The 122,212-nt window shown below is 34.2% G+C and overlaps 2 protein-coding genes and 1 long non-coding RNA gene across 5 annotated transcripts; 1 reads left to right on the top strand and 2 right to left on the bottom strand.

The window, feature by feature from the left end:
- Positions 1-7,619: 7,619 nt before the first annotated feature.
- Positions 7,620-97,543, bottom strand: LOC6053683 (sodium-dependent nutrient amino acid transporter 1). 3 transcript variants are annotated; one of them, XM_038250007.1, is made up of 9 exons: positions 97,499-97,543; positions 33,599-33,767; positions 33,437-33,526; positions 33,110-33,341; positions 10,989-11,259; positions 10,545-10,648; positions 8,566-8,755; positions 8,331-8,507; positions 7,620-8,272 (listed from the first exon to the last, which is right to left on the bottom strand). In XM_038250007.1, the coding sequence occupies exons 1-9, from the start codon at positions 97,526-97,528 to the stop codon at positions 7,685-7,687; spliced, it is 1,851 nt and encodes a 616-aa protein (XP_038105935.1). In that variant the 5' UTR covers positions 97,529-97,543; the 3' UTR covers positions 7,620-7,684. The 3 variants fall into 3 exon arrangements, with proteins under 3 accessions (XP_038105935.1, XP_038105925.1, XP_038105917.1); XM_038249997.1 differs by lacking the exons at positions 10,545-10,648; positions 97,499-97,543 and adding exons at positions 10,775-10,878; positions 36,087-36,329; XM_038249989.1 differs by lacking the exon at positions 97,499-97,543 and adding an exon at positions 36,087-36,329.
- On the bottom strand, positions 49,620-50,000 carry LOC119765679. The gene is made up of 2 exons (XR_005276901.1): positions 49,870-50,000; positions 49,620-49,808 (listed from the first exon to the last, which is right to left on the bottom strand). It is a non-coding gene; the product is annotated as an uncharacterized LOC119765679 (long non-coding RNA).
- Positions 97,544-105,544: 8,001 nt separating the features above from the next.
- Positions 105,545-106,045, top strand: LOC119765671 (myb-like protein D; the record flags this gene model as incomplete). The annotated part of the gene is made up of 1 exon (XM_038250063.1): positions 105,545-106,045. A coding segment is annotated over one exon (501 nt), but the record flags the coding sequence as incomplete, so codon positions are not given.
- Positions 106,046-122,212: the final 16,167 nt, after the last annotated feature.

Below are 122,212 nucleotides of genomic sequence, written 5' to 3'. Positions count from 1 at the left end.
AGACTGTGCAAAACACTTAAACCAACCATAACTTGTATTTAAAATAACATTTCCACGCATAAATACAAACTTTTTGTGTAAAAACTTGTTTCTTTATGTGTGTGCGTGCAACGTCGAATGAGTGTTGGTCGACTACTGCCTCGCATTGCAGCTGCTCAGTGAGCTAGGGCACTCACGACTGAGTCGGGTTTGTTTATGTCAAGGTTTTGCGGTTCAGTGAATGGATCTGAAAAATTCGTGTATGCGTCACCTATTTTCGCGTCATGACCCCTGACATTTTCAGCACTGCTTGTGGATATCTTTGGCCTCTGTTTGCGACAGACCGGCTCTAACAAGTGGGACACGATTGCAAACCGATTGGTGATCAAAAATTACACTTTCGAGTAGGGCTGCGGAGTCGGGTCATATTTCAAACGACTCCGACTCCGACTTCACATATTTTTAAATGTTTCAAAAGTTAGTTAACTATTATTAGTTAATTATTTTTAAAACATTGATAAATAGGATTATTTAAATACTCTCTAAGCGTCATGTTTTTCTCAAGAAAAATAAGTTAAGTAAAAGTGAAGTAAAGTAAATAAACGGAAAAAAAGTTTCTAGGTTAAAAATTTTATACGTTATGGAAACAGAAATCAAAAAATATCTTCAGTTTTAGAGGCATTTTGAGAAGAACAGTTTTGTAAGTAAATTTAGATTTATTGCTAACCCTCAAATTTGAAAATATTTTTTTTAAGCTAATAAATTTAAATACTAAATTGTTATTTTTGAATGAATAACTAAAAGAAACCTGGCCTTAATGATCCATTGAACAATAAAATTCAATTTGCTCACTTTCAGGCTGACATTTGTAAGAAGCACAGTGACAGGCACCTTGTTTTTTAAATGACAATTTTAAACGAAACATTTTTTTTTGTTTTTTTAAGACGTACATGGACATCACGCCATGGCTGAAGGAGATTATTATTGCAAATCAATGTATCTAAACAATTTCTTCGTGGAAAGGACGCTTAAGATGTCCTTTTCAAATATCTGTGACATGGAAATATTTTACCCTGGGAATTTTTAATTTATTTTAATTTTAGAATTTTATATACTTTAAAAAGGAGGTTCACGATACTTCGTGAACCCTAAAACGAAGCTTTATGAATGATCTTGCGCCTTCATCAAAATATATGAAAAAACTTAAAATATAATAAAAAACAAATATCCACAAGTAAAATATTTTCTAGGTCACAAATATTTTATTTTGTTAAGGTACATTGATTTGCAATGATTATCACTTTCCGTCATAATGGCGTGGGAAAATTCGTACCAGTTGATAATATTTTGATTCTGTTTTTTTATTTATAATATTTGAAAAATAAATTAAAATCCTATATTTTGTTCTATACACTTTTTTATTAGTTTATTTTTGTACTGAATTCTTGAGATTTGTTCAACGATAATTTGCAACGATATCAAAATAGTTTACCTAAAATCAACTTCAACAATCAATGATTATTTCAAAATTTGTTGCAACTTCTTTTGATATTTTTTGATAGTTTCAATTATTTTAAATGCAACACTTTGATTTTCTTGTACTCATAGTGTAATAACACAATTAGAGCTTTTCATTCACAATAAAAAGCTTCAATAACATAATGGCATCTGATAAATCAATTAAAAATAAAAATATATTTTTTAAATTAAGCTGTTCTATAGGAAATACTGAACAATAAAAAACATATTTTTTTGTTGAATTTATGATAACTCTGGCTCCGACTCCGACTCCAGGTTATCAGAAATCTTCGGCTCCGACTCCGACTCCAGCTCTTAAAATTTAGCCGACTCCGGCTCCGACTCCGACTCCAGCTGTTCGAGTTTTGACGACTCCGACTCCGACTCCAGGTCCCCAAAAAGACCCGACTCCACCGACTCCGGCTCCGACTCCGACTCCACAGCCCTTTGCATAGGACCGAGTGTGACGATCGACGGCGGAGATTTCGAGGCTGTGGAGTTGTTTGTGTACCTCGGATCGTTTTTGACGTCGGACAACAACTGCAGCGGCCGTTATTATGGCACTGTGTAAAGCTACCGCTGAACCAACACCGAGGACAAACAGCATAAAAAAGAAAAGAACGGAAAATAGCTGAAAGAGTATCAAATCTTGTAAAAAAAATCCATTAGAAAACGCCAAACTAGTCTCACCTGCGGAACGACATCAAACTTGGCGATTTCATCGGGGTACGAAAATTCGGAGGCGCATCATCACTGGTAGTCGTGCCTACTGTGGACTCCACAAGACTCTTACTACCCCTGATCGCATAAATGTCCCATATGCATTTCCATCACTTTTGAGTTATTGATGCCGTTTGGTTCAAAATCGTGTGCTTTTTCAGAAAAGCCTATAACATCCATCACTTTTTAAATGAAATCAGTAAGCAATCCAGTTTTTTTTTCATGAAAAGTTAACACGTAGCCTTATGTGTGGGACGAACTTCGAATGCGTTTATCTGAGCTTGCTGTTTTTGCATATGGGACATTTATGCGAACATGGACAGCTTAAGTGCACAATGTACGAAACGCTGATGAGACTCGTCGTTCTCTACGGCACGAAACTTGGAAGATGACCTGCAAGCGCTTGAGGTTTTCGAACGGCGAGTCTAAGGACGATCTTTGGCGGTGTACGTGAGAACAATGTATGGAGAAGGATTAAACACGAGCTGGCGCAAGTCCACGGCAAGCCAAGCATCCAGAAAGTCGCCAAGGCTGGCCGAATCCGGTGGGCTGGCCACGTCACAAGAAGGCCGGACTTCTCTTCTTATTGAAACTCTAAGCGCCGAACATAGCCGAACATGTTTTCGTGTTTACACACACGCGATTGACATTTTTCTTTTCTCTCTCATTCCCGCTTCCACGATCACCCTATCGCAACAGTTTAACCACAAAAGCCGCCACAAAACTAATTTCGCAAACGCAGTTTTACGGGACGTCATGCGTGGTCGGTTCCTAATCGCTATCTCGCGTACTTTCATTGCAGTTTTCTGAGAGATTGAGAGACTCAGCGGTGAGAACGCATAGTCGTGGAAATGGAGAGGAGTGATAGAGAGAGAATAACATCGCTGGGAATCACGAGACACAAGAAGAGATCTCACAAGCTATAGTGACGGCCGCTATACTCTCGGACAGTGTTGAAAATCCGACGACTGTGATTAAATTTACGATTAATCGCTGTCTGTACCACCTAACGAATAAGATTGCTGAGAATAGTCTTGATTCTCAAATTGCCACTACTAGCTGTCATTCGTCAAGGGTTCAATCAATGATTGTAACCAGAGCTGAAAATGTCGGGGGTCCTGACGCGAAAATCGGCGACGCATACACGATTTTTTCAGATCCATTCACTAAACCGCAAAACCGTGACATAAACAAACCCGACTCAGTCGTGAATGCCCTAGCTCACTGAGCAGCTGCAAAGCGAGGCAGTAGTGGACCAACGCTCATTCGACGTTGCACGCACACACATAAAGAAACAAGTTTTTACACAAAAAGTTGGTATCTATGCGTGGAAATGTAATTTTGAATATAAGTTATGGTTGTTTTAAGTGTTTTGCACAGTCTAGAACCATTCAATTGTTTAAAAATAGTCAAAATAGTGTTTAGAGAGGATTTTACGAGTCAGTCATACGACACGAATTGAGTGAGTGTAGCTCATTTTTTCACGTCTCTCATTCTCCAGCAGCCGACCGGCACGAGTCAGGCGGCAGTGGTTGAACGGACACAGTCACAGAAAAAAATATGTAAATTTCCACGTCATGTAAACTACGTTTCGAATGTAAATTTGGTATATGTACATTTTAAATCATATGTAAAACTCTAAATCAGATGTAAACAGCGGTAATGTAAAAACTAATTGCATGTAAATCATGAATCTCATGTAAATGCATGACTGTTTCACCATTTTCGAATATTTGCGGATAATGTAAAAGATAAATTTAATGTAAATATTCTTCATGTAATCAAAGAATCGTGTAAATCAAAACTGAATCTTTGTTTGACAGCTGTAAACCGGTTTTCAATGTTGTTGTTTGTTCGCAACAGAGTGGATGTGTTTGCTTGATCTCGTGATTTTTTCAAGAAAATTGACTAAATCATTCATACGCAAACTATGTTTACTATCATAAAAATTGTTTCTTGCGGGAGAGGTAAGTCGCGTTGGCTGGTACAAATTAAATGTTGTTATGTTTTGCTTTCATTTTTGCGATAAACAAATATTTCGTCGGTCGAGCTGCCGCATCCACTGCTTCTGCGTGCCTATGGCCGCGCAGGGAGGAGTGCGGATAGATTTGATAAGTCGGTTACAGATTCTTCATCTGCCGCAGCGGAGATTGGTGAATTTTGTTACGGCGCAGATTCCGGGACCCTCGAGTCGAGACACCAGACTATGATTACATCGAAACACGGTATTATATGCACCATGATAGTCATTTTCCTAACTTCTCAAAATTTTGTACACCTGACGAATTTTTAAATTTTAGGAAAGTGCATCGATTGTTTACGATTTGGAATTACCTATCAGCGGAAATGATGTTCGTCCTATTCCGGATTATTTCAAGTTGATGTCCAAGAGTTCACAATTAACCGAGCTATTAACGCATCTCGCGAGTCCAGCGAAGATTTTCCTGCTGAAAATCAGCCACGACCATTCTGACCAGCTTTTTAAAACGGCCGATCACCAGAATCGACGAACGATGCCCAGCATGGACCACTTCCAGATTCAAAATGTAATTGTTTTCAGCGTTCCATTACTGATAAGCGATTTCCGCGGATTTCCACGATTTTCAGATTATGATTACGACTCACAACGCAGTTTTAGCTCAGTTTGGAAATTTCTTTGTTATGAAATTTTAATGGAGTCCTTCAACTGTGTGAGACTACCACTTTTCAAAAAAGAAAGGTGATGAACGATGCAAGGTGCAGTGAAGGCGGGATCGAAAAATGACGTAACCAAAAGGCTTAAATTTCACGGTCCACGGAAAACAAGTAAGTACGCGTACCAATGTTGTGTTTTATTTTATCGATAAATACATAATACAAATTTAAATTTTAAAGGTATGCTTACAAACAAATGAATATAATTTGAAATTTGTAATATTTTTCCACTTTTTTCTCTTTATCCCAGATATTTTTTTTGCCATAATCCAGGTTGAAATCAAGCAAAACAATGTTAATAGTTCAAAGACGAAGTTTAAACTTACAGTTCTTGAGTTTTTTTTAATAGGTCCTATAAACATATGAAAGACAATAGTTTATAGGTTCTTTACAATAAAAAAAAACTCTAGAGTTGGTCTTAGGTCTATTTTTATAGAGTGTAGTGTTTATATACAAATATTTTTTTCTTTTTTAGATTTTAATATTTTGAACAAATTTACTTTGGCCCATTTTCATTGTTAAGCTTGAAATCTAGAGTTTTTTTATTAGGTCCTATAAACATATGAAAGACAATAGTTTATTGGTCCTTTTAAAAAAAAACTCTGGAAATATTCTATCTTGATGAACTGTAAAAGTCATTCTTATGTATTATGTCTTTTATTTATTATATCTTTTCTCAGTATTACTTTTGCTTCTTCATGCCACACCTTTCATCGTTTATCACATTGCATGCATCTTTGACAGAATAACAACGCAAAACGGAATGTAAAACAAAACAAAAGCAACACTCAAAAGTTTTATCGTTCTGTCAACGCCTGCTTCCTCAGCCCGTGTTTGCCGCTGACAATTTTTTAAGAAAAAATCCGTAGGTTCCTGCAAGATCAGTCCCTATCAGCACGATGATTGAAAGCATTGTATGTCGAACGTCCGTGGCCTGTCCCTGAGTGTAACCAGCGGCGTCAAGGAAGCCACCGTCACAGTCTACGGCACCGGCATAATGTTCTGCCTCTTGGTGTAAGGGAAGCGCATTTTTTCAATGGTAATAGTTTTATGGTTCCGTTCCCATAAGTATGCTGCGTTCCCCTGTCTAACGGTTGTAGCCCTGTTTCAAAAATACAAATTAACAAACTAAAACTACATTCCTTGTTCATTTTTAGGTACAAAAGTTGATAAGCAGCTGGTTTCCACGCTCGTGTCGTCGACAATACTTTGGACCGAGATGTTGGCCATGGCTAAGACCGAAATCATGCGGTCGGACATCTTCGAGAGTAAGGCGGCAAATTGTCTTCGCTACAGGGCCCGTAATCAAGGAAGGAAGCTGGAAATGATCGGCATGTGCACTCATCAGGGGTTTGTCCCAAAACTGGTACCTTTGATAGCTACGATTATGACTTGCCTAATGAACCTGGAGGTGCCGTGCTACGAGTTACCAGCGGACAACCTGTTCAAGCATATTGTTTTTTTGTGAAAGAGTTCAGCACCTACGAAACAACCACGGAGCGATAAAAAAGCAACAGTTATCTCAATGGTAAGTTCTCTGAATATTAAATATGAGAAGTGGGACAAGGCATGGTCACATGGTCCCTTAATAGAGCCCCCCAAAAACCAAGTTGGATGGTTTCATGCGTCGTGCTGTTTAGTCAGAGTGTAATTGTTTGTTTAAATTTTTATTCTCCGACCTATTCCAATTCACTTGCTTGATTTATTGAAGCATTATTTATTTATTTTTTAATAGCAGCAGTAAATTGTAAATCAAAGTTTAACACAATTCTATTCATAAGAGTAAATGCAAAAATGTACTTTAAGGTTTGCCACTCAAAAATTGTTAATGAAATTTTCGTTGGAAAGGTAATCTGAACTGTCATTGCTCCGTTGGATTTAAACTCCGATTTATAAATCGGATTTTAGATTCAACGGAGCAAAAAAAAATTTTTTCGCTTTTGGAAATTTACATTATTTTCATTGGAAATTTACACGATTTCTCAATATTTTTATTGTAAATGTTTCCAATGAAAAACATGTAAACTTCCGACGAATATAATGTAAATATACATCGTTTATCATGATACCTTTTGGTACATGATAAATAATGTAAATTTACAGGAATATTTTTTTCTGTGTAGGCTTACAGTCAGATGCTAGCAGTGAACTGACATTTTGGTTTGCTTCATGTGTACGCTGGGTTGGAAACATTTTGCAGGCCTGATTGTAACAACCCATGCCTGGTGGTAAAAGGGGAAGATTGCATTTTGATCGCAGCAAGTTGGCAACTAACCCAATCATTAACATTTTAATCGTCCCTGCCACACTCAACGACCATGTGGCAGTCAGGAAAAACAAGATCAAAGCATACTCAGAGGGCCTTTCTTCAGGCAGTCATATTCGCTAGAAATGATTTTCTTTCAACCGTGCTCTCGGATGGTTTTGGTGCAGAGATAATCAATTGATAGCTTTTCTATCACTCATTTGCAACACTGCTAGGAAGTAATTGGCTTCATCGCTGTTTGCTGCCATCATAAAGGTTCGTTGCTGTTTCCTGATGTTTAGCACGCTATACCGATCAGCAACGGGATTCCGTCTTTCGTGGGTTCAGGGTTGTCGATCGCACCTCAACTTTTTCAAAGGATGCTTTGCTACTAAGTCAAATGTCAATTTTAATAAAGTAATGTTCTTAATTTCTACTGAAAAAACAAACACTTTTCATGCACTCTCTTTATTATAAAAAAATAACATTTTTAAATGTCGGTATTCTACAGACATCTTCAGACATAAATTACAATTTAGAATTGCCATCATCAAGTGGTATAAAGTCGTCGTAAAGTCCCAACAGAATGTACAATTTCGACCTTAGATATGAGTGTCCTTTGGCGATCATTATTCCTTCACGTCTCGTTTTTGCTTCTTCTTTGTACTTCAGCCACGCTTTCTTTGTCGCGATTGAGTTTGGTCCCCATTCAGAGCTATATTTGGTTGCTTTCTTAACCTTAGCCCACAGAGAAACTTCGGTAGGGTCTCTTGAAATAGTCCAAAGAGCCCAAATAATCAACTGGCTTATGCCAAATACTAGCACAACAAGGCCACCAATCAGTGCTTCATCGGGATATTCATTGCCAGCATAGGTGGGCCACTGGTATTTGACCATTGAATAAATAAACACTGCAATCATGAAAACCGGAGTGATCAGTCCCCAACAAAGTCGCCAATAAAGGCCAACCCTTCGTTGAACCATATATTCGACATCTTGGCAAAGATTTTCCAAGCCGTATATCCACGGAATTGCCATACTCTCAATAATGGCCATTACGAATATCAGCGTCGTTCCACCATAGTGATCTACAATGTCCAGAATCCACTGGCCACCCTGCAAGGTTACAATTCGTTTCAACTATTATAACTATAGTTACAACTAACTTTCTTACCGGAGTTACGTACACCAAGCCGCAAAAGTAGCCGATTATCGACAGTCCAAGAGCAACTTGCCAATACTTTAGCTTGGGGAAAGCGTCCCAAACGGCCGTTATTATGGCACTGTGTAAAGCTACCGCTGAACCAACACCGAGGACAAACAGCATAAAAAAGAAAAGAACGGAAAATAGCTGAAAGAGTATCAATTCTTGTAAAAAAATCCATTAGAAAACGCCAAACCATTCTCACCTGCGGAACGACATCAAACTTGGCGATTGCATCGGGGTACGAAATAAACGCCAGCCCGGTTCCACTTTTAACCACCTTCGAAATGTCATCCACTCCTAGATTGTGGGCCAAATTTCCCAGAATGCTAAAAATTGTCATGCCGCCCAGTAGACTAGTAAATGTATCTAATGTTGTCACGATCATTGCATCTCTAGAAATTGGAATTGGTTAGACAAGTGTTCATCTTTTTGAAATAAATAAATGAACACATTGTTAGTTAAGCTGTTTGAATTTCTTTTGATTTGTTAGTCATAGCATAATGTGGATATCGATTTTTTCATCTGTTTACTGATTGTTTAGATATTCAAGTATGTTGTTGAAAACACCTAGTAAATTATGTTAATTGTTACAGTGTCGTATCTATAGCTACCTAGAAACAATATTTTTTAAATGCACGTGCGTGCTCGCTTGCCTGCCTGCCTGCCTGGCAGTGCGCTCGTTATGTTGCCCCTTTGAGCCGGCCGCGCAAAAATGGTCCTTTTCGATAGCTAATAACTTTTAAGCAAAAAATCCTAAAAATATGGTGTCTTAGGGAAAGTTGTTCAAAATTTAATGAAGGTCCTTCCTACATCTGAGAATTGATAAAGATTGGACGACTGTTGCGCCCTACAGAGGTAAAAAACTGAAACAGTTGCTTTTGACGATGTTTCCTATACAAACTTCAAGCGATTAGAGGGAGGGGTTCCCGTGGTCAGAATGAGCTCAAATTTGGAATTGAGCCTAGTGATGGGCCAATCTTTGATTTCAGGGGGTAGCCCCGAGAAAGCCCAGATTTGGACTACTCTACTATGCACATTTTGTGAAACATGCAAACAATTTGAAGTTTGATAGAAGCCTAGTACTAGGGGAAATATACCCATTTTAATCACTCTAAGCCGTTCGACCAATTCTCATCACTTTTGCCGTTTTCCGCTATTAAATCAACATTTTCAGATGTATCAACAATGGAGAGTTGCTTGCTCACTTTTATTTGAGCTATGTATTAGTTTGGAACAGTCAAAAACACTGTATGAAAGGTGTAATTCTGGAGTTTTTTTTTTTTAAAAGGTCCAATAAACCAAATTTCCAGTTTTTGCTTTTTGGGTGTTTTTAGAACCGCCTTGAGTCAGGGGTATTAAAAAACACCCAAAAAGCAAAAACTGAAAATTTGGTTTATTGGTCCTTTAAAAAAAAACTCCAGAATTCATGATCAAAGTGCGGATAACAGAAAAAGGCTGAGAACATTTTGCTTAAAAAGCTCATGTATAGATGATTCCTATAAAAAAGGTAGTATAACACATACAAAAAAAGGTGTAACAAAATGTTGTACATCTCTTGAAAAAAAAATACATAAATACAGTTATTTGTTGACAAATCATCATGAAACCAGTGCCACAACTCCAACTCCTTGACTGATTAAAAAATAAGTTGTGTTGGGTTGAGATTACCAAAAAAAAGTGTCCACGTGGTTTATGGATGGTCTCGTTAGGGGTTCATATTGATCCAGGAAGTCGCCATTTTTAATTGGCAACATGTTACAGTTGAAAAAATTACATTTTTTTGCCTGATTTGTTTTCGAATTACTTTGTACCTTCCACAATTGTGGAACACCTGAATTTAACTGATATTTTCACAAAAAGATTATCAGACCCCCCATAAAACATTACTAATTGAATTTCAGTGGTTTCAGTGTGTGAAGGCATTATTTAATAAACAATGTTTACTCCTGCGCAGTATACTGTTTCGATTTGCACTAGGTGACTTGTATGCTTGGGTGGGTTTCGAATCAAATCAAACCTTCCTTGTGCGAATGAAAAAGGAATTGATTTACATAAAATTCGAGTTCTACTTGTTATTTTCCTTAGAGCTCGACTTAATTAAAGTTACCTGGCTGCATTGGAAACAACAATTTGACATTTCTAATATAATATAGAGGATTCAAAGGTTCACACAGTTCTTACCTATAAATGTTGTGATGAAAATTATTGTAAGATGAGAACATAATAATGCTCCCCATACCGACAGAGAGCGAAAAAAATAATTGTGTTGTTGCAGAATACCAAACCTATGTTGAACAGAGAACCAGATTTGAGATTAGTAACATTAGAGTAATATTTTAGCATTTTGTTAGCTACAAGTACAAACGAATTAACCAATTCTTGCTCTAAAATTCTACGCGCATTTTACCTACCTGTGGCAATTGTGTTTGAAATTATTAAAAGATGAAAACATAACAATTGGTCCCATTCCTACTGCTAGTGAAAAGAAGCATTGCGCAACTGCTTCCTTCCACACCTAGTTGTGTTGATGCGACAACCCATTAGTATATGCTAGAGCCTGTTTTTTCGTTTCTTTAATTTTAAGTTGCATGTAACGCTCTCCACCATCATTATAAAATCACATACCTTCGGATTAAGCAGTTCGCCCCATTGTGGTTTGACGAAGAATATTACACCATCGATGGCACCTTCCAGGGTAAGTGCCCGAATCAAGATGATCAGCAGGACGACGTAGGGAAAAATTGCCAGAAAGTAGGCAGCTTTTCCAGAACTTCGAACGCCCCGCACGAGGATGAGAAATATCACCGCCCAAGCTAACAACAGCCAGAGAGAAAGCTTCCAATCGGGAGAACCAATGCCATCGTAAATTTGGGACTTTTCTTTCAGAACAACGTCTCTGTGGATAGAAGATTTAGTACATTATGTTTAAAAGTATATTTGTTCGTGATTAATAAATTACAACAAGCGATCAAATCTCAAATCAAGTGATAACCAACAGGGCAACAAGGATGACCTACACAGAAAAAAAAAATATTCCTGTAAATTTATATTATTTATCATGTACCAAAAGGTATCATAACAAATGATGTATATTTACATGAGGTTCATTGGAAATTTGCATAAGAAATTTACATTAGTTTTGAAAATTTACATTATTTTTTTAAATTTACATTAGTTCAAATCAACGCTCGACTTGGATTGCAGTAGGAAAAGGGTGTGGCCTATGTTCTATTTTAAAATGATTGAAGCGGGCAGCAAAAGGAAATTCTGATTTTAAAAAGATGTTTCACAGGTAGACGACCAAGTAGAATAACGCTTGACTGGAATTGAACGGACGACGGGTAGGATGTTCGGTGTTTCTGCTTCCACCCGCTGCCGACTGAGCCATCTTCGCATTCTACTAACGAGCGGCTAAAGCATCAACTTGTTCAGGGCGAGGCTCAGGCAGTGGGCCAGCGAAGTATGAGAACGATAGAAAGAGAACTAAATATAACTACACAGAAAAAAATGTAAATTTACTCGACACGGAAATAATGAATCACATGTAAACTCAGTTGATGTAAACTTGAGATTCGACGTAAACGGCTGAATCAAACGTAAAATCATGTTTTTACGTAGGGACCATCCATTAACCACGTGGACAGGGGGTATAGCGATTGTCCATGCTGTTTTTTTGTGTATGCACAATTGTCCACGAAGGGGGGGTGGAGTTTCGAGATTTCCAAAAAAGTGTCCACGTGGTTTATGGATGGTCCCGTATAACTTGTTGCAAATTTACATCCAATTGCATTTAAATTTAAATGTTTAACGACGTGCAAAAGTGTTACATTATAAATGATGTAACATTCGGATTTTTTTGTGTGTATTTTTAGTTCGGGTGCACAGAAAAAATATGTAAATTTACACAGCACGTAATTACTGTTTCTTATGTAAACTCGCTCAATGTAATGTTGAATATGATGTAAAGAGTAAAAAGTCATGGAAATTACTCCAATGTGTTCATATTCAAATATTCAATATTACGCCCTTTTAAAATGTTAGTCTTGGTTTAAAAATTTTGAAGATATTTTTTTCGAAGAGATCGGAAAATTTTACGAACGTTTCATGTTTTAACATTGTAAATCGGACCATTAGTTGCTGAAATATCAACATTAGAAAACGGTGTGTAGTTTGGGTGAGACATAGAAAACAACAATTTTAATGTTTTTAAACCTTTGCATGGCAATATCTCAGCAACTGAGGGTCGTATCAACAAAGTTCAAAAAAGTAAAATATAGAAAATTTTCTCGGCTTTTCCAAAATATTTTTTTCAAAAGTGGGCAAACATGTGCACTAATTAAAAAAAATGAAAAACTGCGACTTTTTTCAAAAAAGTTACCTAAAAATGGCCTTGACTTGAAAACGGTGCACTTTATCAAAATTTCACTGAAGTACTTTTTGATTGCAAATTTGATTTTACATCGAAAAATAAAGTTGAAAAAATTTTGCGACCAATATTTCGATTTTTTGAAAAAATCAGTATTGATTAAAAAAATCATAACTCGGTCAAAGATTTTTTGCACAACCTGGAAATTTCTGAAAAGTTGGCATTTGATGTCCTCTAAAACATATCAAAAAATGAAAAAAAAAAAATAAAAATAGTGTTTTTTTGAAAATCAAGTTTTAGTGACAAAAACTTAAATAAAAAACCATCAAATTTTTTTTACCGTGTATCTCAACTGTGCACGAAAAAGTGCAAATTTGAAAATTACCCTCTCCGATCCTGCTCAAATTTGGTTGGGCTGTTGATACTATCAAAACATGCAAGAATCCCGAATTTTTGTACCTCCCAAAAAAAACGGCTTTTTGACGATTTTTTACCAAACCTCCTAGTTTCAAAAGGCGATAGCTCAGGAACCACAAATCTCAGAATGTCGGTCTAAGACTCAATTTTGAAGGAAGTTGATCGTAGAACCCATTTCCGTGATAAAAATTTAGTTTAATTTATTTTTTCTATCTGTATTGCGCAGTTGAAAACTTTAAACGGCCGTATCTCAAAACACCCCAACTATTTTTTTTATTTGATTTCACCATCGTATTCTCCGGCCAATTTTACATAAGAATCACTTATCGGCATAAATGAGTATGTTTCGTTCCAGAGATATTGAATTTAAAAGTTTTAAGTTTTTGAGATTACCTACATAATCTTCATTCGCCGCATCTGCTAGAAGCACACAGGCGCGCTGATGTAATGGAATTAATTTTATGCGATTTCCAAATAGCTAATTTCTTGATTAATCTATTTTTTGTTGCCTTTGTCATGGGCGGTAGCAAAATAGTGCCATTCTGCAAAAACCCCAAAATCTGCTTTATGGTTTTAAAGAGTAATCGTATTAAATAAATTTTTATATTGTGAACCTGCTCCATTTGATTAATAGATGATTTTAGTAGGTACATTCAATTAAAAATTCCTTATACGTGTGGACAGCAGCCGTATTGTGTTCCAAGAATCCAAATCATAGGGGAAATATGCCCATTTTAAGCCTAATAAGCGGTCGTGTTTGAATGATGCTGTTATCCTGGATTGTTCCTTGAAATTCACTAAAACCAAGTACACCAACAAGTAGAGCAACTTTTTGTGAACATTTCTGTTTATTTTTACTTTTATTAAAAGTTAAGCTATTCCTTTTACAAGCATTTAAAAAAAAATATTTCAAAAATGCATTCTAATCAGTCGAGTGCATTGGGCCACGCCCAATTTTCTATTTTCAGCTTAGTTCTTTTTTTTCTTCCAGCGCTCTTTTGGGTCAAGCGAACACTCACGAAAAGTAGCATTTATAGCGAAAGTTTCCTGGCAGCACTTGCTCACTCTAACTCTAACAGGCGCTGCACCAGCATGTTGGCCACCCTTTGTTCTTTATTTGCCTTCGCTCCTCGGCAGGGTTGCGAATGAGCGAGTGCTCACGGAAAGCGTGCTCGCTCCAGCTGGAGCGTGAGTTTTTATCAGGTAGCTCGTGCTCGCTCACGCTCACCGGAGCGTTTTGCGCTCACGTGAGCTGGTGAGCCAAAATAGGTAGTTGTTTTTCCCTGTTGAAGCATCTGCCTGTTTGAAACGAAGTTTCTAGAACTATCTCAGCACAGGCAGCAAAAACAAACAAGAAAGTGATCAAACAAACAAAAGTAAGCAATGAAATGGACAAACCGAAATATACGTTCTATTTTAAATTCAGAATTATCCAAGGGACAGAATGATTCACTCTTGAGTGAGCTAACAAAGAGCTAACTCATTCTTAATGTAAAAATTCATTTACGCGAAGCACTGATATGTACAAATAATTAATTGACAAATTGTGTTTATTTCAAGTTTTTAGAATCCGGACTCAAAGCGGTAAAAAAAAACACAAAAAAGGAAAAAGCGGAAGTGTTTAATATAATTGAGGAGCCACCCTTTATGTGGTAAAACAAAACAATGACAATTTATATTATTTCATTCAAATGGGTTATTTCAAACACTAGAAATTTGGAGTTTCTTTTTTGTGAAAAAAGAACTGTTTCAACAATAAACCCTATTTTCTAGAATAAGAAAGAGAAAGATTAACTTTATAAAAAATGATCAGCCGTTTCCAAGCACTGAACGATTCATTAAACGGAATGACTTTTATTTAATGGTTGCTAATTCTGACCCGCACGCTGAAAAGGTAGTCAACAAACAGGTACATAAAACAGTTTAATGTTTCATGTTAATCAACCAATCACATAACATTGAATCGAACTTACCACAGCATAAATCTTCTTGAATTTATACATTGTTTTTAAGTTTTTATAAGTTTTTCAGTCATTTTTGTTTACGCGCTCATACCCTTCCCCCAGCAATTGTCTCTGCTTACCTTAACTATTGTTGAGGTAAGGCCGATTAATTCGAAAATATTTACAGTGAGTCAAATATTTGTCCGTACCCCCCCGTACGGAAAATGTTTGTGATATAAAAGTACATAAAATTCGACTAAAGTGCCATGTTTTGTACATCAATCGACGCGGCAGAATGTCCTCTTCAAGGCACTGTCATTGGATTTGCAAAAAACTTTTTCTTAAAAAATACAAAAATAGTTTACTGAAAAAAGTAAAATAAAGAGGTCAAATAATTGTCCGTACCCCTAATAAAAGTACAAAATCTGATCGATTTAATTGAATTCATTTATGAAATGTTGTTTCTGTGTCAAATACTAGTACCTCTAGCCAGTTTGTGACAACTTTGAACTTCTGATAACTTTGTTAAGTTAGTTTATATTAAAAATTGGATTAAATTTAGTTTTTTTATGTAAAACTTATCAAAATATTAGTTTATAAACAACTATTTTTATAAAATTGCTATTTTATGTTGTAAGAGTCTCTATTTAACAAGTTTTAACAATATTTGTTCGAAATATACATTGTTTTCATCTTTTTATTGACATTTTTCGACCAAAAATACTGTTTCGGAACAATACCGTTAAACAATCCGGATTGTCCCGGAACCGGTTTAACCCCTCGGAGGGAAATTTTGTGGTGGTCAGATAGAGGACAAAAAAACCCACCTCTTGCAATTTAAAGCATCCAATTTCGTCCACTACAGCCCGATTACGAGTCCCTAGTCTGAAATTTGAAATTTTCAAATTCCCCAAGCAAAACATTCTGTCCCAGGACGGTACAAAAATTCTCAGTACGGAAAGTGAAAATTTCAAATTTCAGACTAGGGACTCGTAATCGGGCTGTAGTGGACGAAATTGGATGCTTTAAATTGCAAGAGGTGGGTTTTTTTGTCCTCTATCTGACCACCACAAAATTTCCCTCCGAGGGGTTAAACCGGTTCCGGGACAATCCGGATTGTTTAACGGTATTGTTCCGAAACAGTATTTTTGGTCGAAAAATGTCAATAAAAAAGATGAAAACAATGTATATTTCGAACAAATATTGTTAAAACTTGTTAAATAGAGACTCTTACAACATAAAATAGCAATTTTATAAAAATAGTTGTTTAAAAACTAATATTTTGATAAGTTTTACATAAAAAAAGCTAAATTTAATCCAATTTTTAATATAAACTAACTTAACAAAGTTATCAGAAGTTCAAAGTTGTCACAAACTGGCTAGAGGTACTAGTATTTGACACAGAAACAACATTTCATAAATGAATTCACTTAAATCGATCAGATTTTGTACTTTTATTAGGGTACGGACAATTATTTGACCTCTTTATTTTACTTTTTCAGTAAACTATTTTTGTATTTTTAAGAAAAGTTTTTGCAAATCCAATGACAGTGTCTTAAAGAGGACATTCTGCCGCGTCGATTGATGTATAAAACATGGCACTTTAGTCGAATTTTATGTACTTTTATATCACAAACATTTTCCGTACGGGGGGGTACGGACAAATATTTGACTCACTGTATATTTTTAACTCTGACTGTAGGTCTCCAATATGAGTTGACCCTTGCGAATCCAATTTATTATTCAAAAACATAGTTAATGAAAATAAGCTATTCCAATTAATATATAAAAAATGTTCCTAAGTGATGTTTTCACTGACATGCTGCGCCTAAAGCAAAAAATCTAACTAGGGTTGAAAAACAAAAACATTCTCAAAAATGAAAAAAATCGCGATTCGTTTCGCGATACTTCCAAAGTGAGCGCTCCGTGAGCGAAAAATGAGCGCGAGCGCGAGCTTGGGGCAAACGCGAGCTGAAAAAATCGGAGCAAACGTGAGCGCGGGCAAACGTGAGCTAGCTCGCGCAGCGCTCCTCCTCACGAATGAGCGAAAAATGAGCGCTCACGAGCGCGTGAGCGCGTGAGGATCGCAACACTGCTCCTCGCTCGGTTGTCTTCAGCGCGTTTGTTTTTTTGATGGTGCTTGCTAATTATTTACATTTTTCGGGATTATTTTTCAAGTGAGTGACTAAGTAATGGTCAAAAGAACATGTTGCCGGTAGTTGGAAGCAATGGAGCACCCGCAGTCGAGCAGTTTTTGACAGTTCGCTCCATAAGAAATACATTGTAGAAAAAAGCAAAAACTGCTCGAATGGAAATGTTCCATTATATATCTTAAGCGCTTTGAAATGGAGCATTTCCATTCGAGCAGTTTTTGCTTTTTTCCACAATGTATTTCTTATGGAGCGAACTGTCAAAAACTGCTCGACTGCGGGTGCTCCATTGTTAGCGCAATGATCTTGCGTGTGGATGTGTGTGCCACCAAAATGATGAGAAATCGAGCCAAACATTTCATTAGGGCACAAAACCAAAACGTAAACATTCGGGATTATTCCACTATTCCACTCCATAGTACACTCCCTACATGCCCTCCAAGAATCAGATTGATAGCAAACAATTTCCTATTGAAAAAATCAAAAAAACAAAAGGGCACATAACAATGTTCACTCCAAACCAGAAAAAAGTTCAATTGTGCCCTTTTCTTTTCGTTAGTTTTTCGTGGTTAAGGAACTTTCTATGTTATAAAGTGAACTTTTCATACATTCTTAACACTAATTCTCTTCAAAACAAAGTTTGGTTAACGTTTCACCAAGGGTTTCTGCAGAAAAAAAACTTCGTCGAAATACAATATTGAATACGGCCCGCGGCTGCTGTTCAGTACACTTTTGAAGAATTTTAATGTTTCACATACCTTATCTGCTCCATTCGATCATAAAACTTCACCAATTATCAAAATTTCCACTGAATTCCTCATTATTTCTAACTAAACAAAAGGGCCCATAAACATCATTCAAAACAACAATCCGGTGACAGCGCTTTAGTGCCCTTTTAGTTCTCTTCGAAATTGCATTTAGAAAGGGCCCATTATGAACAGCAGTTGGAAAGCTTAAAGGGCCTAATAACGAGATTTTTAAAATTATGAGTTTTATTGCGAAAATCAACATAAATTAAGAAGCAGTAAAGCAGAGTTGAGGATAATGGTGTGTTTTATCGAATCATCAGTAAAAATACCATCAGTCATGCTTATTTTTTAAATAGGAATTGAAACAAGTTGTCCATTTTTTGCAAGCGATTTTCTCGAATCGCGGTTTTTGCTTTTGTGCCCTAATGAAATGTTTGGCTCGAAATGGTCTCGCAAAATAGAAATTATGATCAAAAGTGCATTCAATTTAATCTTTTTGGCCAGTAAATGGTATAAATTTGCGTGCTTACTCGAGGCGGTGCTGTTGCTGGTAAGTTTATAGCCTAAATAGTATTTTTGGAGCTTTAGATTGTGTGTGAAAAGAAAAGAATTTTATTTCGTGTTTCATCCTGATTGGCTTGCTCAAGTCCTTCCTACATCATCGTTGATCGAGAGGCACGACGTCGTGTGAATTGTTGCATTAAAATAAGTTTAAGTATTACTGTAAATGACTGCAAAAAAGTCCTTCCTATATCATCAATGTCGTCTGGGTAATCGTGATGAAAAATTACATTTATTCAGTATTTAAATACCTGTGCGCGAGTGTTTTGGTGTGCTAATTAGAAAGACCTTCCCATAGCATCGTTGCTCGGAAGGCTCGCCGACGGGTTTGTTATGAAAGTCCTCCCCATAGCATCGTAGCTCGGGAGGCATCGAAAAGCCAATACCTTATCCTACTAACCCAAAAATAATAATCACGTGATGCTTGAAGGAGATGCTGTGGATTCAACGGTCTCAAGCGGTATCAACAAGTATATAGCGAAAAACTATGTGCTTGATGAGTCTGCAACTTCAACTATCGGACTAACATTCCTCCCTTTTGTTGAACTGCAGGCTTCTTGGGAGGGCGCCGGTATTGACTAATAAAGTCGGGGTCTTCAGGGGTTAAACAGTGAACGGAATGTTGGCTCCCACTGATCATTTTTGATTTATTGTTTAACTTCAGCTGATCCGTCAATAACGGAGTAGCAGCTCATTGGCAGTCAACCATGCTCATGCTCATGCTCATGATTATGCTAAATACAGCCGTCCCCTAACATGACAGTTTTCGTGAGTTGCGCGTATCCACGGACAGATGGCAAATGGGCCTCGTCGGAGTCCGCCCAATAAAAACGCAACTAAAAATTTGCATGGGAAACTTTTGTTTCGTGACGGCTTTCACGGCACGCTTCCTCCAACTGTTCTAGACAAATATTTTAACGTGGCGTATCTTTTAACAAGTTTTTCAAGAAAATGATTTCAAAATGCTTATTTTGTCGTTTTAACCCGAAACAAGGCAAAAACTATATTAATTTAAACTATTCGCCATTTTCAAATGTTTGGCTGGATGATATCAAAGGCCGCCATCTTAGGCCCACTGGGCCCACAAAAAGGGGTACGCTCAGTTTGTATGGGAGCTGTCAACATGCTCCCGGGCTGGCTAAATAGTATTTTTGGAGCTTTAATCGCTTCGCTCCGCTAGGAGACGGTGATTTTAGCGGATTGCAGACTGGATTTTCGCCATGTGATGTGATGATTGTCTAATCCCAAGTTGCCTAGGAATCGATAATTGGGAATAGAACCAATTCCACCTGAACCAGATTCTCACCACCATGGCAGCCGTCCAATGCCGGCCGCTCCCATCTCCACCGCGCACCAGGGACAAGGATAGAGGATTTGGAAGACGGGAAGTGTTGATGCTCCACTTGTTTAAGGGGTCAAGGGCAAGTCACCACGGTGTCCCCAAGTAAGTTTCGCTTGGAGTTGGACGGTTTTTGGGAAGGGGTCGTGCATAAACCACGTGGTCTCCTTAGGGGGGGGGGGGCGAAATCCGACCGAAAAACCATGAAAAGCCATGGGGGGGAGGGGGGTGGGGGTCGACGGCTGACCACGTGGCCTTTAAAAAAATCTTTTCTTTAAAAAAAAAACAAAAAAATACGCGCTTTGAATTTACTTATATGCATGCATTTTTTGTTACACTTCAAAACCATACAATTATTGTGTTTAAAATTATTACTTATATTTCAATGTCATAATATTTTCAAATTCAATATTGAATTATATATATTAGGATGGCTCGACATGATCGATTTTTCAGAACAAAGTTTTTTCGGTCCCTTTTGGGTCCCTGAACAACCCCCCAAAATTTGGGAGCGATTGGTTCTGCCAACACTTTGCGCAAAGCGATTCAATTTTGTATGGGATTTAGTATGGGAAAACCAACTTTTTTGTATTTTGATTTTTATAATTTTCAGGTTTCACTGAATTTTAAAACCAATACCGTAGGAGTGTAGCCCTGATTGTCCTCTAAAACTTTCCCGAAGAAAGTATGGTCCTATCTCTCTTCTGAAAAAAGATATAGCGTTTTCAAAAGTTCGATTGGAAAATAAGTTAAGAAAATTATATTTTCTGACAACACTGGCAGTACATTTACGTAATATGAGTACGACATTTATTTCTAACTCTTTTCAAGTGCATCCTAGGTAAATGGTGTCTTCTGGAAAGTTGTTATATATGAACAGGGCTATCTTTTAAAAATATAGACGTACAGGGTGACACCACTACAGGGTGTCAACTCAACCCTAACTCTTTCTGTTGCCCATTTAGAGGATTGGTGTATTCGGCAAAGTTGTTGAGAAAGTTATTTAACGTAACATTTTATCATTATGGGAACAGGGTGACACGACTACAGGGTGTCAACTCAATCCTAACTTTTTCTGTTGGCTATTTGGAGCATTGATGTGTTCGGCAACGTTGTAGAAAAACTTATTTTATGTTTCCTCCAACAATGAGTGACGCGATGACACCACAACAGAAGAGAGGGGAGGATACTCAACACAATAAATTCTCATGATGGTCTTTTAAAATATTGATTTTTGCAGCAAAAGTGCATAGATATTAATTTTATTTTCTCCAAGCTACATAAATTTATTTCGACGTTTTAGCTTATCTCGTGTTCCGTCATAAGCCCAAGCTGAACCTCCTTCCATCAGAAATTTTCCCAGGTTTTGGATTCCCTGGGAAACGGGAAACATAAATTTAAATCCCGTCAATTCCCGGGATCCCAGGTATTTTTTTTAAATTGCCATAAAAACTATTTTTAGTACATATGTTTTTAAACCTTAAAATCATAGAATAAGTTTATTGTCATGAACTGGTGAGAGTCTAGACTACAATCTTAAAGGGGAAAGCAGTTGGTATTTTTAATGTACTTTGTTATGCTTTAGATTTTCAATCAACTGCAATTCTTGTGTGTTTCATGTGTTTCAGATTAAATAAGTAAATATAAGCTTGTAGAAAAATGTATTTTATAAGGTATGAGAAAAAGAAAAAAATGAAACAATGAAAATTACATCCAGTCATTGTTACATTTTTGATAAGTTTAGAATTTTGGTTTTTTCAAAACTTATATTTTAATATTATCGTTTATCTTCATTTAAGTCCGTCTTTTGGTGCAAATCAGAACTTCAATATAAGTTGGAATAGTAGATTTTACAGCATTATTTGGTGTACTAGGTTTTTGTTTTGTTGTTATGTTAAATTTTAACCAAATCAATCAGAAATATCAAAACATTGTGCAAAAATGTGGATTCAACATTTTTCCCAAAACGATACATTTGTCCCAATTCACAGAAGATGATTGTACCGAAATATAAATGGTAAACTATGAAAATTTATTTTTAATTAAAATAACATTAATTAACGTAGATTATAACCTAATATTTAAACAATACATAAAATTACACAGAATTTTTTTTAAATTTGTACTCTAAAATTTCAACAATTTTCCATAAAAAGTAAAAATCACGCTGTCTCAATAACATTTTGAACGCGATAAAAAAACTAATCAATTACTCAGTATTCAACTGTTCCACTATTTTCATAACAAAATTTAAATTTCCTGACCAAAATATGTATTTTTTCAAGTTCCGGAAAACCGGAACAAAATATAAAATTTCCGGATTCGGGAATTCCCAGTTTTCAAAATTCCCGGTCATTCTGTCCCGGAAATCTCAGGAAGGACGCACTAGCTGATTAATTCATAGTGAGGAACAGAGTTTACTGGTATTAAATGGATTAAGTAAGTCAACTAAGGAGAAAATTATCTGATAATTGAGCATAATTATTCCAAAATTTAGTGAAGTTTGATGAAACTTGTTTGAATGCCTTTGATTTAAAAGTAAGCCTAATCTCAAAGTGAAATTAGATCAAATGAAACAAAAATGATGCAAAGAAGGGTTTAAATTTGTCAATTCAACAATAGACCGATTCTTAGCAAAGCTACACTAAAAAGTCACTTTATGAAATTTTCAATACAATATTTTAAATTAAAGATGTAATTATTGTTATGATTGCTATGTTCTTCAAATACGTTTTCTTACCTCAAACGCCAAAAATATTGACCAAATAAGGACTGCAAGCCATTGAATGGGAGATGAGTTTTTTCATAAATCTGCTCCTTTCGTTGTCCCGTCGCGCTAAGAAATGGCTGGCAAAACTCAAATTTCAACTAATTCGTTCAGTTCATGGAGCATAAGATTCGTTTTTCAATTTTTGATAATGTGTAGAAGAGCAAAATAAAAATAATATATGCTGGCAAAACTGTAGCGATTATATTGGAGTGCCTTTTAAAAATTCCAGTTTTACGATATTGTCCCGTCACGCTACTTTTTTTTTATTCAGGGGTAATTCTCCGCCAACTCACACAGCAGTTGCCCCGACCCCTCTTCGATTTGCGTGAAACTTTGTCCTAAGGGGTAACTTTTGTCTCTGATCACGAATCCGAGGTCCGTTTTTTTATATCTCGTGACGGAGGGACGGTACGACCCCTTTCATTTTTGAACATTGTCTGCACTACAACTTTGTAGAACATTGTTACACTCTTAAAAATAACCCTGCAAAATTAGAAATAACACGAAATTTTAAAATGAAAAATTTCGTTCTAAATGAAAAAAATGACCCTTCGAAAAGTACACTAAATTTCCCTTTAAATTACATGTTCCAAAAATGTTTACAGTTGAATAACGGAAAATGGCAGTGTTTTTAAAACTTTTTTAATGTTTTTTCGATGAATAATACGGAGTTCTGAGTACGCTATCAAATTGGGCGTACAATTTTACATAAAAGTCCCTTTGACACCAAATTTCTATCTCATCACCATTTCAGGCTGCAAATTATTGAAAAACACCACTTTTTTAGCATGTTCGAAAATGGAAGGGGTCGTACCGTCCCTACGTCATGAGATATCGAAAAACGGACCTCGGATTCGTGATCAAGGACAAAATTTACCCCTTAGGTCAAAATTTCACACAAATCGAAGAGGGGTCGGGGGAACTTTTCCCGATTTCGTGTGAGTTGGTAGAGAATTACCCTCAGGAAAAGCACAGGTACAATATTCTTCATTCTACATAAAATTAATTTGTAGAAAAATGAATTATCTTTCCAAATATGTAAAAACATTAGGGGGGGTTTCTTCTTTTATTTTGCAGTAGTTTTAAAACATGTTCGGATTACTCTTTCAAAACAAGGAGATCAGTCAATGGCATCAATTCAAACATATTTTATATTTCTATTTTATTCATTATTGCAGAGTTGTTTAGCCGAAAAAATGTATGATTTGAAATGCACTTGAAACAAGTTTTATTTAAATGTTCTAAACTCAATGAATAACTCGTGAAGGTTTCTAGCAAATTTTTCATGAATATTTTAATTTTAATTTAGCTTTAAAAGTTTCTAGAACATTATGACATTTTTATTGGAAATTAAAAAATCAAAGTTTATCATTCATCTTCCCTTTAAAATCGCCTTCGAAACTCAGGAGCTTGATAATTTTTAAATTTTTTTTACACTTTACCATAATTTGGCATTCGTATCATATTTTTCAAAATGATTCCCAATTTTTGATGTTATTATAAGTTTCAACAGTTTAAACACTGCAAAATCCTCTTTTATTCGATTACACATTTGAGCAAATTTTACAACCTTTTGGAAATAGTGATTTTTTTTGCAGCCCACAACTTTTAAACTAAACAATTTGTTTTCCACAACAACATTTTTGGCATGCTAGAAAATATTTGAAAAAAAGGCTTGATATACTAAATTTAAAGATATTCCCCTAATGTTTGTTTTACCTTGGCAATGATCAATGGAGGATCAATGGAAGGCTAAAAACAAATTTAAAAATTCAAGCCAAACTTAAAAAAAATGCAATTTGTTATAACTTTTTTTTTTTGCTAAAGGCTCTGAAAGGCATCATTCCCGATCGGCCGTTTGGAGGCCATATTTGTTTTGGAAAAACTTTCAAATCTTGATTCAGAATGTTTCAATCAAAAAATTGTTTACTTGTGTTGTTTGTAGAAGCAATTTACATAAAGTGAAAAATAAAGTTTTTTTTTCATTTCAATTTACTATTTCTGGACCCTGAATTCAGAATCATCATTGACAGTCATTGCTCCAAAAGTAAAAGACACCATCTACCACCTTAATATGGCTAGAACTATGGGACAATTTTGAGTAGTTTTATCAAGGACATTATTCTGGTCATACAATAAATTGCAAACGGATTATTTAATTATTGATATCCCGCCCAAGGTAACCAATAAATTGTTCGAAAATTTTCTAATTGCGTGTAGCGAAATATTTTATTTTTTTTAAATTGCTTAACCTTTACTTAAGGGTACTTTCAAACTTAAGTAAATTTATTGAAGTCTTTTTTCAAGATCACTATTTTGACTATTTTAAGTATTGTTATATTTTTGTCCTCTGTTATTGGATTTTTTTGAAATAATTTTAGATAACAGAATGAGCTATTTTTCAAACAAATCTTTGTTTTTTATGTTATTAAATTATTGTCGAAAAGTATTGTTGCGTACATTATTCCCGACTGTATTGAACTTTCAAGAATCATTGCCAACATTAGGCCAAAATTATAAGTTTTATTGATTAAACATCTTTTTTATAAATTCATTTCAATTATGGTTTGCATAAAGGAGTACCGTAAACCGGGGTGACTTTGATAGGATTTCAAATTGTTTTTAGAATATTTTCCAACAGGTAAGGGTTTTCTCAAGATTATTATTTTTAAAACATGTACTGGGGTAGGCCACACTAAGTCCATGCACTATTTTGGAAAAAAAGTTTTTTCAGTAGTGTTTAGAAAAATAGTTATGTTAAAAATTCTTAGTTTTAATTCCGGGGTGACTTTGATAGTCATAGTTTTTCTTGCTAAAATCATATTTAAGATGTTCCAACTTTAATTTTACGTTAAATTTACCATCACTAAAGTAGCTGATATAGTTTGTAAGAAAAAATCAATGTTTATGTTAAGTTAACTAAGTTTATAACCTTTTAACAAAATACATATAAATTTTAGGTAAAATTGCTAAAAGTCGGAATTTTGCCTGAAATTTCTTAAAACTAGTTTTGTTTATAAAATTATTGATTTATATTGCATTTTATACTGAATTCGAAGCACGAATCACAAGTTTAAACATTTTACATGAAATTTGTTCAAATGAAAATGCCTATAAATTTGAAGATTTTTTTAACTGTGTTTCAAAACACATATTATTTATTATTTACAAACTTATTGAATCTTCTCCTAGTGGAAAATTGTCCAAAGAATCCGAAAATGCATTCCGTTTTCCGATTCAAAATCATGTTCATTGAGAAAATCATGACACTTTGAGAAGTTTAAAATAATGACTTTCATTAACATTTTCTTAACTATAGTTAACTAACTTTTAAACTCTTCAAAATTTTATGAAAACTTCTTCTTGAGGAACTTTGAACACTTCTCTACCACGGTCAGTATGTTTTTGAACCATTCCTTACGTTTTTTAATTGTACTCTTCATTTTTCGGAAAAATCGCATACCTATCAAAGTCACCCCGGCTATCAAAGTCACCCCATTTTACGGTATCAAAAGATCTAGTTTAATCCACTTTTTTTCCTTTCAATAATATTCAATTAATTATTTGATAATAATTTAAGTAATTCCGAGCACATTTAACTGATTAACATAAAATTCACCCATTAAAATTTTAGAGGTTGTTGAGGTACTCTATTTGAAATTAAAATTCTTTAGGGATAGGATAATTTAACTTAAATTACAGGTTTGAATGAATTCAAAACAGCTACATTTTACAAATGTGTAAACAAATAAGGAAAGAAATATGTTTGAAAAAAAAACAAATAAATCGTTTAGAATTCTAATAAAAATGTTTTGTCCATTGTACAATAAAGAAATGTGTCATTAGAAAACAAAATATTGAAACTCTGTTAGCAATGTTTGCCAAGTAAAAAGCACACTTGGAACTGGGATTTTTAACTGGCAAAACAACGTCACACATAACATAAAAAATAAAACCAATTGTCTTAATTTTCACTCAAGATCAACTTATGTTCGATTCCAATACTTGAATTTAACAAATACGTCTGATTTGTTATGCTTATGATAGATTGGAGATTAGAAGTGATGTTGATTACAGACACAAGTATTTTTAAAACATATATCTGAAAAGTGTCTGAAGTCATTGAAGATTAGATCATAAGCTCGACCCAGTTATGAAATAACAGGCGGTTGTCGTGTGATCCTCTTAACCGAATGTCATGAAATAAGCTTCTTTGCACTTTTGCTGCAAAAATCAATATTTTAAAAGACCATCATGAGAATTTATTGTGTTGAGTATCCTCCCCTCCCTTCTGTTGTGGTGTCATCGCGTCACTCATTGTTGGAGGAAACATAAAATAAGTTTTTCTACAACGTTGCCGAACACATCAATGCTCCAAATAGCCAACAGAAAAAGTTAGGATTGAGTTGACACCCTGTAGTCGTGTCACCCTGTTCCCATAATGATAAAATGTTACGTTAAATAACTTTCTCAACAACTTTGCCGAATACACCAATCCTCTAAATGGGCAACAGAAAGAGTTAGGGTTGAGTTGACACCCTGTAGTGGTGTCACCCTGTACGTCTATATTTTTAAAAGATAGCCCTGTTCATATATAACAACTTTCCAGAAGACACCATTTACCTAGGATGCACTTGAAAAGAGTTAGAAATAAATGTCGTACTCATATTACGTAAATGTACTGCCAGTGTTGTCAGAAAATATAATTTTCTTAACTTATTTTCCAATCGAACTTTTGAAAACGCTATATCTTTTTTCAGAAGAGAGATAGGACCATACTTTCTTCGGGAAAGTTTTAGAGGACAATCAGGGCTACACTCCTACGGTATTGGTTTTAAAATTCAGTGAAACCTGAAAATTATAAAAATCAAAATACAAAAAAGTTGGTTTTCCCATACTAAATCCCATACAAAATTGAATCGCTTTGCGCAAAGTGTTGGCAGAACCAATCGCTCCCAAATTTTGGGGGGTTGTTCAGGGACCCAAAAGGGACCGAAAAAACTTTGTTCTGGGTTGATTTGATCAATTTGAAAATTTTCCATATAACGACGAGCCAGTCTAATATATATATCAATACTTTGAGCCTGTAATTGAATGTACACTTTTTAGTACTCATGTAACTACGTTTTGCAAAAGTTTAAAAGCTGTTAAAAAATAAAGTGACAGTATCCAAAGTTAATATACCCTAAAAAATGCGTACCAAAATGCAAACACAAATTATTTTTTTTGTTGATGGTATCAAGTAGCTAAAAATGTGCTTGCAAATTTGCATTGAAAGTAGATGTAGTCTTCGATAGTTCTATTTTGGAACAACTTAAAAAATAAATATTGCTGACAATTTTATAAGATTTTCGTAACAAGGCAAAAAACTAAATATGTATTATAAATTAAGTGTCTAAAAATGATTCTCTGCGAAAAAAAAATCAAAATCTCAGATCTTAGCTAATTACCGTAGCTGGTCCTATAAGTGATCGAAGAATCTTAATCGAAAGATTTCCTTTTGACACTTAAAACAAACTCAAGATATCTTGTATCTCTTATCTCATGCAATATTTTTTTAAGTTCAAAGAAACTAAAAACCCCAATTTCAAGATTATTGCGCAAAATATCAGTTTCACTACTTCATTTGCAAGTGAAACGTCTTGCATTAAAAAATAACCAGTAACGAAAAAACGAACGATACATACTTTAAGATTTACCTAAAAATTTGATGAATATTTTGATCTAAAATATATTCCTTATTTCATGGGTTACACAATTCGGATTGTTATATTACATAACATTTCATAAAATACACGTTTACTATCCATCGTCAAAGTTGTAGGTATTTTTTTTATGTTAATAGGGACCATCTCTTGAGCCAAAGAGAATCATCATGGACAAACATTTTAGATTTTTAGAGAAAAAAAGAGCTTCAAGCAAACATTGTTTTTGTTTCTCAATTAATTTGAAGATTAAATAAATAGGGACCAAAGGTGCCCTTTCCTGAAAATATTAGTTTTTCTTTAAGCTGAGAAAATATATTATACCCTCAACTTCATATTTGAGATAAAACCACTCAAATATATAGACACATTAAAATAATTTAAGTTTTAAAAAGTCACTTAATTTTCAAATGCCGATATCAGTTTGTGAAATAAATTTCAATACAATGCCGTCATGATCAACATAAATAAAATTCATTAAAAAGATGGAACGGTACTTTCAACTCACTGGTTCTCGGGCATAACTCAACCAACCGTGACATTTTTTTTTGAGTGAATTATAAGGACGCTAGATGATCCTTAAACTTTGCAGAACTCGATATGATCAAATCTGTAATTTATGCGATCAAGAACGTCGTTCCAACTTTTGTTTGCTCTAGTAAAAAAAATCGCTCGAAAATCCGCGGAGACAAGCCCGAAAACCTGTGAGTTGAAGTTACCGTTCCAACGTTTTAGGGAGGCTTTGGCATCCGTGGGACATGCGTTGGGCGTCCCAGTGTTAATAATTTCAAAGATTTTGAAAAGATTGAAAAATTAACTTATTTAATTTTTTTTTGTATTTATTTTGAGGTAATATCTCCAACCAAAAGTTGGATCAAAAATCTTAAATCGTAGATAATTGCCTATTTAAACAACTGAAAAAAAAAAATGTAAAATCAATTCCACATTTTAGCTTATCTTTTTTAAATTTATCAAAACACGTAGTCGATAGCAAAATCAATTTAAAGTAAGAGTAAGACGTAAACAATTTGGATGTCCATGACTAAAAGAATGATTTTTAGCGCGTTGTCTACAACTTTTCCAAAGATACGAAATCGATTTTCGAGCAATTCTATACAAAATCGGTCTTTATTCTTAAATTTATTTTTTGATTTTTTTAATCCGTCTGAAACCTTTTTTGGTGCCCAAGCCATTTTGCATCATTAGTTTGTCCATATAGTTTTCCAAACAAATTTGGCAGCAATGAAAATTAAAAAAATCTGTATCTTTTGAAGAAATTTTTGGTCGATTTGGTGTCTTCGGCAAAGTTGTAGGTATGGATAAGGACTACACTGAAAAAAATGATAAATGGTAATTTACTTTGCTTATTTTTAATTTCACTTTTTGTCACTTAAAAATGATTTGCAAAAAAACACTATTTTTATTTTTTTTTTATTTTGCCAATTTTTCAGAAATTTTCAGAACGGGCAAAAAAATGTTGTTTGAGTTATGAATTTTTTAATCAATACTGATTAAAAAAATCGAAGTATTGACCGCAACTTAATTTAAATTTTATTTTTCGATGTAAAATCGAATTTGCAATCTAAAAGTACATTAGTGAAATTTTCATAAAGTGCACCGTTTTCAAGTTGAGCATGAGCATGAGCATGAGCATGGTTGGCTGCCAATGAGCTGCTACTCCTTTATTGACGGATCAGCTGAAGTTAAACAATGAATCAAAAATGATCAGTGGGAGCCAACCATCCGTTCACCGTTTAACCTCTGAAGATCCCTACTTTATTAGTCAATACCGGCGCCCTCCCAAGAAGCCTGTCCGATAGTTGAAGTTGCAGACTCATCAAGCACATAGTTTTTCGCTATATACTTGTTGATACCGCTTGAGACCGTTGAATCCACAGCATCTCCTTCAAGCATCACGTGATTATTTATTTATTTATTTTTGTTAGTAGGATAAGGTATTGGCTTTTCGATGCCTCCCGAGCTACGATGCTATGGGAAGGAATTTCATAACAGACCCGTCGGGGAGCCTTCCGAGCAACGATGCTATGGGAAAGTCTTTCTGGTTAACACACAAAATCACACAGTTATTTTGCTCCACTATTAACTCGACGATCCAAATTGTCAGTGCGTCTTTCGATCATTATATAGAAATAGCTTTTTCACCGCAAAAAATGAAACCTTATTCGAAAAATTTAAACACAGTCCACCCGACGCCATGCCTTCCGATCAACGATGATATAGGAAGGGCTTTGAAAATCACAAAACATCACTTTTCACTCTGAATATTTTTTTACGACTACGTGCTCCCTTTGCCAATTATGCACTGATGACGCTACATTTTCAGAGGGTAATCTTCTCCTCGCAGCACACAATTCACGACAAAAATGCGAAACAAAAGGCACACAAAAAAAATCACTTTTCACTCCGAATATTTTTTTACGACCACGCGCTCCCTTTGCCAATTATGCACTCACTCGAACAGGGACACAAAAGAGACGGAAAATAACACAAAAAAAAAAATTACTGCGCGTCCCCACAGGCACTGCACTAATGATGCTATTATTTAATTATAATGACCAATCACCCCATGCACTCGAACAGCGACACAAAAGAGACGGAAAATAAAACGAAAAAACAGGACTGCGCGTCCCGAAAAGCACCACACTAATCAAAGTGCACCGTTTTCAAGTTAAAGCTATTTTTAGGTAACTTTTTTTTTAAATTACACTAAAACCCCCGATTACGCTCAGGCGTTACGCTTTGTATTTCGTCGATTTCTCTGAAACGACGCGACATTTTTGCAATCTTTTTAAAGCAATTTATACGTCTTGTGCAGATCTACAAATTGATTTAAAAAAAATGTAGAAACATTACACTGATTTCGAGAAATCAACCTATCAAAAAGCGTAACGCCTGAGCGTAATCGGGGGTTTTAGTGTAGTTGCAGTTATTAATTTAAAAAATGAGTGCCCATGTTTGCCTAATTTTGCAAAAAAAATATTTTTGAGATGCTGAGAAAATTCTTTGTTGCTTTGTTGCTAAGATATTGCCATGCAAAGATTTTAAAACAGAAAAATGGATGTTTACTACCCAAACAACCCATAATTTTCTTATGTCGATATCTCAGCAACTAATGGTGCGATTTTCAATGTTTATAAATAAAACTTTCGTGAATTTTTCCAATCTTTTCGAAATCAATATTTTCAAAAAAAAATAAGACTAACATTTCAAAAGGTCGTAATATTGAATGTTTGTCCCTGTCTCTGATTCTGGTATGGAGAAAAAAATTAAACAGCTCGACTTTTTTGGACACACTGAATCATTGGAATCAATCATGCTTAATTAAAAAGAAAAGTTGCTTTAGTTTGGATTTTTATGAATGTTTGGAATAAAATAAATATTAACTAGGAGCTTTGATAACTAGATATTTTCCTTAAAATAAAATGAAAACATTGTTTTCCTGAAACAAAAATTTTCTATTTAATTAATTTCGATTTTCAAAAATTCACCAAAAAAAGGCCACGTGGTTTATGCACGACCCCGAAGGTGAATGGTCTGAGGATCCACCCTAGGCGAGTGGTAACGACCGTTGAATTGTTGTTCGAATTCTTCGTGTGTTCTCATTTCTAATGGGAATAAAGCTTTCAATTCTTCTCATCTCTTATTGGATGAATTCTATCAGTCACCCAGGCTATTTATAGCGAGGTATTTTTATATTCGATTTCAACTGCGCTTGCAATCTTGTTTGGGTTCTGATATTCAACTTGCATTCAATTTGATTCTTAGTACGATTCTTGGATTCAACTATATCAGTCTAAGTCCTACTCAAGCTACCAATGCTTCACGGTAAAGTGGAAAGCATTTTGCTTGCCAATCCTAAGGACAGGGGTTCGAACCCCTCCGTGAGCTTCATGTTTTTTCATTAATTTCCAAATTCAATGAGTCCAGAACTTTCTCGTTGGGAGCAAATGAGTATTTTTGGAGCTTTAATAGTCAGGACCCGATGCCTGCAATCCCCGTTACAGTTTATATGAAATTCCAATAAGAATGTAACAGAAAAATCAGGCTTCGGGTCCAGACTGTTAATCGAGCATCAAACTCTCCATATGACGAAGATAGGTGTTTGATAAGAAAGGGTATATTTCCCCTAGAAGAAGAAAAAACAATGACCAGGTAGCAGTTATTGAACGAGGTTTGCAATGGAGCACTTCCATTCGAGCAGTTTTTGCTTTTTCTACAATGTGTTTCTTATGGAGCGAACTGTCAAAAACTGCTCGACTGCGGGTGCTCCATTGTCTCAACAATCAAGCCTTCGGACACCTGATTTCTAGTAGGAATCTCGATCTGATTTTTTGATAATGTTTTGTTAATTTTGATGCCTTTCGGTTTTGTAGAACAAAGTACTGGATATTTTATAGATTTTCTGAAAGAGCACATGATTTCGAACCAACCTGCGTTATAATCTCAAAAGTGATGAAAATGCGTTCGGGACATTTATGCGAACAGGGGCAAATTAGCCGTTTGGTTTTTCGCATCGGTAGCAAAAACTAAACACTACTTTATTAAATTTCAAGTTTTAAGAGATGCATCCTCTACCGCTAATCTCTTTTTTTTGTCTTTGTGACAGTTTATTTAAACAAAATCTGAAGTTTTCCTTCAATCTGGTCTGTTTTTTAAACGTATCGATAGCTATTTGATTTGATTTTTTTTTGGGAAGAATTACAACAAAGTTCATTTAATACTTACAAAAAGTAGATTTGGGAACTGCTAACCGCTTGTTCATCCGTTCTGTTCCTATTGCCAGCATGAGCGATTATAGCAGACGAATCAACGCAATGTTCACCCCAGGATTCTTCACACTTTGCCCAAGGCAGTTCGGAGGCAAAAGATGCAAACATATATGAAAGAGTGATTGCAATCAACGAAACATAGTAGGTGACCACGGAAGTCGTTCCGACGAGCTGTCCAACGCCGATACCTACAAAGAACCATTATTATTACCATCGGGAGAGCCATCTGGGTGTGGGATACCTATTTATATCTTGATATATTTGTTGGAACATATTTATTTACCGCGAAATAATGGCGAAATTTCCCAAATTTTGACCGAACTTCGGCTGGTGAACTGGCCCAAAATCATTTCCAGATAATACAATGGACGTCCTGCGGAATCAACGAAACATGGTGCAAATGTATTAATTGGGTAGTTGCATTATATTTGCATAATTTTCCTACCGATGACAAACAACACGATGATGTAGGGAATTAAAAATGCTCCACCCCCATTTTCATACGCGGTGAACGGAAAACGCCATACATTGCCTAGCCCAACTGACATGGAGATGCAGGACATAAGGAACTCGAGCTTGTTAGACCATTCGGGTCTGTTCTGTTGATCGGTGGGCTGAGAAGAATTCAATTATCAAAAAATATATTGAAAAATCATTCATAAACATTATTTATAATCTGATAAGTTTGTGATTATGGTGAAAATCCTTACAATTAAGATTCGAATATCTAAAGCCTCCATTATTCTTGGTTTCGATTTTCCGAAGGTTTCTTAGAAACTTCAAATCAAGGCAAAAAAAGTTCTTTGTAAAAAAATAAATAAATAAAATGTTTTCGTGTTTTCTTTTTTTTTGTACCATCAAATTTGAGAATTTGCAAAACCGGCTCCGTGGCTTAATGGTTACGGCTTCTGTCTCCCAAGCAGAAGGTTCAGGGAACAAATCCTGGTCGGTACCTTTGAAATTTGGAATCAGGAATTTGAATATGAATAAAAACTAAAATAATTCAAGTTTGATTCGAACTCACGCCTTTGAAATGGTGGTCTGGGACGCTAAGCAGTCGGCCATCAGAAGGTTTATACTCTAGCAGTGAAATGATCCGTAGTGTTGAAACATGTTATCTTCTCATATTAAATACGCGCTGATCCCTGATTTGCCTGACGGGATTAGAAGTCTAAATATAGATCGAGTTTCCTTCAGATGCTTGCTTCTATGTTTAGGCGGGGCCGAACAATGCCCAACGACCTCGGAATTAGACCGCAAGGAGCTCTGTCATTCTGAAATGGGTCGTTGGAAGCAGCGCGAGGGCTGTCACCACCTTATACCCGGGACTGAGAGAAGCTGTATCAGCATTCGGCATATACACAGTCTGATACAAATTATACTTTCCCATAATTTCGATACCGGTTAGCGGGTATTGGATTGGACCACAAATACACACACATCAAATTTGAGAATTTGCAAAATATTTCCAACTCTCAAAATGCTCATGTGTCCTTTTCAATTGTTGCTACAGAAAAGTGAGAAGCCCAGGAAACTTCACATCAATATAACAGACTCTACTCCATGTTGCTAAATTGAAAATTTCGATTGTTTCAGTTGAAGACCAAAGGGCTTTTGTTAATTTGATTTGGTTAACCGCGGTGGATTTTCTTGAAATAATTCGAACTGTCAAAAATCCACCAAAGCATCTACCGGTGGATACTTTTCTACCAAAGATTTTTGTGCGATCAATGTGGTAGATGCTTTGGTGGATTTTTGACAGTTCGAATTATTCCAAGAAAATCCACCGCGGTTAAGCAAATCAAATTAACAAAAGCTCTCAATACTCAATAATTTCGTTTAAATTCTCAGGTTTTTCTGTAGAATTGCTGAGCAGTAAGTCAATGAATGAAGGTGCTATTTGTTTGATTTTGTTCAACAATCTATTTCCTTAGAAATGTGACATGTTCCGCACTCATCCAAAGGAAACAATTTGAGTCAAGTGGTTTACCTAATATATCTTATCAAAAGTCCAATAAATCGACAAGCTTATACTAATCAGTGATGAAAAGAACTAGACAATCAACATTCTGGTCGTATATGACGCGAAGCATAAAACTTAGATTGATTTTGAGATAGAATCTAATCTATAAAGTAAATTAATTTGACGATCAACCTGAAATCAATAAGACAAAGCAGAATAATCAAAATCATTGATTTAGATAAGTTCAAATTACGGCGGCTAACTGTTTTTGTACGTCTTATTCATGCGGTGGCATAGGGTTAGTCAGAATTTGAGTGAAAATTCAATTTGTATACAGAAACGGATTTCGTTTCAAACGCAACAGCCGGTTCCGTGTTCGAAACGAAATTCGTATACTATTCTAATCGAAGTTCGTTTCAGAATTCTAAATGAAGTGTCAGCGCCCATGTTCGTATGAATGTCTCGTCTCATATGCTTCATCAACAACGGAAAGGCAACAATGTGGATTGTGGATTGTTGACTTCCAAATCCAAATCAAACTGATTTTTAAATACAGTCTAATCATCATTGTAGAACTGATATTTCACTTTTTTGGAACAGCTTCTTAAATATTTGTGGTCAAACTAAATAAATGAACGAACTTATCCTCGAAACATATTTAAAATCGTACCAATCCAATATCAATCTAAACAAAGTCTTTAGAACTACCTCATTAGCACACAAGCAAAAACAAGTAAGAATCTGAAAAGGATAGACTCAAGACTGCGTGGTTGTAAAAATCTCAACAACAACTGAACAGCTGAAATCAAAAAAGTAGCTGAAAATATAACTAAGTACCGTCATCAGGGGTGACATTGGGTCTGGGGTGAGATTGGGTCATACAAAAATGCTGAAATTTGTATGACCCAATCTCACCCCCCAGACCCAATGTAGTGACGGTAGCTGATTTCTCTCCTAATTATAGTTTTACCTCTGGTGAAGTTGTCCCATTGCAGCTATTTCTTTGACTATTTTTTGGCGAAGGGTATGATATCGCAAACAAGTTATCACTAGTATTGTTTTCCATAGTAACTTTTTTCAAGTTTTCTTCTCCAAAACTTGTTATCTTAATACAGGATGTTTCCGTAATATTTCCACATCGATGGCAATAGAAGCCAAACACTACAAAAGATACAAGTGAACGCAACGACAAACTAACTGCGAATGACATTATTTTAGCTAGATGCGCTATTCGTTGGAAAACTTATCAAAACTCAAATAATAAAGTTTATTTGTCTCGATCACATGTTTATCTTTATAATTGTGGCAATCAAGCAATTTGAGCCGTAAAGCAAAGTTATTTATGCGTTCTATTTTACAAGGAACTCTCGTTCCGAGGTTTTTAAATCTAGGAGGTTAAGTTGAATCTGAAATAAGTCGCACTTGGAACTACAGTGAACAGTATACCGTCAACTAGGGCGAATCGGGATTGCAGTCTCAATAGGGACAGAAGTTATTAGAGAAATGTAATGTTTCAAATTTGGGCCTGTTCTAACCGAAACGATTTGAAAATAGGGTAGAGGACCCAGAAATCGCCCACTTTATAGTGGGAATCTTAACGCTGTACAGTCATCCCACATATTCGGAACACCCACAAATTCGGAACACTTTTGTGATAATTTGTCAATAGCATGCCAAATGAATCTTTTCTGGCGACCCTTCTATTTTTAGGACCTTTATTTGGACATTATCTTGCTATTTCACTAGCAAAATGAGTTCTTTTTGAATACAAAACTGCATTTCGAGACTGTTTTGTTCAAAGTTGCAAAACACTGCCTCCAAATTGCCTGTTACATAATTGTGGGATGTTATTGTGCCTCCCACAATTGTGAAACACCTGAATTTAACAAATATTTTCACAAAAAAAGCTATCAGACCATTTATAAAACATTATTAAGCTGTAGATTTCATTGTTTCCGGTGTGTGAAGTCATTATTTTGTAGAAAATTGAATTGACAAAATATTAAGGCACATGTGCTATTTTGAAGGATATTGTGTAATTACTTTTCACTCCTTTGCTCAATTTGTTCTCCTATGTACACGCAAAAAAGTTCTTTCGCGTAAACGTGAACAACGTATAATGAAAATGGAAATAAAGCAAATTTTATAAGATTTTGCACCGTGAACAAATGCATGTTTGCAATCGATTTTCATGAACGTTTGTTCACGAAAAACCGTAACGCCTGGTCTGGTTACGTTTTTCTAGTTCCCGTAGTCATAAACTTCGTTCATGGTACTAGGAAACAAATCATAAATTTGTTCACGCCATTGCAAACAAAAAACATGAATTTGTGGGCGTAGCGGCGTAGCCACAGCTTTGAAACAGAGGCAAAGAACGTTTAACGGGAAAGTGACAGTTGTAGGGTATCATTCACTGATTACGTGACGAACTATTTAATTTTGGCTCCGGTACGGATTTAATTTTCGACAGTCAGTTATACGGATGGCAAAGTTAGATAATTTAACCGATTTTGGATTTTTTGGCCGCAAATGACAAAAACCGGGACCTGCCCAATTCGAAGGCAGCCAACGGACCCTGGACCAACCTGGCCACTCCGGAACGGGTCACCGGATACCGTTGGCCATTTGGGGATACTTCGGAATTTGCAAGGAACCATGTCATGTGACGTATCAAAATTCATCAAATTAAAAACTGTGACCGTTTTAAGTGATACCAATGTCCTCTGGCCAAACTTGGCCACTCCGGAACGGGTCACCGGTTACCGGTGGCCATTTGGGGACACTTCGGAATTTGCAAGGAACCATGTCATGTGAAGTATCAAAATTCTTCAAATTAAAAAGTATTACCATTTAAATCGATGCCAATGTCCTCTGGCCAAACCTGGCCACTCCGGAACGGGTCACCGGTTACCGGTGGTCATTTGGGGACACTTCGAAATTTTCGAGGAACCCTGTCATGTGACGTATCAAAATTCTTGAAATCAAAAACTATGACCAGTTTAAATGATAACAACGTCCTCTAGCACAACCTGTCCACTTCGGAACCATGTCATGTAACGTATCAAAATGTTTCAAATTAAAAAGTATTACCATTTTTAGTGATGTTATGGCCAAACCTGAACACTTCAGGATTTGCAACAAAAATACAAAAATACAAAAATCTTTTTTTAAATGCGGCCCCAATACCCTCATGGGAATTATTTTTAATTTTTTGGTGTTGGAGTCGTTTAGTCATCAGTAGCCAGAGACAGCTAATTTAAAGACGATAAATAATTTACATACTTTAAATAATCTAACTACTTTAAATACTTTAAATACTTGAAATACTTGAAATACTTTAAATACTTTAAATACTTTAAATACTTTAAATACTTGAAATACTTGAAATACTTGAAATACTTGAAATACTTGAAATACTTGAAATACTTGAAATACTTGAAATACTTGAAATACTTGAAATACTTGAAATACTTGAAATACTTGAAATACTTGAAATACTTGAAATACTTGAAATAATTTAAATACTTGAAATACTTGAAATATTTGAAATACTTTAAATACTTTAAATACTTGAAATACTTTAAATATTTTAAATACTTTAAATACTTGAAATACTTGAAATACTTTAAATACTTTTAATAATTTTAATACTTTTAAAACTTTAAATACTTTAAATACTGTAAATAGGTTTTCTTGAATTTATTAAAAATTGTGTCAGACAGTTTTTTTTTTCGACTTGTAGCGCCAATCCATCCGATCGCTTGTTTTTTCGCGTTCGTCGCCGGTATGTTTTTGTTGTTTTCGGGCGTGTGCGTACGTGTGTTAAAGAATGTGGCTGGCTCTGGTGGCTACGATGCCAACTATGCTAGTTCAATTTAAAGCGTCTTTCCGTCGGGTCACCGTGAAAATACCTCTTCTTAGCACTGTAGCTCGAAAAACACACGACAAATATTGTTTCAACGCGATTATTCCAGTCCTGCTTAAAACATCGTAATTCATCAGCCATTGATTAGTCACTCATTTTATAATTATTTGAAAGTATAAATCATCTTAGTTAAACTCTATACAAAAATGTTACGCTGAGTATAATATTTCACCATTTGATTACATATTATTTAGATCATATCTTTCCACAGCCGGCTGTCTAAGATTGAATCATTCAAGCTAAACTCAACAGAAAATAAACGGGAATAGTATCATCCGCAGCATCCGATTGTTTGCCTTGAGAATAATACATCACCCTATTAAACGAAATTTATTGATTATTGGGCCACATCATCATCCTCTATGATGAATCCTGGCCATCACTCTTTCCCACTAACAAAATCCCAAGTAGAAGTAGTTTTCCGGCACACGCGGGGGTGTGGATATCGTAAAGAACCACCCTTGGTAGCAGCCTGTGCTAACTAACATTCCCGTCCCATCCCCTCGAGATCTACAAACTGACATGGCGGGCGCCGTTGGTGGCCAACGACTGTTTCCTATTAGCAACGGCTCTAGTTTTGATGATTGTGATGTTTTATCTTTTCAGCGCATTCATGCATGCTGTTGATAAGGGAAACATTATTTGATCGTTGAAGCGTATGACCGGTTGTGTTGATAGGATATTACGGTCCTGTTCAGCAACGGAGAAGGACAACCATGGGTGGTCTCTCATGCTCATGCTCTTTAAATACTTTAAATACTGTAAATACTTTAAGAATATTTTAAATAACTGAGATACTTATATACATTAAATATATATTTTTAAATATTTTCAATACTTTAAATAACTTAAATACTTTCAATACTTGAAATACTTAAAATAGTTGAAATATTTGAAATACTTGAAATAGTTCAAATACTTGAAAAACTTGAAGTAAGTTCTTGAAATCTCAAAATACTGGAAAAACTTTAAATTATTGTAGAAAGTATTAGAATTACTTTCAATTTGAGGGGACCATCCATAAACCACATGAACACTTTTGTTTAAACCTCAAACCCTCCGCCCCCCTCCCCCCTTAAGATTTCACGTGGTTTATGGATGGCCCCTAGCCTGAATTTTGGTTCGGTGGGAGGGGGAGGAGAAGTGGGGGTCTTTTCTTCTCTCTTTCCCATATGTCTTCATACAAATTGGGGGAGGAAGCTTCAGCCCGGAAGCCCTTCCCCTAGCTAAGGGTATACTTTATTCCTTGAAAATTTCAAATTCGCCTCTTCTCTTGTGAGCAATTGATCCTTTCAAAACATAAAACTTCAGAAGCCGAACCGTCGAAATTCCTATTTGACTTCTGGTACTCTCACACACAAATCTAGCTGCTACTTTTATTTGAGAAGAAAACTTCTCCAAAAAATTCTTTGAAATCAGCGCGCAAGTCATTTCCTACAATCAACTGGCCAGCACGTCAAAACACGTCTGTTTTTCAAGCGTTACTGGTCGACTTTAAAAAAGTAACGTTTAGTCTTTGAATACGGATCACAACTTCGTGAACTAGTTTATAACATCATAAAGTGCATATCATGATTGCATGATTTTTGCACCATGATTTCATGAATTTGTTCACGTTTACATGAACAGGCTTTTGTTAGCTAATTTCATGATTTTTTGTTCATGGCTACGGGTACGCTTTTTTTGCGTGTACCAGTTAACTCTTACCACGTTTGAACTAGGTGTCCCATCTCTGAGTTTAGGATAATTTTTGAACTGATGTTTTTACCAAAACAACTTAATGAATGAAATAAAATAAAATGATTAATTGACCTTTAAAATCTTACCTTTGACCTTTAAAATCTTTAATCTGGATTGGTCCAAATATATTTTCAATCACATTTCGCTGCGATTACATAAGTATTTTCGGTAAACGAAAACTGCCAGACAGTTGGAACCAGGGGGGTGACATCTATATCTCACTACAGGCAGCTCGCCCGTAGCCAACACAAGCTGTCAACTTCGTCACCAGAACAAAAGGGAAATATCAACTTCGGCTCCAGCACAAAAGAACAGCTGTTCGTTACGGAACCAAAACAAAGCAACTGCGCACTGTAAAAAAAGTACAAAAACTGCAGGCATAAAATGGAAATAAAGTACCGTAATCTGGGGCGAATCGGGACTACAATCTGAATAGGGACAGCAGTTTTTAAAGCACTTAAAGCATTTAAATTTGGAAATGGATGTACACATTTTGTTGGTCTGAGTCTGTTCCGAAACCAACCAGAAAAATCAAAATATTGTGCTCCAACATGGTTAAAACTGCTGTCCCAATTCGCCCCATGTGTCCCGATTGACCCCAGTTTACGGTAATTATTGTTTTTATGTAAAATTTTATCGCAATGTACGTTTTAAAGTTAGTTTATGTTTGTGAGGTGATTTTTATCAATTTATTTGCAAAATAAACTACTAAAGTTGGGATTATTAAGCACACATCGGGCCGATGACCTCATTTAAAGTTGTACTTTTATCACATGAAACGTTTAACTTAACTACTGTGTAATTTGACTTTAACTACAAGTAATTCTTATAATAAAAATTGAATTACTAAAAAAAGAAATATTTTGGTTTTCACTGTGCGCAGTTTGCGCGCGTTATCAATCTCAATCAGCCAAGATGGCGGTCTATAGCATCCCTCTGGTTGGAACACAGCGACAAGTCGATGGCACTCGCCTTCGTACCGGACGTGGTTGGCATTGGTGGTGTTGCAATCCGCGTAACTTGCTTGTCCCATCTGAATGAAATAAAATCTATTATCAAAAAATTTAAAAATATGAAAGCCCCTGGTGAGGATGGCATTTTTTACATTTTAATTAAAAAATTACCAGAAGCAACTTTAAGTTGCTTGGTCAAAATTTTCAACAAATGTTTTGATTTGGCATATTTTCCCAGTAGTTGGAAAAATGCCAAAGTAATTCCGATTTTGAAACCGGATAAAAATCCTGCTGAAGCCTCAAGCTATCGGCCCATTAGTTTGCTTTCATCTATTAGTAAATTATTCGAAAGAATAATTCTTAATAGAATGATGACGCACATTAATGAAAATTCAATTTTCGCTGATGAGCAGTTTGGATTTCGCCTTGGGCATTCAACTACTCATCAGTTGTTGAGAGTTTCAAATTTAATTCGAAGCAACAAATCTGAGGGCTATTCTACTGGCGCTGCTCTTCTTGACATAGAAAAAGCATTTGACAGTGTTTGGCATAAAGGTTTGATTGCGAAATTGAAAAGGTTTAATTTTCCGATTTATATCGTGAAAATTATTCAAAATTTTTTGACGGATCGTACTCTGCAGGTATGTTATCAGAATAGCAAATCTGATCAACTACCTATACGAGCTGGCGTCCCTCAAGGAAGCATTTTGGGTCCAATTTTATACAATATTTTTACTTCTGACTTGCCTGATTTGCCCCCATGATGTCAGAAATCACTTTTTGCTGATGATACAAGCATCTCCGCCAAAGGTAGAAGCCTTCGTGTCATCACAAGAAGATTACAAAAAAGCTTGGATATTTTCAATTCTTATTTGAAAGATTGGAAAATGCTCCAAATGCTGTAAAAACTCAACTTATCATTTTCCCTCACAAACCAAGGGCTGATTTTCTTAAATCAAAAAGTCATCACATTATAAAGATGAATGAGGTAAATTTAAAGTGGGAGGATCAAGTGAAATATCTTGGACTTGCTTTTGACAAAAACCTTACTTACAAGGATCACATTGAAAGTATCCAGGTTAAATGTAACAAATATATTAAATGTTTGTATCCACTTATAAACAGGAATTCTAGACTTTGTCTCAAGAATAAACTGTTAATTTATAAACAAATTTTCAGACCTGCCATGCTTTATGCTGTGCCGATCTGGACAAGCTGTTGCTTAAGCAGGAAGAAAAAACTTCAGAGGATTCAAAACAAAATTCTGAAAATGATTCTGAAACTTCCTCCCTGGTTCAGCACCAGTGAACTTCATCAATTAGCCGAAGTTGACACTTTGGATGTTATGTCCAATAAGATAATTGATGCATTTCGACAAAAATCATTGCAGTCTTCAGCTGCATTGATCCGCTCTTTATATAGTTTATAAGTTAGTTTTAAGGTACCTATCCCTTTTCCCTTTTGTACATGTAGGACCTCCTACATTTGAAATCACTGAATAGCGAAAGCTACAATATTTCATGAATAAATGAAAGTTGCTATTATTTAAAATTGAGGTGAAAAGTCATCGTTTGTGATTGGACAGGGACACTCAATAATATTTTAACTGAATGAATGTACATGGAAAAGAAAACTGAATAAATATGAATTAAAAAAAAAAACTTGCTTGTCCCTGTTTAGGAGGGTCATTTGGAAGCCGTCGCACAGTTCATGAATCAGATATGCTTGAGGGTCTGTCTTGTGACTTCCACACTCGGTGCTGTGAAGAGTAAAGTCACCCAGAACTAGTCGCGGTGCCTGCAACAGCTCAAGCATACCCCACAACTTTTGTCGAGTTAACGACACATGTGGGGGAACGTAGACGGACACAATGCAGATGTCCAGTCCTCTGACCCTGGCCTGTACTGCGACTGCTTCGATTCCTCCTTAGCTTCGGGAGCGTGACCTTTCTAAAAGTGTGGCATTTGCTGACCCCAATCAGTACGCCTCCACCTCTATGTGGTCCTGCCCTGCTCTCTGTGATGATGTTGTGCCCCCGGGAAGCTGGCGTCTCATCTCCGATAAGAAACGTTTCGCTCAGCGCAAACACATCACAGTCCCGTTCGAATGCGAATTGTTGAAAATCGTTTAACTTGGGAGTTAAACTTCTTCAATTCCATTGTAGAAAGGAGATGCCGTTTTTCGTTTTTGGTGTATTACCCATCAAAGGAAATGAACGACAAGAGGGGCATCGTGCTAGCACGCTGTTTCCCGAGGTTTCTAGCGAGAGGCTCAAACTGCTTTATGATTAAACGCGTCGGTTCACTCACAAGAGAGCACAGCCATTCCACGATTGTGGAAAAAGGAAGGATTCCTTTGAAAGGTGATCGGTGATCGGATTTGGTTGAGGAACCGGTTTTGGGGGGATCTTTGGCTGCTTGGGAACAGGCTTCAGCGGCTTGGGAGGTATCGGTGCCGGCTTTGGAGCGGGCTTACCCAACGGACCGAAAGGAAAATCCTCCTCGAAGTTCAACGAGTCACTTTCCTTTCCCTTGCCGCCAGCGGCTTTTCTGGACTTGGAAACCTTGTTGCACTTCGGATTTGGCCCGGAAGAGTTACTTTCCTCGTCTCTCTGGAAGAGAACTTCCTCCTCGTTTTCCTCGTCTCCCGAATCATCAGCCAAGGGGGCGTAACGATTGGATTGGTTCGCCTGACTAAGAATTTCCACGAAGGACTTCTTGGAGAGTTCCTTCAAGGATCGCTTCATCTTGTCCTTGCGCTCCTTGTACTTTGGGCACTGCCGAGTTTTGTGCGGTTCCCCGCCGCAAAGCAGGCATTTTTCAGCCTGCTTTTGGCATTCCACGTCCTTGTGGGGGCCGGCGCACTTTGAGCACTTGCTCTTGTTGCTGCAGTAGGTCTTGGTATGTCCCAACTGTTGGCAGTTTTCGCAGCTCATCACTCGCGGAACGTACAACCGAACTGGAAGCCGAAGCTTGTACAGCTCTATGTAGTCCGGCAGAGCTGACCCTGCAAAAGTCACCCGGAACGAGGCAGAAGGAATGAACTACTTCTGGCCACCCTCGTTGGTGACGTTGCCCAGTTGCCGGCACTCGAGGACCTCCACAGCTGGAAGTTTAGGGTTCTTGAAGCGTCCCACCGCACTTGAGAGGTCGACAATCGACAGACTGTCATCGGTCACCACGCCGTCGATTTCGACTTTGTGGGCCGGGATCCAGACTCGGTACTCGACACAGAACCGAATGTCTTTCACGATCTCCGCGGAGTTCACGATCACGCTGAGCTTGCTCTTGTTCAGCTTAGTACATTGTACCAGCCCAGAATAATGGTTATGCAGATCTTTTGTGATCCGCACGAAGTTAAGGGGTTTTTGTGCCGGAAAAAGACCACCCCGTAAAAAAAATCCGACAATTCGCATAACTTAGTCGGGTCTAGTCGGGTGGTTGTCTAGTTGGTGGTTGTCCGACCGGGCAACAGACTTCTGTGTAATCTTTACATAAGCGTCTGGTGGAAAATCGGTTGTCGAAATCGGCCGACGGAATCGGTTATAAAAACAACCGATTTTTTACCGCTTTAGTCTGTGAAAAAAAAGAAAATCTGACTCAACCCAATTAAGTCGGTCGGCAACTAAAAATCTTACTCCTGACGCATCCCTACTAAATCGGCAACTGGTTGGTTGTTTTTGATTACCCGATTTCGTAGGGTGATTCGTCAGGTCGAGAACTGTCAAATTTTTTACGGGGTCCCACTCCGTCTGCGAGCCCTCCACGTACTGGCGAGCGCAAGCTTGAACTGGAATTCTCTTGTCACCTGGTGGATTTAGATTTGGAGGGGTTGGTGTCGGAGGAATAGGATTTGGATTTGGCGGGATCGGAGGGGTTGGAGTCGGTAGAAAGGATTTGGATTTGGCGGAATCGGAGGGGTTGGTTTTTTTTTGGACCAGAGGACTTGATTTCGGTGGAAGAGGATGATCCGGTTTTTTTCAAGGGGGTGTGGCTGCCAATCTCCCGCGTTGTCAGACCAAAATCCAGCATAAAGTTGACAGACCAAAACTGTCAGACCAAAGCGGGTTTGGCAGCCAATCCCCCTGTCAGACCAAAGAGCAAAAGATAAACAAACTCAAGACACTGATATTGGTGAACACAAATTAGGCAAGACAATTTTGAAACAAAAATATTTTTTCAACAAAAAATATGTTTTGGAGCTAAGAAAAATAGTCTATCGCCTATAAAATGATTCAATTAATTGACTTCTTATCGAAAACAGATAAAATAAAAAGATTTATAGCACTTTTTGTTTATTTAAAATTTCAACCAAATTTTCGGTGTTTACCTAAAGCATCTTGCAATGAAGTATGCGGAATTGTGAATCGTCTTCTTACTTCATCTCCTTGGTTTTTTTTGTATGGTTTCGGAGACAGTCGAGTCTTAGTTTTTCCGCTTTGCGCCCGCCAGTACCTTTTACAACGCGAAGATTTGAGTCCTTCCCAAAGAGTTTAGCACGGTTTTGTTGGAAGGAACTCCCGGGAGAGGATCACTCAAAGGGTCAACCTCAACGTCCGTGTCCCACTCCCCGTCGGACTCGGACATTTTTTCCACCTGATCCGCATCCGGATTCATAGTTGGAAGAAACTAAAACTAATGCAAAAGCTAATCAAAACTAACGCGAAAAAGAAAACTAAGAAAAAGCAAAGCAAAAAACTATGAGAAAACAAAACTATTATAAAAAAAAACTAAACACAATAAAAAAACTCGCCTTTCGCACTCACCGCTGAACTGGCCGCACTGGCTGCCGCCAGCAGCGGGATGCGCGGGAAGCTCGTTTATAGACAAATCCAGCGAAAGCTCAACGCTGCTTTTTGATGGTGAGAGATTTGACAGCTCCCATACTAAATGTCTGGATTTTCATACTTTTTGTTAATTTTCTTTTAAAATAAAATACTTAACATATGAAAACTATATATTTTTGGTGCCCAAAATTCCTGCTGAATCGAATGGTGTACTTATCTCGATTGCAAATTTTTCGAACTGTTTTTATTTTAATAATATTCTGGACACATTTTGTGCACCTAATCAATCAATACTTTTATCATAAATAATCATTTTATTGCTTAAAAATTGAGTTTTCCTGAGCTCCCATATTCAAATACATGGAAGCTGTCATTTTTAACACCATTGGCCACCTAGCGGCCATTTCAAACTGGATTCGTCTATTGTTGCGAAGCTCGCTTATTGTTGTTGTTGTTGTTGTTGGGCTGCCTGCTGCCAACCACGTAAACAACGGGGGTTGTCTCCGACCTGGCCTGGCCGAAAACTGGTCCGCCGACCGCAGTCGACTCTCCGGGGCCGATTCCACCGGCCAACGACCGTCTCTCGCTTCAGCTGCCTTCGCGGCCGCTGCTGCTCACTCCTCCTGCTGCTGCTGCTCGGGGAGCGTCCTTTTATTACGTAACGCGAAAAATCGGACTTTTAGACCCCCCCCCCATCGTAAAAAAATTCCATACAAATTTTAAAAATTTTGTATGGAGCGTAACACGGCCTCCGACACCCCCTCCCCCCTACTGCGTTACGTAATAAAAGAACGCTCTCTCGGATGCCGGAACTCGTTCCTTCTCCGCTGCTGCACTGCCGCCGTGTCCATGACGGTTCCACCGACCACCGGAACGTGTCAGTCCGCTTGCAAATGCTGCAATTGGCCACCAAAAACACGCGAAAAAAACACCTCGAAGGAGACGCACGTCAACGCGACTGGTCGCTAGGACTTCTGCCGGAGCAATGGCCACGTCCCTATTCTTCCTCGCTTCTTCCTCCCCTGTCGATTCAAAATAGGCACGTGGCGTTACATCGTGCTGCCATCTGGTTTTTTAAGTGCAAAAGTGGAAAAGTGTTGAGTCATCGTCTAAAAATATGGTACGTTCGTTTGAGGGCTAGTTCCGCACTAAGTGCCGCACTCAGAGCTGTCAAAGTGTTTGTTTGAAGAAACTCGCGCTAGTTCCGCACGAGTTTCGCCGCCATCTTGGAACTGAAACTCTAGTGCCGCACTCGATATTTTTTCAGTTTCATGCGAGTTCCATGCACACTGAAAAAGAATGTTCGTTTGAACCAAAACTGGCACCGACGAGTGTGGCACTCAGTGCCGCACTGGCTGTTCAAACGAACGTACCAATAGACGGCGTCCTATCTCGCCCAGCAAAATGAAGTCGATATAGTAGTCCAGCGATTCTCTACGAGGGTACGGAGTCGTGCATAAACCACGTGGCCTCTTAGGGGGGGGGGGGAAGGGGTCCGAAATCCGACCGAAAAAAACCATAAAAAGCCATGGGGGGAGGGGGGGGGGGGTCGATGGCTGACCACGTGGCCTTTCAAAAAATCTTTTCTATAAAAAAAAACAAAATGAATACGCGCACTAAGTTTACTTATATGCATAAATTTTTTGGTACACTGTAAAACCATACAATATTGTGTTTAAAATTATTACTTATATTTCAATGTCACATTATTTTCCAATTCAATATTTTATTGTATATTTCGGCAGATTCATATCAATACTGTGAGCCTGTTATTGAATTAACACTTCTTAATACTCATGTAACTCCTTCCTACATAAGTTTAAAAGCTGTTAAAAAATAAAGTGACAGTATCCAAAGTTAATACACCCCTAGATACACCCTAAAAAAACGTACCAAAATTCAAACAAAATTTCCTTTTCATGTTGATGGTATCTTGTAGCTAAAAATGTGCTTGCAAATTTGCATTGAAAGTAGATGTAGTCTTCGATATTTCTATTTTCAAACAATTCACAGCAAAAAATCCGATGGTAAAATCGCATGCAAAAGCATGTACATCACCTTTGTGAGAAAAAGCTGACAATTTATATAAGATTTTCGTAACAAGGCAAAAGACTAAATATGTATTGTAAATGTGGTGTCTAATGATACTCTGAGAAAAAAAATACTTCGGTTTAAAAAATATCAAAATCTTAGATCTTAGCTACGGTAATTATTGGTCCTATTCTTTATGTAAACTAATGTCAAAAACATAAACAATGACTTTTAAATTCCGCCGTTTGAAATGCATGATTTTTAAAACCCGCCAAACAAATCGCAGCAAACCTGGGGTTGCGAAGCGAAAACTTATTTTTTTTTGTTTTGACGGAAGTGGTGGAGTTTTCGTCGCGGAGGATTTATTTTGTGGGCAAATGTGAACCTTTTTGGGTTTTGGAGGGAATTCTGCTGCCCGGAGGCCAGCCAGTGTCGTAGCGCTAAGGTTAGTTGAGAGTTTTTTTTATATTTTTAAACAACTTGTTCTTTTGGTTCATAGGCCGGAAAAAAGCCGATACGCTGAATAACCCGGTGCTAATGCAGAAGTTTTGTCCCACAAGAAGATTAGTTTGGAGCAGTGGGAAAACGTTCTTATCGCAATTGAAGAATGAATTTCTCTCGCGTTGCAAAATGGCAGTGTTAATGACCGTGTTTTTACTAACTTACTGACCAGTGTACAAATCAAAAATTGGCAGATTCAAGATTTTTGAATTTTGAAACTTTGTTGCAAATGCTTGAAAAATAAAAAAATACTGTTCAACGTCTTTTATTGGGCTACCGCCACACGAAAAAAGAATCTAATAAAAAGTTAACCGAATTACTCACTTAATCTGGATTAAATACAGAGAATTCATTCAGAATTCTTAAACACTGATTGACGGCTTAAAACTAAATATAAATGCTGACGGTTTTTTTAAACGCGATTCATCTCAGTGTTTCGAATCACATTAATAATTGGATTCTACGAGATTTTTTATTGAATCAATGATTAATTACATTAGGAAAAGTTGTTATAACGCTTTAGCATAGGAGATGTTAATTAAAACTACAATTCAATAGCATATTGTATTTTTGTCTTATATTTTTAATTAAGTATCCGGTAAATTATGATTAACATTTTGTTTCGAACAGCAACTCTCACATTAAGAGAGCAAACGGTCTCCCATCTGAACAGCCAAAACGAATCGTATTTGGGGTCAAACTTTTTGCACCTACAATTAAGCACCGGGTTATTCAGCGTTTCGGCTTTTTTCCGGCCTGTGAACCAAAAGAACAAGTTGTTTAAAAATATTAAAAAAAAAAAAAACTCTCAACTAACCTTAGCGCTACGACACTGGCTGGCCTCCGGGCAGCAGAATTCCCTCCAAAACCCAAAAAGGTTCACATTTGCCCACAAAATAAATCCTCCGCGACGAAAACTCCACCACTTCCGTCAAAACAAAAAAAATATAAGTTTTCGCTTCGCAACCCCAGGTTTGCTGCGATTTGTTTGGCGGGTTTTAAAAATCATGCATTTCAAACGGCGGGATTTCAAAGTCATTGTTTATGTTTTTGACATTAGTTTACATAAAGAATAAGTGATCGAAGAATCTTTATCGAAAGATTTCCTTTTGACACTTAAAACAAACTCAAGATATCATGTCTCTCCTGCAATATTGTTTTAAAATAAAAAGAAACTATCGTGCAAAATTTCAGTTTTACTATTATCCGCGCACCACCAAACCGAAGTGCGCAACACTTCTGTTGCGTGAAAAAATCTGTTGCGCTGAACAAAAATGTAGTAGTTTGTCGTTAGCGTGTACATCAGCCTGTGGCGCAACAGCTTTGACAGGTTGCGTTCATATTTTGATTTTTGTCTGCTTTCACAATACCTCATGAGCAGTTCTCTAGGATTTCGGTCATTCGATTTTTTTTGTATTTTTTAATCCGACTGAAACTTTTTTGGTGCCTTCGGTATGCCCAAAGAAGCCATTTTGCATCATTAGTTTGTCCATATAATTTTCCATACAAATTCGGCAGCTGTCCATACAAAAATGATGTATGAAAATTCAAAAATCTGTATCTTTTGAAGGAATTTTTGATCGATTTGGTGTCTTCGGCAAAGTTGTAGGTATGGATACGGACTACACTGGAAAAAATAATACACGGTAAAAAAATTTGGTGATTTTTTATTTAACTTTTATCACTAAAACTTGATTTACAAAAAACACTATTTTTAATTTTTTTATTTTTGATATGTTTTAGAAGGCATAAAATGCCAACTTTTCAGAAATTTCAGGTTGTGCAAAAATCACTGACCGAGTTATGAATTTTTTAATCAATACTGATTTTTTCAAAAAATCGAAATTTTGGTCGTAAAATTTTTCAACTTCATTTTTCGATGTAAAATCAAATTTGCAATCAAAAAGTACTTTACTGAAATTTTGATAAAGTGCACCGTTTTCAAGTTATAGCCATATTTAAGTGACTTTTTTGAAAATAGTCGCAGTTTTTCATTTTTTTAAATTAGTGCACATGTTTGCCCAGTTTTGAAAAAAATATTTTTGAAAAGCTGAGAAAATTCTCTATATTTTGCTTATTTGGACTTTGTTGATACGACAAACATTCAATATTACGCCCTTTTAAAATGTTTGTCTTGATTTGAAAATTCCAAAAATATTTTTTTCGAAAAGATCGGAAAATTTCACAATTGTTTCATATATTAACATTGAAAATCGGACCATTAGTTGCTGAGATATTGACGATAGAAAATGGTGGGTTGTTTGGGTGAAACTTAGAAAACATCAATTTTCCTGTTTTTAAACCTTTGCATTGCAATATCTCAGCAACTAAAGGTCGTATCAACATAGTCCGAATAAGCAAAATATAGAGAATTTTCTCAGCTTTTCAAAAATATTTTTTCAAAACTGGGCAAACATGTGCACTAATTTAAAAATGAAAAACTGCGACTATTTTCAAAAAGTCACTTAAATATGGCTATAACTTGAAAACGGTGCACTTTATCAAAATTTTAGTAAAGTACTTTTGATTGCAAATTTGATTTTACATCGAAAAATGAAGTTGAAAAATTTTACGACCAAAATTTCGATTTTTGAAAAATCAGTATTGATTAAAAATTCATAACTCGGTCAGTGATTTTTGCACAACCTGGAAATTTCTGAAAAGTTGGCATTTTATGTCTTCTAAAACATATCAAAAATAAAAAAATTAAAAATAGTGTTTTTGTAAATCAAGTTTTAGTGATAAAAGTTAAATAAAAAATCACCAAATTTTTTTACCGTGTATTATTTTTCCAGTGTAGTCCGTATCCATACCTACAACTTTGCCGAAGACACCAAATCGATCAAAAATTCCTTCAAAAGATACAGATTTTGAATTTTCATACATCATTTTTGTATGGACAGCTGCCGAATTTGTATGGAAAATTATATGGACAAACTAATGATGCAAAATGGCTTCTTTGGGCATACCGAAGGCACCAAAAAAGTTTCAGCCGGATTAAAAAATACAAAAATTAAAATTGAAGAAAAAAGACCGATTTCGTAGAGAATTGCTCTCATTTGCAAATGAAACGTCTAACATTCAAATATAACGAACCATACATACTTCAAGATTCACCAAAAAATAGGATGGATATTTTGGACTAAGAGGTATTACTTACTCCATGGGTTACACAATTCGGATTGTTATATTACATAAAATTTCATAAAATACACGTAGTACTATCCTTCGGCAAAGTTGTAGGTATTTTTTAACTTATTTTTTTTTGTATATATTTTAAGGTAATATCTAAGCAACCAAAAGTTGAATCAAAAATCTTAAATCGTAGATAATTTCCTGATCTTTCAGATATCCTATTTAAAAAAACTGAAAAAAATGTAAAATCAATTCCAAATTTTAGCTTTTAAAAATTTATCAAAATACGTAGTCGATAGCGAATTCAATTTAAAGTAAGAGTAAGACTTAAATAATTTGGACGTCCATGACTTAAAGCATGATTTTTAGTGCGTTGTCTACAACTTTGCCAAAGACACGAAATCATTTTTTAAGATTATTTTCACATAACATTTGTTTGTATAGCCGAGCAATTCTCTACAAAAGCAGTCGTGATTCTTTAATTTTAATTTTTGGTTTTTTCTATCCATCTCAAACTTTTATGGTGCCTTCGGTATGCCCAAAGAAGCCATTTTGCATCATTAGTTTGTCCATATAAATTTCCATACAAATTCGGCAGCTACTGAAATATGAAAATTCAAAAATCTGTATCTTTTGAAGGAATTTTTTGATCGATTTGGTGTCTTCGGCAAAGTTGTAGGTATGGATAAGGACTACACTGAAAAAAAAATGATAAATGGTAATTTATTTTTGCTGATTTTTTATTTCACTTTTTGTCACTACCCCGTAAAAAAAATTCGACTTTTCGCATAACTAAGTCGGGTCTAGTCGGGTGGTTTCGGCCGATTCGTTGGCTAACGAATCGGCCGACCGGGCAACAGACTTCTGTGTAATCTTTACATAAGCGTCTGGTGGTAAATCGGTTGTCGAAATCGGCCGACGAAGTCGGTTACAAAAACAACCGATTTTTAGCCGATTTAGTCTGTGAATAAAATAAAATCTGACTCAACCCAATTTAACACTCCTCCGTCCAAGGCGGAAAAAAAGTTGGAACGGTAACTTCAACTCGCTGGTTCTCAGCCAAAACTCAACCATTCTGGATGATTCCTTTTTCCAGAGATTTGTACGGATCTCCAGATGAGCCTAGAACTTTGCAGATCTCGATTTGATCAATCCTCTAATAACTACGACTAAATTAGTCGGAGCAACTTTTTTTCCGCGTGTATTTCCGAAAAGCGACTCAAGCGGGAACATTTTTGCTACGCTGCAAAAACACAATAACTTTGCTAAAATGTTAGCAAAACCCATAAAATTATATATCAAAATTTCCGTTATGATCTCAGGATTATGATGAGCTTCTCAAATTTCCATTATTTTCACAAAAAAATTCACAAAACTACGTAAAACTACAGAAAAAATAAAAATGCCTCATTTTATGACTAGAACTTTATGGTAAAATCATTGATTTCATTGATTTTTTTACGAAAATGTTTCAAATGATCTAAATTATATGTTTCAAAATCATTCTGAGTGTGTTTTTTCCTGAATAGTACAAAATTTTACCAAAACTACGTAAAATACAGAAAATTTGATACATTCCTTTAGAACTTTATTTGCTTCATGATAAAATCATTGATTTAGTTTATGAAAATGTTTCAAATGATCTAAATTATAAGTTTCCGAATTATTCTGAGTGTGATTCTTACTGAGTACTACAAAATTTTACCAAAACTACGTAAAATACAGAAAATTTGATACATTCCTTTAGAACTTTATTTGCTTCATGTTAAAATCATTGATTTATTTTATGAAAATGTTTCAAATAATCTAAATTACAAGTTTCCGAATTATTCTGAGTTTGAGTCTTACTGAGTACTACAAAATTTTATCAAAACTACGTAAAATACAGAAAATTTGATATTTTCCTTTAGAACTTTATTTGCTTCATGATAAAATCATTGATTTAGTTTATGAAAATGTTTCAAATGATCTAAATTATAAGTTTCCGAATTATTCTGAGTGTGATTCTTCCTGAATACTAAAAAATCTCCCAAAACTACGTAAAATACAGAAAATTTGATACTTTCCTTTAGAACTTTATTTGCTTCATGGTAAAATCATTGATTTATTTCATGATGCTTTTTCAAATGATCTAAATTATAAGTTCCTGAATCATTCTCAGTGCGTTTCTTCCTGAATACTAAAAAATTCTACCAAAACTACGTAAAATACAGAAAATTTGATACTTTCCTTTAGAACTTTATTTGCTTCATGATAAAATCATTGATTTAGTTTATGAAAATGTTTCAAATGATCTTAATTACAAGTTTCCGAATTATTCTAAAAAATTCTACCAAAACTACGTAAAATACAGAAAATTTGATACATTCGTTTAGAACTTTATTTGCTTCATGTTAAAATCATTGATTTATTTTATGAAAATGTTTCAAATAATCTAAATTACAAGTTTCCGAATTATTCTGAGTTTGATTCTTACTGAGTACTACAAAATTTTACCAAAACTACGTAAAATACAGAAAATTTGATACATTCCTTTAGAACTTTATTTGCTTCATGATAAAATCATTGATTTAGTTTATGAAAATGTTTCAAATAATCTAAATTACAAGTTTCCGAATTATTCTGAGTTTGAGTCTTACTGAGTACTACAAAATTTTATCAAAACTACGTAAAATACAGAAAATTTGATATTTTCCTTTAGAACTTTATTTGCTTCATGATAAAATCATTGATTTAGTTTATGAAAATGTTTCAAATGATCTAAATTATAAGTTTCCGAATTATTCTGAGTGTGATTCTTCCTGAATACTAAAAAAATCTCCCAAAACTACGTAAAATACAGAAAATTTGATACTTTCCTTTAGAACTTTATTTGCTTCATGGTAAAATCATTGATTTATTTCATGATGCTTTTTCAAATGATCTAAATTATAAGTTCCTGAATCATTCTCAGTGCGTTTCTTCCTGAATACTAAAAAATTCTACCAAAACTACGTAAAATACAGAAAATTTGATACTTTCCTTTAGAACTTTATTTGCTTCATGATAAAATCATTGATTTAGTTTATGAAAATGTTTCAAATGATCTTAATTACAAGTTTCCGAATTATTCTAAAAAATTCTACCAAAACTACGTAAAATACAGAAAATTTGATACATTCGTTTAGAACTTTATTTGCTTCATGTTAAAATCATTGATTTATTTTATGAAAATGTTTCAAATAATCTAAATTACAAGTTTCCGAATTATTCTGAGTTTGATTCTTACTGAGTACTACAAAATTTTACAAAAACTACGTAAAATACAGAAAATTTGATACATTCCTTTAGAACTTTATTTGCTTCATGGTAAAATCATTGATTTATTTTATGAAAATGTTTCAAATGATCTTAATTACAAGTTTCTGAATTATTCTAAAAAATTCTACCAAAACTACGTAAAATACAGAAAATTTGATACATTCGTTTCGAACTTTATTTGCTTCATGTTAAAATCATTGATTTATTTTATGAAAATGTTTCAAATAATCTAAATAACAAGTTTCCGAATTATTCTGAGTTTGATTCTTACTGAGTACTACAAAATTTTATCAAAACTACGTAAAATACAGAAAATTTGATATTTTCCTTTAGAACTTTATTTGCTTCATGATAAAATCAATGATTTAGCTTTTGAAAATGTTTCAAATGATCTAAATTACAAGTTTCCGAATTATTCTGAGTGTGATTCTTCCTGAATACTAAAAAATTCTACCAAAACTACGTAAAATACAGAAAATTTGATACTTTCCTTTAGAACTTTATTTGCTTCATGATAAAATCATTGATTTAGTTTATGAAAATGTTTCAAATGATCTAAATTACAAGTTTCCGAATTATTCTGAGTGTGATTCTTCCTGAATACTAAAAAATTCTACCAAAACTACGTAAAAGTCAGAAAATTTGATACTTTCCTTTAGAACTTTATTTGCTTCATGATAAAATCAATGATTTAGCTTTTGAAAATGTTTCAAATGATCTAAATTACAAGTTTCCGAATTATTCTGAGTGTGATTCTTCCTGAATACTAAAAAATTCTCCCAAAACTACGTAAAATACAGAAAATTTGCTACTTTCCTTTAGAACTTTATTTGCTTCATGATAAAATCATTGATTTATTTTATGAAAATGTTTCAAATGATCTAAATTACAAGTTTCCGAATTATTCTGAGTGTGATTCTTCCTGAATACTAAAAAATTCTACCAAAACTACGTAAAATACAGAAAATTTGATACTTTCCTTTAGAACTTTATTTGCTTCATGATAAAATCATTGATTTATTTTATGAAAATGTTTCAAATGATCTAAATTACAAGTTTCCGAATTATTCTGAGTGTGATTCTTCCTGAATACTAAAAAATTCTACCAAAACTACGTAAAATACAGAAAATTTGATACATTCGTTTAGAACTTTATTTGCTTCATGATAAAATCATTGATTTATTTTATGAAAATGTTTCAAATGATCTAAATTACAAGTTTCCGAATTATTCTGAGTGTGATTCTTCCTGAATACTAAAAAAATCTCCCAAAACTACGTAAAATACAGAAAATTTGATACTTTCCTTTAGAACTTTATTTGCTTCATGATAAAATCATTGATTTATTTTATGAAAATGTTTCAAATGATCTAAATTACAAGTTTCCGAATTATTCTGAGTGTGATTCTTACTGAGTACTACAAAATTTTACCAAAACTACGTAAAATACAGAAAATTTGATACTTTCCTTTAGAACTTTATTTGCTTCATGGTAAAATCATTGATTTATTTCATGATGCTTTTTCAAATGATCTAAATTATAAGTTCCTGAATCATTCTCAGTGCGTTTCTTCCTGAATACTAAAAAAATCTCCCGAAACTACGTAAAATACAGAAAATTTCACAGTTCTGTAAAAAAATCATCTGTTGTAGGAAAATTTGATAATTTTTTTTATGAAAATCTTTCAAAACACCCATGAGCAAGTCACTGAGATTTCGGTCATTTTATTTTTTGTTTTTTAATCCGGCTGAAACTATTTTGGTGCCTTCGGTATGCCCAAAGAAGCCATTTTGCATCATTAGTTCGTTCATATAATTTTTCATACAAATTTGTCAGCTGTCCATACAAAAATGATATTCGAAAATTCAAAAATCTGTATCATTTGATGAAATTTTTTGATTGGTTTGGTGTCTTCGGCAAAGTTGTAGGTATGGAAATAGACTACACTGAAAAAAAGTAATACACGGTAAACATCAATTTGGTGATTTTCAATTTCACTTTTTGTCACTAAAACTTGATTTGCAAAAGACACTATTTTTATTTTTTTTTATTTTCTGATATGTTTTAGAGGACTTCAAATGCCAACTTTTCAGAAATTTACAGAATGGGCAAAAAAAAATCTTTGACCGAGTTATAAATTTTGAATCAACATAGATTTAAAAAAAATCGAAACATTCGTCGCAAAAATGTTTCAACTTCATTTATCGATGTAAAATCGAATTTTCAATCTAAAAGTATGTTAGTGATTTTTTTATATAGTGCACCGTTTTCAAGTTATAGTCATTTTAGGTAACTTTTTTGGAAAAAGTCGCAGTTGTTCATTTTTAAAATTAGTGCCCATATTTTTAAAAAGCTGAGAAAATTTTCTATATTTTTGAATTTTGTTGATACGACCCTAAGTTGCTGAGATATTGCCATTCAAAGGTTTTTGATTTGATATCCTCTAAAACATATCAAAACATAAAAAAAGTAAAAATAGTGTTTTTTTTGCAAATCAAGTTTTAGTGACAAAAAGTGAAATTAAAAATCACCAAATTTTTTTTTACCGTGTATCATTTTTTTCAGTGTAGTCCATATCCCTACCTACAACTTTGCCGAAGACACCAAATCGATCAAAAAATTCCTTCTAAAGATACAGATTTTTTAATTTTCACATTTCACATATCATTTTTGTATGGACAGCTGCCAAATTTGTATGGAAAATTAAATGTACGAACCAATGCTGCAAAATTGCTTCTTTGGGCATACCGAAGACACCAAAATAGTTTCAGCCGGAATAAAAATACAAAAAATAAAATTAAAGAAAAAAGACTGATTCTGTAGAGAACTGCTCCCATACAATAAGCTTCCAAAACAATGCTCTACATTCTAATACCAACATAAAATTATAAAACTTTCTGTATTTTACGAAGTTTTGGTAATTTATTTTTAGTATTCAGGAAGAAACGCACTGAGAATGATTCAGGAACTTATAATTTAGATCATTTGAAAAAGCATCATGAAATAAATCAATGATTTTACCATGAAGCAAATAAAGTTCTAAAGGAAAGTATCAAATTTTCTGTATTTTACGTAGTTTTGGGAGAATTTTTTAGTATTCAGGAAGAATCACACTCAGAATAATTCGGAAACTTATAATTTAGATCATTTGAAACATTTTCATAAACTAAATCAATGATTTTATCATGAAGCAAATAAAGTTCTAAAGGAAAATATCAAATTTTCTGTATTTTACGTAGTTTTGATAAAATTTTGTAGTACTCAGTAAGAATCAAACTCAGAATAATTCGGAAACTTGTAATTTAGATTATTTGAAACATTTTCATAAAATAAATCAATGATTTTAACATGAAGCAAATAAAGTTCTAAACGAATGTATCAAATTTTCTGTATTTTACGTAGTTTTGGTAGAATTTTTTAGTATTCAGGAAGAATCACACTCAGAATAATTCGGAAACTTGTAATTAAGATCATTTGAAACATTTTCATAAAATAAATCAATGATTTTACCATGAAGCAAATAAAGTTCTAAAGGAATGTATCAAATTTTCTGTATTTTACGTAGTTTTGGTAAAATTTTGTAGTACTCAGTAAGATTCAAACTCAGAATAATTCGGAAACTTGTAATTTAGATTATTTGAAACATTTTCATAAAATAAATCAATGATTTTAACATGAAGCAAATAAAGTTCTAAACGAATGTATCAAATTTTCTGTATTTTACGTAGTTTTGGTAGAATTTTTTAGTATTCAGGAAGAATCACACTCAGAATAATTCGGAAACTTGTAATTTAGATTATTTGAAACATTTTCATAAAATAAATCAATGATTTTACCATGATGCAAATAAAGTTCTAAGGGAAAGTATCAAATTTTCTGTATTTTACGTAGTTTTGGGAGATTTTTTTAGTATTCAGGAAGAATCACACTCAGAATAACTCAGAAACTTATAATTTAGATCATTTGAAACATTTTCATAAACTAAATCAATGATTTTATCATGAAGCAAATAAAGTTCTAAAGGAAAGTATCAAATTTTCTGTATTTTACGTAATTTTGGTAAAATTTCGTAGTACTCAGTAAGAATCACACTCGGAATAATTCGGAAACTTGTAATTTAGATCATTTGAAACATTTTCATAAACTAAATCAATGATTTTATCATGAAGCAAATAAAGTTCTAAAGGAATGTATCAAATTTTCTGTATTTTACGTAGTTTTGGTAAAATTTTGTACTATTCAGGAAAAAACACACTCAGAATGATTTTGAAACATATAATTTAGATCATTTGAAACATTTTCGTAAAAAAATCAATGAAATCAATGATTTTACCATAAAGTTCTAGTCATAAAATGAGGCATTTTTATTTTTTCTGAAGTTTTACGTAGTTTTGTGAATTTTTTTGTGAAAATAATGGAAATTTGAGAAGCTCATCATAATCCTGAGATCATAACGGAAATTTTGATATATAATTTTATGGGTTTTGCTAACATTTTAGCAAAGTTATTGTGTTTTTGCAGCGTAGCAAAAATGTTCCCGCTTGAGTCGCTTTTCGGAAATACACGCGGAAAAAAAGTTGCTCCGACTAATTTAGTCGTAGTTATTAGAGGATTGATCAAATCGAGATCTGCAAAGTTCTAGGCTCATCTGGAGATCCGTACAAATCTCTGGAAAAAGGAATCATCCAGATTGGTTGAGTTTTGGCTGAGAACCAGCGAGTTGAAGTTAGCGTTCCAACTTTTTTTCCGCCTTGGTCGTTCGTGTAAGTACGGGATGCCTTGGACGGAGGAGTGTTAATCGGTTTATTCGTAGGGCGACTAAAAATCTTACTCCTGACGAATCCCGACTAAATCGGCTAACTGGTTGGTTGTTTTTGATTACCCGATTTCGAAGGGTGTTTCGTTAGGTCGAGAACTGTCAAATTTTTTACGGGGTAAAACTTGATTTGCAAAAAAAAACATTTTTTTTCTGATATGTTTTAGGAGACATCAAATGCCAACTTTTCACAAATTTCCAGAACGGGCAAAAAAAGATTGAGTTATGAATTTTTGAATCAATACTGATTGAAAAAACGAAAAATTAACCGCAAATATTATTCAACATCATTTTTTGATGTAAAATCAAATGCAATCAAAAAGAACTTTAGTGAAATTTTCATAAAGTGCACCGTTTTCAAGTAATAGCAATTTTTAGGTAACTTTTTTAAAAATAGTTGCAGTTATTCATTTTTCAAAATTTTTGCCCAATGTCGATATCTCAACAACTAATGGACCGATTTTCAATGTTAATATATAAGACATTCGTGAAATTTTCCGATCTTTTGAATGTTTGTTCCTGTCTCTGATACTTGTATTGAGAAATAAATGACACAACTCAACTTTTATTTGGACACATTGAATCATTGGAATTAATCTTGCTTAATTAAAAAGAAATGTAACTGTTGCTTTATTGGGTTTTTTATGAATGTTTGGAATAAAATAAATATTAAATAGGAGCTTTTGTAACTTGATATTTTCCTTGAAATAAAATGGAAATATTTTTTTCTGAAGCAAAACTTTTTACATTTTTTAATAATTTTTATTTTATGAAAATATTTAAAAACTCATATTAATTAAATCATGAATGCTGTTTTTATAACAAAGTAGCTTTAATGCTTGAAGCATATTTATTCTGGATGCAATTAATTGTACTGCAATTCCATAATTTTAAATACATATGTTCCACTAAGTTTCTTGTTTTGCTGATAGTTTTTTTTTTACTTTCTGTACCATTTCAATAAATCGTTATACTGTTATTATTTACCTTTTTTTTTGGGTTTAGAACCATTATTTACCTTAAACTTTATAATGTAATACTTTTTTCACAGTTTTAAGTGAATTTTGTTATTTTTTATATTATAAAATTGGTTTTAATGGTTTTACAGCAAATACACAAATTGAAATGTTTTCTATTTGACCCAATTTCAACCCCTCTAAGGGGTGAGATTGGGCAAATTTTAATACGATTGGCATATATGAACGGTGTGATTATACTAAGTCATTTTCTGAATGTTGGTAATGGAAAATGTTGGTAAATCATTCAGGAACATTCCCCTACAATGTTTATTTCGATATACTGTAAAACGGGGTGACTATGATAGGTTTGAGATTTTTTCGCAAAATGAAGAGTACAAATAAAATACGTACGGAATGCATGGAATCATACTGACCAGAGTAGAGAAAGGTTCATGGTACTTCTAGCAGATGTTTTCATTAAATTTTGAAAAGTTTAAAAAGTTATTTAACTATAACTAAGAAAACGTTGATTAATAGCATTATTTTCATATTCTAAAAGTGTAATGATTATCTCAATGAACATAATTTCAAATCGGAAAACGGAATGTATTTTAAAAATTGTGTGTTTTTGAAACATGACTAAACAAAATTTCCAATCAAATTTCACGAATGTTTTATATATTAACATTGAAAATCGGACCATTAGTTGCTGAGATATCGACATTGGGCACAAATTTTGAAAAATGAATAACTGCAATTATTTTTAAAAAAGTTACCTAAAAATTGTTAACGGTGCACTTTATGAAAATTTCACTAAAGTAATTTTTGATTTCAAATTTGATTTTAAATCGAAAAATGATGTTGAAAAATTTTGCGATTAATATTTCGATTTTTTTTTTAAATCAGTATTGATTCAGAAAATCATAACTCAATCATTTTTTTTGCCCGTTCTGGAAATTTGTGAAAAGTTGGCATTTGATGTCTCCTAAAACATATCAGAAAAAATTGTGTTTTTTGCAAATCAAGTTTTAGTGACAAAAAGAGAAATATGAAATCAGCAAAAATAAATTACCATTTATCATTTTTTTTCAGTGTAGTCCTTATCCATACCTACAACTTTGCAGAAGACACCAAATCGATCAAAACTAATTTTAAACAAAATGTGAAAATTTTTGATTAGTGCTTCGAATTCAGTTTAAAATGCAATATGAATCGATAATTTTACAAACAAAACTATTTTTAACAAATTTCAGGCAAAATTATGACTGACCTAAAATTTATATGTATTTTGTAAAAAAGCTTATAAACATAGTTAACAAAATATAAACCAAGATATAAACATAGATTTTTTTGTTAAAAACAACCTTAGCGATGGTACATTCGACGCAAAAATAAAATTTGAACGCCTTTAACCTGATTTTACAAACATTAACTATGACTATCAAATTTACCCCGGTATTCTTAAAATGAATTTTCAACGCAATTATTTTTTTAAACACTATTGAAAAAACTTTTTTTCAAAATGGTGCATGAACCTTGTGTGGCCTACCCTAGTACATGTTTTAAAAATAATAGTCTTGAGAAAACCCTTACCAGTTGGAATAAATTCCAAAATAAATTAAAATCCTATCAATGTCACCCCGGTTTACGGTAATTTGAAATGTTTTTATTGTGTTAAAATAACAACAGTAATATCTTTTTTTGACCCAAAGTCACCCCCACTGACGATGTATAATTTTTGGGTAAACATTTTTGAAATCTATAATAATTTTGTTTTTTTTTTAGATTTTTCACCTGGGAGGAAAAAGCCGCGTGGCCATATAGGGGGAGGGTTGGCGTGAAACCACGAAAACCATGAGGGGGGAGGGGGGGGGGTCAAAAATTCTCGAAAAAAGGCCACGTGGTTTATGCACGACCCCACCGGGCCTACTTGATTTACATAGGGGGATGGCGTCGCTATGTTTAGACCACGTTTTCCACTTTTTCTCATCGAAACCGACTACTTTATCGACTTCATTTTGCTGGGTGAGATAGGACGCCGTCTATAGGGGGATGGCGTCGCTATTTTTAGACCACGTTTTCCACTTTTTCTCATCGAAACCGACTACTTTATCGACTTCATTTTGCTGGGCGAGATAGGACGCCGTCTATTTTTAGACGATGACTCAGCACATTTACACTCTTGCGCTTAAAAAAACCAGGTGGCAGCACGATGTAACGCCACGTCCCTATTTTTAGACGATGGCTCAGCACTTTTCCACTCTTGCGCTTAAAAAACCAGGTGGCAGCACGATGTAACGCCACGTCCCTATGGTAGGGGGTACCAGCCTAGAAGAAGGTTGAAAATCGCTGTAGTAGTCGGTTTCGATGGAGAAAAAGTGGAAACGTGGTCTAAAAATAGCGACGTCATCCCGAACACTCTGTGCTCAAACTCAACTCACTTCAAAAGAATCATGTCGCTGTGATTCGATTTACGCAGTAGGCCTGATCTCTTTAACGCTTGTGATGTTTCAATGCATTATACACTCAAACCCCGGTGGTTGGTCACTTTTTCGTTTGACACTTTTTTAGTTTGTACCCCGTTGGTTGGTCAAAGTCAAACTAAAAAGTGACGAACTGTCACTTTTTACACAGCGCTCACGCACACTATCAAAACAAACGTTTGGTAGTGTGTGTGAACTTCGTGTAAAAGGGGTGTCAAACTAAAACGTGACCCCGTTCGTTTGACAACAGTTGGTGTCAAACCATCGGGGTTTGAGTGTAATTGATTGCGCACATAAGAGCGTCTGTTTGATCCTGTCGCACTTTCTTTCCCGGTAATTACTAACAAAAGTTCTCGCGGTACAAAACAAACTATTCATTGCAAAAAATGTTTATTTGCTGTTAAACTATACTGTATTTAGCAGTTACTGTACTGAACGGAACTGTTCTGACCTGTTCTGAGGTCTGTCAAGGAATGGGCCTGATCTTGGGATACTAGACAACATAAACTGCGGTAAAAACTACACAAAAACAGTACAGTACAGAAGTTTCTGACTAGAATCTTAATCTTGTGAGTAAACAATAATGCAATAGCGCACTACAAATGGTAATAAATGACAAGAAGAGTGCTAGGCGTAATCTAACCTAAGGCACTCTCCAGGATCCCTTCGAAAGATTGGCTGCGCTAGGGTCTGATTAGATTAGCTAAAAAACGATTTTATCTAAACTTCGGGAGATTGTAAAAAGAAATTTTAACAATTAAAATTGTTGATTTTACTATCGTAAATTTTAACACAAACGTACTTGTTACTGGCAATTTTCAGTTAAAATAACCAAAATTCAGTATTAATTTAATAACCTGTTTATTGAAAATGCTAAAGCCAAAAAGCTAACAGATTTCCCGAACTCGAATGAACGTGCTCGACTGTTAGCTTTGGTTTTGTGAATATCTAAAATTTTGTTGGTTAAATATATTTAACAATTGGACTACTTGCAACGCGGCTCTACTTTGCTCTAGCTGTTTCATTTTTCAAATAGAACTGAAACAGACCACCCGCAACGCGGAGTTGAAATTTTATTTTTCGAGCAGTATTTTGAAACCGAAATAAAACTGCTCGACGAGTTTCTTCAAACGTGAGACGATTTGGAACTGGAATAGAACTCAGTTTTAGATATCCACGTTTTCTTACACACACATACTATGATGCTGTGTTGATAATCATACGCACACAATTAAAAGCAACAACATTTAGATCAGCGCGTTGCGAGCATCGTGTTCTAGTTTTATTTCCGCCAGTTCTAAAAATTTTAAACTACTCGCAATTTAAAACAATTATAAAACTTTGCGCTGCAGACAGTCTAAAATATTTAAAAGATGAACTTGGGTTTGTTTACGTCTGTCATTTGAAGTCAAGATTCGAACAAGAGCGGTCGATCTGTTGAGTTTGTATTGTTAATTGTGAAGTGACAGGATAAAAAAGCAAAGCAATCCACTTTAACGACCCCCGGGTGTTTTGTGGTCTCGGTTGCAAGTTTCTGCTCATTTCTAGGCGTTCGAACGTTATGTGTGGCGAGTCACCCAAAACCTCTTTTACGCAAATGGACCGACGTTTTACTTCCCCATCCGATAGAAGCGGTGATCAGGTAAATCTCGTCTCGAAAAATGCCACCGGGTCCGTCTGGGATCCAACCCAGGCCTGCTGGGGCAAGAGGTTACCACGCTAACTACTAAACCACCGAACCGAGTGCCCCGTGACGTGACACAATGTCCCCCGGGTCTTTTGTGGTCTCTGTTGCAAGTTTCTGCTCATTTCTAGGCGTCCGAACGTTATGTGTGGTGAGTCACCAAAACCTCTTTTACGCAAATGGACCGACGTTTTACTTCCCCATCCAATAGAAGGCGTGATCAGGCAAATCTCGTCTCGAAAAATGCCACCGGGTCCGTCTGGGATTCAACCCAGGCCTGCTGGGGCAGGCCTTACTGGGATTTAGAGGCTACCACGCTAACTACCAAACCACCGAACCCGACCCCCCCCCCCACCCACGTCGTCGTCGTGGAAATTTTTTATATGTATTTTTTTTTTGTATGGAGCGTGGTCAATCGCCAACCCCCCTCCCCCACAAAGTGACCACGTGGTTTATGGATGGGCTCATTCCAGTGTTAAATCAAGTAGAACAATGTAAATGGGCCAATGTGGATTTGTAAACAAGCAGGCTGTCCTGCTTATGTCATATGAAAATATCCAATGACATGAGCAGGGCAGCCTGCTTGCTTGAAATGTACCTCCAATATTTACACATTTTTTAGACATGGGAGATTTAGTATTCAAACCTTTTTTTATACTTAAGAAATAAAAAAAAAACAAAATAAAATGTCAAAGTTCTATTAATGTTTATATTTAATTGTTTTTAAATCTTTGAATACTCCAAAATAAAATTTATTGAATAAAAAAATAAACCAAAAAGTCCAACGCCATAAACGCTGTACAAATTACTGAAAAAGAAACTTTCCTTATTCCTACCACGGAATTGAAGCTATACCAAATCATTTTTTTCGAGTTTACGCATATTTTTTGCGTAGGCTAAAATCAAGGGGAAGCAGATGTTTAGGGTCCCCAGAAACACGTGCACTTGGAATATTTCAACAAAATTTAGACATGTCCGAATTGGTTTTCTCCAAAGTTTGTGTGGAGAATTTGTGCTGTTCGCTATTCGCACATATTGCATGTAATTTTTGCTTGTATGCAACAGCGACAAACCGCCCTAATTCTCTATACAAACTCAGAAGAAAAACCATTTGGCCCTGTCTAAATATTTCTGAAAAATTCATAGTGCACGTATTTCTGGGGACCTTAAACTTCATGCTTCCCTTTGAGTTGAGCCTATTCTATTTGATTTAATTTCAGGGTTGGGGCCATAAGTCCAACATATTTTTCATCTTTGTTTACTTGATGAATACTATGTCATCACAATAGTGCTTCACTACATTCCAGTAAGATGTAGTAGTACGATCGACCTCGTAATTGGATTAACCGAATGAGGTTTTGCCGACTTTCATTGCTTGATTTATGATGAGATAGAAAACATGATTAAAGATTAATGATTAATAGTTTTGAATTTCTATAAATTTGATAAAATTGCTCAGCTTAACTCAACCTACCGATGATTGTCAATTTCAAGACAGAATCATTTGGAAGGAGTGTCGCATTCTTTTCATCGTCGCATGGGTATAATCACTCATATTTGTGATGTACTTATAGATTTAATCCTCGCGGCTTGTCCCCAACTACCAATGAATATGTTGGGTGACCAAGGGGTGGGAAGAAGGACAAGAGAAAGAGCACAAACATTGAACACTTGCCATTTTAATGAAATTTTATCATCAACATTATGTAACAATTATAAGGCATAAAAAATTATACGTTTTATAATCGCAAAGTAAAAAAAATCGGGCGTGGCAGTTTTGATAATTTTTTTATCATATTTATTTTATGAAAAAAGTACATGTGAATAAATTTTCATCATGTATAAATTCCCATCCTTTCGCTTTTTTTAACGTGAAAGCCTCTAAAATTAATGTTGGCCATAACCACCCAACTTTCAAAATCCCAAAAAAAAAACTCATCCCAAAAATTCTATACTTTAGAAAAGCACATGAAATACATAAAGTATAATATAATGTACGTATGTGTATATAGTCAAAAGTAGCGAAGAATAAAAAATCTATTTAAAAAGAGGGGGTGGGATGGGGTACCGCTTGTTTTTATACACGGGCGCAGTTTTCCAACTTTTTTTCATGACGGAAGTTATGCTGAGAGGAGTGTGATGAAGTGTTGCGCGCCGAGAGTGGAATGGGTTTAGTTAGTTAAAAACAACACAACTCAACTCACATCTTTGGGCGTAGAAATTATTTGAAAACCGTTTACAATCTCCATCTCCCTCCCATTACCACCCCTTTTTTATTTTGGCCCGGGTAGAATGAACCCCTTTTTCCGCTCGACATATATGCGTATCTCACGGAATAGCGCAACCACCATAATTACCCGCGATGACATGTAGGCGGATGGGTTTGTATGTGTTTGTGTGGAGCACAAATTTTTTTTTTACCGAGAGCGAATAAATTAATGATTAATGAAACAAAAATAAGTAACAAATTAATGAGAGACAAAAGGCTCGAAAAAATTCACCCAAATTTTGGCTGGAATCATTTTGAGTTTCATTTTATTTTTAACAGAATAAAAAAACTCCTGTTATAAACCGCTTTTGCAACAACATAAATGTTGATTATTATGTTGATTGATTTAGTTCCCTTACTAACAAACAAAGTTGCAATGATTCATCGGTTTGTGACCCTGGACCAAGCTTCCCTGTACCGTGTGGCACACACGGTTCACTTATAGGAGAAGGTGGGGCAAGAGAAGCAATCGCTCGTACGGCCGTAATTTTTACAATTTTGATTATTTCCAGTATGAGAAATTGTTGCTTGCAATGCAATTAGCTGATTCTACTATCACAAAACCGCCGAAACGAGTAAACGCCACGGGGCATAAGATTAAATGAAGTTTTCTTCGAAACCTTTGTTTTCTTATAATATTTGGAAAGTACAAAATATTGCTTAGGGCTCGTTTTATCAAAATGCTATTTATCCTAGATCAGTAGTGTCCCTACCATTGACTTGCACCTATTATAAAGTATGATTTAACTTTTGGTTATTTTGTTGAGAGCCTTTAAAAATCTTTTTCAGATGGGGCAAGTGTACCATACGAATTTTTAGTATGGAAAAAAAATACGAATTTTTGCAACAACATATTTTATTGGTAAATAAATACATATCAAATCAAATTATTCGCTCTACAGCATTGCCTTGGCGTTCTCGATTGCGAGATTCCTACTCGAAACTAAGTGTCCGAAGGCTTGATTGTTGAGGCAATTGCAAACCTTTTTTTACACCTTAGCTTCCATCCACCCCGGGATTCGAACTGACGACCTTTGGATTGTTAGTCCAACTGCCTACCAGCGACTCCACAGAGGCAGGACCCAGGGAGACGACTCCTACACCTGGACTGAGCTAACGACCTAACCTTTTGGTTAGTCCGGGACCAACATTTACTTCCCGTCCGACGGAAGGCGTGATCAGACAAATCTCGTCTCGAAAAATGCCACCGGGACCGTCTGGGATCGAACCCAGGCCGACTGGGTGAGAGGCAATCACGCTTACCCCTACACCACGGTTCCCGGAATACATAAGAATACTTAAAAAACTGATAAACAATTGTTAAAAAAATGTCCATACAAAATATAGTGATACTATGAAAATTTACACCCAGAACTGGGCATCGGCATACGAGAGGATAAAGAGCACGATTCGGTAGTAAAATGGTACTGTGTGCGGACGGAGAGGATAAATCCCGAAATTACCGAGAGTACTTTACTCATGGTTCATTTTCCAAAAAAGTTCATCTATCAAAAAAAAATAGTACCGGTACCGAGACTCGAACCTAAGACCTTCGGCATATTGAACCGTGCCTTTGCCGTATGGGCCACCATGGTTCGGTGACTAAATGGCGGTCGTTTGTCCATATAAGCCACTCATAGGATGAACTGTTCCAATGAACGAATGAACACGCGAGAGGACTATACTCTCGCAATATAGCACTTTCCTCACGTTTCTTTTCGTGAGGACTATCCCCTCGTTCTTTAACTTTGGGTGTACTATTTATTATCTAGGTAATATTTTGACGTAGACTTACGTCTTTGTCGAAGGTACTGGGGTGTCATTCCAAAAAACCCGGGCCGAAGGCCCTGGAATATTGCGTCATCCGTCAATCGCTTATATCTTCCTTCCCTCAAATCGAATCGGCACGATTTTGGTTCCATTCGATTCGAAAATTATTCAGCAATTTGCTATAAAACTTTCATTGTTGGCAAAATAGTTTTACTATTGAAACAATTGAATGTTTTAAAATGTTTTCAAAAGCAGAGATTTTGCAAGCAAAATGAGCGCTTCCCACTCACGGACGGGAATGTCAAGTACCTATTTTGAGGGGAAAATCATCCGAGCAACGCGACCGAGTGTCGGTCGCGAAAAAGGAGGGGAAGTAGCAGACCGGAATCATATATAAGAACGCGCGCTCAGCCCATTCTATCATTCACGTCTCAGACGTCGGACCGGCAGCAGCAGCAGGAAAGCTCAGCCCAGAGCAGCAGCAGCAGGAGAGAGACCAGAGCAGCAGCAGCAGGAGAGAGACCAGAGCAGCAGCAGCAGGAGAGAGAGGGACCAGAACTGCAAAAGAAGTGCGCATCGCCTTCTCGTCGTCACCGTCAGCCAGTTGCCTCTCGATGGCCGGACCGTTTGGATCGTCCCACCCGGGACGAGGCAGCAACAAGATGGGGCGCGCGCTTGCTCCTTCTCGCCGAAAAGTTGCCTCTCGTGGGTCAAGCCGTGGTTGTGAAACTTCCATATTCTAGTTGTTAAACTTTCCAACTCTTCGGAGTTCCCTCACTTCCCATCCCTCGTACTGCACAGCTTTCTGAGGCTGCTCTCGCCCCCAACTCCTAAAAACCCGGGCCGAAGGCCCTGGAATACTGCGTCATCCGTCAAACGCTTATATCTTCCTTCCCTCTAATTGAATTGACACGATTTACTTCTGGGGTGACGGATTGCACAGCTTTCTGAGGCTGCCCTCCCCCTCATTCTGCTACCAAACATGCACTCGGTTCGCGAAAAAAAACGTTTTTCGTTCTTCTCTTTCCTTCCTCCATTCGATGTTGTCTAGTCAAAGATTTATCAACACATTCAAAGTATGTTTACATGGTAGCTGCGGTTTTGTTCGCATTAGATTTACCATCTCTTTCTAGTAAAAGAGGACCATCCATAAACCACGTGGACACTTTTTTGGGAATCTGTTACCCCCTTCGTGGACAATTGTCCATACAAAAAAATCTTATGGGTCGTGGACAATCGCCATACCCCCACCCCCTAAAGTGTCCACGTGGTTTATGGATGGTCCCAAGTCAATTCGAATCGTATATAAATTCTGTTTCAACAACCGGTACGTACACGGTCCGACTGAATTTACCGATCGCATTCACGATCTTATTCCGTTAATGTATTTCAAGTGTCTAGCTAATTCATCAAAATTAAGAAATGGTTCACATATCAAAACTTTACGTAGTCTACGCCATTCCGGTTATGTCTGTGACATAACTACTTTGACTTTTTTTTTCGTAAAAACGATCAACCGGGACCATGGTGTAGGGGTAAGCGTGGTTGCCAATCACCCAGTCGGCTTGGGTTCGATCCCAGAAGGTCCCGGTGGCAAATTTTGAGACGAGATTTGTCTGATTACGCCTTCAGTCGGATGGGGAAGTAAATGTTAGGCCCGGTCTAACCTAGAGGTTAGGTCGTTAGCTCAGCTCAGTTCCTTGATAACTTTATCGTTAACAATGTTGTGGGAGTGAAGAATAAAAACAAATTAGTTTTTCTATCAGTGCCTACTCTAAATTCTCCGTTGGCGAACCATTCGCTGAACGCTCCGTTCAGAGCGGAGCGGCAAGCGAGCAGAGAAATGATGATCGAGATTTTGATTCGCGAACCGTTCAAACCCGCCGCTCGATGATAAGCGCTCTCCCGATAGGTTCATCGATTGAGTGGTTATGAGTGGTGATACGATGATACGATCACCACTGCTTACAATACACCCTTACCAAAAATCATGATTTTTTGAGTTCCAAATCCCACTTTTCATACGATTTTTTGAGTTCAGGTACTACAACCATAAAAATGGTTATATGGGTTAAACTGAAAAAATCGTATGAAAAGTGGGATTTGGAACTCAAAAAGTCATGATTTTTGGTTAGGGTGTAGGGGATGGAAAATACCAGGGGGATGCTAAAGGTCGCCATCTTGGGTGATTGAGATTACGCAAACTGCGCGCAGTGAAAACAAAAATATTTTTTTTATTCATAATTCAATTTTTGTTATAAGAATTACTGCAGTAAAAGCAAAATTACACAGTATTTAATTTATTTTCTTCTTGTGATAAAAGTACAACTTTAAATGAGGTCATCGGCCCGATGTGTGTTTAATAATCCCAACTTTAGTAGTTTATTTTGCAAATAAATTAATAAAAATCACCTCGAAAACATTCCCTTTATTTTTTAAACTTACATTGCGGTAACATTTTACATAAAAACAATAATTACTTTATTTCCATTTTATGCCTGGAGTTTTTGTACTTTTTTTTTACAGTGCGCAGTTGCTTTGTTTTGGTTCCGTAACGAACAGCTGTTCTTTTGTGCTGGCGCCGTAATTTACAGCTCCATTTTGTTCTGGTGCCGACACGCTAACCAGACGATCTCAAACCGGAAAAGTGAAACCACACAACTTTGAGATGAGCAACTTGATCTCAATTTTGAGATCCAGAAGGCGATCTCAACATTGAGATGGGTTGGGTAGGGGGGAAATCGCCGGGAATGCGGAAATCGTTTCCGGAAGGCCATTTTCTGAACAAATAATGTAGAATAAATGAATATCGAAAAGTTTTCTCTTTATTTGAAATATTTTTACCATTTTACATGAAATAAATATGAAGTTATGACAAGTCTACTGCCGAGAGGACACAGCGGACCCTACGGAACACGGTTGAGTTGCTGAAACGCGGGCAGCTGTTGAGAGGACGACCCTCCAGAATGGGGCCGCTGCTGGGACGCGCACAAACTACTGTCGGGAGGACGATCCTCCGGATAATGGTCGAGTTGCCAAAACGCGGGCCGCTGCTGGGACGCGTACTAACCACTACCGGGAGGATGACCTTCCCACCTTCTGGAACGAAGACGAGTAGCCGAAATACGGACTGGCTGGGACGCGCACAAACCGCTGCCGGGAGGACAGGCTGGAAACGGTAGAGGGAAAAAAGACAGATAAAATCCAAACCTAACCTTACAAAATAATGCCTAAAACAATCTTTGCTGCCCAAAAAACTACTTTTAACATAAATGTCTAAAAAGGAAAACTAATGTAAACTTGCTCACCACTTACCTGTACAAATTTTCATGCTGTTAATTTACGAAATTTCACAAATTTTACTTATAAACAAAAATGAAACTTCCACGAGGTTTGATCTTGACAACGTCCACTGACAAACTGCAGAAGACTGATGGAAAACCACTAACAGTCATCTCAACGCTGAGTTCGCTCTTGCCAACTCAAAATTGAGAATGTAAACAAAAGAAACTGATCGCAAAAATTTAGTTGGCAGGAACGATCTCGTTTTTGCGACGTTTTTCTCAAAAATTGAGATCGCATGGTTAGCGTGGAAGTTGACAGCTTGTGTTGGCTGCGGGCGAGCTGCCTGTAGTGAGATATAGATGTCGCCCCCCTGGAAAATACCACGTATGTTATTCTTAATGCTGCACGTTTATTCAACCCTCAAGATCCTAATTCCCTTCTCCTGACAACCAAACCAACTAACCTTGTGTGTGTGTCTTGTACGGACCCGGTGGTCGAACTGCCGCGCTCTGCTGGCGGCAGGTGCCTCGATCGCCGGCGCTGCTTGCTCGATTCGGCAAAGTGTCCGTGTCCCTCGGGATCACACAGCAAAAAATCCGATGGTAAAATCGCATGCAAAAGCATGCACATCACCTTCGTCAAAATAAACACTTAATATTACACGCTGCATGTACAATTTTTGCAAACACAAAAAAAAAGTTGCAACCGACGGGATTCAAACCCAGCACCATCAGTGAGGACTGGCGCCTTAGCCCGTTCGGCCATCAGACCGATGTATAATGGAGAGAATAAACGTATATATGAGCTTGACATTTCGGTCAAGTAGGTTTCCCATACTGATGGGCTACATATTTCAGGGTGTAATATTACACAGAATTTCATAAAATAATGCAAAAAATATTTTACACCCAGGCATTTTACACGCAACTGGATTACTACTTTTTTAGCTGTGCACGTGGTATCCCACGCCGGTGTACTGGTTCTCCGAATTGTCTCGTCAAACCGTCTTGCTCCAACTTGCTTGATCTAGCCAGGTTTTCTTCCGGATTCCAGTTGGTGATTGTCCACGCTCCTTACAAAAGTTTCTTTTTGTATAGACAATTGTCCACGAGAGGAAGGGGGTATGAGATTTTCAAAAAGGTTTCCACGTGGTTTGTTGATGGTCCCGGGGTGGGACAAACCCGGTGAAAGTGTGGACTAAACAAACTGGTTGGTCACATATTCAAAACTACCTATCCATAGGTCATCCATAAAGTATAACAAGCTAAAATCGGCCAAAATTAACCCCCTCCCCTATGTCACACTTTGTCACGCTGGCTCTGACTCCCCTCGAAAAGTACGCCACATTTTATCAGAACCACCCCCCCCCCCTCCCCCACTATCTTGTTTGTACAATTTTAGCATTATTTATAATAACGATTATTTTTAAATTCGGAATTCAATCGAGGAAGTTTTTTTATTTTTACACTAAATGAAACTATATTAACAACTTTGCGCTGGTGGAGTAGTGGGCCCCCTCCCTTCGACATAAATGATCTCCAGACTTGTCCGGGGCTATTCAAAAATACCGTTATCAAAATCCTTACCCTGTCCTGTCAGAGCCTCGTACCGCCAGTGGGTCCTGGTTTAGCAGCCCGAGCATGGGTAAATAACAAGGGAAATGCATAATAATACCTTTCTCTGGTATCAATCCCAAATTTTGGTATTCCTGGACCCTTGAAAATTTGTCTTAAGGATTATGCAAGAGCAAAATGTGGTATCATACCAATTTAAGGTATTGTTTTGATATTGCAAAATTGCAGAATTTGTCAATGGTCGAACACCACATTTTGGTATTCTTTTGGTATTACAGTATTTTATCAAATTCCTCTGAAACTATGGGAAAATTTTGACCAATTTTGACAAAATAATTAATTTTGCGCTAAAATAATGTCTCAAAGCGAATGCTTTCATTGAAAACCGGAAATTTCAATTTTGATATACCCCTACAGAAATGACTAAATTAAAAATTTTCTTCAAACATTTTGGTATTATTTTGGTATTAAAATGTTTTATCAAATTCCTCTGAAACTATGGGAAAATTTTGACCAATTTTGACAAAATTATTAATTTTGCGCTAAAATAATGTCTCAAAGCGAATGCTTTAATTGAAAACCGGAAATTTCAAACTTGATTTTAAACATTTTTGATATACCCCCTACAGAAATGACCTGAAATTGTGGAAAATTTTCTAAGTCAGGATGGCACTTTTTGGTATTATTTTGGTATTAAAATGTTTTATCAAATTCCTCTGCAACTATGGGAAAATTTTGACCAATTTTGACAAAATAATTAATTTTGCGCTAAAATTATGTCTCAAAGCGAATGCTTTCATTGAAAACCGGAAATTTCAAACTTGATTTTAAACATTTTTGATATACCCCCTACAGAAATGACTTGAAATTGTGGAAAATTTTCTAAGTCAGGATGGCACATTTTGGTATTATTTTGGTATTGAAAGGTTTCATCAATTTTCTCTGAAACTCTGGAATTTTTTTAAAAATTTTGGCGAGATAATTAATTTTGCGCTAAAATGACTTGAAACATAAAAATGTTAAAGCTGATTTTTTTTTGTGATATACTCACTAATATTTTTTTCAAAAACGTTGAAATTTCTTTAAGTCGGGATAACCAAATACTTTGAAAAACGAGTCAATCAAGAGATTATTGAATTTTGGTGAATTTCAATCCAGTTTCATTTTAATAATACTTATTTTTCAATCTTGTTATTTTTCAGAAGCTTCAAGAACTTCAAGCACAGGCCGTTCATCAATGACAAATGCATTCGGTGTGGTGAAGAATATCACTAAGAACAACATGGAATCATCAGGTGAGTAGATTTGGCTGTTGCATATGGATCATTTCCGTTTTTTTCACTAACTGCAACTGCTGCACTAAAAATGGTATGAAAATACCAAATTTTGGTATTACTTGTGCAAATTCCAGCGACCAAAATGTGCTCTTGGTTGCCCAGTAATAGATGGTAAAATACCATGAAATCATACCAAAATCATGTTTGTGGAAGACCACAGGAATACCAAAATCTGATTTTCCAAGGGCGCGGGAATACCTAAAAATAAAACCATGGCAATACCAAGTTTTGGTATTCAAGCAATGTTCACCCGAGCATGGGTAAATAACAAGGGAAATGCGTAATAATACCTTTCTATGGTATCAATACCAAATTTTGGTATTCCTGGACCCTTTAAAATTTGTCTTGAGGATTATGCAAGAGCAATATGTGGTATCATACCAATTTAAGGTATTGTTTTGATATTGCAAAATTGCAGAATTTGTCAATGGTCGAACACCACATATTGGTATTCTTTTGGTATTACAGTGTTTTATCAAATTCCTCTAAAACTATGGGAAAATGTTGACCAATTTTGACAAAATTATTAATTTTGCGCTAAAATTATGTCTCAAAGCAAATGCTTCAATTGAAAACCGGAAATTTCAAACTTGATTTTAAACATTTTTGATATACCTTCTACAGAAATGACTTGAAGTTGTGGACAATTTTCTAAGTCAGGATGGCACATTTTGGTATTCTTTTGGTATTACAGTGTTTTATCAAATTCCTCTGAAACTATGGGAAAATTTTGACCGGAAAAAAAAAAACGGAATCGACGTAACACCTTATAATGTGGCCCTCTTAAACCTTGCAGTTTCGTCAACGGATCCACAGGTGTGTATCGTTCTTTTTGCGACAAGACTCCGCCTCCCGGGTCTCCTAAGTGTGAAGGTATGGGCACGGGGAGAGGGCACCGAATACCTATATTTACACTTAGAATTTTTTGCGTCCGCCCCGGGATTCGAACCGGCGACCTCTGGATTGTGAGTCCAGTGCGCGGTCCGATTGATCCACACAGGCAGACATTTTGACAATTTTGACCAATTTTGACAAAATAATTAATTTTGCACTAAAATGATGTCTCAAAGCGAATGCTTTCATTGAAAACCGGAAATTTCAAACTTGATTTTAAACATTTTTGATATACCCCCTACAGAAATGACTTGAAATTGTGGAAAATTTTCTAAGTCAGGATGGCACATTTTGGTATTCTTTTGGTATTACAGTGTTTTATCAAATTCCTCTGAAACTATGGGAAAATTTTGACCAATTTTGACAAAATAATTAATTTTGCACTAAAATGATGTCTCAAAGCGAATGCTTTCATTGAAAACCGGAAATTTCAAACTTGATTTTAAACATTTTTGATATACCCCCTACAGAAATGACTTGAAATTGTGGACAATTTTCTAAGTCAGGATGGCACATTTTGGTATTCTTTTGGTATTACAGTGTTTTATCAAATTCCTCTGAAACTATGGGAAAATTTTGACCAATTTTGACAAAATAATTAATTTTGCGCTAAAATTATGTCTCAAAGCAAATGCTTTCATTGAAATCCGGAAATTTCAAACTTGATTTTAAACATTTTTGATATACCCCCTACAGAAATGACTTGAAATTGTGGAAAATTTTCTAAGTCAGGATGGCACATTTTGGTATTCTTTTGGTATTACAGTGTTTTATCAAATTCCTCTGAAACTATGGGAAAATTTTGACCTATTTTGACAAAATAATTAATTTTGCACTAAAATGATGTCTCAAAGCGAATGCTTTCATTGAAAACCGGAAATTTCGAACTTGATTTTAAACATTTTGATACACCCCCTACAGAAATGACTTGAAATTGTGGAAAATTTTCTAAGTCAGGATGGCACATTTTGGTATTATTTTGGTATTGAAAGGTTTCATCAATTTTCTCTAAAACTATGGGATTTTTTTTACCAATTTGGACAAGATAATAAATTTTGCGATAAAATGACTTGAAAAAAACCAAATACTTTGAAAAACGAGTCATTCGAAAGATTATTGAATTTTGGTGAATTTCAATCCAGTTTTATTTTAATAACACTTATTTTTAAATCTTGTTATTTTTCAGAATCTTCAAGAACTTCATGCACAGGCCGTTCATCAATGACAAATGCATTCGGTGTGGTGAAGAATATCACTAAGAACAACATGGAATCATCAGGTGAGTAGATTTGGCTGTTGCATATGGATCATTTCCGTTTTTCACTAACTGCAACTGCTGCACTAAAAATGGTATGAAAATACCAAATTTTGATATTACTTGTGCAAATATCAGCGACCAAAATGTGATCTTGGTTGCCCAGTAATAGATGGTAAAATACCATCAAATCATACCAAAATCATGTATGTGGAAGACCACAGGAATACCAAAATATGATTTTCAAGGGCGCGGGAATACCTAAAATTAAAACCATGGCAATACCAAGTTTTGGTATTCAAGCAATGTTCAAAATCCAGAAGACCTCAACTTGGTATTGAAATGGTTCTATTTTGAGGTATTATTTTACCCTTGGAATAACATGGTTTGGTATTGTTGTGCCCTTCCACATACAAGACTTTGGTATGATTTCATGGTATTTTACCATCTATTACTGGGCAACCAAGGGCACATTTTGATCGCTGTTATTTGCTCAAGTAATACCAAAATTTGGTATTCCCGTGTTATTTACCCCTGCTCGGGCAAAAATCCAGAAGACCTCAACTTGGTATTGAAATGATTTTATATTGTGGTATTATTTTACCTTTGGAATAACATGTTTTGGTATTGTTGTGCCCTTTCACATACAAGACTTTGGTATGATTTCATGGTATTTTACCATCTATTACTTGGCAACCAAGGGCACATTTTGGTCGCTGTTATTAGCCCAAGTAATACCAAAATTTGGTATTCCCGTGCTCGGGAGTCGTCTCGCTGGAAAAGTAATACCTGCTTTGGTAGAGTCGCTGGTCATCAGTTGGACACACAATCCAAAGGTTGTTTGATTAGTGAGTGGATGGGAGCTAGGTGTTAAAAGAGTGTTGGATTGCCTCACCGTTTCAATCCTTCGGACACCTAGTTTCGAGTAGAGAATGCCAAGGCCATGCTGTAGAACAAACGATTTGATTTTTTTCAACTTTGGGCTGGGAATCAATCATAATAAAGATTCTATTCAAAATTGCAACATACATAAAATAGTATTTATTCTCGAAAAGTGTGAACCTGAATCGGGTAAACTATGAACAACCATTTTATGAAATTAAATACAGGAAGAAGAAAAAATTGTTTCAAGTCAAACAATTTATCCTTCCTGACTCTTATACATCAATGGAGCATTTCCATTCGAGCAGTTTTTGCTTTTTCTACAATGTATTTCTTATGGAGCAAACTGCACAGTAAAAAATAATGTAAATTTGGAAGCTGTACTTTTGGAAGGTTGAATATTACCTCTTTTATGATGTAATTTTACCTCAATTTAGATTGAAAAAGTGACATTACATCAGAAAAGTGGTAAAATTACACATTTCCAGAGGTAAAACTACACCTTTTTCTGACATAAAAGATGTACCCCTTCCCAGATGTAATATTACCATGATTTTTTTTTTTCTGTGTGTCAAAAACTGCTCGACTGCGGGTACTCCATTGCGAAATCCAAAAAATAACAGCGATTGCTCCTACGCGCTGCCATCAATCAAAGCTATGAAAACGCAAGGGTTTATTTGCACATTAGTTTGCTTCATTTGATTGTGCTGCCGCAGTTTCTTTTTATCGGCTGGAAAGATGCTTCGCTGAATGACTTCAAAACGTTCCACCAGCGTGTTATAACCAATAGCAAAAAGGACGAGTAATCTTTTAATATTGCGTATAATATACATAAAAAGTAAAAGTACAAACATTTTATAGTGAGTGTTAAAAAGTTTTATATGTTTTTTCGCCATATTCCTTGGCACAGACTCCTTGGCAGTAAAGCGATCGATATAAAATGTTTAGATTTCTTTCATTCGCCTTCTCGCGGTATATTATGTGAAAGTGCGTGTTAGAGTACATGCAGAGGGCTATATACCCGCGTAAAATTTCAACTATAAAAAGAGAAAAGCATAAAACACGCATAGATATTCGCGTTTTTATAACATTTAATTCTAAAAGGCATCGCGAGCGCGCGCGAAGAGGAGTATATTTTTTAATTGACTGTAAAACATTTTATACTTTCTGCACAGCGCATATGTTTAGGGTGCGTATCATATAAAATTTATCATTTTAAGCCAAACGTAAAATGAAAATTCCGTTACAACTTTGGGCAGAATCATGAAATTTGCAATATCTTTCCTGGTCATACGGAGCTGCGTTTCACTACACACATTTCATCGCACATCGCACCATTTATAGCCGAGCTGCTCCGTTAGCTCACAACCTCCTTTAGAGTGGTTGGTGGCCATCAAAGAGGGTGGAAAATGCGACAAGCGTGTTTTCCCGTGGGTCGGACCAACTAATGCTACCGCTGATCTACGAGCAGACCGTCGCTTGCTTGTTTCATCTATGTTCTTGAATGTTAATCAATTAGTGTTTAGTGTGATTTATATGATTAATGTAAATCGTACATTCTTGTTTTTACGTCTCGGGTTTTCTTCAAGGGAGAAAATTTAAAATGGTTTTGTAAGTGCTTTTTCTTTATGATCTTACAATATTTTAAGAACTAACCAGTTCTTTTTTCAATTTTTGAAGATCTCACGGTGTATTTTGTTGAGACCATAAAGATAAAAAAACGGTATGTCTGATATTTGGCACCGCGAATGAAGGGCTCTTTCCCGACATTTTGGGGGGTATACCGAAATATTTCGTCGGGGGGTCTAGAGCAACCTTTTTTTTGAAGATTTTTTTTTCGATTTTATGGGATATTTGTTCAGAAAAGTCACCTAAAATCAGTACATTCATGTTGATGCCACTTAAATTTCTTAAATTTCTTATGAATATGCCTTGGGGACTCTAACCAACTGTATTTGACCTCCAATAAAATTTACCAGATTTCTAGTTTTTTTTAAATAACCCCTAAATCCATAATTAATAAGTTGTTTATTACACAGTAAAAAAAGTCATGGTAATATTACATCTGGGAAGGGGTACATTATTCATGTCAGAAAATATGCGTAATTTCACCTCTAAAAATGAGTAATTTTACCACTTTACTGGTGTAATGTCACATTTTCAGTCTAAATTGAGGTAAAATTACATCCTAAAAGAGGTGAAATTCAACCTTCCAAAATTACGCCTTCTAAATTTACATAATTTTTTTACTGTGTACCCAGCAGGTTCCGAAAAATATTTTTTTGCAATTCCGTCGTGAAACTAGGGGAAATCTACCTTTTCCAATCAAACACCTATCTTCGTCATATGGAGAGTTTGATGCTCGATTAAAGCTCCAAAAATACTATTTGAGCTATAAACTTACCAGCAACAGCACCGCCTCGAGTAAGCACTCAAATGTATGCCACTTACTGGCCAAAAAGATCACATTTAATGCACTTTTGATCATAATTTGTATTTTGCGAGACCACTTCTCATCATTTTGTTGGCACACACAGTGACACACACGAGAATCCCTCAAACGCTTAATGAATATCGCCAAAATCAACTTTTCACTTTCGCTTACTTTTTCACGGCGCTTAAGATATGAAATTGCTTCCAACTACCGGCAACATGTTCTTTTGATCATTAGTAAGGCACTCACTTGAAGAATAATCCCGAAAAATGTAATAAATTAGCAAGCGCCGTCAAAAAAACAAACGCGCCAAGTCGTTTGACGTTTCAATCTTCACTTTGCATTCCAATCGAAGGCTGAAGAAAACCGAGCGAGAGACGAAGGCAAAAAAGAACAAAGGCTGGCCGTCAACACCACCAGCAGCACAGCCAGCGATGCCAGGAAACTTTCCCTATAAATGCCACTTTTCGTGAGTGTTCGTTTGAACTGTCAGCGCAAATGGCAACACTCGACAGAGTGTTGGAAGAAAAAAGAACTAAGCCGATATTAGAAAAATGGGCGTGGCCCAATGCATTCGCCTTGATTAGAATACCCTTGGGATTTTTTTTTTTTGTTAAGGCCGATGCAAATATTTAAAAAAGTTTTTGTCCCTCGGCCCTGGCCGAGGTCAAGGGGGGGGGCAAAAAAATAAAAAAATATAAAAATTTAAATAACAAGCCATAGTCTTCACATTTAAATGAAAAAAGTGTTTTAAAATGCATTTTACACTAGTTCAGTTGTTTTGCAATCATTAGTTTTCAAAAAATCTAAGATCTGACAAAAACAAAAATTGTATCGAAAAAAAAGATTTTGCATCGAAAATTTTCAAAAAATCTTAAGATTTTTTAATAAACCCAAACATGCTAAAAATGATTTTAAACGCAGGAGAATGTATTTTAATTTGATTTCAGTTGGTTGCACTTGAATTTTCATTGAAATTTTGAAGTTTATTGTAAAAATATTTTTTTTGCCCCCTGATTTTTCGGACCAATTTTGAAGGGGGGGGTGACAAAAACTTTTAAAAATATTTGTACCAGCCTAAATGCTTGGTAAAGAAATAGAATAACTTTTAGTGAAAGTGAAAATAAACAGAAATGTTCACAAAAACTTGCTCTACTCGTTGGTGTACTTGGTTTTAGTAAAATTCAAGGGAGACTCTAGATTATCCAGCATCATTCAAACACGACCGCTTATTAGGATTAAAATGGGTAGATTTCCCCTACTTACTTTTCCTGTCATTCTTGAACGACGAAATAGCCTACTTTTCTGTACCAAAAATAACAGAATCGAATAGCAACACTTTTCAAAATAAATGCTGAAAAGTTCTACTTTTCAGCACTCAAATGGGTGCTGAAAAGTTGAACTTTTCAGCACTTGTTTCGAAAAGTAACACTTGTTCGGACCGAATGTAAACTATTTTCGCAGCAGCTTGTATTTCTTCTGAGCAGCTTAAAACTGTAAGGTATATTTAGATTTCAGTAAGTTTGTGGTACAATAATGCTTAATTGATCATAATTACATGAGTAGTTCAATTTCAATCCAGGCAGTATCGCAATTCGGCCTCCTTCTTTAGCAATCGAGTTCAATTTTATCCTAGGCTTGTGACACTTTGATCTATTGTTACATTTGGAATGTCAATCAGTATCCAATGTCAAATATTACTTTGAGCTAATCTATAGGGTTGTCTCAGCGGTGTTTTTACAACACTTTTCAACATTTTTTTGATTTAAACGATTTATTGACAAAATACATGAAAATTTGACTTAAAATTTCACTCAGTGTGTGTTTTTTGGAATTCCAAAAAATGTTGTATGGAACTCGTTGCAAAACTTGATTTTTTCAGCACTCTTCGTATTTAAATGTACGACTCGTGCTGAAAAAATCCTCTTTTTGCAACTTGTTGCATAAACTACTATTTCAATCCTCCTGCCACATTACACCATTACATTTTAAAAAATTTAGGATCAAAATAATCTTCTAAAAATGTTGCTCTAGAGCCCTTCTTTCACGGTGCCAAATATCAGGCATACCGATTTTTTATCATTAGTTTGTTCTACAAAACACACTGTGAACTAATTGAATGAAATTTGATCAAAATATTTTATTATTTTATATTTTCATTAGAGCAAATATAAAAAGACAATCCGTTAATTTACGGTGTTGGTACAAGCCTTCCAACGGATGGAATACCTATAAAACGTCGGTCCGGCCTTGGTAGCTGTTAGGCCGTTAAGTCATTCAAGGTGTAGGAGTCGTCTCTCCCATATAAGTTAGAGAGCCTGGAGCTTATTAGAGAACGGCCATCTCATAACAAAAGTACCAATCGAAGCACGAAAACTCCCAAGTAACCATTCAGCACTAAATTTAGTCACTGTATAGCACCAACAGCGCATTTCCAGCTTCTGGTAAAAGCTAAAGTGTTTTCACATCTGCATCAAAAGCGCTTTTACAGCGGATTTGCAGCTGAATTTGGACTTTATATTTCTGTTTTAGTACAGGGCCCCTACTGTTAGTGTCCCACCCCTGCAAAATGTCAATAAATAGAGCAAAAAAGTATGTGTGTACATAAATTTGTGAAAAACAAGAAATTTTTTTCCACATTTTCCAACAACATGTATGACGTGTCACAAGAATGCACAATCATTTTGATGATAAATTGTTCTATGTCACAGGTGTGTATTGCGATATCCGGAAAACGGAAGCGAGTTTCCAAAATCGGGTTAAAGCATCTTGTAGTGTTTGTTAAGTATAAGGCTTTCTAGTCAGAAATTTACCAACACATTCAAAGTATGCCAACACCATAGAGTTATTTACGTGCGCATGTATTGCGTGTACGTACACGAAAAAAAGTGAGGTTAAATTTTGTCCGGCCAGCAAAATCAAATGGTGCGCTAGTGTGTGTTCGCGAAACGTCATAAAGCTCTATTCAAAGCAGCAGCCATGCGTGTTTGTTTGCATCAGAAAAAAACATAACCAAGAAATGTGATGCGGTCCAAAATTGCGATAACTTGTGTTGTACAAGGTTGACAAGTAAAAACGCAACAAGTAAAATTCGTTTCTTTAGTTACCCTGCGATTCGGAGAACAGGAAAGGAAAAAACTCGGAATTAACAGATTCCGAAAATTAAACACATAAACAAACAAACACGAAACTGACAGCTGCTCCCATCAGCTTGTTTGCATCAGTACACGTTGCCAAAAGAATACCCATTTTACTATCTCGCCATACTTTTTACAGTGGGCCTAGAAAGCCTTATAGCAAAACGTCATCATTAACTCATTTTCGACCAAAATGGTCTATGTCACAAGATAGCACACAGCTGACGCGCTGTCTCCGGCTGTCAGACGAAATCTCGGGTGATTGAGATTGATAACGCGCGCAACAATATTTTTTTGTTAATAACTCAATTTTTGTTATAAGAATTACTGTAGTAAAAGTCAAATTACACAGTAGTTAAGTTAAACGTTTCATGTGATAAAAGTACAACTTTATATGAGGTTATCGGCCCGATGTGTGCTTAATAATCTCAACTCTAGTAGTTTATTTTGCAAATAAATTGATAAAAATCACCTAAAAAACATACACTAACTTTTAAACGTACATTGCGGTAAAATTCTACATAAAATCAATAATTACTTTATTTCCATGTTTTGCCAGCAGTTTTTGTACTTTTTTTTACAGTGCGCAGTTGCTTTGTTTTGGTTCCGTAACGAACAGCTGAGGGCTTTTGTTAATTTGATTTGGTTAACCGCGGTGGATTTTCTTGAAATAATTCGAACTGTCGAAGATTTTTGTACGATCAATGTGGTAGATTCTTTGGTGGATTTTTGACAGTTCGAATTATTTTAAGAAAATCCACCGCGGTTAACCAAATCAAATTAACAAAAGCCCTCTGTTCTTTTGTGCTGGCGCTGAAATTGACAGCTCCCTTTTGTTCTGGTGCCGAAGTTGACAGCTTGTGTTGGCTGCGGGCGAGCTGCCTGTAGTGAGATATAGATGTCGCCCCCCCCAGGATGGGACATTGTGGGACATTGTATTTCCACGAATAGGGGGATGGCGTCGCTATTTTTAGACCGCGTTTTCCACTTTTTCTCCATCGAAACCGACTACTTTATCGACTTCATTTTGCTGGGCGAGATAGGACGCCGTCTATTTTTAGACGATGATTCAGCACTTTTCCACTCTTGCACTTAAAAAACCAGACGGCAGCACGATGTAACGTCATGTCCCTATGCCCTGGACTCTATTTGCCGTGGTTATAGCGCCACAACTCGCTCTCTGTATTAGTATTCCTAATTCCAATCCAAGGTTACCATGTCGTCAAGGCCTAGTGGTTAGCATTTTTACTTACCAATCCAAAGGACGGAGAATCGAGCCCCGCCTCGAGCGACTTTGATTTTTCGTTCATATTCATCATTTCAAATTTATGTATTATTAACTTTCTCGTTGGGAGCAGATTGGAATCGAATTCAGAACCATTCGCTTACAAAGCCAACATCTGACTGGTTACGGCCACGGCCGCGCGCTCCCAGTGAGGAAGACAAAATCGCGTTTTATGTAAAAATCAAACATTTTCAGCATTGTTGGGTATTGTTATGTCGCAATTTCACTAACGAATGAGTTGTGGCGAATAATGTTGACTACACAGCTAAAAAAAAAGTAATCCAGCTGCGTGTAAAAGGCCTTGGTGTAAAATAAATATTGCATTATTTCATGCAATGCAATTATATGTGATTTTACACCCTGAAATATGTAGCACATTAATATTGGAAACCTACTTGACCGAAATGTCAAGCTCATATATGCGTTTATCCTTACAGCTTTACATCGGTCTGATGGTCGAGTGGGCTAAGGCGCCAGTCCTTATTGTTGGTGCTGGGTTTGAATCCCGTCGGTTGCAACTATTTTTTTGTGTTTGCAAAAAAAATTACATGCTGTGTGTAATATTTGCATACGATTTTACCATCGGATATTATGCTGTGTACCTAGTATTTTATTTCAACATTTTTTTCGATATTTTTGATGGTTTGAGCTAAACGTTGATCACAGATGTGCGTTGATAATGTATAAAACAAAAATCAAAAATATTAAATGTTCAGCTATCACTTCCTGTCTGAATAAAAAATTAAACAAAAAACGATCTCTCTTCTCAAAATAAAGTCAATGAAGTTTAATCACTTTTTCTAAATGTTCAGTTAACAAGAGAAATGGTTGATTTTGGATGGTGGAGCAGCGCGCACGCCTTGCAGGATTATTCGTGTTTCGAGCGTTTTTTTATCAGTGATGTTGTTTTGTGCTTTAATATGCTGATAAACTATCGATTTTATGAAGAGTAAAGCATCTTTTATTTACTATTTTTGAAATTTGCTCGCGTTAGCTAAATTAAAACAGTATAAATATAGTGATAAGTCCATCCCATAGCACTACTGCTCGGTTGGCACGCATTCGATTAAAAAAAAAAAAAACATTTTAAATAATCAATTATGTTTCTTTCCGCAGCCGGCTGCCTAACATTTTCAAAATTTCAACCGGTAACAAATTGCTTATGGTCGCATCGCCTACCACAGTGAATCTTGACCTTATACCCATTAGGGGACCAAAATCCGGGCTTTTTCGAGGCTACCTCCTATAATTGATGATTGACCCGTCACTAGGCTAAATTTCAAATTTGAGCTCAATCTGACCACGGGAACCCCTCCTTCGAATCGCTTGATGGGAAAAATCGCCAAAATGTAGGGAGAAAAGCAATATCCCGGGTAGACGGTAATAACGAAATTAATAATATTTTAATAACAAATCCTGTTAAAATAACAAAAAGTGTTATTATTTTATCCTGAACTTCAACTTCAAGAAGAAAAAATAATAACAGTTTCTGATAAAATAACAAGATTTGGTATTGAAGTGAAATTATTCTGAAAATGTTTAATAATACGCTAATAAGAGGAAATGTTATACATTTCAAAATCTGTTATTTTTGTTTTCTTTTGTTAAATATGTTTAGATCTTTGATATAATTTTGTCCAATTTCGTCGGGGTCATTATTTTGCCCATGAAATGGGGTCCTTAAGCTAAAATTATTCGAAAAAGTTGAAATTTTGAAAGTTGATTTTTTTCTAATTATTTGATATACCCCCTTAGGGACTTTACTAATATTGGCTAGAACTATGGGATAATTTTGACCAATTTTGTCGGGGTCATTTTATAGCCATGAAATGAACCCCTTAAGCTAAAATTATTCTAAAAAGTAGAAATTTTGAAAGTTGATTTCTTTTAATTATTTGATATACCCCCTAATGGACTTTGCTAATATTGGCTAGTAGAACTATGGGTTAATTTTGACCATTTTCGTCGGGGTCATTATTTTGGGCATGAAATGGGGTCATTAATCTGAAATTATTCTAAAAAGTTGAAATTTTGAAAGTTGATTTTTTTAATTATTTGATATACCCCCTAAGGGACTTTACTAAAATTGGCTAGAACTATGGAATAATGTCGTCCAATTTAATCGTGGTCATTTATTTGATCATGAAATGGGGTCCTTAAGCTTAAATTAATCTGATAAAATGAACTTTTGAAAGTTGTTTTTTTTAAGTTTGTTATATTCTCTAAGGGAATTGATTTATTTATTGAGAATTTTTGAAATGTGAATAACAAAAACTGTTATTATTTTCACAGAGCGAGGAAGTCGGAGCTGACGTTGAAGTTCGAGCTGGAGTGAGACCTCGGAGACGGCATTAGATTCAGCTAATTTTCAGCAACTTTAACTTGGAGTCGGGTATTTTTGGAGAGCTGAAGTCGGCGTTGACGTCATATCCTGCATTCAGAGTCGGAGTTGTCTCCAAAGTATGGATTCAAAGTCGCTTGAAGGAACCCGACTGCAGGTATAACTTAATAACTTAATAACATTTTTTGTTATGGAGACATACAAGTTCAATAACAATTTTTGTTATTATGCTGCTCCACCCCTCCGCACAAAATAACAAATCTTGTTATTCCTTCATGATTCCTTCTGTGTTATTGGTTTGTTATTGCAATAACAACATAATAACAGTTTATGTTATTCTTCGAACAAATCTTTGTTATTGATTTTTGTTATTTTAACAACTAATCCGATCATCCCAATAACATATTTCGATCTTCTCACAATATCAAAAACTGACCTTACCAAGTTATTTCTGTCTGTTCGGGACGTTCAACTTAAGAGTTTTGAGCTCTTCTTTCAACACAACACACTCACATCCATGTCGTACAGGCCTCGGAGGACCTGTTTCATGGGGCGTTTACCTGGATCGTCATGGCTGTAGTATTCAATCTTTGTGTTGTTCAGGAAATCCCGAACGTTGTTGTAATCCTTTCTGGTAGGTAGCAGAATTTTGAGTCCATCAGCACACAAGGGAATGGAAGCACGTAGACAGCAGATTTGATAAATCCGGTCAGCCACTTTCGCACCGAATCCGATGACGATATTTTCACAAAAATGGGTGGCAACTTTTCCCGTCGTTCAAATTCTTCCTTCTCGCTCACGTCCACAGGGAGGGTAGCGAACTGGTTTCCAAACGAATTTTGAGCGTCCTTGCTCAAACTGCCTGGCTTTGCAGGCAGCGCTTCAGCATTATTTAACTTTTTCAAATCTGCCGATCCTGCTGGCGAGGACCGCCTCTTTTTCTTGCCGTGAGGCATTTTCTGCACTTTTTGGCACTTATTTTCTGTTGGAGGGACTCACGTCTGACTCGCAGCTCTGTTAATCACATACTGATAGATTTTAAATTACTTTTGACTAAAGTTCTATCCTAGGGGGGTGACACTTCGGTGCTGCCGTGTCTGGAACCTTGAGCTCGGAGCCAGCACCGCGCTGGAACCTCGCCTGAAACTTCGGTAGTTTTAGCTTGAATCTGTTCAACCCATTTTTACGTGCACTATGCTGTTCAACTGTCATTTAAAATAAACAAAACAAACGGGGTTTCTCATGACGGAATTCTCAATTAATTTTTCAACAATTTTACGTGGCCGTTTGTTAAGAAAATTTCTTCCCAAACAAAATTTTTGTTAGGCACGGAACTCGGAACAACTTGGGCCTTCATCGTCTAACTTAGTTGGTGCGCACGCTGCCGCAGGATTCCCGATCCGGGCACTTTAGGAATAGGACCCGGAGATATTTTTTTCGAATCAGCTGCCACCGGCAGCAACTTCCGTTTCGGCCCGAGGGTGGACAGCTCGGCCGAAACCAACGAGGAAGGATGACGACAACATTGACATCGTTTCGGAAATAAGCAACTCGGACATGATTTCGTTGGAGGATGACAACAAAAAGGCATCACTCAGCCGGTTTCCAGTGCTTGGAGAAGTTGGTGCTGGTGGAGGAGGACCTGCTGATATCACCAAGGTTCTTATGCTGGAGAAGACGATCGAGCAGTGCGTGCTGTGGGAAGTTTCGGTAAGCCTTCTCGACGTGGTTCTGACCAGCATCAGCAGCATCCGTACGAAACCGGGAAGGGCAAGCAAGTCAAGCTAACGACCCACGTGACGGTAAACATGCGGATCTGGCGACGTGCCTTAGACATCGGCACCAGTCCCGCGCAGTTTCGGCCACGCCACCCCTACGAATGAACCTGCACCGCCGGCAATGATCTGCTACGAACGATCTGCTGCAAGCCAAAACCGTCCGCATAATCGACCCGAGCAGGGGTAAATAACACGGGAATACCAAATTTTGGTATTACTTGAGCAAATAACAGCGATCAAAATGTGCCCTTGGTTGCCCAGTAATAGATGGTAAAATACCATGAAATCATACCAAAGTCTTGTATGTGGAAGGGCACAACAATACCAAACCATGTTATTCCAAGGGTAAAATAATACCTCAAAATAGAACCATTTCAATACCAAGTTGAGGTCTTCTGGATTTTTGAACATTGCTTGAATACCAAAACTTGGTATTGCCATGGTTTTAATTTTAGGTATTCCCGCGCCCTTGGAAAATCATATTTTGGTATTCCTGTGGTCTTCCACATACATGATTTTGGTATGATTTGATGGTATTTTACCATCTATTACTGGGCAACCAAGATCACATTTTGGTCGCTGATATTTGCACAAGTAATATCAAAATTTGGTATTTTCATACCATTTTTAGTGCAGCAGTTGCAGTTAGTGAAAAAACGGAAATGATCCATATGCAACAGCCAAATCTACTCACCTGATGATTCCATGTTGTTCTTAGTGATATTCTTCACCACACCGAATGCATTTGTCATTGATGAACGGCCTGTGCATGAAGTTCTTGAAGATTCTGAAAAATAACAAGATTTAAAAATAAGTGTTATTAAAATAAAACTGGATTGAAATTCACCAAAATTCAATAATCTTTCGAATGACTCGTTTTTCAAAGTATTTGGTTTTTTCCAAGTCATTTTATCGCAAAATTTATTATCTTGTCCAAATTGGTAAAAAAAATCCCATAGTTTTAGAGAAAATTGATGAAACCTTTCAATACCAAAATAATACCAAAATGTGCCATCCTGACTTAGAAAATTTTCCACAATTTCAAGTCATTTCTGTAGGGGGTATATCAAAATGTTTAAAATCAAGTTCGAAATTTCCGGTTTTCAATGAAAGCATTCGCTTTGAGACATCATTTTAGTGCAAAATTAATTATTTTGTCAAAATTGGTCAAAATTTTCGGAGGATCCAGTTGTCTGTGATCGGAGCCGGTTCGTCGCCGAAGAGCTCCGCCGAATTTTTGCGTTTTTATTGTGTTTTTGACTAGTTACGGGCGCGTGTGTGGTTTTAGAGTGCAGATTCGGAGGGCTGTTATCAGATTTTCACGGAGTTTAGTGATTTACGCCGGAATGTAGTGCATTTTCACTAAATTTACTCAGATGATTGTGTTTTCTTCTTCCTGTGCAAAGGGAAGGAATCTTTTTCTATCGACAGTTACGTCGACTGTTATGTCGACTGTCAGGGGCTAACCTCACGAACGGGAACGAGATGCTCATCGGTTGTTGTTGTGACAGTTCAGGAAGGGTGCAAAAAGGCTAAAATCCAATAAGATTGAAATTTTGTTGGCAAAGAAATTATTAAGAGAAGGGAAAAGTGATTTTATCCTGTGTTTTAGAGACTTCTCAGATAAAGTGTGGGTGATCTAGTGGAAGGCTGACTCCAGAGCTGTTCTGCGTGTATGAATGGGGGTTTTTTTAAACAGCAAATCCGCTAACCGCTCTTGAAAGAAGTGTTACCGATGGAGGTACATCAGCAGTTGGAAGTGGAGACCGTTACAAGAACGGCCAACGGAGGACACCAGCTGAACAGAGCTCCACCTAATATCCTTTTGCAGAGAATTTGTGATATTTCTTTCTTAAATATTTCACTATCTTTTTTTTCTCTTTTTCTTATCTTTCTTTTTCTCATTCAATTTTAACTGCTTCTACTAGAGTATCTTGCGAAATTTTCATTCGAATCCTCAACTAAGTCTCTCGCTCTATAAAGCCTTACCGTTTCTTTAATATTCTTATTTAAAAAAAGGTTTTTCACGTCCCAACTTTTCTATTACTATTCGCTTTGTCTCAATCAATAACAAACCACTTTATAGCTTTTCAGCTGGGTATGAAGGTAATCTATTAAAACAAATATGATATATGATATATTGAAATTCTATAAAATGACTACATATTACTACACTTGACATACTCTACACAATATCTATGCAATCAATAACCGGAGCGTTTGGTACGGTATGTCCACGCATCCCTCCTCCCCTGTCGATTCTGTGAAATGTGATCCGTTCTCAGAATCCTCTCTGCGGTAAACACAACGCAGTAGGGCTGGCCGCTTTAATTTTTGTTTTACATTTTCGGGTGTTCTCGGATGTACTACAATTATTAATATTGACAAGAAAAGTGCTTGGGGCGTCATCTAATCACAAGACTTTCCAGCATGCTTTCATCGGACTGGCTGCGTTTGTGTTAGATTAGATTAGATTAGATTAGATTGTCAAAATTGGTCAAAATTTTCCCATAGTTTCAGAGGAATTTGATAAAACACTGTAATACCAAAAGAATACCAAAATGTGCCATCCTGACTTAGAAAATTTTCCACAATTTCAAGTCATTTCTGTAGGGGGTATATCAAAAATGTTTAAAATCAAGTTTGAAATTTCCGGTTTTCAATGAAAGCATTCGCTTTGAGACATTATTTTAGCGCAAAATTAATAATTTTGTCAAAATTGGTCAAAATTTTCCCATAGTTTCAGAGGAATTTGATAAAACATTTTAATACCAAAATAATACCAAAATGTGCCATCCTGACTTAGAAATTTTTTCACAATTTCAAGTCATTTCTGTAGGGGGTATATCAAAAATGTTTAAAGTCAAGTTTGAAATTTCCGGTTTTCAATGAAAGCATTCGCTTTGAGACATTATTTTAGCGCAAAATTAATTATTTTGTCAAAATTGGTCAAAATTTTCCCATAGTTTCAGAGGAATTTGATAAAATACTGTAATACCAAAAGAATACCAAAATGTGGTGTTCGACCATTGACAAATTCTGCAATTTTGCAATATCAAAACAATACCTTAAATTGGTATGATACCACATTTTGCTCTTGCATAATCCTTAAGACAAATTTTCAAGGGTCCAGGAATACCAAAATTTGGGATTGATACCAGAGAAAGGTATTATTATGCATTTCCCTTGTTATTTACCCATGCTCGGGGAAGAACCGTTTAAAGTGGTCTCTCGCAAGGCCAAAGATTATCGCGTCTTTGATGGTTAGGTGTTTGTCGGGCGAAACGGACAGGTGCTCACGACATGCAGCCGAGAGAAACGGACCACCTCCAGCTGCCGGGACTCAACTAAATCTTCAAACTCCTTTGCCCTGCCATCACCGCGTTCGAGTTTCAAAACGTGCTTGTCCTGCAAAGGTTTGCAAACGTTTGCCCTTTGTTGAAGGCCAAGATTTCTCATTCCTCTTTTCTTCCAGCTTAAACGACCATGTTCGGCGAGCGGAACGCGATCCCACGAGCTCGTGGACATGGACAGGGTCAAGGGATTTTCGCTTGATTGCACCTACTAGGCCCGAGACTTGGACTGAATCTGAATGTGCTAGAGCCGCATCCGGTTTAGGATGACTAACTGAAGCTGGTGATTGTCGAGCAGAGGGTCGAGTACATGATGTAGTTGACCGTTGCAAGATGTCGATGAAGGATATAAACAAAACAGGTTGGGGTTTTTGGGGATTGTTTTATTGAAATTTACACTTATAGCACTTTGACCAACATGTTGTCGTCCCCGTCCACGTTCTGCACCTCGTCGTTGTCTAACAGGCCCACTTCCGGTTTCGTCTAGGCCGTCCTCATGACCGGTCCCATCACCAGGAGCAAACACTGCTCGAACTATTTGCTCAGATCTTGCAGATTCGTGCCCAGGCTGTAATCAGAATACGACGTCTGCAGATCATCCTCCGGCAGATCTCCCTCGGTGTGGGTCTCCAGCAGCATGTCCATCACATTCGATGCATCGGACATAAACTTTTTCGACACCCACGGCCAGTCAACCAACTAGACGCACTCGTAGCAGTCGCAGATCTTCGTTGTTGTCGTTTTGGATGATCAACCGGTCGTAATATCCGTCAAAATCCTTCTCCGCAGTTTCCGCAACCGATCCCGTTCATGTAACGCGCCAGGTTTTCTTCGGACAACCCTCGAAATAGTAGACCAGAGGTGCACGTCATCGAGAGCAGCTGCCGGCGTGCCGTTGCTTTCAGTTCGGAATGTTCAACAGGTCGGTCATCATTTGTAGCACCAGTGGAACTGACGACAAGTACTTTTCACCCTCTTGCGCAACATACCGGGGCATTCTCCGACAGTGAAACTATCACCTCGTAGATAATTTCAGCCGGAATAATAATCACCCGTGGCAACAAATCACCAAACTGACGATCGTCATCTTCCTTGTCTCGCAACAGAATGAACGCTCCGAGGGCACAAACCGCCTGGAAGCGCACCTCTGGATCGAACGGTAGGTCCAGATATTTCGTGCTTTCCATTTCATTAGGGCACAAAACTTTTGTAAACAAGAGTGTATCCCTCTCACACCTTTTGCAAACTGTCATTCGAGTGAAAGGGATACACTATTGTTTACAAAAGTTTTGTGCCCTTTTGAAATGTTGGGCTCCATTTGACCAACATGTGCTGGTTGCTGAAGATCCCCGGCACCGACGAGAAGATTCGCAGCGCCGATTCCAGAAGCTGTACGGTCGGGGCACTCGCTTTCTAGAATAGAAACTGCAGAAATTTTGGCCACTGGTTGCTGCCGTTTTTGTTGATCAGGTTGAGTGCCACCTCAGCAACGACCTAAAAATCTTACGCAGCAGGTCCGTTAAGTTGTTAGTACCGGCGGAGTTCCTTGGCCACAACCTTTTTTAATTAAATTTTGCTGTTTGGCTAATTTTTCCTTGATTCAACAAAAAAACAACTTTTCTGTCGCGGGTTGGGTGACGTTCAAAACGTCAAAATATGTACACACTCAAAACCGATTACTAAGATTTTTATTAAAATTGGTTCGGGTTTCAAAGTTCTGACACGGAGCCAGAACCGCGCCCAAAACCTTGAGTGGCACACTCTTGGTTCTATCTATCCACAGCCGGCTGTCTAAGATAGAACGTTTGAGATTGAATTAATTTTATAAAACTAATTGGGAAATGTCTCAACTGCAGCATCTGGTTGTCAGCCTTGAGAATAAATAGCAATCATAAAATAAAGTTTTCACAAAAATTACTCGGGAATTGTCTCAACAGCATCATCCGATTGCTTGCCTTGAGAATAATAGTTATTCTGATAAACTCATTTATGCCAATGGTCGTATCGCTTGCTTAGGGCGACTCCCAGACCTTTACCTTTAACAACCCAAGTAACCATCCAGCATAGACTGTAAACCAGCATTCAACAGCTAATCTGCTGTAAAGCATTAAAACGACTGCTCTAGCATTAGCTGAAATGCTGCTGATTTCATGCAGCTGCTAGCAACACTGCTTCATTTTTTCCCATTTACTGGCAACACAGTTGAGAAGTGAAAGAGAAAGAATGATGAAAATCAAAACAAAATATTTCTAGCTCGCTCATCCCACTCCCAAACCATTCAGAAGAGAAAAAAACTGCTTTCGGTCGCAGTCAAAGTCGCAACTAAGATCAAATTTTGATGTTTTTCCTGATAACAAATATGTTCATGCTGTTTAATTGCTGTGCAATTTCTTCTGCTGGACAGATTTCTCGAAGGAAGTCAGTTTGTTATCCAACGCAAACGGCAATTCGCGATGTTTACTTATGGATTCCCCCATGGGAATACGGTTCTTCATTGAGAAATGAGCGTGCTGTTCCGAGGTTGCAAACACATTAGAATAGGTCTAGACCGGAGCGGCCGGAGGCCGTTGATAAATCTGTCTGAGACCGTCGATTGGCTTTTTATTTTTGATTTATTAGCTCGAACTAAAAGAAGTTGCACATTTCAGTACAAAATGCAACTTATAAATACTACTGAAACTGCGCCCAGATGCCACCGCTTATTTAGGCGTGACGGCAAAGCTGCATGATTCAACTAAAGAAACACATCAACAACCTGTCCTGGCATCAAGTCTTCAACACCAAGCATTTCGTCAAATAAATTGTTTTCTTCTCCTTCTCCTTCTCAGCAATTTCCTCCCATCAAGCTGTATCGGTAAAGAAGTAAACTAACCGAAAATAGAACTGGGGAAGGAGGACGAGAGCGAAAGAGATAACAACATTTTTGCATCTCTTTTTTTACGTTTTGCAGGGCCGGATCAAGAACAGTAGGGGCCCAGCTCTAAAACAGAAATATAAAGTCCAAAATCAGCTGCAAACCAGCTGTATAAGCGCATTTCATGCAATTTCCAAAACACTTCAGCTGTTATTCATTGCATGTAAAGCGCTTTTAGTGCTGAACAATTACTGCTTTTAGTGCTGATTGGTTACTTGGGAAGTACCAACTCTACGCGACGCTTACGCAGCCTTGTTGTTTAAATTCGATCAAATTTGGTCAAACGGTCAGTTTAATCGAGTTCTACAATAGGGTTGGGAAAAAGAGCCTGCGGTTTCGCTACCTTTTTCTAAGTAAGTTTAGCGTCAACACTTCCTGTGCTCCTAATCCTTATTCCTGTCCCGGTGTATGGTGGAGATGGCGGCAATTGATGGCTTTCATGGTGCTGCCTGTCCTGTTCTGGTAGAATCGGTTTTAATTCCCTTTAATCAATTTCTATGCAACCTGAGCTGGACAATCATCACACATACATGAAGAAATCCAGTCTGCAACCCGCTAAAATCACCATCTCCATACGAATGCGCAATAGTCGTCCAATTTTTATCAATAGAGCAATCTACGTACGTATGTATTGCGTGTACGTACACGAAAATAAAGTGAGGTTAAATTTTGTCAGCCAGCAAAATCAAATGGTGCACTAGTGTGCGTACGCGAAACGTCATAAAGCTCTATTCCCAGATGTAGAATCTTCATTAAATTTTGAATAACTTTCTCGAAGACACACTATTTTTAGGATTTTTTGCTGAAAGTAATTAGCTTCCGGAAATGACCTTTTTTTTAAATGCATGTGGTACATATTTCGGAAAATACAATGAAAACAAAAGTCGTTATCGCCGAAGTGCTGTTATTTGACGTCTTTTACAAGACCCTTGTGCAATTGTGTATTGGTCTAAATCCATTTTAAAGCTAAAACCCAAGGGTCATTCTGCTCCCCTCCCTACTCCAGCACGTGTTTCCCAGAATAGCTCCAGTTGACAGGTTTTTGATACCGTAAACTGGGGTGACTTTGATAGCCCGGGGTGACTTTGATAGGTTTTTCAAATGCCCGTCAAATTAATATTTAAACATTTTTGAGAATTTTGAGTATGTAAGCATTAAGGGAAAGCTTATTATCGAACATATATGCAAAAATGTGACTGTTACATTAAATGTATCAAAAATAGTGGCCAAATCAAATTTCTATCAATGTCACCCCGGGCTATCAAAGTCACCCCAGTTTACGGTAACTTAGATTATTTGATGAGCCCCTCTTTCCCCTAATTCTGTAGGTTGATCAGTTTAAACCACATATCTTAACACCTGTAAAGAAAACCTCCTTCCAATTCAACACCCACATTCCTTTTAGTCAGGAATATAGAACATCTAATTAACCCGGCATGACAGGTTTACCCTCGAATCCTCTTCGGTCCGGTCATCTGTTGCTTCTTATGTAAACAGGTCGACGAGGCGATGATATCTATGATAAAGTTTTAAACTACGGTTAACCACTAGGATAACTACCCTTTTTCCGGTCGGTCGGTGTGTGTTCATTGAGACACCTTTCTCCACTTAATGATTATTTATGCATTTCAGTTGACCCATTTCACACATGTTTACCCAAACAAATACTTAAATTCACACGTAGTCGTCCTAGCTCAAAGGCGCCCTCAATTTTCCATACCGAACAAACCACACACATTTCTCACATGTGTCTCGCTTTCCACAAACATTTTCTCGTGTAGACGTACATAATTTGAGAAAACTTTTCCTCCCGCATGTCCGTCAGTTGGCTCTTTTTTCTTCTATATATACAAGTCTTATATTTAAAGAAGGGTGCCTTTTTTCGCTCAAAAAGCGCGAGCACGAGCTCACTTGTGGGAATTTTCCCCATGTGAAAGCCACCGGAGGAGCACTTCTATGTGGCCCGGCGAGCAAGATATAAAAAAGACTTTCACTTTCCTTTCATTCTTATCTTTGGTTATTTCCTTAGGAAAAAGCATGAGGGTATCCTGTCGACGACGATGCCGCAGCCCTAGCCCGACCGAACCGGAGTGACTGTATACATAGGACCAGTCAGCGAGCGCACTGCGGATCGGGGTTGCGTTTGTGTCTAGGAATCTGTGTAGGTATGTGTTGTTGGGTAGGTACCTTTTCCTACATGGAGACAACCGACCGACTGCCACCGGTTGCTGACGATTCCTTATTGCTGCCTGTTGGATGACTTGGCAATTCCCGGGCAATTCTTGATGTGTGTGTATGGTAACCTTGCTGAATTCCGGCAGCCTCGTCTAGCGCAAACGATGGTGATGACGAGGTCAAGTTTCGTAACATTAATCCACCTAAAGTGATATTGAAGGTGCAACATGGAGTTGAACTGTCAAGCTTCTGTGCAGTTTGCCATGACAGCTGCGGAAGTTTCAATCCATGATCTCTCTTTATTACTTCTGATTGCAACAAAATCAATTTTCCAGCAAACATTGGATATACTTAATCGGTATCCCTAAAAATAGAGATATACGAGAAAATGGCTCATCCGTCAACATTATTTTAAATTAATAATAATACTTTTCACAGTACTAAATAATTCCAATAAAAATGAGCAAGTCGTTTTGAGATAAGACAAGCAAAATCAGAACACTCATACTGTCCATCTCTAGATGCATATCTATTTGTGGATTGTTACAAAAGATAATACTCAGACTTTTTTGTCTGTTACTTTTCACCATCTTGAAAGATAACCTCAAAAAAGTGGCGGTCACTTTTGACGGAGCTTCAAATTAGCCGTCGCACGTGTTCTCAGCTGTTTATCAAACACAATATTGGATGGTTTGGTTGCACATTTCATACGTTTGTATATAACACCTTGACCTACCCTCGAAAACACTTTATCTGTGAAGGTCTTCCGACTTGTGCTTCCTGTGCTGTACATGTGCATTGGGGCCTGTACATAAGGGCGCGAAAAATTTGGAAAAGTAAAGACTTTTCCGAAGACAAGCATTTTTTCTTCATGTGACGTGATAGGGACACCCGGGACGGACATATTTATACTATTTTGGAAAATCTAGCCGGACCTATTGTCCAGAAATAACAAGGATAATTGTTTGATGGAATGATTCGATATTACAGCTTGTGTACTCTTTAGTAGGCAAATATAAGATAAATCAACTTTCAGTTGTCTAGACTGGTGTAGGCAGGGGTTACAAAGGAAATGGTTTTTTTTATAACGTATCGCAAAATTATGTTTTATATCCTTCTCTTCCTGGAGAACCTCGTGGCGCGATTGTTAGCGGCTTCGGCTGCCGATCCCTAAGTTGCTATGGGGCGTGGGTTCGATTCCCGCCCTATCCTCCTGGCCTTCTATCAGATGGTGAGGTAAAACGTTGGTCCATTTGCGTAAAAGAGGTTTTGAATGACTCACCTCGGACGCCTAGAAATGAGCAGAAACTTGCATTAGAGTTCACAATAGAGCCGGGAGTCGTTAAAGTGGATTGCTTTGTTTTTTGTTATCCTTCTCTTCCTTTGTAAAATCAATTGAACAGTCTAAGTTCTAACAAAATCACCCATAGTAATTGCAGATTGAGAGTGAAGTTTCTAAATATATATCCCGAAATGTCAGCCTCGTTGGCAGTTGGACTCACAACCCACAGGTCGTCAGGTCGAATTCCAGGCTGGATGGAAGCCTAGGTGCAAATAGAGGTTTGCAATTGCCTCAGCCCACGGACACCCAGTTTCGAGTTGGAATCTCGCCATCGAGAATGCCAAGGCAAGGTTCAAAAGCGAACAATTTGTTTGTTTAAATTGTTATCCGTATAGAGAGAGGGAAAGAGCGAGAGAGAGAGAGAGAGAGAGAGAGAGAGAGAGAGAGAGAGAGAGAGAGAGAGAGAGAGAGAGAGAGTCAAACGAGCAATTACAATGAACTCACTTTCATGAGCGATGAACTCCAAAGCATGTAAAAAGTCACAAATAGGAATCAGGGAGCAGGAAATAGGACGCGAATGCCAAGAAAATAAAGGAAATCGACGCTAACGGGACAGAATTGAGCGAAAAGAGACCAGAAATTGAAATTTTCACTCAATTCTCTCTCGTTTTGCACAACCTATGCACGTTTTGACCGAACGATGATCATTTAGCTTCGTGCGTGTTAGAAAAAATCTCTGCGAAAAGAGATATGAGAAATTCTCTGCTAAAGCGTTTTTTTAGGAATTTTAATTTTTGTTTTCTTTAATCTGGCTGAAAATTTTGTGGTGCATTTGGTATGCCCAAATTTTTAGGTTAGGTTTTTGAAAATAGTCGCAGTTTTTGATTTTTTTTTAAATTAGTGCATATGTTTGCCACTTTTGAAACAAATATTTTTTAAAGGCAAACAGCCCTGAAGAAAAGCTAAAAACTCTTAAGTTGAACGTGCTCGAAGTCTTCAAGATGACAAGACACAACAAGGACATCAAGTATCGTGCTCAGCTGTACCTGGTTCATCTAAAGAAAGGATCGACAACGCCGTCTGAGCTGAAAGCAGTTCGGGCAATTTTCAACATCATCGTGACTTGGGAACGTTATCGTCCGGTGCACCGTGACGTGACACAATGGTCGAACTGCTTCATCAAGAGTCGTTGTGCAACCTGCGGAGGTGAGCACAAAACTCAAGCTTGCGAATCAATCAACGAGAACATCGAAGCCAAATGCTTCAATTGTGGTGGCGACCATTCGACCAAGAATCGGAGCTGCCCAAAACGGGCTGAGTTTGTAAAAATTCGGCAGCAAGCGACGACGAGGCACCAACCAAATCGTCGCAGAAAACAGGGTTGCGAATGAGCTAGCGCTCACGGAAGGCTTGCTCGCTCCAGCTGGAGCGTGAGTTTTTATCAGGTAGCTCGTGCTCGCTCACGCTCACCGGAGCGTTTTGCGCTCACGTGAGCTGGTGAGCCAAAGTAGGTAGTTATTTTTTTTTCTGTTGAAGCATCTGCCTGTTTGAAACGAAGTTTCCAGAACTATCTCAGCACAGGCAGCAAAAACAAATAAGAAAGTGGTCGAACAAACAAAAGTAAGCAATGAAATGGATTGGGTCAGCGAACGGAAATATACGTTCTATTTAAAATCTAGACATTTTCGAACAAGGAACAAAAAACTAAATTCATAATGTAAACATTCATTGACGTGAATAGATGCACTGTTTGTTCACAAATCAAATCCATATTGGACCATATTGTATTGCTGTTATGTACAATTTTTTTTGTCAATTTATGTATATTTTATTTTAAAATATTGACAATTTATGAATATTTTATTTTAAAATATTGACAATTTATGTAAATTTTTCATTAGGTTTGGTTGCGGAAGTGTTGAATAAAATCCTTTTGCTGGAAGAAGAGCCACCCTATACGTGGTGAAAAATATTGTCAATTTATTTGATTTGAGTCAAAATGGTTATTTAAACCCTTAGCAATTTTGAGGCTTATATTTAAAAATAGAACTGTTTCAAAAATGTTACCCTATTTTCTAAAATATTTGCCAAATAAAGACTAACCTTATAGAAATGATCCGCCGAACATACCAAAGCATTAATCTTCTTGAATCAATTAATTGTTTTGTAAGTTTTTCTAAGGTTTACAGGCCCTTTTATTCAGGCGTCTATACCGCACCTCTCTGCTACAAAAGGCCTTTAAATTCTGAAATATTTATAAATTTAACTGTATGTCTAAAAGATGATTTGCCCCTTGCGAATCCAACATTTTATGTTGATGAAAATAAGCTATTCCAATTCATCTATCATAACATTTGTTCTCAAAGTCATAATTCCACAGCCCTACTTCACCTGAAGCAAAAAATCCATAAAGAATTGAAAAAAAAAACATGCCCGCGCTTCAAAAGCGTTAAATGATTAGCAACACGTCCAAAATGAGCGCTCCGTGAGCGAAATATGAGCGCCAGCGCGAGCGTGGAGCAAACGTGAGCGCGGGCAAACGTGAGCTAGCTCGCGCAGCGCTCCTCCTCACGAATGAGCGAAAAGTGAGCGCTCAAGAGCGCGTGAGCGCGTGAGGAACGCAACACTGGCAGAAATCCACCAGCTTTCACGGACGTGGATTTTCCTGCATTGGCGTCACCAGGAGCGGGATCTGTTCGAGTGGTTCCAAATCTGCAGCCATAGGGGGATGGCGTCGCTATTTTTAGACCACGTTTTCCACTTTTTCTCATCGAAACCGACTACTTTATCGACTTCATTTTGCTGGGCGAGATAGGACGCCGTCTATTTTTAGACGATGACTCGGCACTTTTCCACTCTTGCACTTAAAAAAACCAGATGGCAGCACGATGTAACGCCACGTCCCTATTGCCGTTGACACCTCCTGGTTTAAGTCAACCACCGAGGGAAAAACCAATCAGCATCAAAAGATGACCTGTTTTCACCACATGAACTTCTTAACATTTTCATCGAGATGACAACAACACTGCGTGGTTGCAAAACTCTTGCGGAACAAGTAAGAATGTGAACAGTAAATAATAAAACGAAAAATACAACAAAGATGAAGAGCTTTCAGCCATACCACTTAGAATGTTAATGAATTATAATTATTATAAGAAAGTTCAATAAAGACATATTTAATTTAAAAAAATCAAAAACCTGGAAAAATCAATTTGTAGTTTCCAAAATATTCCCACAATGAATCGGTCTATAGTTTGAGCCCCAGTGTTATAGTAAAATTAGTAGGTATAAACTGACTTAATGCAAATACCTGCAGAAAGTAATTTTATGCTTAATTACATGTAATTATTCGATAAACTTAAAAAATCTTCACTAAATTTGAACGTAACTTAAAAAAACTTTCGCTTATTTGCATCTTTTTTATCTTTTAACATTTTTTTGAATTTCATATTAGAGCAAAATTCAACAATCTTTCACAACCAAAATTATTAAAATATCTTGAATTTTCTGCGCCATTTTGCCCAGTAAAAATATTTTTTAGGGTTTTCATCTCTCTTTTCAGCCGGGACCCGTGATGTAGGGGTAAGTGTGGTTGCATCTCACCCAGTCGGCCTGGGTTCGATCCCAGAAGGTCCCGGTGGCAAGTTTTGAGACGAGATTTGTCTGATCACGCCTTCCGTCGGACGGGAAGTAAATTTTGGCCCCGGACTAACATAAAAAAAAGGTTAGGTCGTTAGCTCAGTCCATGTGTAGGAGTCGTCTCCCTGGCCCTGTCTCGGTGGAGTCGCTGGTAGGCAGTTGGACTGACAATCCAAAGGTCTTCAGTTCGAATCCCGGGGTGGATGAAAGCTAAGGTGTAAAAAGAGGTTTGCAATTGCCTCAACAATTAAGCCTTCGGACACTTAGTTTCAAGTAAGAATCTCGCAATCGAGAACGCCAAGGCAATGCTGTAGAGCGAATTATTTGATTTTTTTGATCTCTCTTCTCAAAAGCTAAATTAAAAATCAATAGGCAAAAATAATGTAATCTTTAACAAAATCATGAAAAAGTGAAAAAATCATGAAAAATTGTATTTTTTAAACATCCATGGCAACGGTATCGTTACAATTTAACATGACTCAGAAAAACTCTGCAATGTTCTAAAAATGTAATTTTAAAGATAAATATACTATTCATTTAATCTTGAATAAACCAGCTTGATTTTTTTAATTTCTTTTAAACTTATACTTATATATAATAAAATAGAAGTCAAGAAAAACGAAATCCTTTTTTTGATAGCTTGATGAATCCGAGAATATGTTTTTTAATTTGACTGATTTTTGATAACATCATTAATGTATTCGCAGCATTCACTTTTCAGTAAATATTGTAACAATTTTATGTTAACCCTCTACTGCCCAAATTTTTTTTACGAAAATATTTATTTTTCCCGTGTTCAGGAGGTCATTTTGAGCAACTTTTGTTCTACGAAAAACTTTACTTCTCTTGTTTTATGTTTTTCTTGTTTTATTTTTAGTATTTTAATTTGCATTTATCTTGTTTAGTTTATGTTTGTTTTTGGTAGTATTTGGCCTATTCTACCATCTACTATAATTACATTTTGCCTATCTAATTTTTTCACGTTTTTACAGTCATTTTTTCAATTTTTTGCATGTTTTTCACATTTTCTGCTATAGAATGGCACCATCATCATTTAAATTGCGAAAAAATGCGTAGAGGCATAGTCTGGGACACTACAAAAATTACTGCATAATTTTTTTACTGAAAGTATAGGAAATGTTAGTAAAAAACACAGCCAAAGTTGACCCCTAAAAAAATGACATTTTTAAAAACACTGGCTAAGTCACATAAAACAAGTTAAACTCCCAACCCTGAAATTTTCTAAAATTTTAAGAGTTCTTCTTTCTTACAAAAAGTTCTAGTTCTTACAAAAAGTAGGAAGAAAGTATGAATGTGTGATCAACAAAACTTTTTGTTGATTAAAATATGCCTTATCGTAGTAGAACGATCATTCTTGTGCGATCCCCCATTTCTATCGGGAATCGTCTACCGGGGGAAGCCGCCGGTGAGTGGATGTAACAACAGTCATTATTCACATTTCCACGGGTGATTAACCATCTACAGCCCAATGTTTTTTGAAGATTATGTTATTTTGAGCAACTTTTGTTTTACGAAAAACTTTACTCCTCTTGTTTTATATTTTTCTTGTTTCAATTTTAGTATTTTGATTTGTATTTATCTTGATTAATTTATGTTTGTATTTGATAGTATTTGGCTAATACTGTAACCTCCCATCATAACCTTTTGCCTTACTAGTGTTTTCATGTTTTTACAGCCACTTTCATTTTTTTTTGCTTGTTTTTCACATTTTCTACTATAGAACGATACCATTATCATTTAAATAGTAAAACATGCTTTAAGAGATAGTCTGGTACACTACAAACATTACTGCATACTTATTTTCATAAGATATAAAGAAACACAGACAAAGTTAAGCCCTAAAAAATTACTGTATTAAAAACATCGGCAAAGTTACATAATACAAGTCAATCTTCCAACCCCAGAAATTATCCTAAAATTCAAGAGTTCTTCTTTCCAATGCTTTTTAAAGATCAAAAATTGGTTAAAAATGGATTTTAGGCGATTTTTTTGATCGAAGCCCGTCTAGAGGCCGGGTTGGGTTATAGAGGCAAGGCAAGCAATGCTTTAGTACATACTACCTTTTAACGCCACAAAGAAAGTAATGAACATAATCTTTTTTTTCTTTGTCTTGTTTTGGGTTGTTCAGCTCAAATTTGACCCTAAAAATGCTCTAGTGTTTTTGAAATTTTAAATCAAAGAATCAAAAATTCAAAACTTAAATCGGCGAAAATGGCGGTGTTCAAATTTTAAGATTCCATTATTCGAAGTTCCTTAGAAGCTTTCGGATAATAATCGATACTTTATATAATCTAGGCTTCGGATAATCTAGGCCGGACTGTAACATAAACATTAAGAATTTGACATTAACTTTCTTCTCAAATATTTAATTACATGAATAAATAAACAAAAATAATAATAATAATAATAATAATAATAATAATAATAATAATAATAATAATAATAATAATAATAATAATAATAATAATAATAATAATAATAATAATAATAATAATAATAATAATAATAATAATAATAATAATAATAATAATAATAATAATAATAATAATAATAATAATAATAATAATAATAATAATAATAATAATAATAATAATAATAATAATAATAATAATAATAATAATAATAATAATAATAATAATAATAATAATAATAATAATAATAATAATAATAATAATAATAATAATAATAATAATAATAATAATAATAATAATAATAATAATAATAATAATAATAATAATAATAATAATAATAATAATAATAATAATAATAATAATAATAATAATAATAATAATAATAATAATAATAATAATAATAATAATAATAATAATAATAATAATAATAATAATAATAATAATAATAATAATAATAATAATAATAATAATAATAATAATAATAATAATAATAATAATAATAATAATAATAATAATAATAATAATAATAATAATAATAATAATAATAATAATAATAATAATAATAATAATAATAATAATAATAATAATAATAATAATAATAATAATAATAATAATAATAATAATAATAATAATAATAATAATAATAATAATAATAATAATAATAATAATAATAATAATAATAATAATTAAATAATAATAATAATAATAATAATAATAATAATAATAATAATAATAATAATAATAATAATAATAATAATAATAATAATAATAATAATAATAATAATAATAATAATAATAATAATAATAATAATAATAATAATAATAATAATAATAATAATAATAATAATAATAATAATAATAATAATAATAATAATAATAATAATAATAATAATAATAATAATAATAATAATAATAATAATAATAATAATAATAATAATAATAATAATAATAATAATAATAATAATAATAATAATAATAATAATAATAATAATAATAATAATAATAATAATAATAATAATAATAATAATAATAATAATAATAATAATAATAATAATAATAATAATAATAATAATAATAATAATAATAATAATAATAATAATAATAATAATAATAATAATAATAATAATAATAATAATAATAATAATAATAATAATAATAATAATAATAATAATAATAATAATAATAATAATAATAATAATAATAATAATAATAATAATAATAATAATAATAATAATAATAATAATAATAATAATAATAATAATAATAATAATAATAATAATAATAATAATAATAATAATAATAATAATAATAATAATAATAATAATAATAATAATAATAATAATAATAATAATAATAATAATAATAATAATAATAATAATAATAATAATAATAATAATAATAATAATAATAATAATAATAATAATAATAATAATAATAATAATAATAATAATAATAATAATAATAATAATAATAATAATAATAATAATAATAATAATAATAATAATAATAATAATAATAATAATAATAATAATAATAATAATAATAATAATAATAATAATAATAATAATAATAATAATAATAATAATAATAATAATAATAATAATAATAATAATAATAATAATAATAATAATAATAATAATAATAATAATAATAATAATAATAATAATAATAATAATAATAATAATAATAATAATAATAATAATAATAATAATAATAATAATAATAATAATAATAATAATAATAATAATAATAATAATAATAATAATAATAATAATAATAATAATAATAATAATAATAATAATAATAATAATAATAATAATAATAATAATAATAATAATAATAATAATAATAATAATAATAATAATAATAATAATAATAATAATAATAATAATAATAATAATAATAATAATAATAATAATAATAATAATAATAATAATAATAATAATAATAATAATAATAATAATAATAATAATAATAATAATAATAATAATAATAATAATAATAATAATAATAATAATAATAATAATAATAATAATAATAATAATAATAATAATAATAATAATAATAATAATAATAATAATAATAATAATAATAATAATAATAATAATAATAATAATAATAATAATAATAATAATAATAATAATAATAATAATAATAATAATAATAATAATAATAATAATAATAATAATAATAATAATAATAATAATAATAATAATAATAATAATAATAATAATAATAATAATAATAATAATAATAATAATAATAATAATAATAATAATAATAATAATAATAATAATAATAATAATAATAATAATAATAATAATAATAATAATAATAATAATAATAATAATAATAATAATAATAATAATAATAATAATAATAATAATAATAATAATAATAATAATAATAATAATAATAATAATAATAATAATAATAATAATAATAATAATAATAATAATAATAATAATAATAATAATAATAATAATAATAATAATAATAATAATAATAATAATAATAATAATAATAATAATAATAATAATAATAATAATAATAATAATAATAATAATAATAATAATAATAATAATAATAATAATAATAATAATAATAATAATAATAATAATAATAATAATAATAATAATAATAATAATAATAATAATAATAATAATAATAATAATAATAATAATAATAATAATAATAATAATAATAATAATAATAATAATAATAATAATAATAATAATAATAATAATAATAATAATAATAATAATAATAATAATAATAATAATAATAATAATAATAATAATAATAATAATAATAATAATAATAATAATAATAATAATAATAATAATAATAATAATAATAATAATAATAATAATAATAATAATAATAATAATAATAATAATAATAATAATAATAATAATAATAATAATAATAATAATAATAATAATAATAATAATAATAATAATAATAATAATAATAATAATAATAATAATAATAATAATAATAATAATAATAATAATAATAATAATAATAATAATAATAATAATAATAATAATAATAATAATAATAATAATAATAATAATAATAATAATAATAATAATAATAATAATAATAATAATAATAATAATAATAATAATAATAATAATAATAATAATAATAATAATAATAATAATAATAATAATAATAATAATAATAATAATAATAATAATAATAATAATAATAATAATAATAATAATAATAATAATAATAATAATAATAATAATAATAATAATAATAATAATAATAATAATAATAATAATAATAATAATAATAATAATAATAATAATAATAATAATAATAATAATAATAATAATAATAATAATAATAATAATAATAATAATAATAATAATAATAATAATAATAATAATAATAATAATAATAATAATAATAATAATAATAATAATAATAATAATAATAATAATAATAATAATAATAATAATAATAATAATAATAATAATAATAATAATAATAATAATAATAATAATAATAATAATAATAATAATAATAATAATAATAATAATAATAATAATAATAATAATAATAATAATAATAATAATAATAATAATAATAATAATAATAATAATAATAATAATAATAATAATAATAATAATAATAATAATAATAATAATAATAATAATAATAATAATAATAATAATAATAATAATAATAATAATAATAATAATAATAATAATAATAATAATAATAATAATAATAATAATAATAATAATAATAATAATAATAATAATAATAATAATAATAATAATAATAATAATAATAATAATAATAATAATAATAATAATAATAATAATAATAATAATAATAATAATAATAATAATAATAATAATAATAATAATAATAATAATAATAATAATAATAATAATAATAATAATAATAATAATAATAATAATAATAATAATAATAATAATAATAATAATAATAATAATAATAATAATAATAATAATAATAATAATAATAATAATAATAATAATAATAATAATAATAATAATAATAATAATAATAATAATAATAATAATAATAATAATAATAATAATAATAATAATAATAATAATAATAATAATAATAATAATAATAATAATAATAATAATAATAATAATAATAATAATAATAATAATAATAATAATAATAATAATAATAATAATAATAATAATAATAATAATAATAATAATAATAATAATAATAATAATAATAATAATAATAATAATAATAATAATAATAATAATAATAATAATAATAATAATAATAATAATAATAATAATAATAATAATAATAATAATAATAATAATAATAATAATAATAATAATAATAATAATAATAATAATAATAATAATAATAATAATAATAATAATAATAATAATAATAATAATAATAATAATAATAATAATAATAATAATAATAATAATAATAATAATAATAATAATAATAATAATAATAATAATAATAATAATAATAATAATAATAATAATAATAATAATAATAATAATAATAATAATAATAATAATAATAATAATAATAATAATAATAATAATAATAATAATAATAATAATAATAATAATAATAATAATAATAATAATAATAATAATAATAATAATAATAATAATAATAATAATAATAATAATAATAATAATAATAATAATAATAATAATAATAATAATAATAATAATAATAATAATAATAATAATAATAATAATAATAATAATAATAATAATAATAATAATAATAATAATAATAATAATAATAATAATAATAATAATAATAATAATAATAATAATAATAATAATAATAATAATAATAATAATAATAATAATAATAATAATAATAATAATAATAATAATAATAATAATAATAATAATAATAATAATAATAATAATAATAATAATAATAATAATAATAATAATAATAATAATAATAATAATAATAATAATAATAATAATAATAATAATAATAATAATAATAATAATAATAATAATAATAATAATAATAATAATAATAATAATAATAATAATAATAATAATAATAATAATAATAATAATAATAATAATAATAATAATAATAATAATAATAATAATAATAATAATAATAATAATAATAATAATAATAATAATAATAATAATAATAATAATAATAATAATAATAATAATAATAATAATAATAATAATAATAATAATAATAATAATAATAATAATAATAATAATAATAATAATAATAATAATAATAATAATAATAATAATAATAATAATAATAATAATAATAATAATAATAATAATAATAATAATAATAATAATAATAATAATAATAATAATAATAATAATAATAATAATAATAATAATAATAATAATAATAATAATAATAATAATAATAATAATAATAATAATAATAATAATAATAATAATAATAATAATAATAATAATAATAATAATAATAATAATAATAATAATAATAATAATAATAATAATAATAATAATAATAATAATAATAATAATAATAATAATAATAATAATAATAATAATAATAATAATAATAATAATAATAATAATAATAATAATAATAATAATAATAATAATAATAATAATAATAATAATAATAATAATAATAATAATAATAATAATAATAATAATAATAATAATAATAATAATAATAATAATAATAATAATAATAATAATAATAATAATAATAATAATAATAATAATAATAATAATAATAATAATAATAATAATAATAATAATAATAATAATAATAATAATAATAATAATAATAATAATAATAATAATAATAATAATAATAATAATAATAATAATAATAATAATAATAATAATAATAATAATAATAATAATAATAATAATAATAATAATAATAATAATAATAATAATAATAATAATAATAATAATAATAATAATAATAATAATAATAATAATAATAATAATAATAATAATAATAATAATAATAATAATAATAATAATAATAATAATAATAATAATAATAATAATAATAATAATAATAATAATAATAATAATAATAATAATAATAATAATAATAATAATAATAATAATAATAATAATAATAATAATAATAATAATAATAATAATAATAATAATAATAATAATAATAATAATAATAATAATAATAATAATAATAATAATAATAATAATAATAATAATAATAATAATAATAATAATAATAATAATAATAATAATAATAATAATAATAATAATAATAATAATAATAATAATAATAATAATAATAATAATAATAATAATAATAATAATAATAATAATAATAATAATAATAATAATAATAATAATAATAATAATAATAATAATAATAATAATAATAATAATAATAATAATAATAATAATAATAATAATAATAATAATAATAATAATAATAATAATAATAATAATAATAATAATAATAATAATAATAATAATAATAATAATAATAATTGATATTTCTACTGAAACTTGGGCTAAGCCGCCACTTATCTGTTATTAGTTTATAGTTTCTAATCGCACTTTCCCCGGAATTGTACTGTGTTAATTTGAAATTTAATTTATTCATAAATTATTTAGTTTTTGTGCACGTACAAAGTATCATTGTGCTTAGAAAAATAAGGTTTATTGCTGTGTGTAAGAAAATATGAATCTTAACTCAAATATAGGACTCAACAGTGAGTGACACCTTAGCTCGCTTTGATAATTTGACTCGATTAGCCAAAGACTTCGGGAAAAAAATCGAATTACAAAACAATATTATTTCTGTTGTTTTTTTTTTCGATGAGCTTAAATATGACCCTAAAACTGCCCTTAAGTAATATGGAATATTTAATCCAAGATGGCGTCAATATGGACTGTTGAAAATGTTTATTGCGTTACCGTCGTTTGGAGAGAATTGTGACAACTTTGCCATCGTATTGATCGGTTTTGATTGGTTTTGGATCTAAATGTTGTCCTAATTCCCCACAATTTTTTCGTAGGTAATTGCATAAATTAATTGAAATAATTCTTTGGAAACAGTTTATTCAAAGAAGTTACAAACGCTACGCACTTTATTTGTACGACAATAATTATTATTTTTAGATTGCTGCGAATCAAATTATAATTCTAATCAGTTGGATTCATCATGTTGGTTAAAATTTTGTAATTCGATTGTCCGAAACCCTGTAAATATAATGACAGTTTTCAATCTGAGCCATCAACCAACGAAATCGAGTGCCTGCAAAAACGGCCAATTAATTAACCGACTAAGTTTGGATGCGTATTGTTTACAAAATGGCCTTAGCGAAAATATCTGCTATTTTTTTCAGCAGAGGAAACAAGTGAATTACGAAGTGAAATTTATAGAATGTTATGTAAATCCATTAAAGCAGGGGTGCTCAATGATTTTGGAGGCCAGGCCAAATTTTAAGCTTTAATAAGCTTGCGGGCCAAATTTACAAAATGGGTTATTGGACATACAATAAAATTAGGTACTATATTTTAATTTAAAAGACTTAAAATACATCTGTAGGTTTTGTATTTTTTGAATATTTTCGTTAATTTAAAATAAGAACTGGTGACTAATGAAAAATCCTTAAGATGAATTTCATCATTTCAATAAAAAAAGGCTTGAAAAAGTTTTAAGCACCCGCAAAGTTAAATAGCAATCATCATTTGCAAAATACGTACGTTAGATTCATGAAAATTCACTTAAATTCAAATTATTTTTGAACATACCCGAGCTCAAATGATTCTAAACGCAGAGAAAAAAAATCCATGGATTTTTTGAAAAAATATTTTTGCTTTTGAGATTTTTCGGCCCAATTTTTATTATTGGGGCGAAAAAAGGGTTGGTCGACAAAAGCTTTTTAAAATATTTGTATCAGCCTTATTCCTCCAATTTCCTACTTTTTGATGGTAGTCAGATTCGTTATCCAACTGCCATGAGTTCGAATTCCAATGGAAAGATTCAAAGTGCAAAGTAATTTTGAGGGTCAGTTCATAAAAGCTTTATTATGGCATTCAAATAAATATAGAATACTTATATTTTTGCAACTATATAAAAATAAATAAATGATAAATCATTAGATTTTATTAGCAAAAAAATAATAAATGATGAGCCAAACAAAGTTTAAAATAAAGCAAAATTTTGGAGACCCTGTTACGCTCCATACAAAACATTTTAAATTTGTATGGAAATCTTGTTACGAGAAGGGTGGGGTCCAAAAATGAAAATGTTTGAGTTACGTAATAAAATAACGCTCCCTTAACATTCAAGAGTTTTTTTAACGGTCCTACACCCAGAACTGGGCATCGACAAACGAGAGGATAAAGAGCACGGTTCGGTAGTGTGTGCGGACGGAGAGGATAAATCCCAAAATTACCAAGAGTACTTTACATGTTACAAAAAAAAAGTACCAGCACCGAAACTCGAACCTTAGACCTTCGGCTTATTGAACCGTACTATCCCCTCGGTCTTTAACTTTGGGTGTATAAACAATATTTTCTATTTTTTGGTTTTTGGGTGTTTTTGAATACCCCTGACTCAAGGCGGTTCTAAAAACACCCAAAAAGCAATAAATGCAAATTTTGTTTATGGGACCTTTACAAAAAAAAAACTCTAGACATTAAACTTAACATGTTAACACTAAGTTAAGAAAAAGCCACTGAATCCGCTTTGTAAATGCGGTACCGATACTCTTCTTGGGTCATGGGAAAAATTCACTTACTACGGACTGTGTTTCACAAGTTTGAACTGTGAGTTTGTTTTAATTTGTTTTATCATAATTAGATGTTTCCAAAACAACATTCATAAAGTTATTTTAAAATAAATTTTATCACAAATTTATCCGCATAGTACTGAACAAAACCAACCAATATACTGCACTGAAGCGTATATTGAGTAGTAATATACAAGCAAATATGACTGGCATAAGAACTTATGTACCAAAAAATAAAATACAAATTGTGCTTTCCATCGAAAATGATGGATACATAATCACAATTATTTTTGCAGCAAAGAATAAGATAATCATGATGATGTACAGATTATAGAATGCATTGCGCCACAGTTGCTCTGCCCCCTTGCCAAACACAAAAGTTGAATAGAAAATACATGCACCAGCCCGGGCAGGGAGCGCCACCAAGTGAGGAATCTATTTATTCCGGAAGGTGCCATCGAAAGAGTGTTAAAAAGGACCAGCGATTGCATACCACATTAAAAATAATATATCGTTTTAGGCAATTTTTATCAAATTTATATAATGCAACTGGTGTGTCTCGCTTTGAACAGTTTCCAAAAAAATAGGTGGAGTTTCCAAAAAATTTGTACATAGGCATTTTTTGGCATTATTTCGTAAATAAATGATTTATTTAAAGAGTGTTCAAACAAACATTTTTACATTACGCGAAATAATTTAAAGGACCTGATAATCTATGATTGCATACATGTTTTCGGTGCAGTTTGAGCCTTTTTGAGATGATTAATCAAAGGAATGCACTTTTTTTTAGCAGACGTTGAAGTCTAAAGAACAAATAATTTTAAAAAATACCAATTTGATTAAAAATGGAAAATCAACATTGAAAACTATGACCAAATTAAATTAAATTATATTTTTTATTTAGCCTTCTATGATCAAAATTTGATCATACGTAACTTTTCCCATACAATCTGCAGATGCTCCAGAATCAGTTCCAGAGCGGTCAAAGTGGTCATTTTTTGCGTAAGAACCTTCCTTGGACTTATACGAACCCAACGCACCTCAGATATTTTGATGAAAAAGCTAACTAGTAGAAAACCAGCAAGCTTAGTTCAAGAGAGCACAGAGGCATCGATTTATCCAACTCGGTAAACCTCGTTGGATAAATGTACGACTCGTGCTGAAATTTTTTTTTGCAATTCCACTGTGAAACTGTCAACTTTTCCTGCCCTTCTGGAGAAACGAAACGGCCTACTTTTCCCTACCAAAAATAACTGAATGGAAAATTAATACCTTTCAATACCAGTGCTGAAAAGTTCTACTTTTCAGCACTCAAATGGGTGCTGAAAAGTTGAACTTTTCAGCACTAGTATCGAAAAGTAACATTTTTCAATATTGTTTTGTTTTGAACGATAAATTTACTAAACACATGAATGTCTGACATAAAATTCCATTAAATAAGCGTTTTTCGGAATTGCAAAAAATATTGTAGGCAACTCGTTGCAAAACTTGATTTTTTCAGCATTCGTCGTATTTATCCAACTCGGTAAACCTTGTTGGATAAATGTACAACTCGTGCTGAAAAAATCTTCTTTTTGCAACTTGTTGCATAAACTACTATTTTGCAACTTGCTATTAGTGAAAATCGAAGTGGTTGATAGCCGATTCTTCACTGATGTGTGCATTATACAACAAAAAAAACTTTAAAAAAATAATAAAATATTACTATCACAGCAGGCATGTAATAGTAGTTTATGCAACAAGTTGTAAAAAGAAAGCTAAAAAATAAAGCGGAAAAAATCGAGTTTTGCAACGAGTTGCTTACAACATTTTTAGCAATTCCGAAAAACGCATCTAGAATGGAATTTTACGTCCAGAATTCATGTGTTTAGTAAATTCAACGTTCAAAACAAAAAAAAATATTGAAAAATGTTTCTTTTCGATACTAGTGGTGAAAAGTTTAACTTTTCAGCACCCATAAAGTTATCTACTTACGTATGTACACGGAGAGACCGTGCCCAGAAATTTTAACAATTAAAATTGTTGATTTTACTTTCGTAAATTTTAACAAAAACGTACTTGTCAGTTAAATTAACCAAAATTTAGTATTAATTTAATAACATGTTTGTTGAAAATGCTAAAGGCAAAAAGCTAACAGATTTCCCGAACTCGAATGAACGAGCTCGACTGTAAGTTTTGGTTTTAGGAAAATCAAAAATTTAGTTGGTTGAATATAATTTACACTTGGTTGAATATTTAAAAGATAAACATGGGTTTGTTTACGTCTGTCATTTGAAGTCAGGATTCGAACGAGAGCGGTCGATTTGTTGAGTTTGTGTTGTTAATTATGAAGTGAGAGGATGTGAAAGGTGAAAATTACACTATTTGGCTAATGTTGAAGTGGAAAATCAAAGTGTTGCAACTGGGGAGGTGGAATTGGTGAGTATGTTTGTTGATGATTTCTTTCCAGGTGATAAACTATGAAGAGCAAGAGGATGACCATCGTCATGAGGACCTCTAATGCGAGTGAGTTGAACACGTTATAAGAATGTTTGATGGAAAGAGAGGGTAATAGAAGGGAAATGCGGGCTGACTTTTCACAAAACGTTTTGTTGATTTAAAAATCATATTTTTTGTTGAATCAACGCTTAACGTCAAAGCAGCTTTTTCAAATCAACAAAAGACTTTTGTGGAATCGAGAAAATCAAGGTTTGTTTCAACGCAAAATCGGCGTTGATTATATTCAACAAAATTTTTTGTTGAAACAAACCTCGTACAGGCTGATTCTACAAAACTTTTTTCTGCGTAGTACAATCAAGCAGCCGTTGGTAATGTCGATAATTGTCGGTCACGGGTAAACATGTCATACTAGGGTGGAATCAAAAATTCTAAAGTTTTTTTTGAAAAGGTCCTACAAGCTATTGTCTTTCATATGTTTATGGGACCTATTCAAAATGACTCTAGAATTGATTTCTTCATCAACATATTTTTTGGGTCCCTTTTAGAGTCCCAAACAACCTCCCAAAATTTTGTAGCGATTGGTTAAGCTCCGCTTACAAAGCGGATTGCGTAACCATTCGGCCACGCCTGCTGAGGAAGAAATAGGGATTTCTGAATAAACCTGTCGATTGGAACCCGGACATAAAATGTATTTTCCCTTAAGCAAAACATAGTGTTTCCTTGGCCTAAGTGATCTCAAGCGTCATGCCGATCCTGATTGTACATACTTGACGATTGACTTTTCAATAAAACGGATATTTTTTCAATAAACCCGAACATGGTAAAAATGATTCTTAACTCAGAGGAGTGCCTTTTTAATTAATTTCAGCAAATGACACATTAATTTCCTTTGAAATTTCGAAGTTTTTTTTTGTAATTGTTGCCCTCTGATTTTTCGAGGCCAATTGGGTCCTAAAATGAAGCTTAGATTGCTGATATTATTGTTTACAGCGAAAAGGCTTATTTTTCTGAGTACAATGACCCTTTGTACGACCACAAAGAGTTTAAAATGAATTTTTAAATCAATTTTGAAAAATTAACCTCGCGGTCCTTCTTGACAGAAAAGCTCCTACTTGACAGCTCGTTCCAAGGGGACCATAGTTAATCCATCGAAAAAATGTTGTCTTGTCAAAAAAAAATTTTGCATTAAAATGAAAAAAAGTGGTCAGAAATGGTTTTTAATCGTGTTTTTTAACGTTGTACATAAAAATTGACATAGGGCTTTAGTACCCAATTATGGAAGAGGGGGAGTGGGTGGCATTTTTCTTTCTGGGTAAAAAACCTGTTTCGGTAGATCCGCTGATCGGCAATTGGACTCACAATCCAAAAGTAGAAGTCTGAATCCCGAGGTGAATGGGAGCTTAGGTGTAAATAGAAGTTTGGATTGCCTCACCGCTTCAAGCCTTCAGACACCTAGTTTCTCGCAAAAGAGAACGCCATGGTAATGCTGTTGAGCAAACAATATGATTTGATTTGGTAGGGAACTACCCTTTTTCAGCCTATTTCTATTATCGGCCTATCAGCACTTTGATCATGAATTACAGCTTTCATATAGTGTGTTTTACTGATCCAAAGTAATAAATAGCTCACATAAAAGTGAGCAAGCAACCCTCCATTGTTGATACATCGAAAAATGTTGATTTAATAGTGGAAAACGGCGAAAGTGATGAGAATGGGTCGAACGGCTTAGAGTGATTAAAATGGGTATATTTCCCCTATAACTAAGGATTATTTACGTTACAAAATCGCCGAATGATATGGAGAGTTGGAGACTAAGGGCAAGATAGGAAAACTGCATCAGTAATATAATGCTGTTTTTGTTTCCAAAATAATGTATGTTTCTAAACCAATAATTTAAAAGTGTTCCCAGCAACAGATGATGATCGTCTTGCCCAAGAATATGAAGCAGAAAGCATTCAACATTAATGATCAAAAATACCGTGCAGCTCAGCAATAGTCGATCGAGGATACAGGTATTACTGGAATAAAAGTGGTACACACAGTCACTACTACATTGCCTGTGTTCGTCTTATATACGTTACTGTTGCATTATTGCAAGGGATTGTTGCATTGAACGATGGTGCATAATCTTTGAACAACCACTAAATAGGACCATGGACAGATGAATGTCTAAAACCAGAAAGAGAAATCCTTGTGGAAAGGTAAACGACCTCTTTTTAGTTTGCTGGTCTTTCATTTGTACAATGCATTTTTTGATCAATACATTCGCGAAACAGTTCTTCAGATATAATTCAAGTGAAATTATTTTTCGTTTTTCCTTCCTTCATCTCAGCTCATATCTCTGTGTGTTGGAAGGAACGCGTTGGAAGAATGAGCTGCTGCTGCGCAAAAAAAGGATGATTGATGTGTACGAAAAAAGCGATGCACATATCCCTTTAAAGATAGAGTTTGACTTGCAGTTACTGACAGAGTCGAGTTGGCTGCCCTAGAAAGTATTAATGGCAACAATATGAAAGGAATCCATTATTTGGAAGTCTTTTTATAACTTTTGTTTAAGTTTATAATTTTTTGAAGTTTTACTTCGTAGTTTGGTAATAGATTTATGCAAACTTAATTTTACTTCTTTAATTGTTGTTTGAACTTTTTTTTTGCATAATGGTTATGAATGTGATTGTATCTGTCAAGTTTTATATGAGAATAATGGTTTGGTTGGAACCATGATAATTTTATATCATGAAACTTTTTCTTTAGGTGAATTTTCAAGTGATATTGTTTGCTCAGGAGACCCTTAGATTCCATTTTCTGGTAATAATTTATTAGATTAAAGTTTCTGAGGAATTTTAGAACAGTAACATTTACACAAATATTTATTTTTATCACTGCACATGTTTGCATAAATGTCTCATATGCATTTTTGTCGTTTTTGTCTTAGATTTTGGAATAGCTTCGTTTGTTGGGTTACTGTAAGCTACACTAGTCATATTTAACAGTTTGTTCCACGCTGTTACGCTGTTTGCTTTGTAAGCGGATTATCATGGGTTCGATTACCATTCCAGGTGTAGTTAGGAGTAGAAAACAACACACCAAACCTAGCCTGATTCGCTGGTTGGCGGTTGGACTCGCAATACAGTTCGAACCCTGGGGTGGAAGGTTCCTTGGAGTAAAAAGAGATTAGGGTACTCTCCTTATTCAAGCCATCGGAGTGGATAGTTTGTTTTGTATGTAAGAAGCTGCTTTTTCTCGGGTGACATCTAGTATCCCTGGAAACGAACCTGACTTTCAACAGATGTGAATTAGAATTTTTAAATTGCCTCATTAACTCAAATGTGATAAAATTATCACCAGCCAAGGGGTCTCTCAAGCCAAAAATTCCACTAAAATAATCGTTTAAAGAAAAATAAACTGAATCCACCTATGTGGTTGATGTCTTCTTCACTCATAGCCAATAGTGGGTAATAAGATGGGTTTTGACACAAATTTCATCATTTTTTTTAGATCCGGAATAACTAAGTACATGAATATCACTTTAGTGGTTAAAACTCGAGACAGGTTTGCCAGATTTTCAATATTTTGGACTTGTTGGAAAGGTATTTCGAAAACCTAACCAACAATGGGTCGGATAATGGACCCAGACATCGTTTACATACATTTAAGTGAGATCCGGCTACAAAAAAGTACACAAATATCACTTATAGCGAGTTTTTCACCAATGTGTAACCGGTCGTATCGAGGTGCTCCGATTGGGATGAAACTTTCAGGGTTTGTTTGTCTATACATAAGATGAACTCATGCCAAATATGAGCCCTCTGCGGCAAAGGGAAGTGGGGTAAAACGGGCTTTGAAGTTTGAAGTCCAAAATACATTAAAAAATCTTAAAATTGCTCGCATTTCAATAAAACTTCATCAATTCCAACTCTCTTAGATGCATTCGAAAGGTCTTTGAAGCACTTCAAAATGTGCCATAGACATCCAGGATTGGTTTGACTTTTTCTGTTGAAAATGGTTTTTTTAAAACCTCCTTTAAAATCTTTTTGCAACAGCTTCCAACACCCATACTCCTATGGGTCAAAAGATCGGTAATTGTATGGACTATAAGCTATTCTCATGGATTTACGATTTTTCCATAACAAACAATTTACAATGTTAGTTTTCGCCCTGTAGGCCGCCATAGCGGCAATTCTTGGGCTCAATTTTGTCATATTCGGAATCCTCGGAAAATTTTACGTTAGTTAGATGTATTGGAGTATTAAATTTGATTTAAAAAAAAATTAAATAAAACATTTTGTAACAAAAAGTTAGATTTTGTTTACCCTGTGAATAATACGTCAAATGCTGTATCAAGCAGGCGATAACCTGTTTTACCCCTAGTCCAACAAATTGTTCAAAAATATTTTAATTCAATCTAGATGGCATTTTTTCCAATCAAATTTACAACTCCAATACTTCTAACAAACGTGAAATTTTCCGAGGATTCCGAATATGAAAAAAATGAGACAAAAAAGTGCCGCTATGGAAGCAAGCCTACAGGGCAAAAACCAACATTGTAAAATGTTTGTTATAGAAAAATGAAAAACTTTGAAAAAAAAAAAACGCATTTGGCCAAAAAGTTATAATTCATGAAATTCCCCATCTTTTGACCTATGGGAGTATGGGTGTTGGAAGCTGTTGCAAAATGATATTAAGGTTTTAAAAAAATCCATTTTCAACAGTAATTTGCAAAAGCTATGAGAAAAGTCAAACCAATCCTGGATGTATATAGCACATTTTAAAGTGCTTCAAAAGCCCTTTCGAATGCATCTGAGAGAGTTGGAATTGATGAAGTTTTATGGAAATGCGAGCAATTTTAAGATTTTTTATGTGTTTTGGACTTCAAACTTCAAAGCCCGTTTCACCCCACTTTCCTTTGTCGTAGAGGGCTCATATTTGGCATGGGTTCACCTTATGTATAGACAAACAAACGCTGAAAGTTTCATCTAAATCGGAGCACCTCGATACGACCTCTAGAACAAACCGAGCAATATTTACAAAAACTGCCTCTTAAGTGGTCATAACTCGAGAAATAGCAACCCTTTCTTCAATATTTTAGACTTGTTTGAAAGGTCGTTCGATTACCTAACCAAAGATATATAACATGATGATATTTGGTGCGATTTCCTGCCATTTATTCAACTTCAGAAAATATGCGAAACACATTTTTATACATAACTTTTGAACTATTTATCGAAACTTCAAACAATTCAATAGCACCGTATGGAACCCTGAACCAATTCGAATGCGACTGGTTTGGTCAAAATCGGTTCAGCCAGTGCTGAGAAAACTGAGTGTCATTATTGGTCACATACACACACACATACACACACACACATACCCACACCCAAAGGAAAAATATATATCAAAATCTGCAACAGTGGATTTGCTGCAGAAAATGTGATTTTTTATAACAGTTTTTGCAGCAAGCTCATAGGGGGATGACGTCGCTATTTTTAGACCGCGTTTTCCACTTTTTCTCCATCGAAACCGACTACTTTATCTACTTCATTTTGCTGGGCGAGATAGGA

This window comes from Culex quinquefasciatus, chromosome 1 (assembly GCF_015732765.1).
Source record: "Culex quinquefasciatus strain JHB chromosome 1, VPISU_Cqui_1.0_pri_paternal, whole genome shotgun sequence".
In the NCBI taxonomy this organism is placed as follows: Eukaryota; Metazoa; Arthropoda; class Insecta; order Diptera; family Culicidae; genus Culex; species Culex quinquefasciatus.
This window is presented reverse-complemented; position numbering and strand designations above follow the sequence as displayed.

Bases quoted from the DNA above. Each gene is read 5' to 3' on its own strand.
- LOC6053683 (XM_038249997.1), bottom strand. From the start codon at position 36,326: ATGTCATTCGCAGTTAGTTTGTCGTTGCGTTCACTTGTATCTTTTGTA. The intron at 33,342-33,436 runs GTAAATAAATAT...GGTTCTTTGTAG, and splicing joins AATTTCGCCATTATTTCGCG to GTATCGGCGTTGGACAGCTC. The intron at 10,879-10,988 runs GTATGTGATTTT...CAACACAACTAG, and splicing joins GCGAACTGCTTAATCCGAAG to GTGTGGAAGGAAGCAGTTGC.